At 32.6% G+C, this 117,149-nt stretch overlaps 6 protein-coding genes across 7 annotated transcripts; 2 read left to right on the top strand and 4 right to left on the bottom strand.

Moving 5' to 3' along the window:
* Nucleotides 1-2,265: 2,265 nt before the first annotated feature.
* LOC143065405 (alpha-L-fucosidase-like) lies at nucleotides 2,266-12,193 on the bottom strand. Its single transcript, XM_076238960.1, has 8 exons — nucleotides 11,820-12,193; nucleotides 11,046-11,152; nucleotides 10,341-10,471; nucleotides 9,854-9,990; nucleotides 5,537-5,634; nucleotides 4,078-4,210; nucleotides 3,283-3,453; nucleotides 2,266-2,871 (listed from the first exon to the last, which is right to left on the bottom strand). Exons 1-8 carry the CDS (start codon nucleotides 12,164-12,166, stop codon nucleotides 2,610-2,612), a joined length of 1,386 nt encoding a protein of 461 aa, XP_076095075.1. The 5' UTR covers nucleotides 12,167-12,193; the 3' UTR covers nucleotides 2,266-2,609.
* Nucleotides 12,194-16,572: 4,379 nt separating this feature from the next.
* LOC143065413 (alpha-L-fucosidase-like) lies at nucleotides 16,573-26,396 on the bottom strand. Its single transcript, XM_076238972.1, has 8 exons — nucleotides 26,030-26,396; nucleotides 24,792-24,898; nucleotides 22,594-22,724; nucleotides 21,818-21,954; nucleotides 19,406-19,503; nucleotides 18,787-18,919; nucleotides 17,943-18,113; nucleotides 16,573-17,551 (listed from the first exon to the last, which is right to left on the bottom strand). The coding sequence occupies exons 1-8, from the start codon at nucleotides 26,374-26,376 to the stop codon at nucleotides 17,290-17,292; spliced, it is 1,386 nt and encodes a 461-aa protein (XP_076095087.1). The 5' UTR covers nucleotides 26,377-26,396; the 3' UTR covers nucleotides 16,573-17,289.
* A 2,664-nt stretch (nucleotides 26,397-29,060) lies between these two features.
* LOC143070479 (uncharacterized) lies at nucleotides 29,061-33,127 on the top strand. Its single transcript, XM_076244774.1, has one exon. The coding sequence runs from the start codon at nucleotides 29,208-29,210 to the stop codon at nucleotides 30,582-30,584; it is 1,377 nt and encodes a 458-aa protein (XP_076100889.1). The 5' UTR covers nucleotides 29,061-29,207; the 3' UTR covers nucleotides 30,585-33,127.
* Nucleotides 33,128-37,456: 4,329 nt separating this feature from the next.
* Nucleotides 37,457-49,181, bottom strand: LOC143065397 (alpha-L-fucosidase-like). Its single transcript, XM_076238949.1, has 8 exons — nucleotides 48,805-49,181; nucleotides 46,973-47,079; nucleotides 46,463-46,593; nucleotides 45,909-46,039; nucleotides 45,317-45,414; nucleotides 43,772-43,904; nucleotides 42,840-43,010; nucleotides 37,457-38,085 (listed from the first exon to the last, which is right to left on the bottom strand). The coding sequence occupies exons 1-8, from the start codon at nucleotides 49,161-49,163 to the stop codon at nucleotides 37,827-37,829; spliced, it is 1,389 nt and encodes a 462-aa protein (XP_076095064.1). The 5' UTR covers nucleotides 49,164-49,181; the 3' UTR covers nucleotides 37,457-37,826.
* A 7,815-nt stretch (nucleotides 49,182-56,996) lies between these two features.
* LOC143065389 (kelch-like protein 18) lies at nucleotides 56,997-65,497 on the top strand. The gene is made up of 2 exons (XM_076238936.1): nucleotides 56,997-57,147; nucleotides 62,479-65,497. Exons 1-2 carry the CDS (start codon nucleotides 57,019-57,021, stop codon nucleotides 64,075-64,077), a joined length of 1,728 nt encoding a protein of 575 aa, XP_076095051.1. The 5' UTR covers nucleotides 56,997-57,018; the 3' UTR covers nucleotides 64,078-65,497.
* Nucleotides 65,498-68,761: 3,264 nt separating this feature from the next.
* LOC143065376 (serine/threonine-protein kinase 31-like) lies at nucleotides 68,762-109,865 on the bottom strand. 2 transcript variants are annotated; one of them, XM_076238915.1, is made up of 29 exons: nucleotides 109,775-109,865; nucleotides 107,015-107,100; nucleotides 106,515-106,619; nucleotides 106,099-106,178; nucleotides 102,394-102,459; nucleotides 98,273-98,319; nucleotides 96,219-96,441; nucleotides 95,130-95,290; nucleotides 94,317-94,542; nucleotides 93,542-93,785; nucleotides 93,199-93,303; nucleotides 90,339-90,474; nucleotides 89,534-89,577; nucleotides 88,199-88,361; nucleotides 86,425-86,547; nucleotides 84,401-84,505; nucleotides 82,510-82,599; nucleotides 82,112-82,216; nucleotides 81,425-81,677; nucleotides 78,787-78,884; nucleotides 78,376-78,456; nucleotides 77,625-77,738; nucleotides 77,051-77,176; nucleotides 76,586-76,669; nucleotides 75,374-75,523; nucleotides 74,972-75,100; nucleotides 73,608-73,676; nucleotides 72,826-72,959; nucleotides 68,762-71,486 (listed from the first exon to the last, which is right to left on the bottom strand). In XM_076238915.1, exons 1-29 carry the CDS (start codon nucleotides 109,835-109,837, stop codon nucleotides 71,027-71,029), a joined length of 3,870 nt encoding a protein of 1,289 aa, XP_076095030.1. In that variant the 5' UTR covers nucleotides 109,838-109,865; the 3' UTR covers nucleotides 68,762-71,026. The 2 variants fall into 2 exon arrangements, with proteins under 2 accessions (XP_076095030.1, XP_076095039.1); XM_076238924.1 differs by lacking the exon at nucleotides 102,394-102,459.
* Nucleotides 109,866-117,149: the final 7,284 nt, after the last annotated feature.

Raw genomic sequence — 117,149 nt, 5'->3', positions numbered from 1 at the left:
CAACGACAATGGTTTGGAACTTACCAGAATCTGCATTCATGACATCATTTTTCAACAAAACCAACTGAAACAGAAATCTCCTGTTTCAAGTATACATAAACTCATCGATCCTTTGAATAAAAATTTTCTTCAGGTCTATGTTGTAACGACTATGATCTCATTTATTTGTGCATTTCTCTGTACTGACTGTTCTTGCTTGTGCTGTATTTTTGTCACATAGTAATGTCATTTTAGTGATATTTTGTTAAAAATGCCATAGAAGCGAGAGGTTTGGCTAGCAATTTTCAACCAACCATTTTTCTTAAAATGTCCTGTACCAAGTCATAAATATGGCAGTTGTTATCAATTAGTTCGTTTCTATGTAGTTGGTGTTTGCGGTACTTCAGTGTGTCTGTTGTTCCTTTGTTTTCCTTAGATAGTTGATGTATTTCTCTCAGTTTTAGTTTGTAACCCGAATTTGTTTTCTATCAATCGATTAGTGAATTTTGAACAGAGGTATAGTACTGTCGCCTTTGTTTATCAATATAACATATAGTTTGTGAAACTTTGAAATATAACTATTTGTTCATATCTGTTTTATTTGTTTTTCATAAATTGTAATGTTTCCATTTTCAATGTCGGGGCCATTTGATGTTGACTATACAGAAGTTTTTTCCCCATTGTTGAAAGTCGTACGGGGTCTATAATTGCTTTTATCGCTATTTTGTGCATTTTTCCTTTGATCTTTTTTTGTGATAATTTTTCATATCATGTTACTCGCTTGAGATGGAAAATTATCGCTAGAAACTAAGGAGGCACGTGGCGTTGCTAATGAAACTGACATGAAATTGGTCGTCATAGGTAAAATAGCGATCAACAGATTATCATTGGTCATCTCAACGAGATTGATTTTCCCGCTTGAGGCGGTACGGCGAAAACTTGAAAAGCAATCGAGTTGAGATGATCAACAATAATCTATACATATCCACATTTGAAAACTAGTAGATAGTTGTCACACTGACAACAAACCAAATATTTTTATTTTTATATAATACATTTATGATACAGTATATGCCTTTGACATTTTTATCAAAAGGATAATTGTTTGTATACAGCGGTCGGATTTGTGCTTCTTTAGTCTGTTTGAAAATTTACGTTATTTTTATTGAAATACTGATGCACATGCTCGTAGTTGCGTTGGTGATATATAATCTACTCATTTTTTCATGTTAATTTTTTAACCAGTATTTAATATATAAACAGTGTTTAACATGTATAGGTTTAAAATTTGTATATGTAATCTTTTTTTTCTTATGCCTATGGTCCCCAATACTCTTCAACTTCGTACTTTATTTGGCCTTTTTGACTTTTTTGGATTCGAGCGTCACTGATGAGTCTTTTGTAGACGAAACGAGCGTCTGGCGTAAATACAAAATTCAGTCCTGGTATCTGTGAATAGTTTATTTACAACCACTGGTTCGATGCCACTGCTGGTGGAGTTTTAATTCCCAGAGGGTATAATGAGCCCAGTAGTCCGCACTTCTTTGTTGACATTTATTATCTTTGATATGGTCATATTTATAAATTAACTATTTACAAAACATTTGAATTTTTGAAATTATAAGCTTTTTTACCTCAGGAGTACATTACCTTCGCTTTTTTTTTGGCAAAACTTTAAGGAATGTTGGTCTTGAATGCTCTTCAACTTCGTACTTTATTTAGCCTTATTACTTTTTTGAATTCGATCGTCATTGATGCGTCTTTTGTAGACGAAACGCGCATCTGGCGTAAACACAAAATTTAATCCTGGTATCTATGATGAGTTTATTTGATAACATTTATAAAAGAGTGTTGAAGCTGTCGAAATCAGCTTTAGCGTTGTCTATCATCTACGATTAATGGTAGGGGTTTCCGTATAACTTAGATTATAGAATTAACAGACCAAGCAAACACAATGAGGTTTGATATATGGTCAATATCATTCAACCTAGGAGTAAAGTTTGTAGGCTTACACACATAAGATATTCAGATCAAACAACATACAAGAATACATTTGAAAACAATGTTTTTAGTTTCTTTTACGATTTTTATTTTTTTTGCCCACTTCACATTTTGTTTTGAACCATTTCAAGCCCAAGTTTCGTTGTGACCATTCCATTCCAAAGAATATGTAAATATTTAAACCTGCAAATATTCAACGTTTTCGTAACATGTCTATCACGCCGTAGAATGTTGCACAATAAAACACAAGAAAGGCTATATCTCCATCTAATCAATTTCAAATGATTAAAGTTGTTATCCTTTATTATCATCTGTTTGATTTAGATCGGCAGATCTACACGGATATGCTTTTGTTCAATCTGAATTGATATGGAGACTGAAACGAATATGGCATAGAAGAAGCTCTGCAAATAAAATATTTCTGAAGATCACTTACTGATGATTAAAAACACACTCTGATAATTATGAGCACATATGTAGTTAGCATACAAACGACACATTTGAAAACGTTTCAGAGGTTACCAATGGTAAACAAACAGTACCTCACTTTTGAATTGTAAGAGTGACATGCATCCAAGATTCATACACGTTTCCAGTTTAAAATAATGATAAGACATATACAAGTCAGTCTAATTTGATATATGTGTTAGTTTAAGTACCCATGCCCATTCGCATGGTAGTTTGTTCCACGGTATGATTGGTATAGTGACATAAATTCCTTTGCCTCCTGGACCAGCCTTCCAAACAAATTTGTCTGGATAACCGAGCATGCTGACCTCTGTTTGCTTTGATGGGATTGGTGCTCCTAATTTCAGAACTGTGTCTTCAGGCCATGAAAGGAGAAATACATACACCACAGTTATTTCCTTCTCCATTTGTCGTTTTGTATACCTGTAAAAGCAGCATGGGTTTAACAGTTGAAACATTCAATGTGTGATGAATAATAATGTTATATCCAAACCATGGAGCCAAGAGAACTATTCATTTATCTGTAGACTTCTTCGCTGTGAAATTGCTGTAAGTCAACTGTGTTTCTTACCATTATTATTATTTTTATTTAATTACTTAAATTACACAATCATTTTGGTGCCAAATAAGTAAGAACAAATTTATGTAATTCATATTTGACATTTATCTTGATATTCATACCGAAAAGATAGACGAATGCCAGTACCCAGTGTATTTACATCAGTATGTCTTGCAAATCACAGTTTATGTATAAAGATAACAATTCAATTCTTTATTTCTTTGTTTTGTATACCGTTTACAGTTTCGTGTTATGCAACTTAAAAGATATCATACCAAGTATTTCTGATTACTGTGTCATTCTGGTGACTCCATGGAACTGTACTGTAAACTCCCTCTCCATTCACCTTCAACCATTGGCCAAACTGACGGAGTCTTTCTTCAAATATTGGCATGATTTTCCCAAATTTTGTTGGTCCTACATTCATCAGCATATTACCGCCACAACTATGACATAATAAGCAAGAATAATATTTTCAAATAGAACTACCTCCTAAATATCATCATATTATGATGTATGTAACAAGATATCAAGTGTTGATGTTGATTCAATGAATATTTTTTGAGAACTTGTGATGCCAAAGTAAAATCTGGGTAGGGCCAACGGATTTATGTCCGATGAGCCATTAATCTAGTAAAAAACTCACTGAACTGAAATATCATACCAACATGCACATCTCCCCGTGTATTTTGAAAAATTCAACTGACTTTGGAAAATTCAACCGACTGGAGAATCTACCCTTATGCAAATCTGTTAATCATAATCTAACAAGTTGTAAAGTTTTGTACAATTACGATCAAACATAAGTAGTGATAAAAATGATATTGCATATTGCGTATTGTCATTAAAAGTGTTATCGATTAAGCTTTAAATATTAAAAATGTTTATTAAAACAAGTCTTTATCTAAGACCTTCAACTCCCCTTGTATTTTATATTACCAGTACTTTTAAAATAACACGTTTAAAGTTAATGCTTGGGACTCTTTAATGGTGATAAGAGTCCAGACAATTTTTAAAAGTATCTTGAATCTAATGCTTACATTTCTTTTCCATGAGTATATTTTACTTACCTTATTGTGGATGCAAAGGTTGAAATGATTTCATGAATAGTCAGAAAGTCTCCAACAACAGCATTCCTTCGGTACCCCCAGGCGTATCTATCTATAGTCATACAATTTTCCCATTTGAATTTCTGTAAAACACCTGAAAGTTGAAAGAGAAAGCATTTGCACCAGTATCATTGGATATAATCACAGTGCTTAATATGTTATTACCTATGATTATTAACATATTATGAATAAGATTAAAACACAGTTATAACTACAACTGTATTACTATCTGGTCAGATAGGTTATATACTACAACTGACAAGTATGATAATAAAATTAAGAATGGAAATGGGGAATGTGCCAAAGAGACAACAACCCGACCATAGAAAAAAACAACAGCAGAAGGTCACCAACAGGTCTACTTAATGCAAAGAACCTAATCATAATAACGAGAATAAAAAGAAATGTACCCTGCCTAGACGTACAAGACAATAACAATCAAAACCAAGGAGTAAACAAAGACTCACAAAACCAAGAAGTAAACAAAGACTCACAAAACCAAGAAGTAAACAAAGACTCACAAAACCAAGAAGTAAACAAAGACTCACAAAACCAAAGGACATTTACATCAACAGTTATAAATAATAATTAAGAAACAACACGAACTCCACTAGAAACCGGGAGTGAAATCAGGTGCTCCGGAAGGGTAAGCATTTCCTGCACCGTATACGGCACCCGTCGTGTTATTTCTATGTTCAGTTCGGTATTGATGGAAGGTTATAATGACTGAGGAAGAATATCAGATATGATTTCTGACACACTTTTGTCATAATGGCCAATCAGCTCATGATGGCGACCGTAAAATTTCTTGAGTGGTGACCTTAATTTGATTGATTCATAGCCCTGTCTTAGCAACTTTTGAGAAAGCAGTATTCCTCGTTCAACAAAATCAACGTACTTTCAGCTAGCTATAGGCTTACAACTTACCTCAAGCTTGGAATTTATTAATTCAATTATTGACCACACGAGAAATTGTATAGGCACAATTAAAGTCAGTGGGAACAAGGTTTTTGGTAATTAGTATGTTGAGGAAGTCATTGAACCAATGCCTGCTTATATATTAAACTTCTTTGTGCACGTTGTTTTTTTCTATTCATTACGAATCCAAACGGTAAATTCGACAAAAAAAAATGTAGTGAATTGTATAAACCTGTCAATCAACTTTCTGGTTGCAATCCGAAAGATCTTTACTATTAGATAATTAGTTAAGACACAATCTGTTACTTTTTGATAAATATCTTATTTGTTTTCCATGAGTACCGCTTTGTCTTCGACATGATAGTTCTAAATGATTCAGTGTCTTAGGTTTTTTCTTAAATTTCAGTACCGATTAATACTATCTTTTTTACACTTTTCGTTACCTTTTCGGTGATAATTGGTTTCCCCACATTGGCGCTGTGCAAAGTATTTATTCACTAACCTGGGTTGAATTTATCTGTACATGTCTTGTAGCTACCATGTTTGCATTTACAATCTTGGCCAAAGCGGTCATTTGTCACAACAGTGTCCTTTACTGGACTGAAAGTAAACGAGTGGAAAAGAGGTGAAAAGATTTAAAAAATGTAAAGACACCTTATGTTACCAACCACACAGACATTTTCGGTTCCTTCGGAGAAAAGCAACAACTAGAAATACACGAATCAGACTTGATACAGGCACACAATATGGTATGGTGAAACAATAGTTACAACAGCCTCATTCTGAATCTGCCGTTTCAAAGTCAGGAGCCTGTAATTCAGTGATTGTCTTTTATTAGGTCTTTCCACCTTTCCGTGGAAAGACCTATTGAATTTGTTCTGATTATTATTTTTTTTTTTTTTCTTCCGCCTAAATTTTTTTCTTGCGTAGTATTGATGTTTCAAAAGATGTCGCTTAGATATTTGAAATATGATGTCGTATAGTTTATACGCTTTAAAAATTTACAACTGCGTAACAAAATACTTTACGTTGTAAGAGTTATCTCCCCAAACACTGTTTTTCTTGTGGCCACTACTCCTTTGCAAGATTACGACAAATTTATTTTACCAAATTGCTCGTTACTTCTTCAGGATTAGGATATTCATTTGGACCGAAGCTATCCGGAGACTCCATATGCGAGTTATTTCCACTTATGCATTTGATATAAGTGATATGCGTTTCTAACTGGTAAACCATCATTGATATAGGCCTAGGGTCTTTGGATTTAAGTTCCTTCGTCCAAAAAAATGAAAATAAGGTCAAGGTCAAAGGTCAAGGTCATATTCTAAATTTTTATTTTGGCTTATTTTTACTAATTTCCAAAACCTTATAACATATCAACATCTTATTTTCACTAAATTGTTAGTTGCGACATGCCGTTACTTATAAATTTTGGTTGAAAGGGTGCGTAAACAATAAATAGGAGTTTTCGCCCATCTTATATTTGGAATTATGCTTAAAGTGATATAACTCATTAACCATACATAATAAAAACCTAGGGTCTTTTGATTTGAGATCCTTGGTTTATGACCTTGAAATTAAGGTCAAGGTCATAGGTAATTTGCACGATCCAGATTTTGACCTTTGCTTTGAATTCATATTTATAATTATAAAGCCATAGGAACTGACATTTTAGATTGATTTTTAATATTTTGATAATAAAATAGATCTCTACTTGTGGAAAGACCTTCAATTGTTCTTTGAACAATTGGTTTTTAATTGTATTTGTTTTTCGTTTATTGGTTTACTCATAATTCGGACTGTTTAATTCTCCTATGAATTGTTTTATATTTCGTCATTTCGGGACCTTTTATGGTTCACTATGCGGTATTTATTTTGCTCATTGTTGAAGGGTGTAGAGTGACCAATTGTTGTAAACTTCTACGTCATTTAGTTTCTAGAGGAGATTTGTCTCATGGCCAATCATTTCACTTCTTATTTTTATATCTAAGTGTGCACACACGTTTTTTGCCGATCTAGAAAAGTACAAAAAAATCACTGTAGTTGTATATATTTGTGCTGACAAATGTTAGTCTTGTATGTTTTTTAATTACAGTTCATTTTAAATTTTGGAGTTTAGTATGACGTCCAATTTCATTTAACTAGTACACATTTTGTTTATGGGCCAGCTGAAATCCGACTCCTGGTGCGGGATTTTCATCACATTAAAATTCGGTTTTCTCCTACCGAAAAAGGTAAACAAAGCCTTCAGCTAAAAACTATGTTTGTAATGTAAAACCAAATAATTTAGAAATATGTCAAGGCTGAATGAGCTGTCTATATGTAATTCTAAAAGCCCTCAGTCCATACTATTTCTTATGTATGATAGTATTCTGGATAATGTTATGGTATAAATTCATATCGACGTATATTAAGTACGCTTTTACAAAACGGAATAAGTTTTACACAAAAATAATATACCTAACCAGATTTTTAAAAAGTGTTGCAAAAATAATGGTTTACAATTAAAATGAAAGTGTAAAAGAAGGACGAATGATACTAGAGGGACAGTCAAACTCATAAATTGAAAATACTCTGACAACGCCATGGCTAAAAATGAAAAGGACAAACAGACAAACAATAGTAAACATGACACAAAATAGAAAACTAAAGAATAAACAACACGAACCCCACCAAAAACTAGGGGTGATCTCAGGTACTCCGGAATTATATAGTGAAAGAACATCATCTATATAGCGGAAAGTAGAGTTAAAGGATATTGATAACTTCTTATATTTCTTCCTAAGAAGTTCCTGTGTGAAGTCAGCCTCATAATAATAAAGAAACAAGTCGGCAAGAAGAGGGACACACTTCGTTCCCATCGGAATGCCAATAGTCTGTGGAAAACACGTCCTCCGAACGTAACAAATATGTTGTCAATCAAGAAATCAAGCATCTTGATAATGTCAGTTTCAGAGAATTTTTTGTTTGAATCAGAGTGATCCTTTACAAAGTAGGATTTATCCCTTCCTAAGACAAGATACTTGTATCTTCTTTGGTCATTCTTTTTTATGAAACAAAGCAATACCTATTCTTTCAATTTGTCTTTTAGTTTGGAATGTGAAATACTTGTATAAAGTGTAGAAAAGACAAATGTTTTAATACTATTACAAGATGAAATAGAGTTAGATTGTATGTACTTTAAAAGATCTTTGGAATTTTTAATACATCTATTTTATCAGCAATCAAAGACGGGCTTCAAAGTTATTGTGAAACTGCCTATTCTAGAGGTGGCGTGAATCAGATGTGGATACTTAAAAATTCCAAAGATCTTTTAGAGTACATACAATCTAACTCTCTTTCATCTTGTAACAGTATTAAAACATTTGACTTTTCTACTCTTTACACAAGTATTCCACATTCCAAACTAAAAGACAAATTGAAAGAGTTGGTATTACTTTGCTTCATAAAAAAAGAATAACCAACGTAGATACAAGTATCTTGTCTTAGGGAGGGATAAATCATACTTTGTAAAGAATCACTCTGATTCAAACAAAAAATTCTCTGAAACCGATAATATCAAGATGCTTGATTTCTTGATTGACAACATATTTGTAACGTTCGGAGGACGTGTTTTTCAACAGACTGTCGGCATCCCAATGGGAACAAACTGTGTCCCCTCTACTTGCCGACTTGTTTCTTTATTATTATGAGGCTGACTTCATGCAGGAACTTCTTAGGAAGAAAGATAAGAAGTTAGCAATATCCTTTAACTCTACTTTCCGCTATATAGATGACGTTCTTTCACTAAACAATTCAAAATTTGGTGACTATGTGGAACGCATCTATCCCATCGAATTGGAGATAAAGGATACTACAGATACAGTTAAGTCGGCTTCATATCTTGACTATCATCTAGAAATTGACAATGAGGGTCGGTTGAAAACAAAACTTTACGACAAAAGAGATGATTTCAGCTTTCCAATTGTGAACTTTCCATTTCTAAGTAGCAACATTCCAGCAGCACCTGCATACGGGGTATATATCTCCCAATTGATACGATATTCCCGTGCTTGCACTTCCTATCATGATTTTCTTGATAGAGGGTTACTGCTCACAAGGAAGCTATTAAACCAAGAGTTCCAAATGGTGAAGTTGAAATCATCCCTTCGTAAATTTTACGTACGCCATCACGAGTTGGTTGACCGTTATGGAATAACCGTTTCACAAATGATATCGGATATGTTCCTTACGTCGTAACTACAATCCCCTTCCCTTTCATGAATGTGACCTACCGAATTAGACTATTTACCGGATTTGTTATCACATAAGCAACACGACGGATGCCACATGTGGAGCAGGATCTACTTACCCTTCCGGAGCACCTGAGATCACCCCTAGTTTTTGGTGGGGTTCGTGGGGTTTATTCTTTAGTTTTCTATGTTGTGTCATGTGTACTATTGTTTTTCTGTTTGTCTTTTTCATTTTTAGCCATGGCGTTGTCAGTTTGTTTTAGATTTATGAGTTTGACTGTCCCTTTGGTATCTTTCGTCCCTCTTTTAAGTATCCACATCTGATTCACGCCACCTCTAGAATAGGCAGTTTCACAATAACTTTGAAGCCCGTCTTTGATTGCTGATAAAATAGATGTTAATAATTTAGAATGAGGTTTCGTGGAGCACTTGGAATACCCAGCAATATACCGTTGTTTGTAAGGACATAGGAACATAGAACAGACCTATGATTATCCAGGATTTCCTCATTGGTAAGTGCCGTGAGGGTATATGTTGGGTTTCCAAGTGAATTGTCAATACCTTGTAAAAGTATATTGTGCAGTTACCTTTCATTGAACAACCAAGCAAGAAATTCTTTTGAAGTCCAGTACGAAGAAGATCCTAAATCATCAACCATATCAGCCCATACTATTTCTGGTTTATATTTGCTTACTAGTTCATAAAGGTCAGGAATGGTTTTTGTCTAAAAGAGCAAGCAAATATCAAATTGATAATACAATTAACAATTCAACAAAAGAAAATCATAAACAGATATATCGACTTTAATTAGCAAAACGATAGACTTTTATGTAGCATAATATCTTGTATTTTACTCTTAATGTGATGAGTGGATATTATTTCCTCAGTTCTAAGGTATAAAAACAACAGATATGACAATAAAGAAGCATTTTTATGATACCAAGATTTCAGTGGGTGTTTGGATTGAGAGCTCACTGGTATTATATTGTTTTTTACTAATCAACCTACTTATTTAATAAGTATTATATGAAGCATAGATTGTACTCTGGACTGTTTCTGTTTATAGAATTTTACCTTCACAAAATTCTGAGTTGTGAAGTTTGATGCTTTATCTTTCATATACAGTGGATGAAGCCATTCTGAAAGACAGTAGTATGTTCCAAACTTTATATCAGTTCTGTTTCGTATTGCTGCAGCCAGATCACCTGAAAAAAATTAATAAAGACTTCATGTATCGATCGTTTGTCAGTGCTACATTTAACTATCCACGACAGTCTAAGAACTTACACCTTCGGCACTGAGTGTTGACAACTCTAGGCTCTAAACATTATAAGTCTATATGTATGATACCAATAGGTGACATACAGAAATAAACAAGTAAATATTAAGAATTTCGTCATCTGTATGTAAGAATTTATATGTATTTATTTATTTATCAACACAAAATTAAATCAAAATTTTATTCACCGCTTTGTATTGCTTGGAGACAATTTTGATACAAGATTGCAAATTTCTCAAGTTTTTGTCAAAGTTTTTATCGAAGACGCATTAAATTAACATAGATTATTTTGCTTTCAAACAGTGCATAAGAAACATCCTTTCGACGTATGTGCTTTGTCGTTGTAATATTAATCGCCCTCTGTCAAATTCATTTATGACTCAGGCCGCTAAAATACGGAATTTTAATTATTTCATGATATAGAATTAAAGCCAGTATTCGAAAAAATCTTTTTTTTAAGAGAAGTTTCTGGTTATTCAATAAACTTGATTTTTACCCACCAACAAGATCCCTGTTTGGTCCCACTGCTTTTGCATTCCAGTTAAATGAATGACTTGACGGCCAGTTAGGAAATCCTTCGCCATGCTTACTGGTAAGAACAACATATCTGAAAATATTAAAAAAAAATCAAGACAGTTTTACCTTTGATTTAAACAGCAAAGTATTACTATGCCAATTCTGCCTTCATAAGTTGCAATATTTAAATAAACACGATATAAACTTTCATGAAATAAAATAACTACAGAGCAAATGCACATATGGAAAAAGATGAAATGTACTTTGATAACAACTAAACATCAAGGATGAAAACAGCTACATTTCTAGATAACAAAATCCAAAATGAGCGACCTATTCAAAGCTAAAAATAATAGTAAAAAACGATTATGACATACGTCAACCAACGACAGCCGCTAGACTACCTTCATTTGGTACAGAGATATAATTAATCTGTTGAGTAATAATGTTTATGAACTCTCAACTACCCATTAACCTAGTACGGTGGTGTATCAGCACACTATAGGCAACATGTCAAAACCAAATTCAAAGGGCCTTACTCGTAAGACAGATTCTAGGCACACAAAAGAAAAGACAAAAGACAAAAAATCTATTTAGGATGTTTTTCAGTTACTAAAAGCAAGTAAAGATATTTAGACCAAGTTTATCAGAATAAATACCAATCATAACACCTCCCAAAGCTGTAATGTAAATCTTAACGTTATAAGCATTCTCTTGTGACCTGTTCCCATTGCTTAAATATATCTTCCAATTCTTACCCTGCTCCCGATGCTTTAAATATGTCTGCCCATTCGTCTGGATTAAAAAATTCTGCTGTGAAATCTTTAGCAAAGTCAGCATAGGTAAAATCAGGTGGATAATTTCTTTTCATAAAATCTGCAATATCTGGAGCTGGGTTGCTTGACTTCCACAATGGCCAAAACCATGCTCCATGGAAACTTGGAACAGAAAATACACCCCAATGAATGAAAATTCCAAATTTGGCTTCGTCATACCATGTTGGTAACGGTCGTGTATCCAAAGAGGCCCAATCAGGAGTATATTTTGCATTACTCCATTGTAATCCTATGCAACAAATGAACAGCAACAAGAACTGATGTGCCATGTTTACAATTTAAAGCTCACATGATTTATCACATGACCATAGACCTGTCGTTTTTACTAACTTGTCATAGGAAAATCGACAGAGCGTTGAATTTGTTATATCTCAATCACTGTCGATAAATATTTGATATTTTAAACATTTCCTTATTGATCTATGCAACAGCTCGCATGACAGTTGAAGACATTTCTAATTAAATTATAAGAAACAACCGACCTAAAGCAATCATAAAGTCATTGGACGAAAGTAGTCGTCAATGATTACTTTCTTTATGCAGCAACAAAAGACCTTGAAAGAAGGGGAAATACTTCTAATTAAACCCCCCTTTGGTTGACGAAATAAGCAAATTATTATTGAAGTTCAAATATAGTGTAATGTCATACAAAACGTAAAATTATATTATTGATGAGAGATTTCCATATACTAACGAATATTCCTATATCATAACAATCTAAACATGGTAACACGAAGGGGGAAAACACTGTTGACACAATGTTGCCATATTTTGTTGGTCCTACATTCATCAGCATTTTACCGCCACAACTAACATAAAAACATTAACACAATTTCAAATAGAAATCATAAATTGATCAAAACTATACTTAATTCAAAAAGACCAAATATGAAATCGTTTCATCTGTTAATGGAAGAATTATTCAATCAAGTTGATATCGTCGAAATAAAACTAAGTGAAAACCTTTTTAAAAAGAAGGAAACTTGACATTTTATATACGTTTTCACAGTCATATAATTGTCTTATTGTCGTTGACCCCAAAATGTCATTGCATTTTATATAAGCAGTACTATATCAGTACAGAGCAGTCGTAGAAAACAGCTGATACCCTAGGCCTAAACATATCATGTACCACAAGGTGGGAATGACTTGAAGTTGAAGCAGCAATATTACGTAAAAGTAAAACAAAATCGATGAAATAACCATTAAAAATTGCAAAGCCATAAAAAAAGGTAAAAAAAGTACAAATTGACCAGCAGCTGTTAGAAAATGATAGAAATGACAACTATAAGGTATTTAAGACATATGGTTAACTGATTTTGCAGAATACTGTCATTGACCTTCTATAACGTTCTTTTTTATTTCTAATATCATTACTATTGACTGCTTCCATGTCGGTGCTCCTATGGGTTTTAATATCAGATTTCATTGGTGTCCCAATTTATGATTGAATAAACCATTTAGCTTAGCTGGAGAAATTTCCTGTCGAATAAGTGAGGGATTACTAAAATGACAACAACACTTCTATTACTATCCATGGCATCATAATACATATGTGACACATAACAGTCTGAATTGACATATGCACTAACCTTGATTGAATCTATCTGTACATGACTGAAGCCAACATGCTTTCATTTTCATTCTTGACCCCATTGGTCATTTGTAACAACAGTATCCTTTACTAGACTGCAATCCAACAAGAAGGCATGAGATAACAGAAATTCCCCAAAATATTCGACAACTTATTACAAAACACACACACCGAGCCAATTTCTCTGAAAAATATATGTACAAACAAAGAAAAACAAGAACAAACAAACAAATGATTCATATAGTCTATTTCAGGAATGAGATATTTCTTTTTGGCACAACTTTTTGGAATTTTGGATCCTCAATGCTCTTCAACTTTGTACTTGTTTGGCTTTATAAATATTTTGATATGAGCGTCGCTGATGAGTCTTATGTAGACGAAACGCGCGTCTGGCGTACTAAATTATAATCCTGGTACCTTTGATAACTATCTTATCGGCTTTACAATATTGAATAACAATTCTTTGAAGATTCTATATCGGGAACAGGTATTTCTTACTTAGAGGCATGTTTTCTGGTTATCAGTATTAAAAGACGTTTGTAACCCACCAACAAGATCTCGGTCTGATCCCACTGCTTTCGCATTCCCTCATGCATTACATTTAAAAGAATGGCCAGTTTAAACATCCTTCACAATGTTTGCTAGTAAGAACAACATATATGAAAAACAAGACATTTTAAATTCGAATGATAATAAGATAAGATAATTTTTTTATTAACCAATCATGGTGCCCAAAATTTGAGCTATACAATCAAATGAATTACAAAATAAAGCACAGAAAATGATTAGAATGATTAAAGTACAATTAAACAAAAAACCACATGAATATACATTTACACTAATTAACCTGATATAAACCAAGTTATTGACAAAACATAGTTGTTATGGGTGCCACTGTGACCTGGAGAAATTACATAAATCTTTAGGATAGTTCTAGGTCTATGGGAGACAACTCCTGATCAATTTTAATTTATATATATATATCTAATATATATTTTTTCTTCTATTTTTTTTTTTTTTTTTTTATACAACAATATTTTCTATAATTTTCTTTCGTTCTTCAAAAAGGGAGTGCAATAAATTAGATAAGTTTGAAGTAACAAACAAATCTTCAGATGAAAGAATCCAAACAAATTTCATTTCATCAGGTAATCTTGAAAAATTTTTGAATTTAGAATTTAAATTAGATAGATGTTGAGATCTAGTATCTTTTAGAACAGGACATTTTAAAAGAAAATGTAGTTCGTCTTCAACTGCGTTCTTACATAGCTTACACTTTCTGTCTTCAGCTTTAATTCCAATATACCTCCCTCTTTCTTTCGAATGTGAACTGTATAGAATTAACCATTTTTAAGAACATTAAGTGCCAATTCGACCTTTATATAAAATCATACTGACTTTGAAAAAAAAAACACGGTGGCAAAGTGAAAACACTACAAAAATACATACCCTCCACCAAAAATTAACAATAACAAAAAGCGCATAAGTCAAGGTAAAATTAAGTAGAAATGCACATTAACAACATAAAATATAGTTTATAATACTCTATATAAGAGACTGCGAAAGATAACAAAGGGGTATTTAAACTCATTCGTCGAAATAAACAGACAGCATCGTGGCAAAAAAACAGTAAACAAAACACCACTTATAAAACTAAAACCTATGCAATATCAACCCCACCAAAAACTAGGGTCATCTTATGTGATCCGAAATGGGGAGCATTTTCTTCTCCACATAAAGCACGTGTTGCTTTATTAAGTACAACCCGGTGAAAAGTCTAATAGATATGATATTTTTGAGTACCGAGTACAATACTCTGCATAGAAAGATAATGGACTTGATTAAAGACATGATATCGATTAAAATTTTTACCAAAGAAAAAATAGCAAGGATGAACACATATACATTTCTGGATAATTAACTTTGAATTTGAAGCAATACAACATACGACCTGTTCAAAGCTAAATAGAATTATGGATAACAATTATGACTGACGTCAACCATTACACTACAGGCTTGGAACCGGAAAATAAAGAATGTTCAAGGTTAACATGTGTTTAGGCGCTCAACCAACCCATAACCTGGAAAACTGTTGTTACAGCATAAACTCCACCGTTTAAAAAATCTACTTTTAGAGCATGTCTTACCAGATCGATACTAAGCACACAAAAAAACTCTCAAAAAGACAAAGTACATGAGTGACTGAGTCTGTAAAAATAAATAGACCATGTTATTCAGACTTATTTGTAAACGATGACACCTCCAAAGGTTTAAGTGTAAAATAACCATACGCAGTCTTCTGTGTATTCATACGTATTGGCAGGATCAAGGACTATAACCGGAAATAACTAGATACTGGTACTTGTTTAGATATGTATACTATCATTGTTCTCATCGATGAAGACCAGACTGTATTTAAAGATCTTAATAAAATGTTAATTTGTGTATTACAGGATATGCTTACGTTGTTGACACATTTCGTCCTATTCCGATTTGACTAACACAATTAAGCTTCTTTCATTTTTTTATTCAGTACATTTGCAAAATCAAAGTACCATGCTTTTTTTCTGACCTTGATTTCAGACTCATTTTAATAAATAATAGGATTCTGACAATACAATCTCGATAGTTCCCTACGAAAGATGAACTCTGAATTATAATAATGATATTCCAGTACAATACCCTCTGTTGTTAGTTCATAAGTTGACTTTAAAATCGCATTTAATTGGTATATATATATCCGGATATAAGATATCGGATTACATTTTTATTCATAAAATCCGATTATTTTGTCAACAACCGTAGAGTCACATGAAGTTGAAATTGAAGTGCATCATTAACAAACATTTAGATCTTTCTAAGAAATCAAATTTTGTCCTTAAGCATAACATAAAAAGCCACAAATAACACCATTTATGCATTCTTCACGTTTTTACATTAATTTATGAATTGCATGTTTTAGCATATTTGTAGATCTACACTCTTTTTTGTCTCGCAAAACTTATCAGTTTCGCAGTATACAGTTTTTAAATATCTACGAATATTCAGATATAGTTGGCAAAAACACTAAACACTAAAACATTTCGTAAAATGACATTTTATTACAAATAAGGATTAGAAAAATTACAGTAACAAATTAATAATGCTAACTGGGGACGAACATTACAGATTCAAAAAATATATAAGAGGTACTACATAAGAAATAATTACATTTGGACCATACATGTTCATCACTACTGAAAAACATTCAAGCACATATACAAGTGATAAAATATACATGGACGGTTATAGATAGACACATGAAAATATATATAAACTGAAACTCAAATGCATGCTTTAATCAAACTTAATAGAAAACTGTCTTTTTACTTTCAGTTTTTCGGAGGAGGGGGATTAAAATCACATGATCAGATTCATTTAGATCAGATTCTTATACAGTGATCAAAGAGTTGCTTTCAATAATGAAGAATCCATGCAAAGGAATGTATGAAAATTAATATTATCAAGACAATGAACTCAACTGAATGGCAAACACAAACATGTTTCTACAACATAATTTATCTGTACAATTCAGTTGTGAAACTGCCGATGATAGAGTCATATAAAAATGCGTTCCTCTACAAAGTTTGAAAAGAAAATATGTTGTATAATGTACTCTTCTATTGATAAGTTAATTTGTGTCTCATATCTTTCAAATTATTTTTTATCAGTCATGATTTAATGACTTGTCTCATAAACTGAGGTAGTCTGATATTTGTGACACGATTATCCATATCGATAGCTTAAACATACTAAAGACTAATTTGATATATGCGTTAGTCTAAGTACCCATGCCCATTCACATGGTAGTTTGTTCCATGGTATAATTGGTATAGTGATATAAATCCTTTGGCCTCCTGGGCCAGCTTTCCAATCAAATTTATCTGGGTAACCGAGCATGCTGACTTCTGTCTGCTGTGATGGGATTGGTGCTCCTAATTTGAAAACTGTGTCTGCAGGCCATGAAAGGAGAAATACATACACCACAGTTCCTTCCTTCTCCGTTTGTCGTTTTGTATACCTGTAAACAGAATATCATTTTATAGATTTATTCAATTAGAGAGCTTAGAAAGAGATAACTATTTATTCTTTTACTAGTATTTAACTATTTCTTTAGCATGCAATTACTATTATTCAATTGTGATTTTATTATTTTAAATTAAATTTCTACAATTGTGTTCAATAATTTGGGTGCCAGAACAATGTGTCTCATCCCTTTTGCACATTTAGGCAAATAAAATATGTTTAAACTAATGGACACAAACCAGAGATTTATTGAAAAAAGCGAGGTCAATATGTCTTACAAACGTGTATTTAATTTACTGTATTTGAATAACCATTCGATTCCTTATTTTTTCTCTCTTTGTATTCCTTCTTCACTTTCATGTGATGTAACTAATTGATTGTTATACCATGTATATTTAGTGACTGTATCATTCTGGTGACTCCATGGAACCGTACTGTAAACTCCCTCTCCATTGACCTTCAACCATTGACCAAACTGACGAAGTCTTTCTTCAAATATTGGCATGATTTTGCCGTATTTGGTTGGTCCTACATTCATCAGCATGTTACCACCACAACTTATATAAAAAGAAAGAATATTATTTTCATATAGAGAATTACTTCCTAAATATTATTATGAGAGATTAACGTAACATCAGATGTTTTTATATAGTTATAATGAATAATTTTTAAATAGCTGCGATGACTGGTTTGGAACTGGACAGGGCCAACATTTGTTTGAGTTCAATTGGCCATTTTTGGGGAATAAGGGTTAGACATGTAGGAGTTAAAATGACAAGGTCGGTGCTGGGCAAGATCAAGATTTCTTTGTTAAAGAGAATTAATCATTTATTAAAACTAATGAAGAGGAACATGTTCCTCATCTGCATATCATGATATAACAATGTACTAAACCTCATTTTGATATTAAAAACTATTTAAGATGAGTTGTGATGACAAGGTAGAGGGGTTCTTTGGCAGAAATGTTCTACGCTCATAAAGGCATGTCTCTGGAAAAACTAAAAAGACTATAGCATCTTTACAGAATACACATCTGTATATTTTAATGTAACATTATATCAAGTTTCATACTGACACAATAAAACTAGAGGCTCTAAAGAACATATGTTTCTCACCTGCATCTTCAATAATGGCTACTATTTTGTAAAAGGCAAAGGGCATTAGAAAAGAGCATTAGAAAAGGGGCATTAGAAAAAGGGCATAACCTCTGTATAGCCGTTGGTTACTTGCCTGATTGTCGATGCAAATGTTGAAATGATTTGATGAATAGTCAGATAGGCTTCGAGGTTAGCATTTCTGCGGTATCCCCATGATCCCTTGTCTATTGTCATACAATTTTCCCATTTGAATTTCTGTAAAACACCTAAAATTTTAAAGATTATCGTAAAATGACAGGAATCATCAAATATGAATACGCTGCTTAATATTTAGTTATTCTTAACTATATAGTGTTAGTAAGATGAAACCACATAAACTACTAAAACTATACTACTTTCCCTTCAGATCAGTTATCGAATACAGCTGGCAAGTATGATTACATGCAAAGTACCTCCATATACTAAAGATAATAAGATGAAAAGCTCTGTCGTATGTCTAGACATACCATTTACCTGGCTTGAAAGGACTTCAAGTTGAAGCAGCAATATTATCTATATATTTTATAATCGATGCAACAACCCAAAGAAAAATTGCAAAGTTACAATTACAGTCGATGTTAGTACCATTTAAACAACAGCTGCTGGTAAAATACAATCAGGGGGATAAGACACTTATTATGACATTTGGTTATCAATTGACAATTAATGTCATCTATCAAAACCACTTTTACCATATATAAGTAAATACTAACCTGGATTGAATTTATCTGTACATGTCTTGTAGCTACCATGTTTGCATTTACAATCTGGGCCCCATCGGTCATTTGTTACAACAGTATCCTTTACTGGACTGTAAGTAAAAGAGTAGAAATAGTATAACAGGAATCTATGACAAACGAGACGATTTTAATTTCGAAATTATAAATTTCCCCCACCTTAGTAGCAATATACCAACTTCACCTGCGTATGGGATATATATTTCTCAACTTATTCGATATTCAAGAGCTTGCAGCTCCTACTCAGACTTTGTAAAACGTCATCAGTGTCTGAGTAGAAAGTTGATGAACCAGGGGTATGTCAAAGAACGTCTCGTCCTTTTTCTAAAAAAGTTCATCGGAAGGTACCAAGACCTTGTTGATAAATATTCCGTATCAACTTCTCAAATAATACACGATGGTCTTGATGTATAGATTTTGCGTACTGATGTTGTGTATCATCTTAACAACATGTTTTATTGTTCTTTTATTTGTTTTTGTTCTATTATTAAGATTACTTTTACTGTTGAATGGTTTTAAGTGATATCCGTTTTACGTGGCTCGGTACTTATACATCTCGTCAATGTGTTTGTATTGGCTTTCATTTTTTGGTGATTTGTTTTGTATATGTGACTCTTTGTATTTCTTTTGTGCTTATAACGTGACTCTGTACTTTAAAAGATCCCGTCAGTATGATATTTGTCTATAATATGTCATATGTCATTATGATATATTTCTATTATGAATTACTATATATGTTGAAGCACAAACGTCAAAATCAATCAATGGCGTAGTGGAATTAACAATTTTTGGATTCTCATAAATTCTATGTATAACTTTTGGACTAGTTTGAATCTCGGTCTATTTCTGTAATTTATTCTTGCATACTTTTGATTTTTTAACCCTGTATGCGTACATTGCCTATGAAAATTTTAAAAGTGTTTGTATTCACATTGAACGACAAATTTATGTGACGTATATAATTTTTCTGACGTCAGACACTCAAATCAATCCATGTGTTCTTAGACAGTAGATGTTTTTGTGTCCTGTTAAATTGTTTCTTTTAAAAGTTTTGGATTCTCATATTTTTGTGTCCTGTTAAATTGTTCCCTTTTAAAAGTTTTGGATTCTCATAAATTCTATGTATAACTTTTGGACTGGTTTGAATCTGGTCTATTTCTGTAATTTATTCTTACATACTTTTGGATTTTTTAACCCTGTATGCGTACATTGCCTATGTAAATTTTAAAATTGTTTATAATCCTGGTACTTTTGATAACTATTGTATGCACATTGAACGACAAATTTATGTGACGTATATAATTTTTCTGACGTCAGACACTCAAATCAATCCATGTGTTCGTAGATAGTAGATGTTTTTGTGTCCTGTTAAGTTGTTATACGATGATGACTGATGTACCCATATTTTGACTATTTTATTAATTGTGACTGTTTATTTAACGCATCATGTAAATGTAGCGGAATTTGATGAGACTGTTATTAAAGTGAGAGGGTTAGCGCTATAGAACCAGGTTTAATCCACCATTTTCTACATTTGAAAATGCCTGTACCAAGTCAGGAATATGACAGTTCTTGTCCATTCGTTTTTGATGCGTTTTGTTTTTTGATTTTGCCATGTGATTATGGACTTTTCAAATTGATTTTCCTCTGAGTTCAGTATTTTTGTGATTTTACTTTTTTCTCCATAAACCAACGAACAACTCATCATTCAGGTAGTCTGATATTTTGTTTAGATTGCAATGATATAATAGGTCAAAGTAAGATCTTCTCATCGCGAAACACCAGACAATACTTAGGTTTTACCAAAAAAGTAAACATAGCATACAACACACAACGTAGCGTACCAACGTATCGAGGCGGATTGAGCTGTCTATGTGTCATTTTAAAGAATAAATTTTCCATAGCCTTCACTACAATTAAAACATCCTGCACAGCCACACTACACCTCCTCTGTATGGGTTTTGCAGCTGAATGAGAGCAATTGAAGTAATAATGTGTTGATTGCTAAGAAGCACAATATGTCGGTTTAAAAGTATACAAGTGGACATGATTGTCTTTTTGTGTCTTTTTTTATGAAGACAAAGTAGAGAAAACATAACTGCCAAAATATATACAACTTCAGACTATAAAGGTTTTGTAACTCTGTCTCAAATACTGATTATGATACTACAGATATATTCTGTCTTATGTACAAAAATATTATACATATTAGTATGGCTTGAATTGTATCGTTGCATATATAAAAAGCATATACAGTATAAAATAATTTCCACAATAAATTTTAATAACCAGAGTGAAAACAGTAATAACCAGAGTGCAAAAGAAAACAAGTGTAAAAAAGGTACCAACCAATCGGAAGTAAGGGTATATGAAATGATTAGCAATTACCTTTCATTGAACAACCAAGCAAGAAATTCTTTAGCAGTCCAGTATGAGGAAGGTCCCATATCATCAACCATATCAGCCCATACAATGTCTGGTTTATAATTACTGACTAGTTCATACAGGTCTGGCATGGTTTTTGTCTAAAAGAACATTGCATATTATTTTGATACAACAACTATTTCGTAAATAAATTCCTAATTTAAAGTAATAAAAAGAATGGTGGACATGTAATTTTGGGGCCCTTTATAGCTTATTGTTCGGTGTGAGCCAAGGCTCCGTGTTGAATGTCGTACATTGACCTATAATGGTTTACTTTTATAAACTTTTATTTGGATGGTGAGTTGTCTCATTGGCACTCACACCACATCTTCCTATATCTTTGTAGTATGTTGTTTCTACATTAGAAAATGTCTGTACCAAGTCAGGAATATGACAGTTGCTATCCATTCGTTTGGTGTGTTTGAGCATTTGATTTTCCCATTTGATAAGTGAATTTCCTTTTTGGATTTTCCGAGCAAATCAGTATTTTTTATTTTACATTTTGCTTGATTGTTATCGAACCATTATTATGATACCAAGTTCAGACTTATTGCGATGGAAAGCTTGATGTTCGAAATTCAACATTGTTTGGTTTAGCAATCAAGATGCTTTGTTTGCACTCGGGGATATGTAAATGTTATACTTAGTATGAACTTTCATATATAAAACGCGTATTTTACTGCAATAAGTATTATATGAAACAGTTTTATCCCAAAACAATACTGGACATAATGCTTTACCTTAACATAGTTCTGGGTTGTGAAGTTTGATGCCTTATCTTTGAGATAGAGTGGATTAAGCCATTCTGAAAGACAGTAGTATGTTCCAAATTTTATATCCGTTCTGTTTCGTATTGCTGCAGCCAGATCGCCTAAAAACAAATAAAGAGACTTCAAACATAATTCTTATGGCAGAGTTAAGCTCTAAATTTCTAAGGCTGGAGTTTATATATTCAACACTGGGGTTTACATCTCTAGACTCATAATCATATGTACATGAGACCAACAAAGTTTCAAACGTATACATACAGAAAACAAACTAGTAAAAATCTAGAATTTCGTAATCAGTATGGAACAAATTGATGTATATTGTTAGTAACGTTATATACGTTCTCTAGAAGAATAGAAAATACAATGCCAGAATCTCTTAGTAGTATGGGCATTATACACAAAGATATTATAGCAGTAGAAAACCCAGAATTGTGTAACAAAATGCAGGATTAAATGGATGAAAATACAACTATAAGACAAAGTCATATTCAATAACTTATAAACAGGAATCACCAACAAGAGTGAACATCTTCCTCGTCGGACATATTGCTTGCAACAAATCAGTCACTGATCAAATCAATAACAAACATTCAGTAATAGCTAACCATCATATGATAATAAACATATCAGAGAAGACGGCAATGCAAATGCAACTCTAATGGCAAACGACCTTGGACAAACGCAAACCATCAAAATGCATCACTGATCAACACTAACCCTAACACAAACTGGGAGTGATTTCAGGTGCTCCGGGAAGGCAAGTGGATTGTGCTTCACGTGGTGCGACCGTCGTGTTGCTCGTGCAAGTGCAACACCGATGCAAGTTCATCTCAGTAGGTCCCATTCTATGAAAAAAAGGATGGGTATGTAGTTCCAAAAGTTGGAACATATCCGTCGTTATCTGTGCAACAGATATTGCATAACGGTCAACCAACTCGTTATTGTGTCCGTTATAGTTACGACAAGGTGATTTCAATTTCACCACTTTGAACTCTTTTTAAATACCTTCCTAGTGAACACAAAAAAAAAATAACAAGGAAATCATGATAGGAAACACAAGCCCCTAAATATCGTATCAACTGGGAAATATATACTCAGTATTTAGGCGTTGATTGAATGATGCACATAGAAATGGACAATCACAATTTGGAAGCTCAAATCAAATACTTCAAATACTACAAAGTATTGTTTCCAACCGACCCTCATTGGCAATGTCTGGATGTTAGTGAAGATATGGGGAAGAATTTACTGTATTTTTTGTATTTGTTATCACAAGTATGATGGGATAGATGGAATCAACATAGTCACTATATAGCGGAAAGTGAAGTTACGGAATACTGCTAACTTTCTTTCTTTCTTCCTAAGAAGTTTCTGTTTTGAGCCAGCCTCACGTGAATGAATTAAGGGACAAATTGGCAAGAAGATGAGCGTAGTTGACTACCATGGTATTGCCGTATTTTAAAAAAAAATGTATATATCTTCCAAAAGTAACCTAAGTGTTGTCAATCAAGAAATTATACATCTTAATAAACCGTTTCCGAGAACTTTTTGATTGAATCAGAACGAAATTTTACAAAGTACGATGTATCCCCTACCCTAGAAACAAGATACTTGTATCTGCGTTGGCCACCCTTTTAATGAAACAAAACGGAAGTCTTAATTCAAAAATTTAAGATTATAATATCATATGATATTGTCATTACATTTATCAACTACTTCACAATAACCCATTAAACCAGAAAGTTATTCAGTGCTATGTGTTGCTTCTGAAGACAATCTGATAAAGGATTGCAAGGGTTCAATTGCATGTTTTGTTAAAATTTGAAATTAGAAGTCGTCTTAGATCAAATAAGGGCAACAGAAGTTTACCGCTGCTCAATAGTCATAAATCGATTACTAGTAAACAAAAACAAAAAACGGGTCACAAACCAAAACAAAAGGAAACGCGTCAATTATTAAAGGAAAGAAATGGCACAGCATGAACACTGAACTTCTACAAAAACAAACGCCAACGACACTGTCAATTATATCCTCGACTCAAAACCTAAAAACAGTAATTTAAAGATACTTAAATATGGAATACCCAGACTTTGGGGTAGATATTCGTCGGAAAACAAAAAGACCGTTTTCTGATTATACAAATTACAATAAAAACAATGTTTACCCACCAACAAGATCTCGGTTTGGTCCTACTGCTTTTGCATTCCAGTTAAAAGAATGAGACGATGGCCAGTTTGGGAATCCTTCACCATGTTTACTGGTCAGAACTACATATCTGAAAATATTTAAAAAAAAAAACAAGAAATTTATGTTATAAAGTTCACCTCACTTTATTACCGTATCAACTGTTACAGTAATTATAATTGACAGATCAGCAACTCTCACATGTCTGCACATTCTTAAATAAACATGTAATTAAATAGATCAATTGAAGTTCTTATACACATGTTGTCATTCTGTAGTCTGACCATCAAACGATGCACTTGTTAATAAATTAGTTATAGAAACTGGATTGTATTATTACATAGCAAATATATTACAATTTATAATTTGAATTTAGACAATACAGTAATAACCAATTGTATCAACTTTAGTGATAATTCTCCCTTTATAAGATATAGGCTTTGAAAAACAAGTTTACAAAAGTAAAAGACATCAATAGAAGATCTCCCCACTTCCCGAAAAAAAAAGTCTGGGTTAACATGTTTGGGAACGCATAACCCCCGCAATAATCTGGGACAAAGCACAAAATCATTCAATCTGTACAAATCTGTTTTTATATAACCTGACTCATCAGAAGGATACTACGCACAAATAGAATTACTTATGAAAAGAAAAAAGACAAAAAATACCGATCTAAGAGTACTTGCAGTTATTGAATAGATATAGAAAGATGTGGTATGAGTGCCAATGCATGAGACAACTCTCCATCCAAGTAACAATTTATAAAAGTAAACCATTATAGGTCAAGGCACGGCCTTCAACACGGAGCCTTGGCTCACACCGATCAGCAAGCTATAGAGGGCTCCAAAAATTACTAGGGTAAAACCATTGAAACGGGAAAAACAACAGTCTAATCTATATAAAAAGGCTAGATAAAATAAAAACAACGTTTTCGGGTCTTATAAATCAATTACAGCACCTTCAAAAGCTTTTGTATACAAACGTCACAAGCAGATGCTTGTGCAATGATATTCTTTTATGGCCCTTGCCCTTGGTCTCGTCACTTTTTGATTCGCACTGGGTCCGTAGCAAACCATATAACATACACAGTAGATCTACTAATAAAAGATTCATGTCGTCATTGTGCAAGAGAAACCATACAACCCAATTTAAAACAAAATCGTCACCGTTTAACAATTAATAACGAAAATTGCAACAAGCCTTATATATAAATCATTCTCACCCTGCTCCCGAAGCTTTAAATATATCTGCCCATTCATCTGGATTGAAGAATTCTGCTGTAAAATCTTTAGCAAAGTCAGCATAGGTAAAATCAGGAGGGTAATTCCTTTTCATGAAGTCTACAATATCTTGAGGTGGGTGCTTTGACTTCCATAATGGCCAGAACCATTCTGAATGGAAACTTGGAACAGAAAATACTCCCCAATGAACAAAAATTCCAAATTTGGCTTCGTCATACCATTTTGGTAACGGCCTTGTATCCAAAGAAGCCCAATCAGGAGTATATTTGGCATAACTGTACTGTAACCCTATGCAACAAATTAGTATCAACACGCACTGCTTCGCCATGTTTACAATTTAATGCTGTATGAAACAAAATCACATGATATGTCACATGCATAGAACTTATTGTACTACCTTGTCATAAAAAAAATCGATAGAGCGTTACACTGGTTATGGTTCAATAGCCGTTGTTAAGTTATACAATTTCAAAACGGAAAATGTCAATTTACATTTAAATACTCAAACAGATATGTAAATATTTACATAAATATTCAATAAATTTTTGAATTTTGCAATGTTTCAATTCATCAGTTCGATATAACAATGTAGTCGAATATTGACAATTACTTTTCTATATTTAAACAAGTGGGATTTTAGTTTACAATTTATGTAAAAGAATATTTCAAAATGATGTCAGATATAAAGGTTTGTGCAGCCTGTATTGACTAGCATAGGGAGGAAATTTTTTTTAATCATATTTGATAGTGTACATGTTACTACAACTGAAATACAGAAATAGTCACACCAATCAAGACAAATAGGTTTCTTAAGTCCACTATAGTTGTTGAAATTTGTTCAAAAGAATATGTTAAAAAATCCATAAATTGATATTAGCACATGTAGGTATAATACTACATGTATAAACCTCTAACGGAAGGGATTGTACTTGATATTCATATGATGAAGACATAATCTTTCGATCAGTTTAATTTGGGTCTGGAGCTGGCATGTCAGTAACTAGTAGTCCTTTGTTTATAATTTATGTAGCATTGTCATTTTGTTTAGTTTCTTTTGTTTACAGAATCGGACTTCTATGAACTGAGTTTTAGTGTGCGGTTTTTTTTTCTACATTTGCTAGAGGTATAGGGGAGGGTTGAGATCTCAAAATACATGTTTAACCCCGCCGTATTTTTGCGCCTGTCCCAAGTCAGGAGCCTCTGGCTTTTGTAAGTCTTGTTTGATTTTTAATTTTAGTTTTCATGTGCATATTTCGGAGTTAAGTATGACGTCCATTATCACTGAACTAGTATGTATACATGTTTGTTTAGGGACCAGCTGAAGCACTCCTCCGGGTACGGGAGTTTCTTGCTGAATTTAAGACCCATCTATTTGGAATGCAAGAATAAATTCCTGTTATTTTGTATAACTATATATGCATTTAAAAGTATACGATAAATATTCCATGGATTAACAATATTACATCTATCAAGATTTGAAAATACAGTTTACTCTTTTGTTCTATTTTTATTCATGGTGGCCATTTTTGTCAACTAATTAAAAATAGCACAAAGATAACAAGGTACCCTAATGTTAATGAACATTGAAAAAAGTAATAAAAAAACGCCATGTAAGACTAATAATTTGTTTCAAGCAGTCACCCATTTGTTTAGGTTGAATCGACATTTTTGTAGATCTTACATTGCTGGTAATTTAAGCTTTTTTAAATAGTTTCTACCTATCTGATATTGTTTGTGATTATATACTAAAACACTACAAGAGTGCACACACTGAAATGTCTCTCCTGCTTTACTGACAATTGATTTTATATTGAAAGCCTCAAAATTAAAGGTTTTACAAGCATTGCATGAAATTAATGGTGTCTTCAACCTATGCCAACATTTGATAAAAATATATTCAACCTATGCCTACAAACAAAATACAATAGGTGTTGTTATAACAATTATTAATTAATTAAATGTAAAATACAGTCAGTATATTTAAGCATTAAATATTACTTTTTAAAAATTCAGAAACAAAAATAAAGTATTTGCAAAACTGTGTTGTAGTAAAAATGGAATTTTAAAAAAAATTCTAAAAAGACAAACATTGTCAAATAGAACCCTTGATACTAGCAAAATTGTGTTGAAATAAATCTTAAATTATAATAATAAATAGACTAAATTTCTAAAATTAAACACTTAAGTATATCATTACTTAAAAAAAAAAGTTAAAACGCTATTTCATTTGTGCAAAATTGTTCATTATTTTTGTATCTATTATGAAGCATTCCTCAACAAGCAACAAAATATACAAATATACCATGATACTTCAACACAAACTTTTTTTAATCAAATGATTTTTGAAAATAAAATGTAAAATGAATATTAAATAAAATGATTTTTGATTCATTTATTATGGAAAGCCACAGTGAACGCCCCGATTATTATTATTTTTCCTTTAAAAATACATGGATACAAGTAAATCTTCTGCTTTTATAATCCCGCCGATTATCATAAATACTAAAATCTTCGGCTTTTCAAAAGCCGAAAATTTCGAAAAGCCGAGGATTTTGAAAAGACGAAGATTTTGAAAAGCCGTAGATTTTGAAAAGCCGAAGATTTTAGAATTTATAATAATCGGCGGGATTATAAAAGCCGAAGATTTATTTGTATCCATGTATTTTTAAAGGAAAAAAAATAATAATCGGGGGGTTCACTGTGGCTTTCCATACTTTAGACATACACAACAACATATATTATTACATAAAAAAAAACAAATGAGAACCTCATTTTATAAATAATATATATACAATTTATTTACAATCATCTTTGACAATCATTCATATGACATTTGGACAAATTGTTTCACATATGAAGAATTAAACAATAACAGAAGTGACCATTGGCAAAAATTAAAGTGACCATTACTCCAATTAAGCTAGTAAATGTATCCTGCAGACAAATATTAACCCTTTAAAGAACATGAAAGATCAAATGTTTATATAATAACATACTAACAACGCCTGAGAATCAAGCATTACTACCATATTTCACAACACGTTGACATCGAAGTATTTAAAAGATCCCGGACCATTGTGACCATTGTAAACATTTGAACTTTCGATCATTCGAGTTTTTGTATTTCTCGTAAAACGATATTATTTTATTTCACTTCTCATGCGTTTAAACTTGAGAAAAATACCTATTGATATGATGCATGAGGTTGAGGATTTAGTCACACCTAACGATACCTTACTAAGACACAGTGACACAAGAACACAGACTGGTAATACACTGCATAAATGTGATTTAAGTGCAAGAGAATTTAGTAAAGGTGTAGACTTGAAGAAACATGCTAGAACACACGCTGATGGAAACCGTCATGTATGTGATATATGTGGTAAAGGGTTTAGTAAGAATGGTGGTTTACAGATGCACATTAGAACGCACACGGGTGATAAACCCTATGCATGTGATGTATGTGGTAAAGGGTTTAGTCAGAATGGTGGTTTACAGATGCACATTAGAACGCACACGGGTGATAAACCCTATGCATGTGATGTATGTGGTAAAAGTTTTAGTCAGAATAGTGGTTTACAGAGTCACATGAAAACACATACAGGTGATAAACCCCATACATGTGATGTATGTGGTAAAGGGTTTAGTCAGAATGGTGGTTTACAGAGTCACATGAGTACACATACAGGTGATAAACCCCATGCATGTGATGTATGTGGTAAAGGGTTTAGTCAGAATGGTGGTTTACAGATGCACATTAGAACGCACACGGGTGATAAACCCTATGCATGTGATGTATGTGGTAAAGGATTCAGTCAGAATGGTAGTTTACAGATTCACATGAGAACACATACAGGTGATAAACCCCATACATGTGATGTATGTGGTAAAAGTTTTAGTCAGAATAGTGGTTTACAGAGTCACATGAAAACACATACAGGTGGTACAACTCATGTATGTGATGTATGTGGTAAAGGATTTAGACATGATGGTGGTTTACAGATTCACATGAGAACACATACAGTTGATACACCCCATGCATGTGATGTATGTGATAAAGGGTTTAGTAGGCAATATCATTTACGGGTTCACATGAAAACACATACAGGTGATAAACCCTATGAATGTGATGTATGTGGCAAACATTTTAGTCATCTTAGTAATTTGCAGAGTCATATTCGAAGACATACAGGTGACAAACCCCATGCATGTGATGTATGTGGTAAAGCATTTATTGAACCTCGTGAGTTAAAGAAACACATTAAAATACATACTGGGGATAAACCTCATGGCTGTGATGTATGTGGTAAAGGGTTTATTCAGCATTATAATTTAAAGCTTCATATGAAAACACATACAGGCGATAACATTCATGACTGTGGTGTATGTGGTAAAGAATTTAATCGGTATAGTAGTTTACAGATTCACATGAGAACACATACAGGTGATAAACCTTATGTATGTGATGTATGTGGCAAAGGATTTAGTCGGAGTAATGTTTTACAAATTCACACGAAAACACATACAGGTAATTAACTCCGTGAATGTGATGTATGTGGGAATGGGTTTAGTCAGCATGGTAGTTTAAAAGATTCACATGAGAACACAACATGTGATTAACTCCGTGAAGGTGATGTATTTGGTAAAGGGTTAAGTCAGAATGGTAGTTTACAGATTCACACGAGAATACATGCAGGTGAAAACCTCATGTATGTGATGTATGTGGTAAAGGATTAAGTCTGCATGGTAGTTTACAGATTTACACGAGAATACATGCAGATGATAATTCCCATGTCTGCGTTTATGTGGTAAATAATTCGATCAGCATGGTAGTTTACAGACTGGAGTCATACGAGAACACATGCAGATGATAAACCTCATGTCTGTGATGTATGTGGTAAAGGATTTAGTATGCATGGTAGTTTACAGATTCACTTGAGAACACATTCAGGTGATCAACCCCGTGTCCTTGGTGTATGTGGTAAAGGATTCAGTCAGTATGGTGGTTTACAGAGTCACACGAGAACACATACAGGTGATTAACCCCATGTGAATGATGTATGTGGTAAAGGGTTTAGTCAGCATGGTAGTTTACAGATTCACTTGAGAACACATACAGGTGATAAACCCCGTGTCTATGATGTATGTTGTAAAGGATTCAGTCAGCATGGTACTTAACAGATTCACATGATTACACATTCAGGTAACTAGTTGCAGTATACAATTGTATTATATGTCTCCACATGAACTTGTCTCAGAATTTGTTTCCCCTATATATTAACACTGTTATATTAAGGTATATAGGGAAAACAATGAGACAAGTGTCTGTGTATGTCTCTGGTTGTATAATATGTCTCTGGTATCACTACACATGCAACTTCTTGCTTTTTATATTACACCGTGTGATATTTTGACTTAATATCAAATAAAGTATTTCCATGTCGAAACTATACCTTATTTTGACATGTGCGGAAAATGCAGCATATTAGCTGATTAGAGCGTACTGGTTTTGGATTACAAAAACCGATAGTTGACATTTGAGCATCAGTGCAAATATGCTCTCCTATTTCAAGTTTTTTTTTCAAAAGAAGCTTTCAACAAGGGTTCTTCGGCTATCCCAAGTTCGTAGGCTTTCATTTGATACCAAAATAACCGAAATATGTTACGTGTTGTTTTGTTTTAAGTATGTACCTCTGTCTGATCTGGTACTAATTAGTGGATCAGTATACCTATAATCGAACCAAAATAAAATGACTTCTGTTTTACACAATGAAAACTATATATGGAAAATAATAGTGACAATATGACTCAGACTCTTCCCATTAACACCAGTTCTAACTTGTTAATATCTACTCAAATAAAAATGTCTTACCTAAGTGTCTTTCCTCAGTTTGTCATCAGATTGTTTATTGAATATGAATATAAAAGTCTTTGCATCAAATATAAATGAGATTTTTGTCCACATTTTTAGAACTAACGGGAAGGTTTTTTTTAATCAAAACCGGCATACCTCAATATAATTTGAGACTATTATACTAACATAGTCTCATAGTCCCAGATATAATTACATTTATCAACAAGAGCAATTTATTTATCTCGAAGCTAAATAACTGAGATAAGGTCTGAAAAAAGACGAAACTTATTTCAAAACTAAAAGAGAGAAAAAAGCCTGAGACATAAACAACATAGTATCACATACAGACAAATGAGAACTTCATTGATATTCTATACATTTTGTTTTGCAATCATCTTTGCCTATCATACATGTGACATTTGAACAAATTGTAATATGAAGAATTAAACAATAACAGAAGTGACCACTGGCAAAAATTAAAGTGACCATTACTCCAATTAAGCTAGTAAATGTATCCTGCAAACAAATATTAACCTTTTAAAGAACATGAAAGATCAAATATTATAAAAACATACCAGCACCGTCTGAGACTCAAGCATTTACTATCATAGTTCACTACACTGTCACATCGAAGTATTCAAACGATTCCGTACCAGTGTGACCATTGTAAACATTTAAACTTTTGATCATTCGAATTTTTGTATTTCTCGTAAAACGATATTATTTTATTTCACTTCACATTCGTTTAAACTTGAGAAAAATCCGTATTGATATGATGCAGGAGGTTGAGGATTTAGACACACCTAACGATGCCTTACATAGACACATAAGAACACAGACTGGTAATACACTGCATAAATGTGATGTTAGTGTCAGAGAATTTTGTAAAGGTGTAGACTTGAAGAAACACACGAGAACACAAACTGGTGGAAACCGTCATGTATGTGATGTATGTGGTAAAAGGTTTAGTTAAAATAGTGGTTTACAGATGCACATTAGAACGCACACGGGTGATAAACCCTATGCATGTGATATATGTGATAAAGGATTTAGGCAGCAATTAAGTTAATTTACGGAATCACATGAGAACACATACAGTTGGTGATAAATTCAATATATGTGATTTATGCGATAAAGGGTTTAGTCAGCATGGTGGTTTACATATTCACATGAGAACGCATACTGAGGTAAAAAAACCATGCATGTGATGTATGTGTCAAAGGTTTTAGTCAGCATGGAAATTTACAGATACACATCAGAACGCATACAGGTGATAAACCTCATGTCTGCGATGTATGTGGTAAAAGATTTATTCGGAATAATGGTTCACACGAAAACATATACAGGTGATAAACCCTATGCATGTGATGTATGTGGTAAGGGGTTTAGTCAGAATGGTAGTTTACAGATGCACATGAGAACACATACAGTTGATACACCCCATGTATGTGATGTATGTGATAAAGGGTTTAGTCGGCAAGGTCATTTACGGATTCACATGAGTACACATACAGGTGATAAACCCTTATGTATGTGATGTATGTGATAAAGGGTTTAGTCACCATGGTAGTTTACAGATGCACATGAGGACGCATACAGGTGATAAACCTCATGTCTGCGATGTATGTGGTAAAGCATTTTGTCAGAATAGTAGTTTACAGATTCACATGAAAATGCATACAGGTGATTAATTCCGTGAATGTGATGTATGAAAAGGACTTAGTCAGCATGGTAGTTTACAGATTCACATGAGAACACTTGCAGATGATAAACCCCCATGTATGTGGTAAAGAATGTAGTCAGCATGGTAGTTTACAGATTCATATGAGAACACTTTCAGGTGATTAATCCCGTGTCTGTGATGTATGTCCTAAAGGATTTAGTCAGTATGGTACTTAACAGATTCAAATGAAAACACTTTCAGGTGTTTAACCCCGTGTCTGTGATGTATAATGTTGTAAAGGATTTAGGCAGTATGGTACTTAACAGATTCATATGAGAACACTTTCAGGTGATTGATCCCGTGTCTGTGATGTATAATGTTATAAAGGATTTAGTCAGTATGTAGTCCGAGATTACTCTGACGTCCAACGGCTGTTTTGCCAGACAAGCTGGATTACTCTGACGTCCAACGGCTGTTTTGCCAGACAAGCTGCTGGGGCTTGTCTAGCAAAACAGCCGTTGGACGTCAGAGTAATCTCGGACTAGTCAGTATGGTACTTAACAGAGTCACATGAGAACACATGTAGGTAACTAGTTGCAGTATACATAATTGTATTATATGTCTCCACAGGCAATTGTCTCATAATTTATTTCCCTATATATATATGTGTTGTATGGAAGAATTGTTAGCTGTACATGCCTGCCTGCATGGTTCATCTGACCTTGACCTCATGTTCATGGTTCATTGGTCTATGTTTAGTTTTCTTGGTTAATGTTAAGTTTATGTGACAATTGTAATAGAAGGCGAGACATTTCAGCGTGTGCACTCTTGTTTATATGAATAAGGGCGTTAGTTTTCTCGTTTGAATTGTTTTACATTGTCATTTCGGGGCCTTTTATAGCTGACTATGGGGTATAGGCTTGGCTCATTGTTGAATGCCGTACGGTGACCTATAGTTGTTAATTTCTGTGTCGTTTAGTCTCTTGTGGACAGTTGTCTCATTGGCAATCATACCACAGCTTCTTTTTTTTATCTATAATTATCAAACATCATGTATAAACTAGTCTATCAGCATTAGTGAATGGATTATTTGATATAATTGAATGTCATCATATCCCCCCTTTATATAGAAAATAAAGCTAGAACTTTCGTTCAGATCATTTGACTTCTACATGTATCAACAAATGCTAGAATAAACCTCAACTTAGACACATGATTTTTTGTTAATTAGCTGTTGCTGGTTTTCAACTAGCTTCCCACTTGGTCTTCATTCTACCTACATAAAGCTGTGCCAAAGTTGGGCGTCCGTTTTTAAATCTAATCAAAGAAACAGTTTTCTTATCACCGGATTGTTTAAGGTACATGGACAGAAAGTCACAAATTTTATAGGACAAATAGTCACAGGACAAAAAGTAACAATTAATTTGTTGACAATTGTTTGAATACATAAGATAAATATCTTGAAATATTTACTTTTTAAAACATACATGTATATTCATATTATTATACATATATTCATATTATCTGTCCTACATTCGTGTTAAATATGCATGTTTTCAAGTAAAAATTGGTTATAAGAATAAAAGATTAGAAAAAAAGATGAAACAACAACCGTAAGAATATAAATCTTTCAATTTCTTTTTCATGCGTGAATTAATTTATTGGTTTGAACTGAGACTACTATAACACATAGTAGACTAGTCTCAGGTTTGAGCAGTCATAAAAAAAACTTTTACTACTGTTTTCCTGTTATCATGGTTATAATCAACATTTATTGGGTGCAGTTAATATAGAAATTAAACTTCTGCCATAAATTAGCAATATAGCAAGTAAAGCTTCGATAATCTGGTCACCTGTAATTACATTTACCTGTTAAAATCAAACTTTTTTAGAAACAGAACAAAAAACAACTCTTGCCAAGGTTTTCTCTTCTTTCTTATAGCGATTAAACATACATTTAGTATTTCCAACAATGTACATTTCTTGTTTTACATGTATCCTACAATTTATAACTGGCGCTTTATGGTTTAGTTTTTAAACCCAAGTCTCTGATTTTATACATTTTTCAAAGAAATTTAAACGCAGACCGCGATGTGGACCCCACTTTGAACTGTCACGGCAGAAATGGAAATATTCTCATTACCGTTGGAGTAACAAGAGACTTTATTTGTACAAGAGAGAATAAACAAAATTTATTTTTCAATTTGTTATTTTATATACAATAATTGGCTGATAGCAGGATAAAGCAGGTGTTTCGTGTTTTTTTTTGTTATTAATATTTTCCACTGATCTAATTCAGCTACATTCTTGCAGTAACGTATGATCATCGTATATAAATATATATGGAAGTGTTTAACGACCTTGACTGGCTATACAGCCCTCGCACGGTCGGTTCGTATATAAAAGCGCTCAAATAACTCTTATATATAGGTGAAAAATTTTCAAAGTCAATAGACCATGACTAAGGGGGCGGAGCCAAATGATCTCCATGGAAATGAGATATGCCGATGCTTACACAACTACATACCAAATATCATTGATCTACCACTTGTGGTTTCCCATAAACTGACCTAAGCACAAACTAATACATGTAAAATAAGCAAAAGTTTCGAAGTCAATAGACCATGACTGAAGGGACAGGGCCATATAATCTCCATGGAAATAAGATGTGCCAATGCTTATACAACTGGATACCAAATATGATTGACCTACCACTTGTGGTTCACCATAAACTAGACCTAATCACAAACTAATATATTGTTGACGTCGCCGTCGCCCACGCCGGAAACCGCATACCTATGGCTCGCTTTTTGACTCCTTCAAGGCCAGACAAAAATTAGTAAGCAACCTGCAGAATTCTTTTCACTCATCCAATTGAACTCTTAGTTCAATCTAAGTATTTGAGCATGAGTGTAAAGGACTTCTTATATTTTTTTAGTATTTTGATGTTGATAAGTCAATCTTTGATAGATTCTATTAATTTATACACTACTTTTCTAGTACCAATAAACAGGTGTCTTAAACAATATAGCAAGCCCTAAATCGTCTTGAATCTAAGAAAGTTATGGACAAGTTACTGCAGATTCAGTATTATGAGTGGGATATCAATTTTCTTTAATTCACAAAAAATTAGAAACCATGAAAATAAACAAAACCACGTCAGAAAAAGTATTATAGTTGAGCAGTCAACACCATGATGATTAATTGGCATAATACAAGGTTTCATTTCATTTATTTTGTATCAAAAGGTTTACAAAGAGAAAAGTAAAAAAATATATCAAACTACAACCATATAAGGGAGCTACCATTTGATTTTTATGGGGGGGGGCTAGGATGAAAAATTGTGCCCTGCTTTTTTTTTTAGTTGTAATCCCTGTCCTGCCTTTTTATTTTTTACTCTATTTGGTCCTGCCTTTTTTTTTACTAGTTTATCCTGACTTTTTTTTACACAAATTGTCATCCTGCCTTTTTTTTTTTACCAAGTTGCTCATCCTGCCTTTTTTTTTTTACTCAAAACTCCTGTCCTGCCAATTTTTTTCAAATTTCATCCTAGCCCCCCCATAAAAATCAAATGGTAGCTCCCTAACAATAAATATCAAATAATGCATAGAAAAATATATGGAATGTAAGAGTGTAACCTATAACTGTACTTTCAAATATTTTATTAAGAATTCTCTGTAATAAAAGTTAGATAATCAAAATTTACATAAATTTGTCTCTTTGAATATTTTGAATAAACACTACATAAACAGATCATTTTTATAGTTTTTCTCAATGTTAAGAAAAGGACGGAAAAAAGCTCTTAAATCTACTGATTAAAGTGAAATCTTCTATAGAATAAGTGCTTAATGCCAAAAATGATAAATTCATATGCATAGGCAATACATTGGGAAAATATCAAATAATCTCATAAATTAATGCTCTCAGAACTTTAAGCATTCACTTTAAATTTGAAATCATGACCAAATATAAATGGCAAATTCACAAAAGAAAAAGTAAACATTATAATATCTTCAATGAATAACCAAAGTTCTAGCTTGTGATTAAATTTCAACCTAAAAGCTCAACAAAACCTAATTTCTTTATCGATCTGTATTTATAACTTTCTGCTTATAAATGTAGAAAAAGACCATTTCATTAAATAATTTCCTCATGAATAAATTTAAAAACATGAGATTCTATAAAATACAAAAATTGCAAAAGTATGTGATTGTCCATCATTGCACTTAAATTTGAGGTATCTTCTATCTAGAGCCAGATATTAGTTTTCCAATTCTGTTATTTTCAGCACCCAGGCCCATTGACAAGGCAGCCTATTCCAAGGGATTGTAGGGATAGTGATGTATAGACCTTGACCTCCTGGTCCAGAGATCCATTTAAAACTATTAGGATATCCCAGCATAGTGACTTCTGTGGTCTGTGATGGGAGAGGTGCTCCTAACTTTAGAACAGGATCTTCAGGGTAGGATAAAAGTATAGCATATACTACTTTACTGTTTCCTGAGTGCTTCATGGTATACCTGTAAAAATTGTTTAATAATTATTGTACTGTGTATTCATTATTTTATATGTACCACCTTTGTCAGTTAATGAATTAAGTGGATATTTGGTTTCCTTCCAAATTCTGCACATTTGAATTTATTCATGAAATCCACAGAATTAGTGGGAGATATTGTGGACATAATTGTGCAAATAGTGATACAAGCATGAAATTTGGTATAAAGGTTAACTAAATGATACTTATAAAAAATCCGCTGCTGGCCAGAAAAAAAAATCAATTTTTCAAGATGGCCACCACACATTTTGGAAATGGCGTCATTACAAATTAGCCATTATTTGTCAATCCTTTGAAAGGTGTGTTATATGTAAAATCCAATGTTAGATTTGATAAAAAGCAAATAACAGTTCATAAATTACGACTAGACAATACATTAATGAAACTTTAGGTGACTTCAGGTTTCAAAATGCCGGCAAAAAAGTCAAAAATTTCGATTTTTATACTTTCAAGCAATTTCACAAGGGATGTAAACCCTTGAAAGATGTGTTATAGGTATAATCCAATGTAAGTTTTGGTAAAACGTTAAAAACTGTTCCTTAGTACGACAAAACAACACATAAATGAAGAAAAATAGTGATTTCCGGTTCCAAATTGGAGGCAAAAACGTAGAAAATATTTTAATAATTTTCATCAACTTAAAAAGTAATAACACTCTTTGTTAAGTTAAAATGCCTAGTTTGGTTAGAAAGACAAGTTGCTCGTCTTATAATTATCTGACAGTTGCCTATACAACAACCCGTAGCATTTACGGTAACAAACACAGCTGGATATTTGCCTCCGGATTTCAAAGTTCCTGACACGAGGATGCAACGGCAGTCAAAGAAGTCCATTTCGGATTCAACTGTCATTGATTTTTTCTTCCATCCAACCCCAGTGTTCATGACTTGGTACATTTACCTGTCGAAAACATGAATCAGGCTGAGCCCAAGCAACTCCCTCTTGATTTACTTCTCTTTTGATGTGCTCTGGAAAAGAACCTCTTGTAGGCGAAATGGATTCACAATACCGCTTATTCCTGGCAAACAATTCACATCGTGCCTCACTTCATACTTAAGGGGGTTCGCGGGTCTAAATCATTTATATAGGATTTCTCTATATTTTTCTATAAATGAGCTTTATCTTATAGTTAATAGAAAAATAAAATAAAAAAATGGGGTCACCGTTCATTTGCGCTCACAATCTGCCTTCGAAAGAAGCATACATTTTTGTAAAGGTGTTTTTTTCTGTTGAAGTAATAGGAGAAATAAAGGTAATATCGAAATAAAAAAAAGAAATTTATTACAGAAATCGCTAAAATTTTACAATAATTTAGTTTAAGTACAGCTTATATGGAAATTATATTAAAAAAGATAGGTCACCGATGAGTTGAAAAAGATATTTCAATTTTAGAGCCAAAAAATAACATTTTTCCACCAAAGGGAGATAATTTGGAACTTTTTCAATGATGTATACATTTTTAAAGTCATCTGGGGCCAACACGAATTGATTGTTTTGAATGATTTATGTACCATATGATAAAGTAACAACTACAAAAGGAAATAAATAAAATTTGTAATGAAAAACAAATGTTTGATTTTTTTCTGAAATTTTTATACCCTCGAACCTCCTTAAGCCAAAAAAAAAGTCCTTTACATCTGGAAAACCTTCCATTGTTAGCCAAGGTGACCTCTTCCCTTTCCCACGACAATTCGACAAAGTGTCATATCCACTGAATGCATGGACAAAAGGAAGGGCAGCTACAACAGGACCAAACGCATTTGATATGTCACGTTCAGGAAGCCATCAAAAGTCTTTATTCCTTCCAAAACCTATCAACAATGTGTTCTAACTAGTTTTGCGATTGCTGCAATTCTTGATATTATTATATCTGTGTCAGTACTACACTTCTCATAATCATGCCGAATACGGACAAACATTCGTGTATCTGCTTCTTCATGATTACAAGGGGTAGATAGGAAGTATCCTTATTGAAATTGCAAAGAATATTTTCACCATGAGTAACATACACATTTTTATTAGTCTCTTCAGAAACTTGAAAAATTTCGTTTCGTTTACATATTCACAGAGAAAACTACTCGCTCTACCAGAACCAACACCTTTCCATCTGGCACAAACAAAACCTTGCCTTTGTCTTGTCACAGCCTTGAAATTATTCATTTAGTAAACATCAAATACAATGTCTACTCTTGAATACTTATCGATGCAAGATTATATGTAAGGCAGTATGACACTATTTACATAATCATCATCAAGTTTGCCCAACTTTCACTGCTGCCCCACCAAAGATAAATGCGTCCGAATTTGGATCAGCAAATCGCAGAATGTTTCAAGTAAACCCATTTGCAGCGATTTAATACCACTATTTAAAGAAACAACCTGCGATAAAGACAAAGGAGCAGTTTGGTTTTTATGGATAAAGAAATATTCCAAGTAAAAGTGTCTACAGTGACGAGAAATGAAAAGTCTAGAAAAGTTTCCCAATCACTTTTAAGGTTCTCTAGCTATGTTTTTGACAAAGACGTTTCCAGTGTCATTTTGCGGCCAAAATAGGAAGTCGTTATTTTTTATTTGGTAATAAAAAGCAGGTTCTCCTTCGTTTTGCATTTGCTTCGAAAGATCTTCGTATTGTTTGTACCAATATCTTGGAGTTTATTTACATATCTTACCTGTTCAACAATTTCCTAAATGGAGTATTTTTTTTTACAAATCTGACAACTCTTCTAGAAATGAATTTCTAAACTTGTTCATCACTTTACAAAGCTTTCAAAGCTGTTTAAAGACATCTTTTTGTGTTTATTGTAGAATCTTCATTCGGTCGTTCATCTGTTATAGAATGACCCAAACCACAAGATCTTTCAAATTCATCCTCTTGTATACTGACTCCATTCATCCACTTGTTTAAATGGGATCTTCGGTTAATCCTAAAGCACCAATATCGCGCTTCACAATTGCATTATTCTGTTTTTGTGCCTGATCTTTGTTATAAGAAAGAAATTTGCTGGTCTTACGTACAGTGCAAGTATCATTTTCAAATTCCATTGCCACCTTTGGATGATGTTCGGGAAGGGAAGTCATATCTTGGAGATGGGTAAGTAACGATCGAGCATAATTTATTTGATCAAGACCTAAATCAATACCCTATCATGCTTTATATGAACTGTTTGTAAAGTACGAAATCTCACTCATGAAGTGAGCATAATATTAAAATCAAAAGAAGTTCTTATTTTATAATTGAACGCCAGGAATGAAACTGTGGTCGAGATGACTCTATTTCTTTACACCAGTCTTTGAAATCATTGAACGTCACAGAGCCATAACATAATTATGTATTCTGAGTTTAGCTTTCATAATCCGAAATTAACAGTTCAAGCAAAAGTCATGCAGTTATCTGATGCGCCTGTCTAGTACTAGGTACATTTGAACATTCATAAAAAGAATCTTCCATTCTTGGTGTTGCAATATTGGCTTTAGTAAGACAACATGTCCATCCCCTATCACGCAATATATCACCAAGAGTTTTATAACAAGTCATTTCAATGTACAATCCACCAAACATGACGATAAACTTATCTTTTCCGTACAAATCAAGCCATTCCCAGTGAATTTGCTTAAACATTTCCAAAAGTAACTGATCTGCAGTTACAATTGATGTTTCTGCGGGATTCACCACATTTTCGTCTTATCCATCGAATACCTGAGAATTGCCTGGTAGTGCATACAAATCGCTCTTGATGTCTATAAATAGTTTGCACATGCGCAAAAGTGTTAAACACATGTGTATCATAACATTGAAAAATGTTATTAAACCAATTCATAATATCATTAGAAATCTAAAAACATATATAGTAAATAGTTCAAATGATTTTGAAAGAATTTTGTAACATTTTTGCGCATGCGCAAATACTGGAAATGTCAAATATTCATTTTTAATAAATATATGATGTAAGGAAGGTAGCCGCCAAACCTGATGATTGGTTTTTACCAAAAGAAGGTAAAAGAAAAGTTTTCCAGAAAAATCAATATTTTCAAACTGAAGAAAACAGCCATTTTAGAAAATGGCGGTGGCCATCTTGAAAAAAAATTTTTTTTAATGGCCAGCAGTTATTTCTTAAAAAGTATATAATAATGATGCTTTGTGGTAATTTTCATGCTTGTATCACCATTTGCACAATTCCCTCGATTTTGCTTGCTAATATCTTCCACTAAATATACTTTTCTTCTTTCAGTTGAAAAAATCTAATTGCATTGGAATTTTATGTCAAATTAGCCAGGTATCAAGTAATATTTGAATGGTAATATAAATAGATGTGGTATGAGTGCCAGTGAGATAACTCTCCATCTAAGTCGCAATGTATAAAAAGTAAACAATTATAGGTCAAATTCGTTATGTTTTTATGCTTATTAAAGGCTTAGAAGTGACCACTCTTAATATACTGTGGATTCATTTCAATTTTCGTGAATTGAGGGAAAATGACACTTTCATGGATATTTAATTTTTCGTGGTTTTACCAAAGTCTGCATACAAGCCAATGGAAAATTTACAATTCGTTTAACATTTATATTCGTGGTTAACCTGTACCGTCAAAATCCATGAAAATTGGTATTCAATGAATATTAATGAATCCACAGTTAGTTAGACAATAGACAAATGAATAGATTTTTGTGACACATTGTAATTGCATTAAATTTAAGACTTTTCTGACTTTAAAAACCTACCACACATTCTTAGCAAGAGTATCATTCTGGTGACTCCATGGTACAGTGCTGTATATACCCTCTCCATTTACATTCAACCACTTTCCTAAATCTCTCAGTCTCTCTTCAAACAATGGGATAATTTTCCCCTCCTTTGTTGGTCCCACATTCATCAGCATATTACCTCCACAGCTATATAAACAAATAACTATACAATTGAATTTATAAACTGTGCAACAACACAGTAGACATATACTGGATTACTCTGACAATGAAATGTCTAATGGACTTTTGTCATAAAGAAAAGCTGAACCAATATGCAAAACACAACGTCCCCAAGAAATCCTATCAAGCACAGTAAATCAATTAATATTTCAGTTAAATTTCTTCTTGCAAAAGATGTTATTTGCTTTTGAAATTAGTGGTTTTGCCATATAACGTACACCTATCAGACAAAGGTTCTCAGATGACTTAATGTTCACCAGATAAATCTAGTCAAACCTGTACTAGGCAGTCACTCCTGCAGAGTATCAAAGAGATGATTTTTTTATAAGATGTTCTGATAAATTTTGATTCTGAAATTAAGTGTGGTCTGGGTTGGAGCAAATTGTTTAAGTGTTTTCAACCATAAGAATTGTCATTATCGAGAGATGTGAAATAAAACATGGTGAGTTCAAGCACTGTAAATAAGAAGAAATAATTGAGAATGTCTTGATAATAATGGAGAAATAAGAAAGTGGTAAGGTTTTCAATGGAAACTGAAAGGGTTGAAACATAAGGAATATTGATTTTACCTCTTATTGTATGATTGTGGTTGCAAATGGGTTCAAATATCATTTTGACTTTGATTTCACATATTTTTTGTCATGATTATAGTGTTAGTTAAAAACATTAAAATGACCATTGTTAAAATTTGAAAAGATCTAAAATACTAGTAGTTAGGATGATCTTACCTTACAGTGGAAGCTAGAGTAGATATAATTTCATGGACACTGAGGAACTCATTAAGATTTGTGTTTCTTCTGTAACCCCATGACCTTCGATCTATAGTCATACAATTCTCCCATTTATGATTCTGTTTTGTACCTGTAAACAATTCTTAAAACGTGAATACTTTTTTGAATTGTGCTCTTTGTCATATGGTTTTCTTAAAGCTATATTAAAACAGAAAATTTCAATCAGAACTTTGCTAACGATGAAGGTACATAGCACACTCTTAAATAAGCATATGTTCTCAACATTTACATTCATGCCCATGTCTTTGTAATCAGATATACTGCACCCTATTGACGTCTGAACAATTTATGACAGATAAATTACCAAATTTAATTCTGGAATAGATCAGCAATCACAAGTAAAGGTGTCCAAAACATAGGAATAAAATAAGAAGATATGGTATGATTGTAAATGAGACAACTCTTCACAATAGACACAGAAATTTACAACTATAGGTCACCATATTGTTCAGCCTTCAACAATGAGCAAAGCCCAATAGATGCCTATACATGTACCAGTATTATATATATATATATAAAACGCAGTCTCTGTTGCAATTGCTCTACTGTTGTCATATTTTAAATATTATACCAGCTTAGATCTGTCAGGACTGTTTATTGGGACTGTATTTCCACGCAGTTGTTTAACATCTCAACTGTCACCACCTTTGGGAATTTAGATTGTGCCAGTTCACATCGTAAATAACTATTTTTATTTTGGCATATCTTTTTAGTCTTTGCGCCGTGTTTGGAAACTTTAAAAATTGTTCCAGCGTTCGCTCAAATTGTATAAATTTCAAGATTTTGATAGAGTCTTAATTTGAATTGACATGATTCATTTGTCATCGTGCAATTACCGAGGAAGGATATCTGTTATCCGAAATATCTAACATATTGTTTGTTTTATTGTGTTTTTGGTGATGTTGTACCCTTTTAGACTTGTTATATATTATATTTTGCATTTGTAGTGTACTGAATCGTTTTTATGATCCATCGCCCCGTAAGATTTATCGTTGACTATTTATTCAGTCATTTAATATATATATATATTTGAATCCCGGCGAGGGAAGAACAAAAAATTTGCGAAAGTAAATTTACAGATCTAACATTGTTGGGTTGATGTTTAGACAAGTTGTATATACATAATGTACACAGCCATGTTTCACCATCATTGATGGCGATCCGATGGATAAATCTGTTGTAGAGTTGTCACTGAATCAGACGTACTTATATTATATGTTATTCAGGTCTCATAAGGGTATTTACTGTGACATTCCTGGCTTAGAGTTTAGATCCCCTGAGCCGTTATGATGACGTTTTTGAGGTTCCAATTGGGGACAAAAACGTCGTATATACCCCGGCAGTTTTCTGAATATATACTGACATCTCTGTGTTGTTATCCAATCACAAACCTTGACACATTTGTAATCCGTAATATATATATATATATTATATTACCTCTAAAAAAACACCTACTTTAAGACAGATTAATAAATAATATACCTGGATTATATCTGTCTTGGCATGTGTAATATCCACCATGTTTACATGCACAACCTTTACCCCATCTATCATTGGTTACAACTGTATCTTTTACAGGACTGAAAAAAATGTAAAATATTAGCACTTACTTTTGAAACACATAAATTTACATATTTTTCTCCTGATTGATAAATGCACAGTACACGGATGCCCCACTTGCACTATCATTTTCTACGCTCAGTGGACTGTGAAATTGGGGTAAAAAATCTAATTTGGCATTAAAATTAGAAAGATCATATCATAAGGAACATGTGTACTAAGTTTTAAGTTGATTGAATTTCAACTTCATCAAAAACTACCTTGACCAAGAACTTTAACCTGAAGCAGGACAGATGAACAAATGGACGCACAAACCAAAAATCATAATGCCCCTCTACTTTCGTAGGTGGGGCATAAAAATGTATAAACACTTTCTTTAATTTAAGGGAATTTAACTTTTTCAATTGTCTTTATTTAATTATGAGTTTGGAGGAGATAATAACAGATCTATCATGTTTTTTACTACACATGAAGCAGTATGATGCACACTTAAAACTTAAGACGTGTCTGTTACCTCTCATTATACAGCCAAGTTAAAAATTCCTTAGATGTCCAGTATGTATCAGGTCCAGCATCTCCATCTGACCACACAACTTCTGGTTTGTATTTGTTGACAATCTCATACAGTTCTGGAATGGTCTTGTGCTGAAAGTAAAAACAGATTGGATTACAAATTGATAAAGCTTATTTACCCTCTTTAAGGGTCTCTGTTGTAAGTGGTCTAAGTAATTTAACTACTGTATCACTAGCCTGTCAACATTGAGGTTGTGAGTTCTAATCCTGCATGTAACAGGTGCATTCCACTTTAACCTTAATTATAACAAGGATTCTTCAGTTTTCCTGATGAAGTCTGTGGTTCCAATGAAAATTAACGACACGAAATGGCCTATAGTGTTGAAAGTGGTGCAAAATTTCAATAAATCAATTATCATGAATATATTTCAAAACCTTTGGATATCTGCCTTGGTTTTTGTATGTTGGCGGCTTATTCAGACTCTTATTAGGATCAACTGTATTCCTTTATGGATCTCTTTTTCATTGAAATTAAAAGTTAAAAGTTTTATATACCTTCACAAAGTTCTGTGTTGTAAAATTAGACTCTTTATCTTGGAGATATAGTGGATTAAACCATTCATATAGAGAATGGTACAGTCCAAATTTAATGGCAGTCCTGCTTCTTATAGCATTTGCTAATTCACCTGAAAATAGGAAAATACATAAAAATGTATTAAAACATAAATGTCACTTAAAGATTTTTTCCTGCAACCATGGCAACTGAAACAAGCAATAGCTGTAACAACTAACATCTTATTTTGGCAACAACTAAGAAAGAAAAGTAAACATAGACAGGAGAGCATGTACAGTACTCACTACCTGATTGAAATTTAGGTCTTTCCAAATTTTACCACGACCATGATGACCTTTTTTTAAATTATATATATTAAGTACAAACCCTTAATGTTATTTTATTTTTATTTTATATTATGCTTTAAATAAACCCCAAAAATCCAAAACTATAACCCACAACATTTCAGCATACCACCCCTTCCCTTTCTTATTTTTTATGAAAACACATACCAACAAGATCTCTGCTTGGTCCAGAAGCATTTGAATTCCAGTTAAAAGAGTAATTTGATGGCCAGTTGGTAAATCCCTCATGATGTTTACTTGTCAAAACAATATATCTACAATAAAAAAATTAAATGCTTCTGGTATAAATAAAGCAAGTTTTAATGTTTACTTATTTGAGACAGAAACCAAATTAAAATGACACATAGAGAACAATACATGTTGTTGATTAAATATTTGTAGATCTTATTGTTACTGGTCACTTTCACTGTTTTAAAAAAGTTCTCCCTAGATCAGTTGTTTACCATGTTACAGTAGCCCCGAATTTTTTTTTCCAAAAAAAAATCTTTCCCTAAAGATACCGTCACAATCTCAATTCAAATTTCCATTGGAGCAGGAACATATATATTAACGGGACTTGACACTACCTAATTATCGCCGATTTCCTTGTCGTGTAGTTAATTAATAAATGACACGATACAGAAAAGGACATGTAATAAATACGTATTCGCTGTTATACTCGATAATTAAAGGCTCTACATTTCTTATTCGAAACAGTTCAAAACTATTGGTTTGAAACTTGTTTTTCTTCATTCATTGAAATAGGAATATAATGAATCACTATTATAAATATACAATATAATAAAAAAGAGAAATATTGGATTAAAAACGGCAAATTATTGTTATAATCGTCTTCCATATTCAAATTAAAAACTTTTCAACAATTAAATAAATAAAAAGTTTTTTGACACGTTTTTTTTTTATAAAATAAAAACAAACCTCTTCTAGGAAATCGTTTTATCTTGAGAAAATAACTTTTTTGTTCTTAAAGGATTTATCTTAGTTTCCATATTAAAATAGAAAGCTTTGGATAATTCTTTGAAATAAAGAAGCATAGTGAAATAATTACAAAAAAAGCTTGAGGAAAGCACAAGTCTAGTGTTTGAATATGTAAATATTTTAGATATACAGTTCCCAAATTGGAGATGCAACCATAATAATACATTTAAATACATCATAAAAGTCTAAAAATAGAAAATTAATATTCCTTTATTAGCATAAATTTAATAGTAATTTGACAGATAATTATAATCACCTCAAGACAATACAACATTTTTTTATACATAATTTTAAAGCAGTGTAAGGGAGGTAATCCTCAACATATTTGGATTACCTCCCTTACACTGCTTTGAAATTGTCTTAATTGTCCATTTACCAAAAACCCTCCTTTTTCCCCCCTAATTCCTAAATGGTTTGGGCCATAACACCCCCCCCCCCCCCCCAAGCCTATCCTACCCTTTGTGGTATCGAAACTTGTGGTATAATTTCAAAGTGATCCATACACTTACACACAAGTTATTGCCTAGAAAATTAGAAAAATGCCTTTTTGGGCCTATTTTTGGCCCTAATTCCTAAACTATTAGGACCATAATCCCCAAATTCAATCCCAACCTTCCTTGTGTGGTTATAAACCTTGTGTTTAAATTTCATATCTATATATATAGTTTTATTTACTTATACTAAAGTTATTGTCCAGAAACCAACTGTGTTTGGACGACAAGGACAACAACAACATGATACTAATAAACAGCCGCAAAATTCTAGATGATAAAAAAAATAGACTGGTTTAGACAAATCATGTAAAATGTTCTCCTATAACGTACAACAGTAATGATTATTGTTTGAGACCACTGACGAATCATGATAATGATATTTTAAGGAATCACAGTAAAACTTTAAGCTGAAAATGACCATTTGATGCCTAATAGTAAAAGGTATTCCTATCCTCATAGAGTTTAATGAGAAAGAGTGCATGGACCACTTGCACTGTTGGCACTTACTTTGCACCAGATGCTGCAAAAATATCTGCCCATTCATTAGGGTTATAAAATTCAGTGGTGAACTGTGATGCAAAGTCAGCATAAGTAAAGCCTGGCCGGAAATTATTCTTCATAAAATCAACTGCTGACTTCTGTGGTTTGGGTCCTTTCCAATAGTACCAGAACCATTCCGAAGTAAAACTGGGAACAGAAAAGACACCCCAGTGAATAAAAATGCCAAGTTTTGCCTCATCATACCAGGATGGCAGTGGTCTTGAATCTAAAGAATTCCATGTTGGCTCGTATTTAACAGACTGAGAAACAGAAAAAATAAGTAACAACACAGAGAGGAAAAGTACATGCACATTTGCCATTTTCATTTTCCTGCTGTCACATGATCAGCTGATGGATGTATAAGGCTTTGGCAGATCGGTTCTTCAAGAAATCTTTCAAAGATAAAACTACATACCACAAAATAATTTTAAGCAAAAACATACCAAAAGGTGCTAAATTGATATTTTTCAATTACAAAAAATACTATATGTAATTATGAATTAATACCAGAGGTCCATTACTAGAGACTGAGTACCTAGTAATGGACTTCTAATAATACAAATAACAAAGTAAAATAAAACCCCATGTACTAATGATACTTATACAGCCTTATATGTATGTGTCATATATGTGTGATGTCCTCCCTCCTCTTCATATTTATCACATATCTGTAGCGTGATATTGTCCCTTTGGTATCTTTCGTCCCTCTTTTATTGACAAACAAATAAATCATAAATTGATTGTTGAGCAAAAGTCAACATTTGGATTTTTGTCGAGAGGTTAATCAAATTAAATCTTGATAAATCATAAACACGGTATCATGAAGCACATGAAAAATAAATGACATAAAAATAATAGATAAATATTTTTTTTGGTTTATTTTTAAAATGTGTGTTCATGCTTTCCAGTTTGTTAATTAAACTATGTAAAATCACTTTTTTAATGATTTGGGGTATTTAATTTATTTTATTTTTTCATCTTTTTTTCCCGTCTTATTTCTTTAGTACTTGAGCAGTGTGCAACTGTAAGAGTACTTTCATTCCACCGGGTAACTGTTTTTCACTAGATAATATTGGAAGTGTGAAAGTGTCGATCTTAATGTCGTTGTTTTGTTTATAATAAGACCAGTTTATTGTTAAATTTAAAAGTAATTGGCTAAAAATGGGTTAAAATTGAATGATTTTCAAGGCACTAATTAAATTATTCTTAGTCAAGCTATAGGGAATATTATTGATGATGAGGAGGAGGATATTTTTATAACTCAAAATAGTTTTTTTCAATGTTCAGGATATCATGAACTTGATATACACCACAAAGCAGATGTGTTCTTACAGAAAGTTTATAATTGTATAGAAACGTCCTTTGATATTATCATAGAAGATATGATTTTATCTCCAAGTCGACCAAAAGGCAAATACATAGAAAAAACATCGGCAATCCAGTATATATAAAATATCAATTAGTGACATTTAAAAGCATATGATTTTTTGGATTTGCATAGAAAAACTATTTGAATCTTATTCGTTGATAAGCATTTTTGGTTTATCCTTTGTTCAAAATGAGTACTAAAACGCTTCAACAGTGTATGATCTAAAGCACTAGTGTAATCAATCCCGGTATAAAATAACTAGTGCAACAATTCTGGTACACTGAAATCACTAGTGTTATCATTCCTGTATAAAAAAAAAACACCAGTGAACATTCCTAGGTTGAAAATTCCATTTTTTTTTATTAATCAACTATGCAAGTTTCAAATACACAAAAAAAAACAAGCCCCATTCTATATATATGCTTTTATATATGATTCTCTTTTTAATTTTTATATATTTTTTCTCATAATTACCCACTGTCGCTCCTTTATTGTATATATGTTATTCATTGTAGCTTATCTTTAATGTGTTGCCATAACCATTTATTGTTAATGTGTTAGTGCTATTAAAGTTATCTTTATCTTATCAGACAAAAAGTCACAATTCATTTTTATGGCCCCGACACTAAGTGGTCGGGGACATATATAGTTTTACCCTTGTGTGACAGTGCAAAAAGCAGCTTCGTTTATTATTTTGGACTTTAATTTAAAATTCTCAATTTTGATATTTAAGACTTTAATTCTCTGTGTTTTATAATTCATTTTATTTTATAATTTCGTTTCTATTTACATTTCATATCCAGGACTTAAAATCAACATGCTTTGATATGCAATTTAATTCTAAGTTTGGACATTGAGTGACATGTTTCAATCTGTTAGCTAATTAGTGACATTTTACCTTATTCATAATGTATGTTCTTAATTGTTATAATCAGATTTTCATTTAATATTTATTCTTCAAGTTCTAAAAATAGTTTTATCTTTGTCAGTGAACAATATTACTCAAATTAATTGTTATTTGTTATGTCTATACTTGTCATTTCAAATGTGTATAAATACTTGTTTATAATTTTTATAAGCAAGATTTGGACTCAGGACTTTACCCTGAACACAGTCCATCTGTAATAAAAGTATTAGTATTCCATGCTGAATTATTGGTTTATTCATCGCTAGTTCCAGAGTCTCAGTAGTTAGTTTTCACCAGAGTTTCAGTATTCAGAGTTCTCATTGCTAATCACAGCAATCGTTCGTTGTGTGATCAGGTGCATCACACAGTTTCAGTAACAAGAGGCCATTCAGTCAGGCTCTTGTTACACATCCTAACAAGTCACCAAGTTTCCCCGGTGACAGATTGGTGGACGACTACGGCGTGCTGACTTCTATGCTCAGCACACGATCCAGAGACCTCAAGCAGCCAAGCGAGTTCCCCAGACAAGTATAGCGTAGACAATATTCAGTGATGGAGTACAGCTTCAGACCACAATGGAGACCATGGAACATCCAGTCAGGTTACAGTCCAGCATGTGGGAGATGCGGTAAATTCCATAAACATTATATTTGTAATTCTGTCAATCAAATGTGCTTTTCATGTAGAAAATTCGGACATTTCTCAAGTAAGTGTTTTTCAAAAGCAACAAAAGACAGACAAAGTACACCAGTTCATGTGAAATCTAGAAAACAAAAAGAACGTGATATAGCTAGAATACACAGCTATATTGAGCGCAAAAACATCATCCGAGCTTTACCGTTCTCAGGTATGAGAAATTCGGCCTTCGTTCAACATTTGGACATTGCAAATGTGTTAAAAACAGAACTAAATAGTGTTAAGTCGAAATTATCAGAGGAAAAACGGAAAAATTCAGAACATCAACAGTACATTCAGGACTTAAAATTTCAAATGAACCATCTAGAGAGTGTTAAATCCGAGAGAGATCAGTTTAAGCAAGAGCTTGCAAACATTAGTAAACATAAAGAAGAAAATGCCTGGCGTATAAACGTACAGGAATATGTGAATCAAATTCAAGAATTAAAGGACCAAATAATTGAAAAAGACAAGACTGTGAAAATGGTGCAAGATCTTTACTTTATGCGTTCAACCGAATTTACGGACGAAATAGAAACATTGAAAAATGAAAAATCAGACCTTCATTCTAAACTTCAATCTCAAGAAAATTCTGTCAAACAGTTGACAGAAGAACTGCAAAGCCTTCGGCATGAAAATTATATGTTGTCTTCCAGTCAACACCAACAGCGACCTAACTACAACAACAGACACTATAACAACCGCAGAGGAGGCCGATATAGATAGTGCTAAGTCCGAGGACGGACTTAATTGGGAGGAGAGGCATATGTGACAGTGCAAAAAGCAGCTTCGTTTATTATTTTGGACTTTAATTTAAAATTCTCAATTTTGATATTTAAGACTTTAATTCTCTGTGTTTTATAATTCATTTTATTTTATAATTTCGTTTCTATTTACATTTCATATCCAGGACTTAAAATCAACATGCTTTGATATGCAATTTAATTCTAAGTTTGGACATTGAGTGACATGTTTCAATCTGTTAGCTAATTAGTGACATTTTACCTTATTCATAATGTATGTTCTTAATTGTTATAATCAGATTTTCATTTAATATTTATTCTTCAAGTTCTAAAAATAGTTTTATCTTTGTCAGTGAACAATATTACTCAAATTAATTGTTATTTGTTATGTCTATACTTGTCATTTCAAATGTGTATAAATACTTGTTTATAATTTTTATAAGCAAGATTTGGACTCAGGACTTTACCCTGAACACAGTCCATCTGTAATAAAAGTATTAGTATTCCATGCTGAATTATTGGTTTATTCATCGCTAGTTCCAGAGTCTCAGTAGTTAGTTTTCACCAGAGTTTCAGTATTCAGAGTTCTCATTGCTAATCACAGCAATCGTTCGTTGTGTGATCAGGTGCATCACACAGTTTCAGTAACAAGAGGCCATTCAGTCAGGCTCTTGTTACACATCCTAACAAGTCACCAAGTTTCCCCGGTGACACTTGTCCGAAATTCCGTAATTCCGTAATTCCTTCATTCCGTCATTCCGCAACAAACCATTATACGCAGTTTTTTTCAAAGCCGCTTCAGATATTGGGCTGATCTATGGAATTTAAGTTCTCCATGATGAGTTACAGATAAGTTTAAGTTTCGTTCCGCTCCGCTAATTTTTGCCAAAATTACGGGCTTTGGACTTTGATAAATAATCTGTTGAAAATCACAGTTATACGGACTTTTTTCTAAACGCTTTCAGATATTGGGATGATTTTTGGGCATGTGAGTTAACCAAGATGAGTTACAGATCAAGTTTAATAAATAAATAATAATAATAATAAATAAGCTTTATTTAGAGTCGGCATGGTATATAAAACATAGACAAACATAAGCTCTAATGAGCTTTTAACCGACGTTTAAGTTTTGTTCTGCTCGGCTAATTTTTGCCGAAATAATTAACGCTTACGGGCTTTGGACTTTGATAAATTGTTGCCGAAAATCACAGTTATACAGACTTTATTTCTAAACGCTTTCAGATATTGGGCTGAATTTTGGTTTGTGAGTTACTCATAATGAGTAACAGATCAAGTTTAAGTTTCGTTCCGCTCGGCTAATTTTTGCTGTAATTTCGGGCTTTGGACTTTGATAAATTTTTGAAAATCACAGTTATACGGACCTTTTTAGCTAGGTTGGTCCCCTCCGTAAAACATTCAGTATGCCTTCGGAATATTGTCAAGAATTTCAATAACGGCCGGGAAACAGACTACTTTTTAGCTCACCTGTCCCGAAGGGACAAGTGAGCTTATGCCATCACTTGGCGTCCGTCGTCGTCCGTCGTCTGTCGTCTGTCGTCCGTCGTCTGTCGTCTGTCGTCCGTCGTCTGTCGTCTGTCGTCCGTCGTCTGTCGTCTGTCGTCCGTCGTCTGTCGTCGTAAACTATTTCAAGAATCTTCTCCTCTGAAACTACTGGGCCAAATACTTTCAAACTTTAACTGAATGTTCCTTAGGGTATCTAATTTATAAATTGTATCCGAAGTTTTGATCAATCAACAAACATGGTCGCCATTGCTAAAAATAGAACATAGGGGTCAAATGCAGTTTTTGGCTTATAACTCAAAAACCAAAGCATTTAGAGCAAATCTGACATGGGGTAATATTGTTTATCAGGTCAAGATCTATCTGCCCTGAAATTTTCAGATGAATCAGACAATCTGTTGTTGGGTTGCTGCCCCTGAATTGGTAATTTTAAGGAAATTTTGCTGTTTTTGGTTATTATCTTGAATATTATTATAGATAGAGATAAACTGTAAACAGGAATAATGTTCAGCAAAGTAAGATTTACAAATAAGTCAACATGACGGAAATGGTCAGTTGACCCCTTTAGGAGTTATTGCCCTTTATAGTCAATTTTTAACCATTTTTCGTAGATCTTAGTAATCTTTTACAAAAATCTTCTCCTCTGAAACTACTGGGCCAAATACTTCCAAACTTTAATTGAATGTTCCTTAGGGTATCTAGTTTGTAAATTGTATCCGAAGTTATGATCTATCAACAAACATGGTCGCCATTGCTAAAAATAGAACATAGGGGTCAAATGCAGTTTTTGGCTTATAACTCAAAAACCAAAGCATTTAGAGCAAATCTGACATGGGGTAATATTGTTTATCAGGTCAAAATCTATCTGCCCTGAAATTTTCAGATGAATCAGACAATCTGTTGTTGGGTTGCTGCCCCTGAATTGGTAATTTTAAGGAAATTTTGCTGTTTTTGGTTATTATCTTGAATATTATTATAGATAGAGATAAACTGTAAACAGGAATAATGTTCAGCAAAGTAAGATTTACAAATAAGTCAACATGACGGAAATGGTCAGTTGACCCCTTTAGGAGTTATTGCCCTTTATAGTCAATTTTTAACCATTTTTCGTAAATCTTAGTAATCTTTTACAAAAATCTTCTCCTCTGAAACTACTGGGCCAAATACTTCCAAACTTTAACTGAATGTTCCTTAGGGTATCTAGTTTGTAAATTGTATCCGAAGTTATGATCTATCAACAAACATGGTCGCCATTGCTAAAAATAGAACATAGGGGTCAAATGCAGTTTTTGGCTTATAACTCAAAAACCAAAGCATTTAGAGCAAATCTGACGTGGGTAATATTGTTTATCAGGTCAAGATCTATCTGCCCTGAAATTTTCAGATGAATCAGACAACTGGGTTGCTGCCCCTGAATTGATAATTTTAAGGAAATTTTGCTGTTTTTGTTTATTATTTTGAATATAATTATAGATAGAAATAAACTGTAAACAGCAATAATGTTCAGCAAAGTAAGATCTTCAATTAAGTCAATTTGACCAAAATTGTCAATTGACCCCTTAAGGAGTTATTGCCCTTTAAAGACTTTTTTCACAATTTGTTCATCATGTTGACTTACTTTAAAAAATCTTCTCCTTTGAAACTGCTGTATCAATTTCAGCCAAACTTAGGCTAAATGAGTTTCAGAGTATCTAGTATAAATTTTATATTTTATTTCCTTGTATGTCAAGAAACATAGCTCCTATGGCTAAAATAGAACATAGGAGAAAATGATTATTTTTTTTAGCTTTTGAAGAAAATAGGACGATCCAAAAAACATTTTAAATAAATTGAAAAGCCAAAATAATCATTGATGAGAGATTTAACCAAAAGAATTAAGGTGAGCGATTCAGGCTCTTGAGAGCCTCTTGTTTCTGAATGCTTTCAAATATTGGGCTGACTTTTGGTATGTGAGCTAACCATGATGAGTTACAGATTAAGTTTAAGTTTCGTTCCGCTCTTCTAATTTTTATCTAAAATTAAGGGTTTACAACTTTGAAAATTGTTGAAAATGACAGTTATACGGACATTTTTCTATATGTCTCCAGATTTTGAGCTATTTTTTTTATATGTGAGACAGGGCCATTCGTGTCGCTTTGACACATCTAGTTCTAATTATTTTCTTTGAAAAAGAAAACGCTTATTTTTACAAAAAAAATATTGCATTTTTCTAGAACTATAAAAACCAACTTTGTAAACAAAATTTATCAAAAAAATATCAAAGATGATCAAATAATTGTTAAAAAAAACAATATGTCAAAGTTGCTTGGCAATTAAATGGCTCAAGTTCATAGTGCCAATAAATATTTTCTTTGCATGATTAAAATTAAATAAATCTTCAATTTTGAAGTTTGATGACACATTTCCTAAACTTTAATATGAAGAAATGTATTTTAAAATTATGAAGTAAATATTTCAAGATATTTCTCTTATATATTTAAACAGTTGTCAACAAATTATTTGCCGTGACTTTTTGTCCTACCAAATTTGTGACTTTATGTCCTGTGACTTTTTGTCCTGTGACTATCTGTCCGTTAACCGTTTAACACTGTTCCAGGATAAAAAAAAAAAAAAAAAAAAAGCTAGTGAATTTATGTTGGTGGATGAAAAGTCACTAGGGATCTCCTCCGGATAAATTACACTGGCGAAATCAAATCATTGTTACACACAAGTGTAAATAAGTTTTTTGCGAACTATCGCAATAGACCTATTGGCTGTTTAATATCAGCGTTATTTATTATAAATGTTATCTTTGATGATTTGTTTCTTCTAGGAAATGTCGGTAGTTCGTTGTGTTATTCTTTTTTTTTAATATCAACTTCGGTTTTAAGCTGTTTTTTTAAATTGTAAGAATCAATCTCACCAGATCTTATCTGCGTCTCTCGTAAACAAACAAGTGTTGAAGTGATTTCTTTTCCTTTCACATTATGTCTCTTTGCAAAACAAATATGGCTGACGATGTATCTGTTTTCGTGAAAGAAGATCTACCAAAGACTGCATTTCCTGTGTTCGAAGACATAAGAAGACAGGGGAAATTGTGTGATGTCACATTAAAGGTTAAACATGTGTATTTTTCTTACATTGTAAAATGCTGATCTCAAATCATGTTTATCAAAATCCTTGTCTTCACTCCCCCTAGTCCAAATAATTGTAACGTCTTGCAAGGCTATTTAAAAAAATAATCCGTGACACCTTCCTAATCCTTGCATGGTGTCCTGTCTAATCTTGTCAGTATTGGATGCACAGCTAGATCTGGCCGGGATGCACAGGTCAGGAATAACCACCAATTGGTGGATTATACCTCAATTGACGTATAATCCACCAATTGACGTATAATGGTATAGACCAATTGGTGTATAATTCTTTGTTTTTCAAAAGAAATTATTCTATCAAAATGGAGCATTGTTTTCTTAAAACCATATTATGGTATGAAAACTTGTCAAACATTCCTAGTTTAGTATAGTGACATAACATATTGCATTTAATCAATAATTGTATTTGCAGTTTCTTCTATTGTTATCTTGTCAATTCTTGATAGGCAAATTTACCTGTAATCATCTGTCAATGGACATCATTACTGTTTGCAGTCATGCGATCATGAGTACAACTCCACAGGTGAATGGAGCTCTTTGTTAGTACTTGACTTTCATTATTAAAAGTCAATCATGGTCAATAGTACAAATGTTTCAACAAAAGAATTGCTGTACACATGCATTCTCAAGAGATGCAGCAGGCTTTGACAAAACTGAAACTTTCAGAGGACTCAATAAGAGTCATAAAATAGGTAGCAAGTTGCAAAATCATGCTCCTATCGCACACTAGCATTTTATTACAAAAAAATTGCATTATACGTCAATTGGTCTATACCAATATACCTCAATTGGTGGATTATACGTCAATTGAGGTATAATCCACCAATTGGTGGTTATTCCTGACCTGATGCAGGCTTAACTCCCCCTACATCCTCCATTAGTGCTTTTTCCTGAAGAAATTTGACGTCACAAATCAATCTTTTTTAAGTCAATATGTCCAAATAATTGTTTTTTAATCCTAAAATGACCACTAGATCAAGTGGGACAGTTCATTTATTAAAACGTTTCAGCCACAGTCGACTTGGTCGTTCTTTTTATGCCCCTGCATACCCCCAGTGGCGTACAATGTAACTTAGCCATTTCTACTTGTACGACCAAACCTCGACAAGGGTCTGAGGGCTTTTCGGTTGGTTTGATGGGGCGAAACCCATGGAAGTTAACGAGTTATTAAGAATGATATAATATTTCTGTCATTAAAAACTCTATAGCAACATATATATATATATATGTATAAACAGTCTAATTCATGAAGAGTTTTGTGGGACCCTGGGTTTCACAAGTAATTGCTGCTTTCAGTGCAAAAGTGTAATGTTGGCTGCATAAAATGATAAAAAGAATCCCATTTAGGCCAATTAAAATTAATTGATAGATTTTCATCCCCGCCCGCCCCTCTGAAATCTTCCCGCCCCGATTTTTTTTATTTTTGAAAAAATTACGATTTCCGGATTTTGTTCATTTGTTACCGGTAACCGTCGATAATTTCGTTTCAATCAAAGCTTCCTGTTTCAAATTTCCATTTTCGTATTTCTTAGAGTATTCTTACTAAATTATTAAGTCGATATATTCTGCTGATCTATGATGACAACATCATTTACCGAGAATAGAGATTGATTACGAGAAAGGCATGAAATATTCGGGTTATGAGTAATACGCTGTGTCCAAGAACGCAAATCGCTGTATGTCACAAATGTTTGTGATTAGAACACCTTGGATTATTTTATTTATACAATAACTTTGTGTCAAGAAATTTGGACTGTGAATGAAACCCAAAAGCGTAAGAATCGTGGAACACATTGGTACAAAAATCATGACTGGAATAAAGGAATTGACACAAACATGAACTTGTTAGATTGGTGACCGTATATTGAGTTCAGAAAGTCGACAAACATACGCATTTTTAATTTATTAATTTATAGCAAGCCCTTAGATTTAGATTTAGCCATGCCTTTCGATTTTTGTAGACAAACAGCAAACATCCTCTATCCCAATACCCACAATAGTCATTAAACAACTTTATGTTCTACATTGTAATTATATTCGCATCTTGCATATTTAAAAGGACCAATCTTATTTTTTCAACGCTGTTTGAGTTTTCATTTTATTCTGTACTTATAATACTTGTGTTGCATACCAGGCATGGGGTAATCGTAATCAGTAATTGTAATCAGCTGTAATCGATTACATTTTGCAGTGTAATCATATGTAATCAGTAATCAGGCCATTTCTGATTACAAGTAATCATAATGTAATCAATTACATTGCCAAAAACAGGTGTAATCATGATTACTTTTAGATTACTTTAAGATTACATTTATATGATTACTTGCTGATTACAAATTTATGAAAATAGTTTTTTGATAGACAAGATGAAAATAAGAAAATGTAAAGCTTGAATGAAAAATCATGAAACTAGTATTCACAATGATGGGACCTTGTTTAATGTGATGAATTGTATCATCTACATAACAAATTTGTATAACCGAGTGTTTTATTTTGTTAACAGTTTATTAAAGGAAATTGCCTCTCAAATATTTCATTGTGAGATTGAGCTCTTAGGAAACAAGAATATGCCTTGAAAGAATTTTTTTTCCTTGATTGAAAACTTCTGATATTAACTCTAATTTCATATAAGTTACAAAATATTTTAGCATAAATAAATTCAAATGCAGAAAACATTTAGTTCCAATCTGACCTTGATGGTCGACATAAATATATGAGCCCACTTAATTCAAAATGGAAGTTAAAACCAGATTTCATTTATTTATTAATTGAATAAATTTTGGTCTATAAATTCGTGTGTAATATGTGCATTCTAATTTTTATTCTTTATTAACTTTGAGCCTTATGGCTCATCAGTATAAACAAGTACATGTACAGTGTATACATATGGCATAATATTACAAACAATATGCATAGTAAATAATAGGTGACGTCAGAAGTATCATCAATACAAAATTTCTTTTATTACAATAAACTGTTTCTTAATTTAAAGAGAAATGTATATACTTTCCTAAGTTACAAAGCTGTTTTGTGTTTTCACCTGACAATAATTCTATTAATTTTTAATTAGATCAAGGATTTGTATAGTAAGATTCTTACTATACAAATCCTTGATTAGATCAGGATTAAAAACTTTTCAAACAAATAATGACAATCAGCCACTTTTAACTTTATTTATTATTGTAATTAAGACAATAAAATTTTAATACCCAAGCTCACCTATTGTTTGTTAAAAAATGGAAGTTGTGATTAACACCTGTAAAACATTAATGGATGTGTCAATTATGTCCCAACAGACAATAAAACTATACTTAATTAATTTTTCCTTATTTGTTCAGGTTTTTTGTTAATTAGGAAGTTGGTTAAAATTTGTAGAAAAAAATAAGTTAATTTTAAACATAGAGAAAGGCACTTGTCTATAGCTATTTTATAAAGTTACACATGTTACACTGTACTTGTCTATAAATTATTTTAAATAAGATAGAAAAATTAAGGCTTTTAAAAATATCACAAAAATTATCTTTTTGTGAAGATAAAAAGTTATAAAAAAGACTTTGATATTGCAATATACAATGTAATCATAAGTAATCTAAAGTAATCATGATTACTTTCAAGAAAAGTAATCTAATGTAATCGATTACTTATGAAATAGGGTGTAATTGTAATGTAATCGATTACATTTTATTGGCAAAGTAATTGTAATTTAATCGATTACATTCTAAAGTAATTGACCCCATCCCTGTTGCATACCAATGCATTTGCTTTATCTTATTAGGACAACAAACAATTGCTTAGAACGCAAAATAAAGTTGGTGTAGGTAGTCCAACTGAAGAGAGCATTAATTTTCTCCATGTTTCTGCTGTTTACTATAAAATAGGTTTCTAAAGCGGCAATTACATGTAGAACAGTGGTGGCCAATCAGAGTTATGTATTTAATGTATTTTGATGTTGGATGTGTACGGGTTGATAGAAATTTAGTCTTAGATGCATGATTTTTAATAGTTGTTAGTGGCTTTGACCTCGCTGTCAGATAACTGCGAGTACTCTCAGATCTGTTCCTATAGTGTCTTTTTGTTATCGGGATCATAAATAAGGCCGTTAGTTTTCTCTTTTGAATTGTTTTACATTGTCTTTTTAAAGCTGACTATGCGGTATGGGCTTTGCTCATTGTTGAAGGCCATACAGTGACCTATAGTTGTTAATGTCAGTGTCATGTTGGTCTGTTGTAGACAGTTGTCTCATTGGCAATCATACCACATCTTCTTTTTTATATTAAGCATTTGAAAAATCATACACAATACCTTATGCATGTATTTACATGATATAAGCTTATTATTACACTTGCATATATGTATAACACGTGACAAGAAGGTTTCATATGAAATAAAAAATGTTAAATAAAATCCTCCCACCCGCCCCATTTTTTTCAAAAATTTGGATGAAAATCTACTAATTAGTTTTAGTTGGCCTAATAATGAGAATAACATACCATAAGCAGGGGCGGGTCCAGCCATTTTAAAAGGGGGGTTCCCAGGTTCCAACTATATGTCCCCATTCAAATGCATTGATCGTTAAAAAAAAAGGGGGGGGGTTTCCAACCCTCAGAACCCCCCTGGATTTGCAATGATAAGGCTTTTAGCTAAACAGCTACATATATGAAAGGCCCAGAAATAACAAATGTAAAGCAATTTAAGAGAGAAAGCTAGCATCCTGAATTATGTACAAAGCTATGAAGGAAAATACAAATATGATATACATTTTTGTACATTAACAAAAGACAACCATTGAATTTGAAATGCAGGCTCCTGACTGGGACAGTGGTGTAACAGAACAACATTAAAACAAACTATAAAAATCAGTTGAAAAGGACTAAACTCATGTTTTGACCATTAAGATTGCCTGGGTGTAATTACTTTGATAAGGCAAAAAACAAATATATATGTGTGTTTCCTATTACATATCAAATCTTTTTTTTTTTTTTATTATTTACCTTTTTTCTTTACATGGAGTCTAAGGGAGGGACAATCTGCTAATTGAAAAATGACAAAAAAACTTTAGGGTACATGAAGGCTATTTTTTAGTTTTAAAAATAGGGAGGGAAGGGTAGTAGGAAATACACATATTTTTTTTTAATTTGGCCCAAAGTGATTATTTATTTATTCTGCTTTCAACAAAAAAACAAAAAAATGCTATTTACTTTGTGGTTTATTGATGTTAATACTTTTATGGTTTAATCACTTTGATATGGTTTTGTAATTTCATTTGACAATAATCAGTTCTGTTATTATTTACAGGTTGGAGACAGAAAATTTACAGCACACAGAATAGTGTTAGCTGCTACTATACCATACTTTCATGCCATGTTCACACATGATATGGTAGAGTCTAAACAAGATGAAATTACCATGCAAGGAATAGACCCAAACGCTTTGGAAGCCCTTGTTAATTTTGCATACAATGGAAAAGTACAGATTGATGTAGATAATGTACAAATACTACTTGTGGCTGCAAGTTTTCTACATCTGCAGGCAGTCAAAGAAGCTTGCTGCGATTTCTTGAAAAGAAGACTTAAACCATATAATGTTTTAGGAGTAAGAACATTTGGGGACCAGTACATGTGTACCAGTTTAGTGGAAGCTACAAATAAATATTTGCAGAAACATTTCAAAGAAATAATGAAGTCTGAAGAATTTTTTAACCTCAGTCTAACTGACGTATTGGAGATCATAACAAGAGATGAGTTGAACATTGATTCTGAAGAACAAGTATTTGAGGCAGTGATAAACTGGGTAAAACAGAACACAGAAGAGAGATGTAAGGCATTACCAGAACTGATGGTTAAAGTAAGACTACCATTACTAACACCTCATTACCTGTCTGACAAGGTAGCCACGGAAGAACTCATTAAAAACTCATTGCAATGTAGAGATCTCCTAGATGAAGCAAAAGACTACCACCTGATGCCAGAGAGGAGAACTCTTCTACAAACATTTAAAACAAGACCAAGATGTTGTTCAGACATTCCTGGCATCATATATGCTGTAGGAGGGTTGACATCCTCTGGATATTCGATGAATTTAGTGGAATGTTACGATCCTATTGTCAATAGATGGACAGTTGTAGAACCAATGACAACGATCAGAAGTAGAGTAGCTGTTTCTGTTCACATAGGTTGTTTGTATGCCATAGGAGGGTATGATGGAGAAGACAGATTAAATACTGTAGAAGTGTATAAACCCAGAAATAAAACATGGAAAACAGTTTGTAAAATGCATTGTAAACGAAGTGCACATGGAGCCACATCTCTTGGTAAACATGTTTATGCTTGTGGTGGCTATGATGGGGTTTCATCACTCAGAACGGTAGAAATATATGACCCAGATGCAGATAGTTGGACTATGGTAGCTAGTATGTTAAAACACAGAAGTGCTGCAGGTGTTGCCTGTCTTGATGGAGAAATATTTGCCTGCGGTGGCCATGATGGATTATCAATTTTTGATTCGGTGGAGTGCTATAATCCTTCAACCAATACTTGGAGGTACATACCTAACATGTTAACAAAACGATGTCGTCTGGGTGTCGCTACATTAAACGGAAAACTGTATGTGGCTGGTGGATATGATGGGTCAATATTTTTGAATAGTGTTGAATGCTATGATCCTCAGAAGAATGAATGGGCATATGTCAAACCACTACAGATAAGAAGAAGTCGTGTTGCTATGGTAGCATCATATGGAAAACTTTTTGCGATTGGTGGATATGACGGTATTGTTCAGTTAACTACAGTGGAATCTTACGAGCCAGACAAGGACGAATGGAAATCTTTACAGCCCATGTGTGCTCATGAAGGTGGAGTAGGTGTAGGAATTCTTCCCATTGACTTAGATTCTTAATCTGTGTAGTCAATGTAGTGATGATGAGGAAAATACTTGAGTTGAATGAAAATGAGAACTGCAATGTAGATATGGCAAAACCCATGTTATGCTACATGTACAGTAACATGTATATATGAAACCCCAAAAATGTATTTGAATGAAAATATAATACAGAAATGTATAAAGAGTTGCAGAAGAAAAGTTTAATTGAAATTACAAATATTGTTTAACTTAACATTGATTGCTGATGACACTTTATAAATTTTTTATCCAAATAATTTTGAAGGTTTCTGATAGCAAAACATGGAATTTTGCCATTTCTTCACAAAAGGTGTAAATAGTGTTTGTATTTTTGTGTTTTTTGTATTTCATATTAATTCACCAGAAGAGTTGCAATATGAATACAAAATAGTTGCAATATGAATACAGAATAGTTGCAATATGAATACAGAATAGTTGCAATATGAATACAGAATAGTTGCAATATGAATACAGAATAGTTGCAATATGAAATTATGAATACTTGTTGCAATTTTTGTTTTCGCTCTAGAGATTGATCTGTGATATTTATTTTTTTTTTGGTAGAACAAGCAAAATATATATCTTTCATATTGTGATAATACATTTATATATATCATGGGTATGTCATATACATTTATCATTTCATTACTCAAATTCTAGTCTTAAATTTTAAACCTTACAAAATTAAAAAAAAGTAAGTTAGCAAAATATATGAATGGTCAAACATTAAATGATTAAATAATTGTCTCAAGGATACAGATTATATTTGTGCTTTTAACATAAAATTGCAGAAGCCCAATGATTAACTGTTCTTAAAAGTCCATGTGGTTAAAGTTACAGTATAAATAAAGTGAGTTTATTTGAATTGAATTTTGCAGATTTGGGCAGGGAAATTTTTTGTATTAGAATTGACTTATTGTATATTTTGTGCATAGTTTCAATTTAATTCACCCTGAAAAACCTGTTACAGTGTTCTCCCAAGCAGCCTTCAAGCCCAGCCAGTCCAGGCTTGTTAAATTACTATCTAGCCTGCATGAATTTTACTACAGGCTAATTAAAATGTTTACAAATTTTCAAAGAAAATGAATGTTGAGCTTGTGGTGCAAAAGTTGATCCTTAGGAAGGCCCAAATATTTTCAAACAACCTGGTTTCCCTGAAATCATAACACTAAATTTACAATACAATCTGTTATAAAATCTGTTTAGATAGAACAAACCATCATCATGGTAATACATATAGCACTACAATACAGAGGTGTTATATATGGTCATAGGGAGAACACTATCTAAGAGCATCTAAGCACAATTCTTTGAAATACAATGTATATAGCCTATGATGGTGATTTTTATGTAATTTGTACATGTATGTTCTATATTTGTTTGAATAAAAGATGGGACCAGCCACTATATGTATAAATATTGGTATTTATTATCAAATGGCCATGACACTGAGCTTGAGGTTTAATATAATAACGAAATTATTGATTGGAAGACTTTTTATCTTAATTTCATGGTTGAGTGACTTCAATGTTAATCTTTCTATGTTCTTTCTTGGTGGACCATCAACAATGGCATACTGTTGCATATTCAGAAAGCAGGTCAGCATTCCATTGAATATTTGTCTTTTTCTAGACTGTTGCCTTATGTGATTTAGCAGTAGAAAATTCAGGCTCTGTGACACTGTAAAGTCGATTATGATAAAGGAATCATATTCACATCATATCAAATATTGTATTGATTCCAATGAGACAGCTTAGAACAAAACACAAAGACGTGAAAAATTACAAGTCACTGTTTAGTAAGCTTTGCACTGTCATGTGTTAAACTTCTGTGTTCAAATTCATTTTACATTGAGGTTGTGAGTTAGAATCTCAAGCATCAACACCAATCTTAATTGACCACATTTGTCAAAACCAAAGGTCAGTGGTTCTCTCTGGTCACCTTGACTCCACCACCAATAAAACCAACCGCCACAAATAAGCACAATAATTTTACTACAAGCATCACATTAACATTTATGATCCAAGAAAATGAGATGAAGGTCTCATAAACTTTTGACATAAAAATGAGTTCAAGGTCAGATGAACCCTGCCAGACAGACATGTTCACCTTGGAACCATTCCCTGTATCAAATATATTGACGTATTGCTCATATTTAAGTAACAAATTTAACCAAGAAAACTGAATATTGAAGAAGCCATACAAATGAGGTGAAGGTAAGATGATACCTGCCTAACCGACTTTCCATACACCAAATAAAGTTGAGTTATTGCTTATACATGTTATAGTATCTAAGAAACAAAGAAAACTGAACAACAACCAATGAACCATTAAATTGAGGTGAAGGTCAGATGATACCTGCCTGACCGACATACATTAAAATCAAGCCATACACCAAATATATTTGACCTATTGCTTGGATTTTAAGAAAAACAAATCAAAACCAAAAACAAGAGGCTGTCACAACGACAGCAAACCGGATTTATTAATATTTATTTGTGTCCTGGCGATATCACAAGAACCATTACTGATGAATGGTGAAAGTGAAAATCGTCAATATCAAATTTGACCTCCATTTTGTCATCAGTATCAACATATTAAAATTTGAAAAGCTTAGATTGAATGGTTCATGAGTAAATGCAACAACGTGAATGGAAACGCCATTTACAATCTTTCAAGAACCATAACGCCTGAACGGTAAAAGTCAAAATCGTCATTATTGGACTTGACCTCTATTTTGTCATCAGTAACAACATATAAAAATTTCAAAAGCTTTAGTTGATGATTCATGAGAAAATGCACGGACACGACTGGAAACACCATTTTTCAATCTTTCAAGAGCCATAACTCCTGAACGGTAAAAGTCAAAATCGTCATTATTGAACTTGACCTCCATTTTGTCATCAGTAACAACATATTAAAATTTGGGAAGCTTTGGTAGAACAGTTCATGCGTAAATGCACAGACACGACTGGAAACTCCATTTTTCAATCTTTCACGAACCATAACTCCTGAACGGTAAAAGTCAAAATCGCCATTATTGAACTTGACCTTCATTTAGTTGTCAGTAACAACATATTAAAATTTTAAAAGCTTTGGTTGAACGGTTCATGAGTTAATGCACGGACAACATTTGATTGCCGCCCGCCCGGCCGCCCGACTGTCCGGCCGCCTGCCGTACATCCCCAAATCAATAACCGACATTTTTGTCACAAAAATCCGGTTAAAAATAACATTGAGCAGTGGACTGAAAATGAGGTCAAGGTCAAATTATATTTGCCAAACTGACGTGTACCTATTGTGTCTGTTAGCTTTGTTCAAATACAAGTGAGAGGTTTAGCTAGCTATAAAACCAGGTTTAATCCCCCATTTCTACATAAGAAAAATGCATGTACCAAGTCAGAAATGTGACAGTTATCCATTCATTTAATGTTTTTGAGCTTCCGATTTTTCAATTTGATTATGGACTTTCCGTTTTGAGTTTGGAATTTTGTGGTTTTACTTCGTACATTGTAAAACATTTCCACACATCAATTATAGTTGACCTATTGCATTTTAAATTTAGAAAAACAGACCAAGGCACACAAACTTAAATTTGACCACTGAACCATGAAAATGAGGTCATGGTCGGATGACACCTGCCAGTTGGACATGTACACCTTACAACCATTACATCAAATATTAATTAATATAGTAGACCTTTTGGTTATAGTATCTGATATGGACTTGACTGAAATCTAACTTTGTTCACTGATCCATGAAATAAGGCCAAGTAAAATCTGTTCGACAGGCATGAGGAACTTGCGATATATTCCCTCTATTTAAATACAATAGTTCATGCTACTGTTGTTAGTTTGGCATACAGTGTTCATTCAACAAACTTCATGTACCAATGTAGTTAACAGTGAATTTTGAAATACCAATATATTTCTAGCGGTATAGCAAATGCCTAACAAGCTAAGCCTACTCCCATATTCTGTAAATTAGTTTTTCAGATAAGTATTTTTAAAGGAGTCTCTGGCCTTTGTTAGTCTTGTGTGATTTTTTAATTTTAGTTCATTTATATGTTTTGAAGTTTAGTACGGCGTCCATTATCACTGAACTAGTACACAATTTTGTTTCAGGGTTAGCTGAAACTGGACTTCGGGTCAGGTTTTTCTTCTGGTGTTAAAGAGGCATTGGTGGCCTTCGGCTGTTTCTGGATCTTTGTTCAGGTTGTTGTCACATTGGCACATTCTTCATTTCCATTCTCAATTTTATTACAAAACTTTTGATTTATATTCGGACATATTTGAGAATTCAAGGCATCAGCAAACAGAAAGAAGGTGTCTGAAGAGTGCTTGTGCTAACATGTCAAGCTGCTGACCAAACTTGAAGTCGATCAATCCAATAGTGCTCGAGAAATATGCGACATAAATTATAATTGGAAAAAATCAGAATAATGGCACACAGAATGTACGTTTTACATGGGATAAATGCTCAAAAATAACATTTCATCAGTGTTTTTAGCTGAAGACCAAATTTTGAAGTCAGTTTAAGTAGTACATGAGAAAAGGGAATATTTGTTGGACAAAATGATGGACATATAAAGTGAATTTAATATAGCACCCATCCTTTTAGAAGGATGTTATATACCTAACAGTATACATGTATATTACAGATATGAAAATACCGAACACAATTTTCAAGAACAATTTTTTTTATTTTATATAAAACATTTTTTTCAAGTAACTTTGACTAGTATGATAACTAAATGAAAATGATTGATACTCAGTGAAAATAAACAAAACAATTACTTGAACAATAAAAGTACAATAAAATTAATGCTGTAGACATTAAGCATGTGATTATATATCATGGAATTTTTTTCTAATAATTTCTGTACAAGTTTGTCCACCCAGAACAACTTGTTTGTATAAATTCATTCAAATTAAGTTTCTAAAAATGGGCGTTTATTTCACCTTATGTGTAGCTATGATGTATAATGTACACTAAACTTTGACATTTGTATCATTTAGAAATTAAAATCTGATATTTTTTTTAAGCTAGAAACAAAAAAATTATATTGATTTACAAAATAAAAGCCTGATATTTTCAAGAATGTGAACTGTGTTAAATATTATCGCTATTTTGTGCATTATTTCCTTTGATCTTTTTTTGTGATAATTTTTCATATCATGCTTCTTGCTTGAGATGGAAAATTATCGCTAGAAACTAAGAAAGCATATGGCGTTGCTAATGAAATTGACATGAAATTGACAATGTCGTCAAAGGTAAAATAGCGATAAACAGATTATCATTGGTCATCTCAACTTGATTGCGTTTGCCGTACCTGCTCAAGCAAGAAAATCAATCTCCTTGCGATGATCAACGGTAATCTGTAATTAGCACTTTGTAAATTGAACTTAACACTTTGGTTTATAAATTTCTTATTTTTTTCTAGCTTAATGTTTTATTTCTCAATGAATTTCATATAAATTCTGAACAAAATTTAATGTATAAATACATTGATCAGAAAAAATTGTAATTCAAAACTCCAACAATGTTCTGTACAAGATATGTGTCAAATCAGTCTATGACCAATCCCTTCATAAAATAATAAGTTATAAAAGAATTTGCAGCACCAATTTTCATTATTGATCTCATTATACTTGGAAATTAATAAGTCATCAATGAATATGTTGACTGAACATTTTTATCTGAAAATATATCTTTGCTCTTTTAAAGGAACTTAATCAAATTTGACTACCAGAAGTGAGAGTATTCATAAGTCTTGTGGAACAATATTAAAAGAAATAAATTGCCTGGTTTTTCCACTTTTTTTGCACCCAATTCCTAAACGGTTTGAGCCATTACCCCCCAAAGTCAATCCTTACCATCTTTTTGTGGTATGGAAATAATGTCGGAGAGATTCATACATTTAAACACAAGTTGTTGTCTGGAAATTACTAGAATGCTTATTTGTGCCTCTTTCTTGGACCCTAATTCCTAAACTGTTGGGAATTAACCCCCAAAATTTAGCCCAAACCTTCCTTTTGAGGTTATAAACCTTGTGTATAAATTTCATGGATTTCTATTTACTTGTACTAAAGTTACTGTCTGTAAACCAACTGTCTTTGGACGGGGACAACGACAACGTGATCCCAATATTCAACCACAAAGTTATTTTGTGGTTGTATATAATGACATATTGTCTAATACAAAGAAATCATTAACTTTACAAAAACACTTGATTGCCATTTAAGGTCATGAAACAGTTAATGGGCTTTATCACAGAATTATGTAAAGTTTTACATCCAACTTTTACACAATGAACTTGAAATGAAAATCGAAAATAAAATAATGCATCAAACTCTCATACTTGCCAAAATATTCAAAAGAAATCCGTAAAAAATGCAATTATTGTATAGTGATTTTACATGCATTCTATTTTAGAACATAAAAGTGACCAATGCATTATTTTTAGCTCAAATTTATTATGCTGAAGAAGTGTGCAAAATCTTTTACAAATCTTGGTGACATAGCTCATTTATTGTAACTTGACCAGAAAAGGATCTTATACTACAAATCCACTAGAACTGATGGCTCATTTTTCATCATCATGATCAACCATCTAACTACAGTAGTCTCTCTCTTAAAATATATACTGTATCTACAATGATATTTTTAAAGGACTCATACTTTTTATCCTCAAAAAGTTCTGACTGAATGCAAAGCAATACACTATCTTGTAAAATGCTGGCATAAGTAGAATTACCATTTGGACAACAATACACTTAATAGTCTTTCTCTACACTTTCACAACAATATAATCTATTCTTCTGATTATTTGACGATATGGAAGTTTCTATAATCTGTGACACCTTAAAAGGTAATAGCTTCACCTTGATCTTCAGTTCAAATTTAATCTCATATTTTTTTTTGATAGAAACGTACATGAAAATAACTAACAAGTTTCAGAATTGTCCAGTTCATCAACTTCGTCTGGTATTGGACTGATGTTTCCTCCTGTCTTCTCTTCTGCTTCCTCTACCAACCCCTCAGGTGTCTGGTAACTCTCGGTTAAGTCTGTATCAGACTCTGGTAACCTTGGCATTTCTGACAGGGGAGGCAACTGTGAAATACAATTAGCCAACATTTGAGCATTGTTCACAAATATTCCATCATCAGCACTATTATTTTGATTTGAATCGAACTCATTTGGATTAAATTGGGACACCTCAGGGAAAGAATCCTCCCCTACTGGTACACTGCTCATTGTTACTGTGGCATGAGCTGGTGGGAAAGTTTCTTCACTGAATGTCTCCTGGTTTGGCTGAACATCCTCACATGGAGGTAAAGCATTGACATTAAAGTTCTCTATAACACTACAGACAGAAGTGGTTGTTGAAAAGGTTTCATCAGTACTGAAATATATACATATCAAAATGTTATTAAAAAAAAACATTTTAAAAACAGCATATTTCTACTGCCACATACTAAATATTCTAAACAATAGAATACAAATGAGCAACAATACTGAATAATATTAATTACTATTTACCATGGTTGGAATTGGACCTTTAATTTTTGTTAAATTCTAGATTTAAAATTGCAACTTTTGTTCCTGAGATACAGGGAACAAATTTCTCTGTTTATCAAACTACAGTTATAATCATTTAAAGCTCAGTTTTAGTGCAGATAAAATAGTTATTTATAATGAGAATATTTTGTTTTCATTTATTCGTTGTATATAACCTATTTCTGTTTTGTATTTGTAGATATTTCAACATGGCAGCTCCCAGTACAGATGTCAAATTTGACAGACTTATTCTTTCTTGACAATCTTGTTAGTAAATATTATCTAGTCAAAGTGCTTGTATGCACTGAACGGTCAAAATTGCTTCAATTTATCAGTGGAAAGTAAAATTAAATATTGCATTGGTTGCAGTTCATTTAACAACTATTCTAGACAAAGGAAGATAACTCCAATTTTTGAAGATTGCTTTAACAATGACCTTTATATTTTTAGAACAGATATTGGATTCCTGCACCTTGTAAAATTTATGTAATTTTCTTGACAAGTGTCACATTATTCTGTGCCTTGAATATCTGAGCATATATTAAATCAATAATTTTTTGGAAATGTTCATGGATAGGATGTATAGAATGTTATGATCAATGCACTATATTTTGTGTATCAAAATGGTAGTGATAAGCCTCGGAAGAATTAGATATCAAGTCAGTCCCATAAGGTTTTGATTGAATTTCATGCAATCTGTACCTAAAAAATTTAGCTGCACATCTGTCAAGCTGATTAATGATTTGTTTAAAGTACTATTGTAAGTGTTGTGGTTTAAGGATTAAATACAATGTACTTAATGTTTCAATGGTTGCAGAATAAGTTTAAGCAACATTAATTAACAGATATGCTCTCTGAATAATTCTTATAGTAATGGAAGCTTAAATTCTCCTTTGGTAGCATTAGAAAACCTGGATGGAATCAATCATGCTGTATTATTATTACAATAAAATCTAAGAATGATAACTGTGTCTACGGACCTTTAGTGTCCATAGAAATGTTTTTTCTGTCTATGAAGAAATAACATAAAACATATAGCGTAGCCAGTTTGTCAACAATAAACCCTGCCCAATAATTAGTAACTTTAATACAAGCCTATCTGGTGAGAGCTGAACATTTTTTACAACTCTAAACAGTAATAGACACTGTCAATCAAATTCCTTGACTATTAAGAATCAATGTACCTTGTATCAGACTTATTTGAAGCTGGAATGGCCATCTTAGCTTTGATGTATTCACAGTCCAGCATTTGGTTAGCTCTGTATCTTGAATCAGGATTACACAATAGATTATATAACAATGAAGATATCTGGGGATCCTAAAAAGTAAACCATTCTTATATAACAAATGAAATATTATTGGATATATCCAGTTTGTTTCAAAGCTTTTTAATTCACTCAAACACTGATAATAATGGCAATGCTTAAGATTCAACTGTAACTACTAAGTTTCAAGTTGATTGGACATCAACTTCATCAAAAACTACCTTGACCAAAAATTTAATCTGAAGTGGGACGAACGCACGCACAGACTAACGAACGAACGAAGGAAGGGATGCACAGACTTGAAATCATAATCCCCCTCTTCTATCGTAGGTGGGGCATAACAATAAGTAAAGCATAATTTATATCAATAAAAACACTTAAAGTTCTGAGTTGGACATGACTTGCCAATAAACAGTTATCCCTCTTTCGCAGGTACAAATCTTAGTTGAGAAAAATTATATTAAAATGCTATTTATAATTTGATTTCATGATTTTTACAAATTCAATAATTCTCAATGAACTTCCTGTGAAGTTTTGTTTTGTTTTTAATAGACATATTTTGGACATATTTCCATGGTAACAATGTAAATAAAGACATAGTCCAGCAAAATGCAGCAATATTCTATTTATAAACTGATTAAACATTTCCCCTATTATAAAATCCAAATCATTTGAATGTTTATCTGTAAATGAATACGAACCATTTGTAGATCATTCAGTCTTGGATAACCATCTGCCTTAAATGGTATAGAGATGGATGGGAAATAAAGCTGAAATAAAGAAATTTATAAAATATTATCATTTATATGAATTATTATCAGTCTGTTTCTATTCAGATATATAGAGAATAATACATGGCAAAATCTGTATCATATGTCGTATCATCCCGAGACATCAATATCAGCCCAAGGGCCTTTAGGCCCGAGGGATGATATTGGTCGAGGGTGATACGGCATGTGATACGGATTTTGCCATGTATTATACGCTTTATCATATATTTCAACAGAAGAGTATTATATTATATGAACTGTTTTCTGATCCATAGCACTGGGTTACCTTCAGTTCTACTTTTGTCTTGTTTCAAAGGCCTTAAAAGAACTGCTCAATTACTTATCCGAAGCACCTGGGTTACCTTACAATTTGCGTGCTGTTGTTTTAAAAATATTTTGTTTATTATTGTATTAATTTGTTGCATTTAGTGTGCCAAAAAATATGAAAACTTGACGTTCGTGACGTCACATACAAAGTAGGGGTGTGATAAAGGGTAGGGGTGTGATAAAGGGTGCGCATCAAAGTTGCGCGATATGGATTAAACAGCAGGTTATTTATCACATATGCAAAACTACTGTATTTACTTCTAAACATATGATAAATATGTGTAACAAGAGGCTGTCAGAGGGACAGCAAACCGGATTTATTAACATTTATTTGTGTCCTGGCATTTTTAAATATCACAAGAACCATAACTGATGAACGGTGAAAGTGAAAATCGCCAATATCAAATTTGACCTCCATTTTGTCATCAGTAACAACATATCAAAATTTAAAAAGCTTTGGTTAAATGGTTCATGAGTTATAAATGCAACATGACTGGAAACTCAATTTTTCAATCTTTCAAGAACAATAACTACTGAACAGAAAAAGTGAAAATTGCCATTATTGAACTTGACCTCAATTTTGTCATCAGTAACAACATATTAAAATTTGAAAAGCTTTGGTTGAATGGTTCATGAGTAAATAAAGGGACACAACTGGAAACACCATTTTTCAATCTTTCAAGAACCATAACTCCTGAACGGTAAGAGTCAAAATTGTCATTATTTAAGTTGACCTCCATTTTGTTGTCAGTAACAACATATTTAAATTTTTAAAGCTTTGGTATAACAATCATGAGTAAATGCATGGACAACATGTGGCTGCCGCCCAGCCGCCCAGCCACCATTCATCCCCAAATCTATAACCGACATTTTTGTCACAAAAATCCGGTTAGAAATCAGTCCCAGACCAAGAATGCAAATTTTACCATGGTAAAATCAAGCATAGAACAATGGAAAATTAGACATACCCATAATATAACTAATCCTAGGCAATACATGTCTGTTGATTTGGTTCCTGCGCTCCTTCCACAAGCAACTTCTGGACATCTAAAACATAGACCATTTTCTGCTAAAAAGGCTTTCTTTAACCTGTCCTCCTGAAAACAAAACAAATCATATTGAGGATGGAAAACAATTTAAAAAAACAAACAAAAACTTGAGTAACTGCCAACAAAGCTTACAAATCGATACCCCCTGCTCATCTTTTCTGTAAATACAATACCATGTGGATTATAAATTCTAATTTTTAGAAGCTGCTCTTGAATCAATGAGAATTTTCTAAATTAACTTTATAACAAGCAGGCAAAAATATGCAATCTTGTAATTATATTTGGAACAAACAAAATATGAAATTATACTGTTCTACCTACCAAAGATTTAGAGAAATCTGGACATAATAAAACAATATCTCCCTCAGCTGTATAACCAATATTACTAGGATTTATTTCTCCGTGGATTATGTGTCCCTCATGCAGACACTGAATGGATTTCCCAAGGTTTTCTATGATCTTCTGTCGTAACTGGTAAATAAAAACAAACATGCTAATTGCGTTATCTATGTAAATGGTCGTTTTGTCAACAATAGCTTTATGAATGTTCAATGCATCTGAAAATTCATCAAAATGTGGACTTCTTTTTTATAGTAATCTTTTTTAATGAGAAATACAAGTAGTTCTTCAGAGATACAAGTAAACTATTTTTTACATCATTGTTGTTTACTTAGTATTGGTATACAGTACATGTATCAAGTTTCAACTTAAGGTAGCACAATACAAAGATTTTATAACTCCAACTCCCAAGTTTTAAAATGCTGTAACTTTCTTAATATGGCTTGAAAATTTATAAAAGATGTAGTTTTGGATAGCTAACAGATTACTCTTTCAAATTAATGCAATGTTAGTATAATGCAACAATTATGTAACCAATTATAATGTGAACTGTGTCTAAAATATTTTTCTCCAAATTTCCACTTTCAAATGAAATTAGCTTCTGCATAGGTATCCCTAGAGGGTTGATTTTATTATATGTTGTTCCTATGGCCATTATCTACAAAAGGGTGTCTCAGATTTCAGATAGAATGTATAGAACAAATTTTACACCTAATTAAACATTATCTTCTTTTATGTGGTTAGGATGTTTACACTAATTAGAGATTTTTGAGAGAATGGAATACCATAGAGACAATCTGAGACACCCTTTTGAAGCCCATGATGTGTTGATTAAGATTTCGTTAAAATTTTCTGTATAGTTAAAGAGATGATAGAGCTAAATTCATTCAAGTGAACCTACCCAGATTTTGCCACTAATTACATAATAATTGATTACATAATGATTGCATAATAAAAATATTGCATTCATTTAAAAGATTAATCTTTTATCTATCTATATATACCTCTTTTATTATTTTCTATGCATTAATAAGAAAGTTACAGCATTTCAAAGGTTAGTGATTGGAAGTAAACAAATCTTTGTATTGTGCTACCTTAAATAAACCGCTTTAAAAAGCATAGTCACAATCAGGTCAACAACTTAAAGGAGTTTGCTATTAACATAAAAATGCTGAGGTTTTCAACAAAACCAACCTGTATGTCTAGTTGAGCTTTGACAATTTCTTGTAAACACATGACTTCTTGGTGTTCCACTTGTACATAGGCTAATCTCTCATTCTGTAAAAACAATATCATGTTATAAATTTGAAATTTGAATCACAATCTTCATTCCTTAAAATTGCAATATCAAATACAATCACTTTTATGCTAAAAATAAATTGTTTCTTGCATTTTATTTTTACAAAATCAAGTGGCAAAGTAGAACTGTGAGCTACTGTAAAGAACAAGTTGAAAAGCAATAGATGTGTAAATGAAACACACATTATAGCATGCTTCTTTGTGTATATGAATTTCAGGGTGCTCTGATTAGAGAGAAAATAAATGTACACTAAAAATTCACAAGGATTTGATTCATTGTTTAAAATCGGCCATCTTGAAAACAGATTGCTAATACTTTGGCTCTTAGTAAACTTTTTATCGAGGTTTAAGTATATGTACCTTGACAAAGAATATACTCTGTACTTGTGGTAGCTGAGGACAGTTACATGTTACTTCCTTATATCGACTGACATTCTTTATAAACAATTCTTTGTCTAGATGATCTGCATCACCAACCATGTATTCCTGTAAAGTATAATTAAAGAGAAGCATTAACTCAATGAAATATATGTGGTTGACAAAGTAATATATACTGGGCACAGTAATTCTCGATACCATTTAAAAGTGTTACTTCCGTAAGTCCTTTAAAGCTTATTAACTGAAAGACATACATCACCTAACCACCTGGCAAAATAATTTCAAAATTTCCTGAAAATAATAAGAATAAATGTTTAAAATCAATATTACCATGATTACTATTTAAAATATTTTTTTTTTTTTTTTTTTAGGTCATTCAGCCATGAAATGTCACCAATCTCGTAAAATTGATCAATTAATGCGAACATATTTACTTTCAGTTTTAGCCCTTTCAGGATGACTTCGCAGCATTCAAAAGACTTCTATCGACTATCAATATTAATCAAACATCTTTAGATTGTAATTTGTTTTCATTCAACTGTTGGTCATACTTTACCTGTAAATAGACTGGATTTCCTGCGAATTGTGAAGAATACATGCCCTCTTTCCATGTGGTTGACAATGTATAATATTCTAACTCTCTCCCTGCAGTTACTAAACCATCATAAACCTAAATCAAAAGATATTTCAAAGTCATGGTCATTCATGTCTAATTTAGAACTCGGTCATTTACTTTTTTTTTTATTATTTCATAATGGTAACTCACAAACACTTATCCAAATTGTCATTTTATTATTTTTCATAAGGTTGTGTTTATTCCTCATAGCAGATATTACCCAAATATATTTTGATCCAGTTTATTTTTGGTTGGTCAGATGAATCATAGCAGTTTGTTTATCCAAATGTCCAATAATTCTCTGCTAAATTTTGGGAAGTCTGTATAATTTTCACATTTATTTTTCCATTTACAGTAATCATTGTAAAATTTATGAAATATAATAAACAGCATCTCTTAAGGGATGACATCAAAAGTTCAATGTAGGATAAAAAACTTAATTCACATAGTTTTTTCACTGACCCCCCACCCCCCTTTTAACTTAATTTGGGAAAAATTGATTTACCAATAGGGATATATGTAAAAATCGATTTTAGATATACAAAACTTGCAGAATTTTAACCCCCCACCCCCAAACTATTTGATTTAAGTTTTTTATCCTAAATTGATCTTTTGATGTCGTCCCTTAGTCAGAAGCAATATAGAAGTGAAAAGGGACAAAATTATATTAAAAGTCTACATAAACACCTACCAGTAATGACTTAATTCCTAAGTCTTCAAACTGACTTATAAGTTCAGGAAAATGATTTGTTGTAGCTTTGGCTAAATCAAGCTGAAAAATAATAGAAATTTATTTTACATGTACAATTCAGTTGAATGCTAGTTAATATGGTATGGTTGAAATTAAATTTCAGAGAGAAAAATGCTCCATTATATTTGTCCCTTTGTTCTCCCAAAAACTTTACAATGAAAATTGATGTAAGCTGTTTTGATTTCTTTAAGATGGATCTTCTTTATAAAATATTAACAAAAGAAAAATGTTTTCTTAAAAGCTTTGTATTGTGTTGGTGTTATATTTAAAAGGTTTTATAGTATTTTGGAGTTATTTCAAAAAGTTGTTTTGTTCATAACTCAATATTTTCAAAAACTACAAAATACCAACCAGAAATTTCTCTTGATTTAGCAGTGCTTTGTGTAGATCTGATTTTAAAGACTGGATTTCTGATTTAACTTCTGTCAGTTCCTCTTCTCCAGAGTCACCTGCCTGTAAAGGAGTAAAATAAATTAAAACAATCGTACGCATATGTCAATAGAAGACATGTTGGGAGTGTTGTTATAGCATACCAATATCACTAGAACATGATCATTTTTTTTTTAAATAAACACCTCTTAAAAAGGAGTGATCACATTATAGTTCTTGTATAAAACATGTTTATGAAATGTCAAATAACATATTGGGTTTCATGTTCACAAATCAATATTAACATGTATGCATTACGTTAAAAGGAGTAGGTCCGGTAAGGGCCGATTTTGGCATCAAATTCCAGGTTCATCTAACGAACATTTTTGGACACTTTTTAAACACTTAAGTGTCTATTTCAATTGATTCGATTAGTTTATGTGAAAGATTTTAACTGATCTAATCATTAAAAACGCTCTGATTCAAGCTTAAATATGAAAAATCTATCAAATATGCCAAAAAACGTAACTTTTTAGATGGTTTTTGTCAAAAATGAATGTGGCTGCATCCGTGTTCATCCTCAACCTTTATATATGTTTTGTATTATCATCTAATACAACTTACATTTCAATATTATGAATGAACACGAATGCGGCCACTTTCATTTTAGACGGAAACCGTCTAAAAATTGACCAAAATGCTAAAATTTTGAAGATTTCAGTAATTTAGCATGACTTAATGATGCTAGAATGCGATATTTGTGCATTTTATCGTCAAAAACAGCTCATATTTATGTAGCAGAAGCATTTTACTTTCCAAAATATAGCTTAAAGATTACATTTTCACAATTTTCTAAAACTGCTATATTTTGGGGCCAAAAAGGGGTCTTAGTGAACCTTCTCCTTTTAAGATAAAGTGCATCTCTTTTTTCAGTTACATTGTATTCTTAGGTCTTCAATCTTGAGACTAATTCATGAAATATGGTGTGAGCTTCAATTAAGAGATTTAGATAACACATCAATACTTAAACTTCAGTCATTACATCAGTGCAATGCTTCATTATTTAAAGTTTAAAACCAAATATGAAATCATTAAGAAGAATGAAATTTAACAAGGATGGACTGACATACTAATAATAAGATGAACAAGGTCATTCCAGGTACCTCCTACATGTGAAAAAAGGTAAACTGTGTAACTATATTTGTTTTTTGGATACAAATGTTTGTGGATAAAGATGATCAATGCAGGGCTTTCCATTGAAGCCGGTAGCCGGCGGAAATCCGCCGTTTGCGGTGGCTTCAAGTGCCGGCTACTTCACTGACAAAAATATAAATTCAAAAAGAAAATAATATCTTTTTCAAATGTTTACAGGCAGTCGAGAGACGTATTTTCGCAAAGTCGCGGTCACGATAAACAAGGATGAAAAGTCAGTATTTACCTTGGGCTAAATATAGTTCACATGAATTCAGGTCACTGATTGGTTGTCTATTTAAAGTCAGAATGCATCGTTTCTTTTCAAAGATAACAAGAGAGACGTTCCGGTGGTCATTGAATGATAACAATAGAGACGTTCCGAGGGTCATTAACTCGTTGGCTTTTTTTACTTTTAAAACGTGAAGACAATCATATAGGATGACTATCTTATGTTATGGAATAATATCAGTCAAATTAAAGAAAGTGTTGTAGATCATATTGTTCAGAATCTGGAAAACAGTATCTTTTGAAGTTCATTTTTCAAAGCCCACGTGGTGTTCAGAGAATCAAGGTCAAATACGAAAGTAGAATATTGTCGACTCGACCTCAAATAAATAACATTTCCAAATGATTTATGTATCCGACTTATTGAACAGTTTACAAAAAAGAGAAAATCAGAGGATATATCAATTTTCTGTCAATGCTTGAAAAATAATTGTATAATTTTAGTTACGCGTACCAGTCTTTAGAGAGAAAAGGGGGGTCATTTGTTTACAAATTCACGTAGTTCTGCAAAATAAATCGATCAAGATTTTTAACAAACCGGATTATTATATAAATAAATCTCTTTTAAAAGTAAATGAATTTTAAGCATAAATAAATGAAAATAAAAAACTATAACATAAAAAAAAAAATTCTTTGAGATTTTTTTTTTTCTTTAATTTCATACATAAAAAATGGTCATTTGAAAGATGAAATTAGGTGCCAGGAGATTGCGAGAATGCAGGATTTTGCTCTATTTATGGCAGAGCTTCTGGGGGCCTTGAGCGGCCCCCAGACCCCCTGCCGTAAGGCACCAAGCTTACAGCTTGGTGGACGTCCGGCTTCGCCGAACGCATGTTACAGCCACCTATAATTTTAATTCAGCCTTCTACTTCAATTTCAATGGAAAGCCCTGTCAATGAATAAAAATGCTCAAATGAAGGGCCAAACATGTAAAGATTTATGCAGATTTTTGCAAAAACACAGCTCAAATATCAACTAAAACATTTTTTTATGAATCCATGAAAATTGATATTCTTGAAAAATAAAGCATCAGCAGTAATACAATTGTATTAAACATATTATTGTTAATCTTCAAAAATGTATACCTACAAAAAAATATTAATTAATTTGCAGTGCATTTTATTACTACTTGTAACATAACATGCCTCTTCAAGGTCCTGCCTGTCAGCATCTTTGTGCCTCAGTTTGGATTTCAGGCCTCGTATATTTTTCTTTATTTGGTTGAGCTCCTCAGTGTTAGGATTTACTGTTAACCAAGGCTCAATGCCCTCCTTATAGCCAGTGAATTCTCCAATTAACTTTTTAAAATGTTTGATATTTTTCATTTCATTAGATAGTTCCTTTACAATGGCTTTTATCACTGCAGCAATCAAAGATGCATCACCCGTTTGTTCCTAAAAAAAATATGTTAAAATCTGTTAAGAACAATATGTCCTGAAATGTAGAAGTGAAAACCCTCAAAATTAAACTTGACCATCACTTTGTTATCCCTTGTATCATATCAAAATTTAAAAAGCGTTGGTAAACAGTTCATAAGTAACTGCATGGAAACAACATAAAGTGCATTTTTTTTAATTTATGAATGACTGTTACACTTGAAAGATAAAGGTGAAAATCATCCATTTTTAACTTGGCCATCTTTTTGTAATTGCTATAAACAACATATCAAAATTTGAAAAGCTACATTATGCTAACTCCAAGAAATAGTGTTTGATTTTATTCCTAAATGGTAAAAAGATAACATAAATTAACATCTAAATTATAACTCTGTCTTGTGTGATAAAACCAATGACCTCTATCATTCTATGATACCAGGCGAAATACTTACCAAATCTGTACATAAAATTTCTTGCTGCAATAACTGAGCATATCTGTTTAACATTTCATCCCAGGGCATTGTCAAGGATTCTCCTTTAGAATCTAGATTCATCATCTAAAACAAGAAAGTTATCTAATTATTTAAGATAAGATTTAAAATAAGATTATTTTTTTATCCTTTCTAATAAAATATGCATAACTCTTTTGGGTGTTTATGTTTGTTATTTTTAGGCAAGGGAACAAATAATTAATACTGATTAAAAAAGCAATTCTTGCTCATATAGTATCAGCTTAAAAAAAAAATTGGCACCAGGAGTTAATTCAGTACATGTTCTAAGTAGATATAAAGTTTTGTTAAAATTGGTTCCTCTTACACTGGCCTAATCACAATATGTAAACACTTCTTACTTTTGATAAGTTAAGTATGTTCTGTTCCACTGTGTTTTCAAATGAAGATGTTAAACTTCTTATATTTCTACATTCAGCTTCTCGCTTCACCTGCGAAAACAAATTTGATTTTATATTTTCCTGCAAAGAATGTATTTTACTTATCATTGTTACTTATATAAGTGAAATGTATAATGAGAGAAACAATTATAATGTCAATATATGAACTGTGTAATTGATGGCTCAACTTATAATGTTATATATAAGCATAATATTTGAATTAATAATTTTAAAGGCATGCTGTCAAAAATAGTATCATAATTAATATTAATAATCTATATATTTTTTTCCTTCTTTCAATGCTACATGTTTGTAGTGTTTAATGTCTATCGTTTTGTAATTAATATGCCTGTCTGTTTGTTTGTTTTTGTTTTTGTTGTTTTTGTTTTGTATTTTAGTAACAATCCTATTGTTTGGATTTTAGACTAATAACACTCTTATTCTTATTCTTTATTCCTGCAATTAAAACAACCAATATAATGACTGTACATCTTTACTTAATTTCTGAGGGGGAAATTTCAAAACATAATTAAAACTCAGTTTTCATTTAAAATTGAACAAGAGGCTGTCACAACGACAGCAAACCGGATTTATTAACATTTATTTGTGTCCTGGCAATATCACAAGAACCATAACTGATGAACGGTGAAAGTGAAAATCTTCAATATCAAATTTGACCTCCATTTTGTCATCAGTATCAACATATTAAAATTTGAAAGAGCTTAGGTTGAATGGTTCATGAGTTAATGCAACAACATGAATGGAAACGCCATTTTTTTATCTTTCAAGAACCATAACTCCTGAACGGTAAAAGTCAAAATCGACATTATTGAACTTGACCTCCATTTTGTCATCAGTAACAACATATTAAAATTTGAAAAGCTTTGGTTGAACAGTTCATGAGTAAATGCACGGACACAACTGGAAACGCCATTTTTCAATCTTTCAAGAACCATAACTCCTGAACGGTAAAATTCAAAATCGTCATTCTTGAACTTGACCTCCATTTTGTCATCAGTAACAACATATTAAAATTTGGGAAGCTTTGGTTGAACAATTGATGCATAAATGCACTGACACGACTGGAAACCCCATTAATCAATCTTTCAAGAACCATAACTCCTGAACGGTGAAAGTCAAAATCGTCATTCTTGAATTTAACCTTCATTTTGTTGTCAGTAACAACATATTAAAATTTTAAAAGCTTTAGTTGAATGGTTCATGAGTAAATGCACGGACAACATTTGGTTGCCGCCCACCCGACCGACCGACCGTCGTACATCCCCAAATCAATAACGACATTTTTGTCACAAAAATCTGGTTAAAAAAGTAACCATGAAATACTGTTATTAGTTTTTTTCTTGTTTTTTTCACAGAGATTTTATTTAGTGAGCTGTAAGGCTAAACTTAATTCTTTTTCAGAGTTTATATTACCTATATTTTATTTTAATATACAAATTTCATATTGGGACATTTTCCCTGCTACTATTTTAATTTCAAATATGCATTATCAAAAACAAACATATCAATAAAATTCTGAACTAATTAAAACATTGTTACACTATAAAAGAATTCATTTCATCTTTAACTACTTCCAACCATTTCATACTATATTTCTGTAAATTCAGAAATTAACGCAAGGTTTTTATTATTGCGAAAAATGCGACAGAGTTGTAAACGCAATAATTTAAACTTGCATTTTGAAATATTTTATATGATCCATACAGGATACTTCTTAAAATCGTAAAAATTAAAATCGCGTTCAAGTCTGATATTACAAAATCGCAATAATAAATGCACGCAGTAATTTTTGAATTTACAGTACATCATGTATAAAGTATTTTAATCTCACCTTCCAATCGTTATATCCAGGTACTAACTCCTCCAATGTTAAGTTGTTATGTACATTGAAAGCAAGAAATGGCCCATAATTTTGTCTAAGTAGGTTTTCAACTTCCTAAAAATGAAACATTAATTTCATGTATTACTTTTTAAAGACTTCTGTAACCAGATGCTCTGCAGGGTGCAGTTTTTTACGACCGCAGAGGTCGAACCCTGAACGGTTGGGGCTAGTATGGACACAACATTCAATCTGGATACAGCTCTGAATTTGGATTGTGATTAAATAGGTTTCTGACACAGAATGAATGTGATCTACTGAACTTAAAATATTTTTTTTTTGCATTTGAGCAATGAATATTAATCCTCTCAAAAAAAAAATATCTGAAGAAATTTTCTTTTAATTTCTGAAATCTGAAAGGAGAAAAATTTACCCCCCCCCCCCCCCAATTTTTTTTCACATCCCCTTTCCCTTATTCCAAAAATGATCTCAATTCAAATTTCTAATGGAGTTTGCAACAATAACTTACTCATTTAAATAAAATATTAAAATATAAAATGTCATAGAGTCATGGTTGAAATTAATATTAATTATCAGTAACTTCATTTTATACACATTTCATTAAATTTAGTTGAGACAAACTTAAGTTAAAAGAACTGAAACTAAAAAATTCTTCAATTTTTCCATTTGTAAAAGGGCATAACCCTAGAATGGTAATCAAAGTGCTTTTAATCACTGAATGGTAAAGACTGCTTTAATTTATCAGTTGGTAGTAAAGTGAATATTGCATTGTATATTGTATATAGCATTGATTTAAGTTGATTCAACTACTATTCTGGACAAAGAAAGATAACTCCAATTTTCAAAGAAGATTTCATAAAGCATTGGTTTTAGGTGATTCAACAACCATTCTGGACAAAGAAAGATAACTCCAATTTATTGTCTTGAAACTACAAAAATGCTTGTTTTTGGCCCCTTTTTCATAGACTGTTTGCCCCATAACCCACAAAATATATCCCAACCTTCTACGTATGGTATTAAAGATTGTGGTACAATTTCAGAACAATTGAAATACTTATACACAACTTTTTGTACTGACACTATGCTTGTTTTAGCCCCCCCCCCCCCCTTGGGCCCCTAATTCCTAAACCTTAGGGACCATAACCCCCAAAATCAATCCCAAGCTTCCTTTTGTGGTTAAACATTGTGTTAAAATTTTATTGATTTCTATTTACTTCTACTAAAAGTTATTATCCGGAAACCATCCATCTTCGGACGACACTGACAACGACAACGTGATACCAATATACGATAGTAAAATTTACCCCCCCCCCTATTTTTTTTCACATCCCCTTTCCCTTATTCCAAAAATGATCTCAATTCAAATTTCTAATGGAGTTTGCAACAATAACTTACTCATTTAAATAAAATATTAAAATATAAAATGTCATAGAGTCATGGTTGAAATTAATATTAATTATTAGTAACTTCATTTTATACACATTTCATTAAATTTAGTTGAGACAAACTTAAGTTAAGAGAACTGAAACTAAAAATTCTTCAATTTTTCCATTTGTAAAAGGGCATAACCCTAGAATGGTAATCAAAGTGCTTTTAATCACTGAATGGTAAAGACTGCTTTTTTTTTATATGACCGCAAAAATTTTTGCGGTCATATAAAAACTTATGGCTTAACAATTATAACCAATTATATTAAAGAATTTTACAGAATATGAAATTTTAGTTAACAGATGGGAATCCAAGCCATTGGAATAGTTTCTTTTAAAGAGTATTAACAAATGGGTTGACATAGAAAAAAATCTTGCCTGTATTCAAGACAATTTTGATAGTACAAGTATAATTCCAATGTTGAAATTGCAATACTTTTATAACCTGTTAGCTTTGCTAAATATTCAAAGTCAATGAACCATGATTTAAGCTGCAAAGCCAATAGTAATTCATATTGCATAGCTGATGTCAAACTTAATTAGCAAACATGATCAAACAACTAGAAGAACTGCTGACAGAAAACATACCTGTAAAGCTTGAGAACGCTCATCCAAAGGTAAAGATTTTAACTGCTGGATACATGCATCAGCTTTGTCGTAATATTCTTGTCTTGCATTGTTTCTTGTGGAAATTAAGTTTTCTACTTCAACCTATAACATATCAAGCTTCTTTAATTATCTTTTCACCCTAAATACAATCTATACAACTTTACACAATATAGATTTTTATTACATCATTGCGTTGTTTTGGTAATGATGTATGTGCCTCACATAGAGAGGTAACCATAGTCTTTAAAACAAAGACAACCACACACATTATATAGCAGGATCTAATAACACTCATTTTGGATTTTTAACCAAAAGAAGCCTCAAATTCTAAAATTAAACAGATATTTTAATACGTTCAGGTATTTCACATCCAATTTTTTATGGTAATATTCTTTATAAAGCACAAAGGTGTCAGTATTCACCTCAGAAACTTACAAAACCTTTGAATAGACTTATTAAGAAGGGATATAATTACGATACTGTTGTCAAGTCATTAAAGATTGCATATTTTGGCGTTAATATTGAGTCATTGATAAGGTCTTTGCATCGGAACTAAACACATTTATTCTAAAAACAGGTGTTGGCATGACACAGGTTATGTTCTTCTCATATATGTTATGATGGTATGATACTAAACCCCTAACGGGAAGGATTGTGCCTGATGTTCATATGATGAAATCATAATCTTTCAGTCAGTTTAGTTGAAGTCTGGAGCTGGCATGTCAGTTAACTGCTAGTAGTCTGTTGTTATTTATGTATTATTGTCATTTTGTTTATTTTCTTTGGTTACATCTTCTGACATCAGACTCGGATTTCTCTTGAACTGAATTTTAATGTGCGTATTGTTATGCGTTTACTTTACTACATTGGTTAGAGGTATAGGGGGAGGGTTGAGATCTCACAAACATGTTTAACCCCGCCGCATTTTTGCGCCTGTCCCAAGTCAGGAGCCTCTGGCCTTTGTTAGTCTTGTATTATTTTAATTTTAGTTTCTTGTGTACAATTTGGAAATTAGTATGGCGTTCATTATCACTGGACTAGTATATATTTGTTTAGGGGCCAGCTGAAGGACGCCTCCGGGTGCGGGAATTTCTCGCTACATTGAAGACCTGCTGGTGACCCTCTGCTGTTGTTTTTTATTTGGGCGGGTTGTTGTCTCTTTGACACATTCCCCATTTCCATTCTCAATTTTATTGTCTCTTGAAAAGAATGTACAACCTTTAAAACCAATAAGTTGAGCAACTGTATCCATTTTTTTAATATGAAGAACAAGAATGTGTCCTCAGTACACGAATGCCCCACTCGCACTATCATTTTCTATGTTCAGTGGACCGTGAAATTGGGGTAAAATCTCTAATTTGCCATTAAAATTAGAAAGATCATATCATAGGGAACATGTGTACCAAGTTTGAAGTCGATTGGACTTCAACTTCATCAAAAACTACCTCGACCAAAAACTTTAACCTGAAGCGGGACAGACGGACGAACGGACCAACGAACGGACGGACGAACGGACGCACAGACCAGAAAACATAATGCCCCTCTACTATCGTAGTTGGGGCATAAAAAGACACAAAATCAATGATACATATATATAAACAAGTAAGTCTACCTCATTCCTCCTTGATAATATGAGGCATACAAATGTTGATAAAAACTATTAAAAAAGATAATTTGTAATTTTCGGATGTAATGTAAGCACGATATTTAAAACCACAGCCACAATAGAATTGAGAGTCGACAGTTTAATTACCTTATCAGTACAAGATGAGATTTCTTTCTGTATCAGATTGTAGCGTGTTATAGTCGACACTAACGGTTGTAGAGTGGTGACTGTTTGGTCTATCCTCTCGTCAGATAACACTACACTGATAGCCTCTTCTAATATACTTCTTTGACCTGTAGGGAATTGGCATCTGTAAATAAAGAAAGTATAAAAAAAATTGCATCTATCACAATGGCATCAACTAATAAAGTAAGCATACAAAGCAGTTTGAGTACGTCCAAACCATGTTTAACTCTGCCACATTTTAGGGCCTGTCCCTAGTAAGAACCTCTAGCCTTTGTGAGTCTTGTTTTTAGGGTGTTTTTTTTTGTAGTTAAGTGTGGTGTCCATTTTGCTGAACTTGTATACATTATTGTTTAAGAGTCAGCTTAAGCCTGCCTCCAGGTGTGGAGTTTCTTGTTGCATTGAAGACCCACTGGTGGCATAGGGCTGTTCTGTGCTCTTTGTCACATTTCCTGTTTCCTCTCTCTATTCTATGCATAGATTGGCAGCACCTACCACATTTTACATCCTTACTTATGTCAAACAAAAGAAACTTAATTTAAATCAATAGAGTTTATAATAACTTAAAATTGAGAATGGAAATGGGGAATGTGTCAAAGAGACAACAACCCGACCAAATAAAAAAAAACAGCAGAGGGTCACCAACAGGTCTTCAATGTAGCGAGAAATTCCCGCACCCGGAGGCGTCCTTCAGCTGGCCCCTAAACAAATATATATACTAGTCCAGTGATAATGAACGCCATACTAATTTCCAAATTGTACACAAGAAACTAAAATTAAAATAATACAAGACTAACAAAGGCCAGAGGCTCCTGACTTGGGACAGGCGCAAAAATGCGGCGGGGTTAAACATGTTTGTGAGATCTCAACCCTCCCCCTATACCTCTAACCAATGTAGAAAAGTAAACGCATAACAATACGCACATTAAAATTCAGTTTAAGTATGCATTCATAAAATGTCATAGCAAAGAGAGCTGGGGAGAAACCAAAACGCCAAAAACAAAATATTGACAAGCATAGAGTAACTCTGTCTGAAAAGAAATCAAATAACTCAATTGAATGGCATGACATTCCTTTCTTTATAATTATAGTGATGGGCGAAAGGGAGATACAGGTACAGCTCAGACAGCTCTCAAAACCAATTAAATGCATTAAGTCATTAGTCAAAAAGATTCGAGTAGAGGCTTAATTTTCAGCAAACACCAGTTTCATGGCAATTTCAAATTTCCATTGAGGTATTATTAATACGAGATTAAATTATAGATCAAAACGTTTTAATAACTTTTATTACAAACTAACCTTAAGTGTCGGACTTGTTCACACATAGTAGTTACTTGTTCTAACTGAAATAAAATCATGAAATAAAATCACAAGTACATTCTTTATAATGATAATACATTGGTGTTTAACATCCTTTGTCAAATATAACACCAATATCAGCATGTGAACATGTTAATATGGACCTGCTTTGGACTATAACAACATAATATGCCACATTTTTAACACCCACTTTGCAAATTTACAGCCAACATAAAGACTAGCCAACGAAACATCTTTATTACTACGATTCAACCTATCTTTGCCCTTATTCCTAAATGCTGCATGATTAGTGGAGAAGCAGCAAAATCATATTTGTTTTATCTAGACAGGGATAAAACCCACCACCTGTATCTAGACAGGGATAAAACCCACCACCTGTATCTAGACAGGGATAAAACCCACCACCTGTATCTAGACAGGGATAAAACCCACCACCTGTATCTAGACAGGGATAAAACCCACCACTTGTATCTAGACAGGGATAAAACCCACCACCTGTATCTAGACAGGGATAAAACCCACCACCTGTATCTAGACAGGGATAAAACCCACCACCTGCAGCTATCTTCAACACGAGCAGCCTACCATGAAATTACAAAGGTAGTATCAAAATGCATTCATTTTTTTTAAATAAATTACCCAAATATGTTCTAGAAACTTACAAGATCAACTAGTTATTCACTTATAAATTTATTATTCATCTATAATAGAGATAGATTCAAAGCTTAATATATTGCTTAATTTACAAGCCCAAAAATATACCTACATTGATTTCTAAATTTACCTCTAATTTGCTAGTTTGAACTTGCTCTAAAATCAATGTTTTCTTGAGAAGTTCTGCCTTTGTTTTGTCAAGTTCTCTTTGTTTCTTTGTCATCTGAGCCTGTAAAACCTTGGTTGTATCTTTACTAGCTTCAATTCTGTAAATAATAGAAGTATTAACAGATTTTCATGGAAACTTGACATTTATCAATAAACAATGGAAGAAAGGTTCAATTTCATGAGACCCTTCAGCAATTGACATGTACATCAGACACTAAAACAAGGCCAAATAATACTTTTGGATCACTTAATGTAATACAAAAAAATAAGTTTTCTTGAATCCTTAATATCAATCTAATTTAGTTATTGAAACCATGAAAGTTATATTATAGCTCATAGCCAATTAACATATAAACTGCAAACCATATTGTAAAAACATTCAACCGTAAGACTAAAAGTCCAGCTTTATAAGGTAAGTCTGCAGTAAAACATATAACCGTACTATTTCCAAATCAGATAACCCTTCTTTGCTCTGACTCTGAATACTATTTGCTTGGCAAAGAATTAGCAAATACCAATTTTTAGTCTTTGATGTGACCCAGCCATCAATGGAACCCATAACCCCACAGAACATGACCAATAAGACTACCAAGGCAGATATATAACAAATGAGTTACATTAGGCAAAAAAAATATATGTGTCTGTTTAAGGTTACATCATCAAAATAAATAGGGTAGGTAGTTCGGTATTTCCATTTTATTTTTTGCGATATGATTTTGAGGTGTGTGGTCCATCTTGCTGTGGATCAATTGTCCATGGGCTGAGTTTCCCGTATTTTTAATGATTGGATTATTTCCCTTGGTTATAAGTTGGAAAACTAGAGGCTCTCAAGAGCCTGTGTCGCTCACCTGTTACTGTATTTACTGATGTCAGCCATCTTGGTTGGCAGGCAGGGTCATTAGACACTTTTTAAAATAGATACCCTAGTAATGATTGTGGCCAGGTTTGTTTAAATTTGGCCCATAGTTTTAGAAAAGAAGATTTTTGTACAAGTTACAAAAATGATGAAAAGTTGTTCAATATTGACTATAAAAGACAATAACTCCTTAAGGAGTTCTTTGACAATTTTGGTCATGTTGACTTATTTGTAAATCTTACTTTGCTGAACATTATTGCTGTTTACAGTTTATCTCTATCTATAATAGTATTCAAGATAATAACCAAAAACTGCAAAATTACCTTAAAATTACCAATTCAGGGGCAGCAACCCAACAACCAGTTGTCCGATCCATCTGAAGATTTCAGGGCAGATAGATCTTGACCTGATAAACAATTAAATCCTGTCAGATTTGCTCTAAATGCTTTGGTTTTTGAGTTATAAGCCAAAAACTGTATTTTACCCCTAAGTTCTATTTTTAGCTGTGGTGGCCATCTTGGATGGATGGCTGGCTCACCGGACACATTTTTTTTTAACTAGATACCCCAAAGATGATTGTTGCCAAGTTTGGTTAAATTTGGCACAGTAGTTTCAGAGGAGAAGATTTTTGTAAAAGATTACTAAGATTTACGAAAAATGGTTAAAAATTTACTATAAAGGGCAATAACTCCTACAGGGGTCAACTGACCATTTCAGTCATGTCAATTTATTTATAAATCTTACTTTGCTGAACATTATTGCTGTTTACAGTTTATCTCTATCTATAATAGTATTCAAGATAATAACCAAAAACTGTAAAATTTCCTTAAAATTACCAATTCAGGGGCAGCAACACAACAACAGGTTGTCTGATTCATCTGAAAATTTCAGGGCAGATAGACCTTGACCTGATAAACAATTAAATCCCGTCAGATTTGCTCTAAATGCTTTGGTTTTTGAGTTATAAGTCAAAAACTGCATTTTACCCCTATGTTCTATTTTTAGCCGTGGCGGCCATCTTGATTGGATGGCCGGGTCACCGGACAAATTTTTTTAACAAGATACCCCAAAGATGATTGTTGCCAAGTTTGGTTAAATTTGGCACAGTAGTTTCAGAGGAGAAGATTTTTGTAAAAGATTACTAAGATTTACGAAAAATGGTTAAAAATTGACTATAAAGGGCAATAACTCCTAAAGGGGTCAACTGACCATTTCAGTCATGTTGACTTATTTGTAAATCTTACTTTTTTGAACATTATTGCTGTTTACAGTTTATCTCTATCTATAATAATATTCAAGATACCCAAAAACAGCAAAATTTCCTTAAAATTACCAATTCAGGGGCAGCAACCCAATAAAAGGTTGTCCGATTCATCTGAAAATTTCAGAGCAGATAGATCTTGACCTGATAATCACTTTTACCCCATGTCAGATTTGCTCTAAATGCTTTGGTTTTTGAGTTATAAGCCAAAAACTGCATTTTACCCCTGTGTTCTATTTTTAGCCATGGCGGCCATCTTGATTTGATGGCCAGATCATCGGACACATTTTTTAAACTAGATACCCCAAGGATGATTGTGGCCAAGTTTGGTTAAATTTGGCTCAGTAGTTTCAGAGGAGAAGATTTTTGTAAAAGTTTACGGACGACGGACGCCAAGTGATGAGAAAAGCTCACTTGACCTTTCAGGTCAGGTGAGCTAAAAATGGCGGCAAAGTTTTTATTTCATTACACAAGTTGCGAGTTTCCTTAAAAGAGCTGTCATATTCACCATTGTGAACATTGGGATGTATCAGGCAATTGATTGAATTTATTGGCAACCCTTACTTTGCTTTTGACACAAGTTCTATTAATTTTTCACTTTACCACAGAAATAAAATGGCTTAGGGTCGGCGCTCAAATTAGGGTCGGTCTGGTAACCGTAAACAGACATATACTTTTTTTGGGGCCTTTTACGAAAGTACTTACTTTGAGTTTTGCATCAATACTTGTTGTAACTGCATATTTTTCTTTGCCAATTCCTGCCGTAATTTCTCAATTTCTGCATTTGGATCAGGGCTACCAGTTTCTAGTCTACATAATAAAACAAAATTAATATGAACAATACTCAAATGGCATGAAAATTTCAATGATTTTCAATGCAGTTATGTATGGTCTAGTTGGAAACATTAAATATGAGACAAAAAAGTTGAGAAAATGCCAAATTCTCTGCACATTAAAGTAAGAAATAAGGGAACACATTTAGCATCTAATAAAAAAAAAAATTTCAACATGTTAAAGAGCATTATTATATTTAAAAAATTCTTCTCACCTTTGAAAATTTCTACTAGGTTGTAGCTTTCCTGCATCATTAGGCCTAAAACCATTTCCTCCATCATTAGGCCTAAAAGCATTTCCTACATCATTAGGCCTAAAACCATTTCCCAGATCATTAGGCCTAAAACCAAACGCAGGGTTAGCTGCCACATCCCCATAGCCTCCTCCCCCACTATCAGCATACCCTCCTCCACTGCCTATAATCTGCTCTCCCATTGGGTTCTGCATTAAAGGACTTGCTGAAATTATTATATTAAAATCTTATTTAGGTATACATGTTATTTGAACTGTACTAGGAAAAAATTATAAACCTACCAGTCACAGCTGTGATTCTGCTAAATAGTTAAAAATGTTATTTTGGAAGAACCCATTGTCTGTTTAACAAACAAAATGCTGTGTTATGGTCTGAATGTTGCATTATGAAAATAACAAACCAGTTGGGGAAAAAATAAATCGGATTAAATAAAATGTTGACATTTTACTGTAATCAACTTAATGCATACATGTACTTGTAATTATTCTGCTAACTATTCAAATTTGTTATTTAAAAAAAAACTCATGGTCTGTTTAACAAACCCAATAACCTAAAATAATACTATGGTCTAAATGTTGCCAACTGTCTGTGAAATATATTTTAAATCAAAATTAAATTGTTGAAATACATACTTGTTTATTTCCAAGATTTTGATTACCACAGCATTTGAAACTAGGTCAAACATCAACAAAACAATAAATTTTGTAATCAAGATGATAACAATCTTTGGACCTACCTGTGACTCTGTTTACAGGTAACATTCCTGGTGCAGCATTGTCATCAGATTTAGTTGCATTCATAGCAGGGCGAGTATAGGCAAAGCCGTGTTCCTTGACCTGGTCATTTAGACATACTCCACTACCATACAATATTCCATAATGCCCAGTGTTGTCCTTCAACGGTACAGTCTTCACTGCTTCAAGCATGATATTCTCCGTCACATTCTTCAGATAATTTATACCCTATAAAACAAATCTATACCCTATAAAACATTTTTTTTTTTTAATTCTTCTGTTTTGTTTCAAAAAATAGTTCACCCCCACAATGCCAAACATGTTCTAACAGCAAATCTTTTGTAAAAAGTTCCAAAAAAAAATTTGGTTGTAAAGTTGAAATGAGTGTACTTTGTCAAGTAAAAATGTTGTCGCAACAAATACGTACAATAAAAAGAATTACAAAGAGGCTGAATTTTTAGGCTCATTAACACATTTTATCAAATATAATACAAAATTTTAAAATTGGGACTATATCTAGCCAAAAACAAGAACTTTTCAAACTCAATGAACTATCTGTCTGTTTTTCGAACATTTTAAAATTCTAACAATGGCTGATCAGTCCACTATTAGATTGATAGCTTAGGATAGGATTTCATCCAATTCCACATTTTGGTTTCTACTCATGATATTTTTCTACTCGGACTCGAGAAAAGTCATGAATAGAAATAGCTTGGAAAATGAGTTGGTTTAAAGTATGCAAGAGTAAGAGTAATGAAGTTAGACACAGCTGGGTATTTTCCCTAATAAAGCTATATTTCATTAACGTAACTTACATTTTGATCAGACAGATCATGGGCATAACAATTGTGAAGGATAAGTTTGGTAGCCAGTGGTTTGACTGATGCCAGGGATGGTGGAATCTCCACCAAGTGGTCAGCTTTGACCTCCTCTGTATTACCATAGTCTATGTATTGTACCTTAATAGTGTCAGAACCTGGAAAATACAAATTCAAAATCATTAAAATTAATGTTTACAAATACTAGTAAAAGTTTTCTCTATGAATATTGTTCACTCCAAATATGAAAATATTTATAATATATCTATTGATTTATAGTAACCACTGACGGCTATATGAGGTAGCTGTTACTTGTTGTAGATCACAAAGTTGGAATAACTAATGTATTTCCATTATTCTATTTTTGGTATTCACTAAAACCAAATGGGTCAATCTTTTAGTGCAAACGATTTGTTCATAAAAATTGAATCAAAATTTGCTTCTAAAACTTAAGGAAACCTCTTTCAAAATAGCTGGCCCTGTTTTTATAGCAAGATGGGTGCCCAAATTGAAAACAGAAAAGGACTGCAGATCACGAGCAAAAGACAGAAAAAGTTAAATTGAAACTTTATATAGATTTATTTTCTACGTATCAATTTCCACTGTAATGCAAACTTTGACCTCTCTTATTAGAAAACTGCATGAATATGTCATTTAGCATGTAAAAAAAGCCTGGTCTGAAACCCTAATGTGTTGGCCATAGGCAGAAGTCTTTTTATAGGTACATTGATAAATGAATCACAGTATGGTACCTTTATAAAGCGAACTATTGTTACTCAATATGTTTACCTAAACTTGAAAAACATTAAGCTATCAATAATTGATAGATGGATTGCTTGATGTTTAAAGTCCAGTGAAAAATGTAACAATAATTCAGGACAAAAACATGGGTTATCAGATCTAAATAGGAATAAACCAAAAGTGTGATTTTTCACATTCTAGCTCAAATATTTTGAGTACGAAGCTCAATGATTATTGGCACGGCCTCTTAACAGTGAGAATAGATAGAATCTATGACCTTCTGATCTTAAGACAGTAAGAATAGATAGAATATATAAACGCCCTACCATGAGACCACAAGCTTACCTAATGACTGTCTAATCTGACATCTATACCATTGACCATCTTCTGAGAACAAAGTGGCGTAAATCTTTCCTTGAACAACAGGTCCAGACAGTTTGGCAGCAGCTGGACAAAGGGCAGATAACTGTTCACAAAGATCCATCAGTTTCTGTGTATTTTCGTCAGTGACTGTTTGTATCCATACAGTTATTGGGCTCTCACAATGTGTGATCAACACATTTTCTCTCTAAAACATAGTACATTAATATAACTTTTTAACAACTGCTGTCAATAACCCTAAAACAATAAATTATCAAACATCTTACAAGTATTCTTTTAACCTTTAGACCTTCCACGCAAATGTGGTCAGGGTTTTCTTTATAACAAGAATGTGTCCAAAGTACACGGATGCCCCACTCGCACTATCCTTTTCTATTTTCCATGGACCGTGAAATTGGGTAATAATCTAATTTGGCATTAAATTAGAAAGATTATACTATAGAGAACATATGTACTAAGTTTCAAGTTGATTGGACTTCAATTTCATCAAAAACTACCTTGACCAAAAACTTTAACCTGAAACTCCCACTTTCATTTTCTATGTTCAAAGGACCGTGAAATTGGGGTCAAATGTCTAATTTGGCTTTAAAATTAGAAAGATCATATCATAAGCAACAAGTGTACTAAGTTTCAAGTTGATTGGAATACAACTTCATCAAAAACTACCTTGACCAAAAACTTTAACCTGAAACTCCCACTTTCATTTTCTATGTTCAGTGGACCATGAAATTGGGGTCAAAAGTCTAATTTGGCTTTAAAATTAGAAAGATCATATCATAGGCAACAAGTGTTCTAAGTTTCAAGTTGATTGGACTTCAGCTTCATCAAAAACTACCTTGACCAAAAACTTTAACCTGAACGGACGCACAGACGAACGGACGGACGGACGAACGAACAAACGGACGGACGAACAAACGAACGGAGCCACAGACCAGAAAACATAAAGCCCCTCTACTATCGTAGGTGGGGCATAAAAATTACAGGTTTGGTTGGCTTGGACGGGTGTTTTTTAACAGCCTTCAAAGAACAAAATATGGTTGCCTAAGTATTTTAAAAGATACCGACATCAACATTAAACTTAACTTTGATCACTGATATTTGAAATGAGTTCAAGGTCAGGTAAATACTGTCTGACCAAAATGTAATACAGTTGTCCTATAAGTAATAATAATAATTGAGAAAATTACACGACACTTTAATTGTAAAATCAGGGAATATTAAAACACTGGGACAATCATTTAGATAATATAGCAAGGTATATATAAAACAAGAGTGTGTCCATAGTACACAAATGCCACAATTGCACCATCATTTGCTGTGTGTAGTGGACCGTGAAATTGAAGTCAACTCTAATTTGGCATTACAATTAGAAAATTCGTATCATAGGGAATATGTGTACTAAGTTTCAAGTTGATTGGACTTAAACTTCATCAAAAACTACCTTGACCATTAACTTTAACCTGAAGCAGGACAGATGGAAGGACGCACAAACCAGAAAAAATAATGTCCATAAATGGGGCATGAAAAAGTTCTAAATGCTGCTTATGATTAACTTCTTTGTGGAGAAGGTGTGGGTTTGATACTCTATATCTTATGACTAACTTCTTTGTGGAGAAGGTGTGGGTTTGATACTCTATATCTTATGATTAACTTCTTTGTGGAGAAGGTGTGGGTTTGATACTTCTTTGTGGAGAAGGTGTGGGTATGATACTTCTTTATGTTATGATTAACTTCTTTGTGGAGGTGTGGGTTTGATATTCTATATCTTATGACTAACTTCTTTGTGGAGAAGGTGTGGGTTTGATACTCTATATCTTATGATTAACTTCTTTGTGGAGAAGGTGTGGGTTTGATACTTCTTTGTGGAGAAGGTGTGGGTATGATACTTCTTTATGTTATGATTAACTTCTTTGTGGAGAAGGTGTGGGTTTGATACTTCTCTGGGTTCCTTTACACAACATTTTACAAAACAATGAAATTTCTGGGTTGTCAAATATTTTTTTTAAATTTTTAAATACCTCTTTCCTGGATTGTGTTGGTGGCATACTCTGGACTAAATCTGGAACTGTAAAAAGAATTATATATAACAGAAATTATTCTACATATTATCTAAGAAAGTTAATTATAAACTAAAGGCTTGAAACCTTCAGAAATAAATATGAGCAATAATTATCTAAGAGCTGTTCCAGAATTAAATGCATGGAGAGCATTGGCTGCACTTTTGTTTTTATCCATAACCACCCATTAAATTAAATTTTCATTTTACTTATTAAGCAACCACCAATTAATTACTCACTAATTTTTAGTTCACACCATCAATTTTGGAACAGCCCTCACAGTAAGTCGGTATAAAATTAAAAATATAGAATAATGATCTTTTGAAAAGAATGTACTATTTGTATTACTAAAGATGCTTGGTGATGTAATTCCACAGAATACTTTATGAATTAATAATCATATATACAACTAGAGGCTCTAAAGAGCCTGTGTCGCTCACCTTGGTCTATGTGCATATTAAACAAAGGACACAGATGGATTCATGACAAAATTGTGTTTTGCTGATAGTGATGTGTTTGTAGATCTTACTTTACTGAACATTCTTGGTACTTAGAATTTTCTCTATCTATAATAAACTTGGACCTTTAGATACAGTGAAAAATATTTTGTAAAAATTTACAAAAATTTACCAAATTAGTGAAAATTGTTAAAAATTGAATAAAATGGGCAACAACTCCTTAAGGGGTCAACTGACGATTTTGGTCATGTTGACTTATTTCTAGATCTTACTTAGCTGAACATTATTGCTCTTTACAAGTTATCTCTATCTACAACAATATTCAAGATAATAACCAAAAGCAGCAAAATTTCCTTAAAATTACTAATTCAGGGGCAGCAACCCAACAACAGGTTATCCGATTTATCTGAAAATTTCAGGGCAAATAGATCTTGACCTGTTACACAATTTTACCCCTTGTCAGATTTGCTCTAAATGCTTTGGTTTTTGAGTTATAAGCCCAAAACTGCATTTTACCCCTATGTTCTATTTTTAGCCATGGCGGCCATCTTGGATGGTTGGCCGGGTCACCGGACACATTTTTTAAACAAGATACCCCAATGATGATTTTGGCCAAGTTTGGTGTAATTTGGCCAAGTAGTTTCAGAGGAGAAGATGTAAAAGATTACGAAGATTTACGAAAAATGGTTAAAAATTGACTATTAAGGGCAATAACTCCTAAAGGGGTCAACTGACCATTTCGGTCATGTTGACTTATTTGTAAATCTTTTTTTGCTGAACATTATTGCTGTTTACAGTTTATCTCTATCTATAATAATATTCAAGATAATAACCAAAAACAGCAAAATTTCATTAAAATTACTTATTCTGGGGCAGCAACCCAAAACCGGGTTGTCCAATTCATCTGAAAATTTCAGGGCAGGTAGATCTTGACCTGATAAACAAATTTACCTCATGTCAGATTTACTCTAAATGCTTTGGTTTTTGAGTTATAAGCCAAAAACTGCATTTTACCCAAGGTTCTATTTTTAGCCATGGTGGCCATCTTGATTGGATGGCTGGGTCACTGGACACATTTTTCAAACTACATACCCAAAAGATGGTTGTGGCCAAGTTTGGATTGATTTGGCCAAGTAGTTTCAGAGGAGAAGATTTTTGTAAAAGATTACTAAGATTTAAGAAAAATGGTTAAAAATTGACTATTAAGGGCAATAACTCCTAAAGGGGTCAACTGACCATTTCGGTCATGTTGACTTATTTGTAAATCTTTTTTTGCTGAACATTGTTGCTGTGTACAGTTTATCTCTATCTATAATAATATTCAAGATAATAACCAAAAACAGCAAAATTTCATTAAAATTACTTATTCTGGGGCAGCAACCCAAAACCGGGTTGTCCAATTCATCTGAAAATTTCAGGGCAGGTAGATCTTGACCTGATTAACAAATTTACCTCATGTCAGATTTACTCTAAATGCTTTGGTTTTTGAGTTATAAGCCAAAAACTGCATTTTACCCAAGGTTCTATTTTTAGCCATGGCGGCCATCTTGATTGGATGGCTGGGTCACTGGACACATTTTTCAAACTACATACCCAAAAGATGGTTGTGGCCAAGTTTGGATTGATTTGGCCAAGTAGTTTCAGAGGAGAACAGTGATTTTCCAACTCTCATTTTGGGGCCGAATTTCGGCCCCATTCCCAAAGAGAAATATGCTCTTTTTTTCCCAATTTTCAGCTCTAAAATTCCCAATCGTATATGGACATCGTCGCGAGATTTTGTTATTGTCGTATCTCCGTATCGTGTATTATTTTGTTGACAAATCTCTGAGCGTTCGGGGTATTTCGGGAGTTATCATTATCGTTCACTTAAGACGATGATTGGTTTGCAATCTTTTTTGGATTGCATTGCAATCTACGATATTCTGGTCACGTTTGCGCTTGAAACATCCGAATGAATAATTCAATGACAAAGCAAAAAAATGAGACATAATGTAAACAAAATGAACGTAGATCATGTCTCATAATTCCAAATATTACACAAAGAAGCTAAAGGCGGCGGACGGTAGTAAATGCCGGAAGCTGGAAGCTTTTGGATTCAAAAAGTCGTTTCTACTTCCTTCTGATGAAACAAGTGAAAGAAGGAAAAGACCGACTCTCAGATACAGAACTGGAACAACTAGTTGACATGTTTAAAAATAAACATGAAGGAAAACTTGGAATTTTAAATAAAACTAAAAAATAAATGCTTCAGATTTCAAATGTGTCTTTTTAGAATTTCTATAGATTCTCATCATTATAAATAGAATCAGAAGGGATAGGTTGAATTTTACCTTTCAAGAGTAAAGTTGCAAAGCTTGAGTGCATGCAAATGTGTCCTCAGACACATTCAACTTTTATTTTTAATCCTTTTCCTTAAAAAGATAGCTTATTTTGTAGGCAATTCATGCAGTTAATCCTTCTCAGAATGCAGGATTTTGCACCTAATTTTCAAAATTTTCTTGGGGGGGGCATGCCCCCAAACCCCCCTAGCAAGGCGCACACGGCTTACGCCGTGTCCCCGCCGTCGTAAAGACCAATCATATTTTTCCCAAACCATAATTTTTTTCCCAATTGCATGGGCCCCAGGACCCTTCCCCTAAACACCAGGAAAATCACTGGAGAAGATTTTTGTAAAAGATTACTAAGATTTACGAAAAATGGTTAAAAATTGACTATAAAGGGCAATAACTCCTAAAGGGGTCAACTGACCATTTCGGTCATGTTGACTTATTTGTAAATATTACTTTGCTGAACATTATTGCTGTTTACAGTTTATCTCTATCTATAATACTATTCAAGATAATAACCAAAAACAGCAAAATTTCCTGAAAATTACTAATTCAGGGGCAGCAACCCAACAACAGGTTATCCGATTTATCTGAAAATTTCAGGGCAGATAGATCTTGATCTGTTACACAAGTTTACCCCATGTCAGATTTGCTCTAAATGCTTTGGTTTTTGAGTTATAAGCCAAAAACTGCATTTTACCCCTATGTTCTATTTTTAGCCATGGCGGCCATCTTGGATGGTTGGCCGGGTCACCGGACACATTTTTTAAACTAGATACCCCAATGATGATTTTGGCCAAGTTTGGTGTAATTTGGCCCAGTAGTTTCAGAGGAGAAGATTTTTGTAAAAGTTAACGACGCCGGACGACGACGGACGACAGACGACGGACGACAGACGACGGACGATGGACGCCAAGTGATGGGAAAAGCTCACTTGGCCCTTTGGGCCAGGTGAGCTAAAAATACCTTCTGTTATGGGGTTTAAAAAAATAACAATTTTTGCGGGGCAATAGCAACCTTACATCAGAGTCGGACAATAGATGTTAAAATAGTACGAAATAGATAAAATCACATAACTTTTATTTGGGATGCTTAAATTGTTGTCATTTAGTCTTTTGCAAATAGAAGTCTAATTGGCAATTATACAATAATACTACTTCTCCTTATTGTTATACTATAAACCTATCAAATCTGTTCACACTGCTTTCAAAATTCACAGAACTGTAAATCAGACAACTTTTTTTATTTCCATAAAAATCACATAAAGATATACCTATACTATCATACTAGTTTTTACCTGCTTGTGATACTTGGGAACTAGGGCTACCCTCACTCAAATAATTTAAAAGGTTTTGCAACTTATCTAGAATCAAAATTATAAGGGTAAATCAGTATTCATTAAATCAGTAAACACAATATATGAATTGTTTGTCATTCTCATCAACAAAATGTCATGATTGTAACTCCAGATAAGCCTTTCTACATTGAATGAACTTTCAACATATACAAAGCCCAGAGTATGAAAAGTACAATGAATCAACAAAATAGGTCATAGCAACTACAGAATACAATGGACTCAAAGCATTATACAAACAGTTAGTTATGAAAGCTTCTTAATATTCACCAGGTTTTTTTTTTTTATAGTTAACCAGATGCTCCGCAGAGCGCAGCTTTATACGACCACAGAGGTTGAACCCTGAACGGTTGGGGCAAGTATGGACACAACATTCAAGCTGGATACAGCTCTAAATTTGGATTGTGATTAAATAGTTGACACAGCATAGGTTTCTGACACAGAATGAATGTGGTCTAATGAACTTAAAATCTTTTTTTTGCCTTTGAGCAATTCACTATGCTGTTGAATATTAATCCTCTCAAAAAAATGTTTGAAGAAATTTTCTTTTTATTTATGAAATCTGAAATGAGAAAAATTTTAACCCCCCTTTTTTTTTTCACATCCCCCTTTCCCTTTTTCCAAAACTGATCTCAATTCAAATTTCTAATGGAGTTTGCAACAATAACTACTCATTTAAATACATCATAAAATATTAAAATGTAACAAAAGGTGCTTGTTATCACTGAATGGTAAAGATTGTTTTAATTTATCAGTTGGTAGTAAAAGTGAATATACATTGTATATTGTATAAAACAATGATTTAAGTTGACTCAACTACTATTCTGGACAAAGAAAGATAACTCCAATCAATTGAAAATTTCTTGCTATTGCACAATATTGTGCAATTAGATATTTCTGGCTAATTGCGCAATACTATGTAATTGAAAATATTTGCTATTGCACAATACTGTGCAATTGAAGATTTCTTGCTATTGCGCAATACTGAGCAATTGAAAATTTCTTGCTATTGCACAATACTGTGCAATTGAAGATTTCTTGCTATTGCTGAATACTGTGCAATTGAAAATTTCTTGCTATTGCACAATACTTAAGGATGTACTTAGGTGAGGTTTTGGAATTTGTGTTAAATGTTCGGACTCCTTGGTGCTTTTCCATACAATACAATGTAAAATATTTTGCCCCATAACACCCCTTTATTTTTTCATATAAGACTTAATAGCTCATGAAAGGTCATTTACTAAAATTTTAGAAGATTCTTAATTTTCTTTCTTTTGTTTTGAGACCCAAATAGTACCAATGCTTATATAAGGTAAAAGTCCGAGTCAGTATTTCCCGCCGTATTTTAAATCTCAAATATCTCGAAAAGGAGGTCCATGACCTATCAATATTTTTAGCTTATCTTTATCCTTAATAGATGCTCTACCAGCTTATAGTATCAATTTTAATTTCTTAATTTCTTAATTTTTACCTAACCTCACCTAAGTACATCCTTAATATAATAATTTTGGATCCTGATTTGAACCAACTTGAAAACTGGGCCCATAAACAAAAATCTAAGTACATGTTTAGATTCAGCATATCAAAAAAGCCCAAGAATTCAATTTTTGTTAAAATCAAATTTAGTTTAATTTTGGACCCTTTGGACTTTAATGTAGACCAATTTGAAAAAGGGACCAAAAATTAAGAATCTACATACACAGTTAGATTTGGCATATCAAAGAACCCCAATTATTCAATTTTTGATGAAATCAAACAAAGTTTAATTTTGGACCCCAATTTGGACCAACTTGAAAACTGGGCCAATAATAAAAAATCTAAGTACATTTTTAGATTCAACATATTAAAGAACCCCAAGGATTCAATTTTTGTTAAAATCAAACTAAGTTTAATTTTGGACCCTTTGGACCTTAATGTAGACCAATTTGAAAACGAGACCAAAACTTAAGAATCTACATACACAGTTAGATTTAGCATATCAAAGAACCCCAATTATTCAATTGTTGATGAAATCAAATAAAGTTCAATTTTGGACCCTTTGGGCCCCTTATTCCTAAACTGTTGGGACCAAAACTCCCAAAATCAAACCCAACTTTCCTTTTATGGTCATAAACCTTGTGTTTAAATTTCATAGATTTCTATTTACTTATACTTAAGTTATGGTGCGAAAACCACGAATAATGCTTATTTGGGCCCCTTTTTGGCCCCTAATTCCTAAACTGTCGGGACCTCAACTCCCAAAATCAATCCCAACCTTCCTTTTGTGGTCATAAACCTTGTGTTTAAATTTCACTGATTTTAATCCCAACCTTCCTTTTGTGGTCATAAACCTTGTGTCAAAATTTCATAGATTTCTATTCACTTAAACTAAAGTTATAGTGCGAAAACAAAGAAAATGCTTATTTGGGCCCTTATTGGCCCCTAATTCCTAAAATGTTGGGACCAAAACTCCCAAAATCAATCCCAACCTTCCTTTTGTGGTCATAAACCTTGTGTCAAAATTTCATCGATTTCTATTCACTTTTACTAAAGTAAGAGTGTGAAAACTAAAAGTATTCGGACGACGACGACGATGCAAGACGACGACGACACCAACGTGATAGCAATATACGACGAAAAATTAAAATTTTTGCGGTCGTATAATAAGAATATAAATATTAGATTATCAATACATAGGTTCAAATTTAACACCTCAACAATATAAATATTAACAAAGTTTAGAAATCCTGTATAAAGGAAAACTGAAATATGTATGTAAAATTCATTCCAAGATTTTTTTAGGGGAAAACAAACATTATCATAGTACAGGTCCTTTTTTTAAAGTATTTTTTACTTGCTATCACTAGTAAGCATTAAAATCAAATTAATTTTCTAAACCTCATTTGTATTTCACTCAAGAGATTGATTGATTTTTTATTGTATTCAACAGGATAGTTGTCATCCAATTATTGCATTTTTTTAATGAACAAAAATGTATATCATTCATTATTAGTGTTTAACCCCACTTTCACTGGCTATGCTGTGACAGCAAATTCTAAATTGTGGAAGAAGCCATGGAGTGCAATAATGAAACTATCAAAAAATTGTTTGAATTGACAGTTAGTCTCATTCCTCATACCAAGACAACAGTGACGTCTGTCCATGTAGGGGCAATATTACCAGTAAAAATGGATAATAAGAAAAAGTATCAAAACTTAAACTTTACAAAACCAAAAACGCAATACTGTAAATTCAGAAATTTTTGCTTGCACTTTTTATTGCGATTTTGTCCTTTTTGACTAAAATGAAACTTCATTTTTAGCGATATTCTGAAAAATCCTTTTAGATTCATATAAAAAAATTCAAAAAGGGAGTTTTAATTAGTGTGATTATAACCTTGTTGCATTTTTCGCTATAATAAAAAACATCACAATAATCTTTAAATTTACAGTATGTAAAATGAAATTTGCTATTTTGAAATGTGATAGTGAAATTTGCTATTTTGAAATGTGATAGTGAAATTTGCTATTTTGAAATGTGATAGTGAAAATTAAAACACTCCAATATAGTTATTGTTATATTAAGACATTATAATTTCCCAAAAAACAAAATAAGAACAATTGTGTGTGCACAGATAATTGTTTTCCCACAGTATCAACTAATTTTCACCTAAATCTGGTTTCTTCATAGGCTTCTGTATATTCCTTTTATTCCTTGGTTTCTCTTTCTCGTCAGATTCTTTGCCAACCCTGAAATCATAACATTGAAGCATAATATTGTATTAACTTAAAAAAAGTATTTCTTTCTGATGAAGACAATATTGTTTATACAATATTTCTGATTTTATAACTTTCATAAGTGTTTCTCAAATATATAGACAACTGGAAATGTGACCCTCTTTTGACTTTACTCAACAACAGCAAAAAAACAATGAAAAAAATAATTTCACCAAAAATGCTATATATAGTTTCATCACCTTTGTCAAGCCATGCAGGTGTTATATCCCTAGTTCATGAAATATATATTAAATCACTGTCATTTAAAATTTTCAGTTTCATTTCAAATATCACTTCTATTTCACTTACTGTTTAAAGTCTCTCTTTACTGATATTATCTTGCCATCAACTTCTTTACCATCAATTTCTGACACTGCCTTGTCAGCATCTCCTTCAGAGAAATACTTGACAAACCTTTTATAAAAGATTAAAAGAAATATAAGGTTGTAAATGACCGACTCACAGCCAAACTGTTTGTGTATATTTATATACTTATTAAAAATTGTTGGTCTTAGGTGAACCATGAATTCTGTTATAGCTACTAAGGATTCGTCTAGTAGATTTTTATTGGATTGTGTAAATAATGCATTTTCATGGATTTTTATGTCATGCTTTTGAACGTTTGCATATAAGTATACAGAAAATGTATAGTTCATTTAACATTTAAATTCTTGGTTTAAATTCACATTTACCCAAGAAATCCATGAAGATTATGAATGTCGTGAATGTGAAAGGATGAATCCATGCATATGACATCTGAACCCTGCACATAATAGAGTTGATATACTTGTTTTTAGTGCTTAACATACCCATATTTATAATCTCCTGTTTTAGAAATTCTGATGAACATGGAAGCTGTTTCTCCAAATCTTGAGAAAACTTTTCCAACATTTTTCTGAAAAACATTGATGTTACAGCAGTTTTATATAAACAGTTTTTCAACTTTTTTAATAAATAAGTCTAAAGAAAAATCTAAAGAATATATTACAAAACAATAAATGAATAAGGCATTTGCTACAAAAATAATCAGTTGTGTGATTGCTGAATTTATAACAAGTGTCATAAAATAGTTCACTCGGTCTCATTACAGAGAAGCAGAATGAAAATAAGATTACAGGAAGACACTTATTTAATCGCAGTACATTAAAGAAGATTTGGATTAAAATAAAAGATTTTCTTTTTAAATAAACTCTATAGACACATGTTTCATAGTATTAAATACTTAGCCATTACCTATAACGGTTTTTGCCTTGCAATATACATGAATTCAAACTGGATTATACAGCTGGAAATGTTTGCAATTGTGATTTTATAGACACATTGTTTTCCATTACTTTTTATTGTTCCCTGGAGTGCAACAAACCAGTATTTATATTAGTATACTTTTCCAACAAGGATAATGATAGTATCCAATTGTAATTTTACTTAAATACCGAAGTACCTAAATAACACATCTGTAAAAATCAAATAACTGATGTTTTTTGGGGGTTTTTTCTCCACATTTTATAATACATATTAACCGTTGTTATATTATTTCCATTGGACCAAATTGAATATTACAGTATATTTTCTTAAAGAAATAAGAGAAATAAATATTTGTTCCAACAGGAACATATAGTATGACATTGTTTGATACAAAGATCCCAGGGGAACTTCTGTTAGGCAGGACAAATATATATTCACAAAGTGATATTACGCATCTTGTCAAAAGCAGAAGTGTAAATCTTTAGTAAAGAAAATAAATTGGGTTAAATGAAAGAGGCAGTCCTATCAGTGTATGCAAGACTGCTAAGGGGTCTCATTGGGAGGATCTGACACCGGATCCCAAATATTGTTTAAATGTAATTTCCTCTATACTGTTATGTCCCATTTCCTGTATCCCGCTTATTGTTTTTTTCTGTTTCCTGTATCCAGCTGATCATTGAAATGCTTGTTATTTCAAGTGTCCTGTGTTATTTCTTTTCACTTTTTAATTTGACTTTCACATGTAAAGCTTACAAACAATTGACCAATGATCCCCCCATCACTCTTAGCCCAAAATAACCTCATCACTATTTGTCTGCCATTACTGGACATCACAAAGGATCCTGTTCAATTTTGTATGTCATAAATTACAAAATATGTGATGCCACAATGGAAAAGTGATTGTTGTAGGACGTCAATTGTTTAAGCCATGCAGGTCCTACTAAAATGCGCCCGGGTGAAGAAAAAGCGCCTGGGGAAGAGAAAAAGCGCGGGGAAAATATATAGATATTTATTGGCATGAGACAACTTTGTTAAGTTATGGACATTGATTTTTATTTTATTTTAGACAAGTAATTTGCAAATTCAGATAATAGACATTTGTAATAAATACTATTTCGAAAGACTGATAATAATGGATCACAGTTTATGCGGAAGATTTATAACATGTAAGACATCAAAAGACATGATTTTCAAAAACGATATCAAAATGAAAAATGTATAAGACAACTCAAATTTCACAGACAAATATTAACTTAATCAAAATTAACCATAGCAATTGAAACGGTTTTAGTTTTATAAAAAGATATAATAAATCTATCTCAGCATCTGTATAAAAATGTGTTCACCATGCAGTTGCGAAATATTAGACCTCAGGCACCGATTATTTTTAGTAATAAATTATACATTTTGATCGAAGACATTGTCTTTCATGATTCTTCTATAGACTTTTATTTATATTTATTTACTTACTTATATACAATTTTGAAATCTAAAATGTTAAAGTACAACAACACTTTAGATGTAGCATCGTACATATCCCCATTTATATTAAGGACAAAATAAGCAATGATTAGTTATTGTTTAAGGAAAAAAAACATTGTTATAAAATATTAATATTTCCTCCCCCCGGGCACTAATTTTCTTCTCTGGGCGCTAATTTTCCTTCTTCGGGCACTCACAGGCGCTTTTTAGTAGGACCGAGCCATGCAGATTATCTGGGTCAACAGGGACAGATTTCCAAATAGCTTGTATGCTAAACCAAATTCTTCTGTACCTATAATGCACATTTCTTTTCTTTTTGTTTTGCAATATAGAGACAGAAAGCAATGTCCATTCAAAACAGGATTTGATTGTGCTTAATTTTCGCTGTATTTAGTTCTTTTCCAGACATCTGTTCCTATAAACACTAATAAATAAACAAGTTTTTTCTACATTTTTGTGTGCCTGACAATGATCAATGACCTTTCTAAGTCTAGATAATCCACTTTTCAACTCAAAAAGTGGATAATCTGGACCAGCTAGGTCACTACCTAGGTGTTTCGTGCATGTCTTCAATCATATCGTAGTTGTCTAAAAGCCTAAAGAGCTAAATAGTATGATATTATACATGTAAGTGCATTCAATTAAGACGTGCATGCTTAAACTGTATAAAATGTTGATATGTAGCTTCATGGACTTTCCAAATAAACCGCGGGAAAATATTCTATTTGTAAACATTGACCATTATTTTATTGAAACCGAAAGTATATGCGATGACATTTATGGAAAATGTTAAATTTGTCAATTCCTCTATTGCTACTGTTTAGTTTGGCATTATAATTTACTTCGTCTGCTGACAAAGGAAGGTTTCCAATCCAAACATCGTAAGTTATGATTTTGTTCGCCATTTTCACCCACGTGGTTGTCAGTGATGATAGTGCCATCTACATCCTCTGTTGCAATAGGCCAACCTAATTAATTTTGTGGTTATTTATATCCGCATTTGAGCAATTTGTCAGCATAATGCAAACAAGAATCTACATTGTTTAATTAATTAGAATCAATTAATCGACATTTGGAAAAAAAAGATAAGGAGTAATTATGTTTGTAAATTTGTATACATGTTTTCTTTTTAAATTTTAGCCAGAGTCTAAATCATACTTTCTGATGGATCATGCTAATTTATCATCAATCATTTACTGTTCCATATTTTTTAATTCATAAAGTTGATTGTATAGCTCTAATTTTGGGTACCATGATCGGTTAATAAATTATCTTGTATTTATATGATAAATTGAAAATAAAATCGTATATAAACACATTAAAACGTTTGTATCAGGGAAAACATTTTTCTTTGACTTTTAAAACATGTAGGGGAAACGGGTTTCCTAACCATTCACATATAATATTCTGTTTTACTGTGTTAAAAAAAACTTCGACTTAAACAATGAAAGGTTACACGTTGGACATGAAATATTTTGTCGATGAAGAAAATTAAATTATGTCACTTCTGAAATAAGTTTGTCGATAACGTAACTAATTCTGATGGTAAAGAAACGCGAATTCGATCACTACTCTGTTACGGGCTGTATGTGGCAGCTATTCTAATGGATCTTTCGAAAGCTTTTGACTGTTGACCACACGATATTCTTTTTAGTAAATTATCTGCCTACGGTCTTTCTTCTAAATCAGTGAAATTACTTCAAAATTATCTTACAGATCGCGTAGGCAACAAATCAAACTTCAGGGAGTACTCAGCAGTTGGGCTGACATCCAGAAAGGGGTACTCCAAGGCTCAATCCTGGGGCCCCTATTATTTAATATTTTTATAAATGACATATTCTATGTTATTGAACATGGTACCCTGCATAGTTATGCCGATGATAATACTCTGTCGTATGCTGACAACAATTTTGAAAAATTATTATATACACTTGAAAGAAAAAGTGCTGTTTTACTTGACTGTTTAGTTTTAATTGTATGCAGGCAAATCTTGATAAATTCCAAGCCATTGCAGTTAGAAATAAAACATTTGCAAAAAAGTCTGTTTTTAATATACAGTCAGCAAAAATATCCTGTGATGAGATTGTCAAACTTTTAGGTATTGATATTGACTATATATATATCAAATTAATTTTAATCACCACATTAAAATATTTGTCGTAAAGCATCCCAACAAGTGAATGTTTTAAAGCGCATTGGCTGCTACCTTACTAAATTGAATAAATTGACCATTTTCCACACATTTCTTTCATCTAATTTTAATTTTTGTCCTTTGGCATGGCATTTCTGCAACAAAAATAACACCACCAAATTGGAAAAAAAATCAGGAAAGGGCTTTACGATTTATATATGAAGACTATGTTAGTTCATATGATGTACTACTTTTACGAGCAAAGGTTCCATCATTGAAAATAAGATGTATGCGTAACATGGCTATTGAGTGTTTAAACATCTTGTATAAATTGTCACCACCATGCTTACATGATTAAGTTGTATTGAAAGATTGTAAATATATTTGTAGATATACCTAGGGTCCGAACATCAACCTATAGTAAGAACTCTTTTAAATACACAGCTGTTTTATGGAATGATCTACCTGATGATTTTAGAAAAAAATACTAGTTTTAGTCAGTTCAAAAATCATGGAATTGAAATGACTGTAAGTGCACAGTTTGTGCAGACTTTTAGTTAATATATTATGCAAATTCATTTACCATCTAGATCATACCCCGTTTTTCAAATATTTTTATGCTATGCATTTTGCCAGGTTTTATGCCTAGTTCACACTTATATGCTTCAAATAAGTTAGCTTTAATACCTGCTTTTGGTGCTTCAGTTTTTTTTTGTGCTGTGAAATTTATTGCATGTGTATTATGTGTTGTATAGTACGGCACGGAGCCCCGCTAGGGACATGCAAAGAACAAAAAATATATTGTGCGCACAACTTAAATAAATTGTGCGCACAAAATAATATATTGTGCGCACAATTTAAATATATTGTGCGCACAATTTAAATATATTGTGCGCACAACTTAAATATATTGTGCGCACAAGTTAAATATATTGTGCGCACAACTTAAACATATTGTGCGCACAACATAATATAGTGTGCGTTAAATTCTTTGACCTTACACATGGTACGGGGCTTCAATGTCTCATTTTTAAAGTGACAGAATGGAGAAATGCATAAGGTTTTCTTTTGAAATGGGGCTAGATTACATGGAAATACTCTAGCAAAAAATCATCAGTGCATTTGTATCGACTCCTGACATGAATACTGAATAAAAGAGGGACGAAAGATATCAAAGGGACAGTCAAACTCATAAATCTAAAACAAACTGACAACGCCATGGCTAAAAACGAAAAAGACAAACAAACAACAGCACACACGACACAACATAGAAAACTAAAGAATAAACAACACGAACCCCACCAAAAAACTAGGGGTGATCTCAGGTGCTCCGGAAGGGTAAGCAGATCCTGCTCCACATGCGGCACCCGTCGTGTTGCTTATGTGATAACAAATCCGGTAAATAGTCTAATTCGGTAGGTCACATTCGTGAAAGGGAAGGGGATTGTAGTTACGACGTAAGGAACATATCCGATATCATTTGTGAAACGGTTATTCCATAACGGTCAATTTAACCAACTCGTGATGGCGTCCGTAAAATTTACGAAAAGATGATTTCAACTTCACCATTTGGAACTCTTGGTTTAATAACTTCCTTGTGAGCAGCAACAATAAATTACGTTTATTTCGTCTGAAACTTGGTTTACCAACAGATTCGTCGGAAGCCTCCACTTCATATCAAAGTTTATTGGAACGGTTTGAAACAGAGTTGACAACAGAGCGAGGACACTTTCGAACCTATGTAGACTTTCTTATAACAAATATACAACTACTATTTGCACTTATCACAGGCACTTGTTTTCTATCCACTGGAAGATCTACTATCCCTATATATTCTATTTATATGGATAGTCGACCTTCCTATGGATAGAAACAAGTGCCTGTGGCACTTATGCATTATACTTTATTTCTGAAAATCTCAAGATTTAGTTTTGATTGACACAAGACTGACATGTTCCTCAATTCACGACTTGGATTTTGTTATGCTCCGTCGATGATAGAGATGGCCATTATATTTAAAAGTCTTTACGTCCGTTCGTCCGTCCGTCTCTGTCTCTGTAAATGATTTGGTTATAGTTTATGATGAAGTTTTAGTGTCTGACTAAATACCCGTACACAAGTTTTTTTTATCATTGAAGATGACTTTGTTTGTTCATGATTAAGTACGGTTTTGACCCAAAATGTACTGTTCGTTATAGAAATGTGACGGTGTGTTCAGTCTAAGAAATTCACCATGAAGTTATGATCAAATAGAGATAAAACTGAGAACATATATAAATCAAAAGATGCAATATGAGTGCCAATGAGACAGCTCTCCATCCAAGTCATAATTTATGAAAAGTGAAAAATCATTGGTTATAGTACGGTCTTTATTACGGAGCGTTGGCTCACTTCTAACAGCAAACTATAAAAGGCCCAAAATGACTGTAACAAAACGATAAACATATATGAACAACACCAATAAACAGAATACCGCTGAATAACAAGTTTCCGACATAGAACAGTATGTTAACTATGATTTAGAATTTTTTTAAGAGTTGTGTACAAATGTTTCAGGCCAAGTTATAGATTCATTCTGATTAAAAGAAAAGAGGGAAAGAGGTCACTGATAGTATCTACTTTTTTGATCGATTTCATTATACATGTACAATTTTACAGAATACTAGAACACACCCGTGATATCGCGGGTCTGTGACTGAATTAAAGAATATAACTATGCGTAAGCCTTATTTTAGTATTGGTATTGTCATCTGATAAAGTCATGCCGATTATAAGATGCACAGTTTTCTCTGCTTTCAACATCTTTCTGTTTGAACCCGTCGACCTGGAACTTATCAATTATTGGTACTATTATTTATTTGGAAAACAAAATGGCCTGGAAAGGAGTATTTTTTAATCAACAGCATTGTCCTTTATGAGTTATAAATAAAGTTGAATTCTTTGATTCGCTGTTTGACGCCATTCCGGCTAACAAATTGAAAACTGTACATGCTGTACCTATACGCCTTATTTTAAGTCCAGATTTTTATTATTCGTATTGTCATCTTAGAAAGTCATACTGATTAAAATACTACAATCGGGAACAATGTGACAATGATTGAATTTAGTTATAAATAAAGTTGAATTCTTTGATTCGCTGTTTTACGTCATGCCCGCTAACAAATTGAAACTTATTTTTAGTCCAGATTTTTAGTATTCGTATTGTTATCTTAGAAAGTCTTACGGATTAAAATGCTACAATAGGTAACACTTTGACAATTTAGTAGTGTCAACCCTGTGATTATGACCCGTTTATATAGCATATTAATCCTGAATACACCGTTTGGTGGTGCGCCTGTCAGATGCGGAACGTACAGATAAGGTAATAGGTAACAGGTGATTATACTAATTTGGTATCGGTATCGGACTCGACCCGGAACTTCCTAATTATTGGCGATATTAATTACGTGGAAAACAAAAGGGCCTGGAGTGGTGTAATTTTTAATCTACACCTTTGTACTATATTAGTTGTATATAAAGTTGAATTCTTTTATTCGTCGTTTTTACGTGATGACGGCTGACAAATTGGACCTCGTAATTTTAGTATTATAGATTGTTCGTATTCATTATGAAACTGAAATGTTACGAAGCAATTTAGGAATAGTCAATGAAAAAGTATTCCTCAGTGGTATTTTTTGAAAACAAACGAAACAATTATGATTCAATGTTTCCAAATATGGTCCGTTTTGGGGCATCATTTATTCATAAACTTGTGGCCCGATTGATCGCGATCGATGCGAGTACCAATGAGACAACATAATACATATACACCATAGCTCATATAAATACGGGTTATATTCTTCTCATATATTTTATGATGGTATGGTACGCAACCCCTAACGGGAGTGATTGTGCTTGATATTCAAATAATTAAGACAGTCATAATCTTTCAATCAGTTTAATTGAGGTGTTGAGCTGGCATGTCAGTAACTGCTATAGGCACTATTTATTAATTATTTGTTAATTTATGTATCACTGTCATTTTATTAAGTTTCATTTGTTACCTATTCTGACATCGGACAAGGACTTCGTTTAAACTGAGTTTTACTGTCGGTATTGCTGGTTTTTTTTTTTTGTATCTGCATTGGCTAGAGGTACAAAAATATGGTTGAGATCTCACAAAACATGTTTAACTCCGCCGCATCTTTGTGTCCGTCCAAGGTCAGGAGCCTCTGGCCTTTGTGTTGGTCTTCTATGAATTTTAATTTTAGTTTCTTTTATATATCAAAGTTTGGATAGATAAAGGAAGATGTGGTATGAGTGCCAATGAGACAACTCTCCATCCAAGTCACTATGAAAAGTAAACCATTATTGGTCAAGGTACGATCTTTGACACGTAGCTTAGGCTCACAAACAGCAAGCTCTAAAGGGTCCCCGAAATTACTAGTGTAAAACCATTCAAACCGGAAAACCAACGGACTAATTTATATAAAAAACGAGAAACGAGAAACACTTAAAGAAGTTTAGTATGACGTCCATTATCGCTGAACTAGTACATATTTTTGTTTATGGGCCAGCTGAAGCGCGCCTTTGGGTGCGAGATTTTCTTGCTGTATTGAAGAACCAAATGTATCTGAGAAACAAACCTTATAAAACATGCGCGCCTTATAATTATTTTGTACATTAAATACAGTAAAACTATACCTTTATTATCGTATCTAAAAAAATAGACCTGAGATATATAGATCAATCACATACAACAATAAGAAACTCTCAAATATTTTCAGACGAACGGAAAGAAAAAATATTGATAATAGGAAGTTCCATAATTAAAGGCATCGATGCAAACAAAGTTGGAAAAGATGTTCACATCCGAACAAATAGAGGCGCAACAGTACCAACATTAACAGAAAAGATTAAAAAATCTAATATACAACATTACAAAAGTATTATTTTAGTTGTTGGTGGAAATGATGCCTCGTCAAGGATACATCAGTAGTATAGTACTTGAACGACTCCAGCGCACCCCCAAAAAAAAAAATTTGACCCCCAAAAAATTACCCTCATTTCAAGTAAAAGAGCCCTAAATTTTCATAAAAAAGGCAAAAAACACCCCAAAAACACCAAATTTTCTTACTCCCAAAAAATTTTTTTTTACTTTTTTATGAAAAAAACCAACAATAAAAACAACAAAAAAAACCCCAAAAAATTCCAAAAAAAAAAAAAATAAAAAAACCGGTAGAACAGGCAGAGAAAGAATTCTGTGGGATTTAAGAGAAAAAATAAAAATCAATTTTTACTTAAAAAAATGAAACAACCTACAGCTCCTGATTTATATCCAGAATTACCTATAGAAGATGGACAAAATTATAGACTACAAAAAATAACAGAAATAGAAAAAACATTAATAAATGAGAGAGATAAACGTAAATCACTATACAAAAAATATAAACGCGGAGTTAATGTTACTGATGGTGTTGATACAAGTTTAATTTCGACATCTGTTGTTTTAGCTGGTATAGGAATAGCTTTTCCTATCTTACTTCCCATACAAATTGCAGCTGTTGTATGTGGAAGTTTAGGAGGTCTAGTTAAATTAATTAGAAGAAAGTTGACAACAAAATCAAAAAAACATTATGAAATTAAAACAATGGCAGAATGCAAGTTAAACAGCATAAAAGATTTAATATCAAAATCTTTAACTGACGGACAGATAAGTGCAGATGAATTTAAACTTATTTTAGATGAATTAGAAAAATTTAATGAGATGAAAAAAAATAAAAAAAAAGTAATTTTAAAAAGTTTACCAGATGATGAAAGAAAAAAACTAATTGAGGAAACAGAAAATAGAGTAAAAAACGAATTAAAAAAAAAAATGGAAAATCTTTGATTTTCTTTAATAAAATAATTTTAGTTGATAACGGAAATCCACCAAACTATGAATCAATTTTTTATTAAATAAATGGAAGACGAAAAATCTAAAAAAACTATTCAATATATTTTTGAACAAGAAGAAACAGATGAAAATTCTTCAGATGAAGAAGAAAAAGGACTAACAGTAAAACAAAAATACAAACTTGTAAAAAATCTACAAATTATGGTTGATA

Source organism: Mytilus galloprovincialis, chromosome 1, assembly GCF_965363235.1.
Source record: "Mytilus galloprovincialis chromosome 1, xbMytGall1.hap1.1, whole genome shotgun sequence".
Lineage (NCBI taxonomy): Eukaryota > Metazoa > Mollusca > Bivalvia > Mytilida > Mytilidae > Mytilus > Mytilus galloprovincialis.
Note: the sequence above shows the minus strand (reverse complement) of the source record. Positions and strands in the feature narration are given on the sequence as shown.

Bases quoted from the DNA above. Each gene is read 5' to 3' on its own strand.
- LOC143065405 (XM_076238960.1), bottom strand. From the start codon at position 12,166: ATGGCACATCAGTTCTTGTTGCTGTTCATTTGTTGCATAGGATTACAA. The intron at 11,153-11,819 runs GTAAGAATTGGA...TAATATTTTCAG, and splicing joins TTTAAAGCATCGGGAGCAGG to ATATGTTGTTCTTACCAGTA. The intron at 4,211-5,536 runs GTTAGTGAATAA...TTCAACTTTCAG, and splicing joins TACAGATAAATTCAACCCAG to GTGTTTTACAGAAATTCAAA.
- LOC143065413 (XM_076238972.1), bottom strand. From the start codon at position 26,376: ATGGCGAAGCAGTGCGTGTTGATACTAATTTGTTGCATAGGGTTACAG. The intron at 21,955-22,593 runs GTAAAGCATTAT...ATGTTCTTTTAG, and splicing joins CAACCCAGAACTATGTTAAG to ACAAAAACCATGCCAGACCT. The intron at 18,114-18,786 runs GCAAGTAACCAA...TTTTTATATAAG, and splicing joins ACATTTGCATCGACAATCAG to TTGTGGTGGTAACATGCTGA.
- LOC143070479 (XM_076244774.1), top strand. From the start codon at position 29,208: ATGCGTTTAAACTTGAGAAAAATACCTATTGATATGATGCATGAGGTT.
- LOC143065397 (XM_076238949.1), bottom strand. From the start codon at position 49,163: ATGAAAATGGCAAATGTGCATGTACTTTTCCTCTCTGTGTTGTTACTT. The intron at 46,594-46,972 runs GTATGTGTTTTC...TCCTATTTTCAG, and splicing joins ACCAAGCAGAGATCTTGTTG to GTGAATTAGCAAATGCTATA. The intron at 43,905-45,316 runs GTATATTATTTA...AATTGTTTACAG, and splicing joins CCAAGACAGATATAATCCAG to GTACAAAACAGAATCATAAA.
- LOC143065389 (XM_076238936.1), top strand. From the start codon at position 57,019: ATGTCTCTTTGCAAAACAAATATGGCTGACGATGTATCTGTTTTCGTG. The intron at 57,148-62,478 runs GTTAAACATGTG...TATTATTTACAG, and splicing joins TGTGTGATGTCACATTAAAG to GTTGGAGACAGAAAATTTAC.
- LOC143065376 (XM_076238915.1), bottom strand. From the start codon at position 109,837: ATGGCGAACAAAATCATAACTTACGATGTTTGGATTGGAAACCTTCCT. The intron at 86,548-88,198 runs GTAATTAAACTG...GATATGTTATAG, and splicing joins TCTCATCTTGTACTGATAAG to GTTGAAGTAGAAAACTTAAT. The intron at 73,677-74,971 runs GTATGTCTAATT...TCTTTATTTCAG, and splicing joins TAGGATTAGTTATATTATGG to CTTTATTTCCCATCCATCTC.